At 41.3% G+C, this 144,179-nt stretch overlaps 1 pseudogene; it reads right to left on the bottom strand.

Annotated features, from left to right (window-relative positions):
• Positions 1–102,782: 102,782 nt before the first annotated feature.
• Positions 102,783–103,390, bottom strand: LOC147461244 (uncharacterized; annotated as a pseudogene).
• Between the last annotated feature and the right edge of the window lie 40,789 nt (positions 103,391–144,179).

Raw genomic sequence — 144,179 nt, 5'->3', positions numbered from 1 at the left:
TTGTGTCAACTTTTGCAAAGGATGAAGCAACTCCGAAGCTAAGTGAATAAAGCGTGACATATAATTCACTTTTTGAATGAATGATATAACCTCTTTGAGATTCTTGGGTGAGGGGAGCTCAATAAGAGCTTTTGCCTTTGAAGGATCCACCTCAATGCCTTTATAGGAAACCTTGTGACCAAGCAAGATCACTTCATCCTCAGCTATGTGACACTTGTCGGGGTTGAGTTGACCTCCCATGTCATAGAGCTTCTTTAAACCTTCTTCTACCCTTTGTAGATGCAATGATTTTGAGCTATAAATGCAAAAATCATCAATAAAAACCCTAATGGACTTTCCAAAGAATGCTTGAAACACCATGTTCATGAAGCGTTGGAAAATGGCAGGAGCATTTGTCAGACCGAATGGCATGACTCTAAAAGCATAACAGCCCCAAGGAGTGATAAAGGTTGTTTTCAATTGATCCTCCAATGCGATACCTATTTGAAAGTAACCCGAGTAGCCATCACACACAGTGTACTTCTCATGACCAGCTACTTCATTTAGTATCTCATCCTGAAATGGGAGGGGAAAGTGATCTCTTTTTGTTGCCTCATTAAGTGGACGATAATCCACACACACCCTCCACTTGCCGTTTTTCTTAGGAGTGACAACAACGGGAGAGACCCACTCTGAATTCTCCACTGGATAAATGAAACCTGCTGCTAGAAGCTTTCTTACCTCCCTGAGTAGAGCCTGCTCCTTAATGACTCCTAGCCTTCGTAGCTTTTGAGCTTTAGGTGTGGCCTCAGGCTTTAACTCAATCTTGTGTTGAAAAACATCTACCCCACGCATGTCGGTGTAGTCTTTAGCAAAAAGCCTAGGAAACTTCCTTAGCACACATTTGAACTCCTCTCTTTCATCCTTTGTAAGTGTTGTTGATAGCATACCTTCCAACATCCCTTCATCTTCCACCTTTTGGTTTTCTTGGGAACCTACCTCTTCCAAACCTCGAGAAGAGGTCTCCTGGTTGTTTGGCTTAAACCTTACCCCCATGACTTCAATGGAAGACTCCTCTTCAGTAATGCTGCCGCTACTTTCTTCTTCTGAAGTGCTATCGGTCCAACCTTCTTCCGTCTCACTTTGAGATGATTCTTCATGGAGCTCCTCTTGGCGTTGCTCCTTCATGTCAAAGACAACCTTCTTATGATTGTCATTCCTGCAAATTAATTTCCCACTCTCCCAATCCTGCAAAGCTCGCATTTTCATTAGCCATGGTATTCCTAGGATAAATGGATAACCACTTCCCTTGGTCGACATAACATAAAAATCCACCGCTTTCTTAATGCCAAAGGCCTCTACAAAGACATTTTTACAAATGCCTACACACCTAGCCTTGCTATTGTTTGCCATCTTGACTTTGATTTCAGGTGTCTCCTGGATGTGCATGCCTAGTCTTTGCATGAGTCCCTCTGTCATGATGCAAATTTGTGCACCCCCATCCACTAGACCTTTCCTAACCAATCTTCCTTTTATGTAACAATCTAGCACAGGTGTAATATCCTCGTTCATTTCAGCATGTGCAATTTTTACAACAGGAAAACTATCTTTTACCTTTCTCCTAGTGCTAACTGCCTTTGTTAAATCCCTCCTAACTTGTGGGCATAATGCAAGAAACTGAGGCCATGAGATATCAGGACCCTTACCTCACATGTCTTCCAACAGGTTGTATGGAGCCATACCATGTCCAAGAGGGAAGTCTTGGAGATTGATACGACGTCGAGTCCTCTTAGCTTCCTTGGTCTCCTTTGCCTTCTTGCCTTGTCCATGGTCACTCTGTGATGGGACACCCTCTTTCTCTTTACCTTTTCCTCGGCCACGCTTAATGCCATTGGCTTCCATGTCAAACTCATTTGAATTTGTCACCTCTACCACATGCACATTTGGATCTGGCAAAGGTGGAACTCCTTCTACCCCTTGTGGAGGTGGTCTTGTTCCATTTGGCCTTTGTAGAAGCCTTGGTTGTTGACCAGCTCCTTCTCCTGCATTCATCACTGGGTAATTCAAGTTAGGTCTCCCTGGCTCTCCACGGGGCCAAGGACAATTATACATCCCATGTCCAGACTCTCCGCAATTCCAACATTGCAAGACTCTCCTAGTTCGTGGCTCTCTCTCTTCTGACTTCTTTGCTTGTCCCTTTGGACCTACAGCTTGTGCAAGGTGAATTGACAGGCTACTTAAAGACTCATTTAACTTCTCAATCACTTCAGCCGTTACCTCAGGAATCTCCCTAGATGTTGATGCTTGTGACTTACCTTTGGGTCTAAGACCTTCTATTGGAACCTCTCCCCTTAAGCACTTGAGTTTCCTATACTTCTCAGCAGCCCTAGTTTCAGCTGCATCAAAAGTAGTAGGTGCACCCGCCTCAACTTTTACCTTAAGGTCAGGAAAGAGTCCGGCTATGAACCTCTCCTTCTTTAAAAATTCTGCACCATCACCAGGGTTAGCAACATTTCGTATCCATAGAGCCCAAGGACGTAGAAACTCTTGCTTGTACAAGTAGTAGTCATCTAAGTCTTTTTGCTTATGAGAAACAATGTCTTGCCATAGTTTTTGAGTGTTTTGGGGATCAAAGAAGTATATCTTAAAATGATTCAAAACTTATGTGTAATTCCCCTTAACTTCCTCAGGCAAAGAGTCAAACCAAGTACTAGCATCTTTCCTAAGGACCACCTCAAACATTTCTACACGTTCTTGATCGGTTACTATCCTCTTGATACGGCAAGACATCTTGAAATTTGCTAAAAATAATTCTGCATCCTCTCCAGGCTCTCCAAAGAAAAGAGGATATCCAGACATTTGGCGTTGGCTCTCCATTGAATTGATTTCAAAGTGACGCGTTTTTGTTTTTTCTTTCTTTAAAAGATTTACACAATAATATTTTATAAATTGCAATCTATTCTACAACAAAATAAAAATATTCACATCAAATGACCTATGATAATCAATAAGAGGTAGAATGACAGGGTTTGGTGACGCGAGAATTTCTCCTGCTCTTTGGGCACCAAACATGAATACCATACGTTGTTGAAAATGGATTTTTCTACTAATTGCAATGTTTACTCTAATGTGTGGAGTGAAATGAAAGGGAAAAACCTGTATTCCTGGGCCATTATCCATGGTCTATGCATGACCTAATGCTTAAAACAAAACAAAAATATAGACGTCCAAACTAAGGTCGTACCTAATAAGAGGCAAAATAAAAGGATTTACTGAAGCGTTTATCTCCGCCAACCTAAGAGGACCTAAAATTCTACGAATGACACGTTGAAATTGCAACTTAGTACTAACAATTATGTGTACCTTTTGCCTAAGAGAGAGAGAGAGAGAGAGAGAGAGAGAGAGAGAGAGAGAGAGAGAGAGAGAGACGATGTCTTCATGGCAGTGCTTGGCATACCGACAGCGGTGTGCGGGGGGGCAATGAGTCATTCTCATTGCAGAGCATGGAGGATGCCCCAAAAAAGCCTGCCGCCCTGCTAGCATCAACGCCCTCTCACAAGTCCAAGCATACTTCTTTTGGTAGCGGTGGTGGTGGCTTGTTCGGCCTCTTCAACAAGAATGAGCTAAATCAACATCATACAGATATTTGCCTTCTTAGTACTTACGAGAGTCTAGACCCATGCACAAACAATGTGCAAACAACAACTTACCATGAGGTGCTGCCTAATGTTTATTTGTAATTCGAAGGTATTTTCTCCATTTGTAAATGGAGCCATTCACTGTTCCAAAGCTCAATATGTTTTCATTTGTACTCAAGTCCTGTACGTATTTGTAAACGCTTTGTGATCTTTGTCCGACAAGATCTTTATATAGTGAGGCGGTCCGGGGCGGGCAACAAGAAGAGCAACCTCTAGACACCCTTTAAGGCTCCCGTGCTGCTCAATGGGGCTGGGGCACAACACAACACAAACCAAAACAACAAACCCACATCCAAATCCCAACTACACAAGGGGCACCACTTAGTTTAAGAGTGAACTAGGACACAAAAGAGGAGAATCGTTAGAGCAACCCACAAACAAGCAAGAAATTTACACTAACCCTAACACCAATGGAACACTCTCACACACTAAAATGAGAGAGAGAGAGAGAGAGAGAGAGAGAGAGGGAGAGAGATAGTGCTCGGGTTGCTTTGAAACGTATTGGCAATGATCAAGCAAACACCACTATATTTTTAAGAAAGAGAGAGAAAGGGGGAGGGGGTGCTTGTTGCATTAATACCTTCTTACAAATCTGTCATGACAAATCAAAGTGAGATTAGTATTTGTTCAACATAGCTTGCGTAAATTTCACCACAACACATCACAAGAAAAGCCACCCCAATCACTGTCTTAAAGCCAGGGGAGTCCTCTCCACCCTGTCGCCCTCTTACAGTATGTGGAATTTATGGCTAGATTGATGACAACACCAGAGACAAGCTATCAAGAACTTTAACAAAAAACACCAAGACACTTACGCATCATTGTTGTCCATTACTTCACGTTGGAAGGGAGACAAAGTATCCAAGCTTAGTCCAAATCCACCCTCCTTGATTCAGCAAATGTTGGGCTTACACTAGTAGGAGAAATGATAGATTTCCTACTCTCAATTGAATGATCACTCTCTCTCTTACAATGGCATAGAGTTCCCTTGCTAATCCCCTATTACAACACATGCACATGCATAAGACAATGAGCTTCCACTCAAGAGCTCCTTCTAGAGAGGTTGAGCTTGGCTTCTCAAGCTATAGCATAGTGCTCTTGCTTATGGCTCCCCCCTTTTGTGCTAGCTACACCCTCCTTTTATAGCAATTTTGAAGGCTAGGGTTACTCCTCTAACCATGGTTGGGTTAGATTTTCAGCAATTTATCTAATTTCTTTTGCTTGGAATTATCAAGAAGTTGGTGGGGAAAGAGAGAGGAGAGAAATGGAGGTGATAGGACTTTTCATAGTGGGTTAGTGCTAGTAGAGTTAGTATTAATTTACAAATGGAATTGGATATTTACAATGGGAGTATCCATGTAGAATACAAATAAGGAAGAAAAACTCTTAAGAGGTAAGAAAAGGTGGATTTCTTACAAGGTTGATGCTCCAAGTGTCTTGAGTAGGGCCAATTTTGACGCTTGTTGACGGTCCACTAGCTTTGACGGTACATTTTTTCTCCACTCTTGACCTTCCTTGAGAGACAAGGTAATTGAAGCTGAGTAATCAACCACCATGATGCTGTCTTTTAAGAGAAGAGGCTGAATTTTGTGGTTTTTTTGATAGATATGGGTAAATTGGAGGAGGAAAAATGAGACTAGGTGGTCAATTTTGGAATGGAATTGTGTGTGGGAGGTATGAGTTCACCATGGTTTCTCTTATTCTTCAAGGTTGAGGAGAAGGTGAGTAGGGTGCAGAGAGGAGTGGTGAGAGAGGTGGGGATGATGAGTGGAGAAGTGTGTGTGAAAGAGGAAAATGATAAAGTGGAAGAGAGAGTGTGGCTGCATAGCATGGGAAAACTGGGGTCCACTAATAAAATCATAGCTCACAGCTCATAGCTCAAAAAAATGTGGAAAAAGTTGAGGCAAAAGTTCAGCCCACGAGCTACAACTTTTGTTTGTATCACCTTTTCAAATTCGGAGAGCAAGTGAACTTTAAAAATTCAGCAAAACCGACCGTTTTTTTCCACTGCACAAGGTCCTTGTGGGGTCCTTCTTTGGATGATTCTTTTGAATACCTCCAAGAGTGAGCCCTCCATAGTGCATGTATACATGCCACCTACCCTTGACCTTATTTGGTAGGTCTATAATTGAAGATATTGTTGAGATTATGATATAAGTGAATAGTACAACTAAGAAAATCAAAAATTGAGGGGTCGAAAAAATATGTACATGTCAAATATAAATAATATAAGTGGAAAAAATATAAAGGGGTCAAAAGAAATCTCTCTCATTATGAGGCTACCATAAATATTTTTGGTGTTCTAATTTTTTAGGAAAAAACAAAACAAAATAGATGTAGGAAGGGAAAAATCACAATAGTGAAAAAATATACACATAAATAAAACTAGTTTTTTTGGATTTTTGTTGGGGTGGAGTTACACCAAATATAAGAGAAGCTTACATGAAAATATTTCTATATGGAATAAAGAGTATAAAAAATGGTAAGAAAAATTGTGGTAATGGTGAGGCAATGTACAGAGCATAAATAACACACACCTAGGTAGAAATATTTAAATAAATACCAAAATAATTATGAAAAAATCCTTTTATTTAGGCCCTATATACAATGAAATATTTACACACAAATGGGCCATAATATACTTATAATTTTTATTTTTTTTATTTTTTTGGCTCAACTAGCCCAGTGACTAGCTAGCTGAGGGTTTTAAAGAAAATATGGGGAAAGTTCCCTAACTCACATACGCCTATATATAGTGAAATGGTAGGGATAGCCACAGTGTTTGGGTGATTTTGGTAGGGTGAGGTAACTCACTGTGACAATTACAAAGAGCCGAAAAACAGCTATCAATAGTATCTGACAATTTGGCCAAACAAAGAGAGAGAGAGAGAGAGAGAGAGAGAGAGAGAGAGAGAGAGAGAGAGAGAGAGAGAGAGAGAGAGAGAGAGCAACATACCTTGCATTCCTTGCTCTCGTCTCTTTATGCTCAACAAATTAGCTTTTTTTATCAAAGCGCTATTTTTATTAAAGGCATGGCTCCAAAGGAACACTGAAAAGCAGCATCTTAAAATAGCTTCAAAAGCCTAAAAATTATGTACAACATTTGATAGGCACCACGCTTATATCTCTCCCTAGAAGCAAACAGTGCCAATAAATACAAATTGGGACAACCCACCACTATTATGTGCTTTAAGAGACCCATCCTGCCTCGCACCTCTAGAGGTTACAACAGCTTGGATCCTCCAAAAGCAACTATCACACCAATCCACTTGCAGGACTTACAGGACATGAAGACCGTGCTGCAAGTGCTGCTAAAATTGTGAAAATAGGTAAAACTTAGAACTCATAGGCTTAAACCTTACATTGAAAAGTAGGATGCATTTGAACCATAATTGGGAGAAATTGTCATGATTATTGAGAAATAAGCTGGAATTTGCAGAGCATAGGATGCTTGTCCTGTAGGTCTTGCAGTCCCTTGGCAAGACGGGATCTAAGTTCCTCAATTGCTTGCCATGGATATTAAAGAGAACTTTTAGGGCACAAAGAATTAAATATCCTTGATATTATCATTATTCTATTACTATCTTTAGCCTTCATGTTCATAGAATTACCCTTTTGGGACACTTCCCTTAGCTGTCCCATTGGTTTGGATATTTGGCCTACAAGCTTTACATGATTTATCAACATAGAGAGATTGCCTGGGCCATGCGTTAAGACTGGCAAGAATTAAGTGTTCAAGCTTAATTTTTTTATTGCAATGAACAAAAGTCTTGATTTTAATTAGATAAAACTGGTATATGTAATTGAATGTTTGTTGGGTATTACACTTTAAAAAAAAAGGCAAGCATTGTAGAGTTTTGATTACGATCATTGATGCCACAAAGATATCAAAGATTCCTTTGTTGACAAGTCTTTAAAGAATGAACTTGTAAGTGCAATGCTAAACCAAGTGTGTTAGTGGTGAATATGTTTCTGTAGCATAAACACACATGCTTTGGGCTCTACTTCTGCATATGTGGTGGATGAGGAGAATAAACCTCCTTTGGAAACATGTTCAATCATTTGTGAGCATTCCATTTCTTTTGGTCATGGACATGCTATTTTTTTAGTACCTCCCCTTACTTATATCTTGCCTTTGCAAGCTATGTATGTTCATTGCAATATTTGATAGCAGCTAGCCGACTATTGATGTGGTTTTGAATGACTTTTAAAAAACTTGGTTTGCACTATGTGAGGTCAATTGATTTACTTTGATGTGTTGATTTTTGCTTCATGAAAGCCCCTTGCCTATGTACATTGAGGCCGGGGCTAAGAGAATGGTTCTAGATCCATAATACAATGTTCAAGCCTACGACAAACCATGTAAAATACATGCCTTCATCAATGACGAGTGTTATTCATGCTAAACTATCATGTTTTGTACTTGATGAAACCAATTGTTATAATTACTTTGTTGTTAAAAAATGATGTTAATGTTCACTAAAGTGTTACTCATGACTTGGAAATGTCTCTCTCTCTCTCTCTCTCTCTCTCTCTCTCTCTCTCTCTCTCTCTCTCTCTCTCTCTCTCTCTCTCTCTCTCTCTCTCTCTCTCTCTCTCTCTCTCTCGTTTTTTGTGTTCGCTCGGTAAAGTTTTCTCGGTGCTTTGTAAAACTCCAAGAAATAGACCCTTGCTGCCATAGGGCTGTCAACCAACTACCACCCAAAAGGAAGCCCGTGATAGAAAACTCCAAGCCCAATTTGCGAAGCCAAAGACGAGCAACATGCAAACCCATAACCGCCATTTAGGCTCTTGGCACTACAAGAGGTACTTCACATTAGCGACGCTCGCAGTGCGACGCTCAAAAGTGAAAAATCCACGGCGTCACATATAGTGACACCCATAGCGACGCCGACAGGGGTAAAAAATAAATCGAGAAAGCCCAAAAAATCAGATCTGAGTTTTCAGCGCTCAAGCAAAGAGGTAACCCGCGCTCTCCCTCTGTCTCTCTTTCTCCCCCCCCCCCCCCCCCCCCCCCCCCCCCCCCTTGAAGGAGTACAAGCGGAAGTGTGACGCGAGAGAGAGTGAGAGAAGAAGAGCACGACGATATGGTGAACTCGCTCTACTGTAATGTGTAGAGCATAGTGAGTTCTTATTAGGTTTTTACAAAAGAATATGTGTACATACCTGGCGGCCCTGCCACTTACCTGGGCGACCACATTGGGCTTTATACCCCAACAACCTCCCACTTAAAGTCCAATGTGGTACTTTAAGTGTGAGAGAAGCTACTATACAAGCTAATATACAAGAGATGTAGAGAAGTGATGTACTACCCTACACCTAACTGCTTGCAAAAATGCGCAAAGTTCTCTGAGGGAAGTCCTTTTGTAAGTAGATCAGCAGGATTTTTTGTGGTGTGAACTTTGACAAGCTGAAGTTGCTTATCCTCAAGCATTTCCCTGATGAAATGATACTTCACATCCACATGCTTTGTCTTTGAGTGATAAACTGGATTGCGAGCCAATTGTATAGAACTTTGACTATCACAATATAACACAGGCATCTCTTCTTTGATTCCCAAATCTGTTACTAGTCGATTAAGCCAAATTGATTCTTTGCATGCCTCTGATGCTGCAACATATTCAGCCTCTGTAGTAGACTGAGTAACACAATCTTGTAATCTAGAATGCCATGATACTGCTCCACCAGCCAATGTAAAGACATACCCTGACGTAGACCTTCGGTTGTTTAAGTCACCTGTATCATCTGAGTCTATAAAACCCTTTACACTTAGCTCCTGACTCCCATAGCATATACGCATACTCTTTGTAGCTTTCAGGTATCTCAATATTCCTTTCACTGCCTCCCAATGTTTCTTGCCTAGGTTTGACATGTATCGACTTACTACTCCCACTGCAAATGCAATGTCTGGGCGAGTAGCAATCATTGCATACATAAACTACCCACTGCAGACGCATATGGAATCTTATCCATTTCAGCATGTTCTTCCTCAGACACAGGACAATCTTGTTTGCTAAGTTTCACATATGGTGGCAATGGAACACTCAATGCCTTTTCCTTCTCCATATTGGAACGTTGCAAAACCTTGTCAATATACTTTGTTTGAGATAACCAAATCAACTTCTTTGATCTGTCTCTCTCAATGCGCATACCAAGTATATGACTTGCCTCACCCATATCTTTCATGTCAAACGATTTTGCCATCTTTGACTTCAAAGCTGAAATTTCTTCCAAGTGCTTGCCAGCAATCAACATGTCATCCACATACAAAATAAGGATCAGCCAACTGCCATCCTTAGCCTTCTTTGTATATAGTCAGTGATCAAACTCACTACGTTTGTAGTCTTGAGAAAGAATAAACTTGTGGAACTTATGGTACCATTCCCTCAGTGATTGTTTTAAGCCATAAAGACTCTTTAACAACTGGCATACCAAATCTTCCTTGCCTTTCTCAACAAACCCTTCTGGCTGCTGCATGTAAATTTCCACATCTAAATCACCATGCAAGAACGCTGTCTTGACATCCATTTGGTGCAACACCAAATCTAATATGGCAACCAATACAAGAAAGCATCTCAATGTAGTCATCTTGACCACTGGAGAGAAGACTTCATCAAAGTCAATGCCTTGTTCTTGCTTAAAGCCCTTGGCAACAAGCCTTGCTTTGTACTTTGGCTGACTATCATGAGCGGTGATCTTATACCTGTAAACCCATTTACAAGGTAGAGCCTTTTTGCCCTGTGGTAATTTAACTAGCTTCCATGTCTGGTTTTTATGCAGAGCTGTCATCTCTGACTGCATGGCCAATTGCCAATTCCCGGAGTCCTTCATTTGCACTGCTTCCTTGTAACATGAAGGCTCATTGCAATCAGTCAACATGACATAGTTCATAGATGGAACAAACCTATCAGGAGGTCGCATGACTCATTGCTATAAACAAATCCCAATTGAAACCTTACAAAGCTTCACCATTTCTCCAAGCTATGCTTCTTTGAAGCATGGAGAAAAGTAAGGTCTACCACCTGGCTAGGCTAGACTCCACTATGAATGAGAAAAAAGTAAGATCTACCATAGGTCCAAACTAGGATTGATGATGAGGGGTCTCTTGTTTCAAGTTCTACCACTTGTCCAAGCTACACTTTATACAATATAGTGGTGGATATCTAGACTAGATTGGGAATGGGAGAAAAGGTGCAAGGTCCACCACCTATCCAACCTCTTAGGCTCTTTGTTAAATGTTTTCCTTCTCACTACATGGAGGACTTGTGATATGTTTCCCATGAGGGGCTTTACCAAAAGGTCCACCACCTGTCCAAGCTTGCTCCATGGAATATCTAGAGATTGTTTTTTTTGAGACCTGCAAGAAGAAACAAAAAGAAAATTTGATACCATGCACATGTATATTCAAGTATGCGAAACAAGGTTCAAGTCATAAAAGGTACCTTAGGGGGGTGTTTTATTTAGCCTTAGAAGATTGTTCTCAGCTTTGACCTTGTTTATATAAGCCTTTGCAGTGTTTTCCTTCAATGGTCCCTTTGTAGTACATCCCAATTGCCTAGCTAGATTGATCAACTGTGGTGCCTTCATGCTTTCAACAGTTGTACCTTCCTTTTCTAGTATATCTTGTATTTGGGATAGTCTGATGTCATTGTTGTCGGTTTTGTCACTTGCTCGATTGTGTTTGCCTTCAAGGATAGCTTCACCTTTGTCATATTTTGCAGGAGTTATCCTTCTTGTAAAGAACACCTTGACTGACCAAGAATCTTTTTTTTTTTGCTTCCAATCATCTTTGATTTCTTTATATTCACTCTTATTTGTCAATGCTGGTTGTCCGTAACGATTAGAGGCAATGAAATTCTGCACATCCCTTGTCTCATCCAGCTCAAACAAGTAGGGACGCAACTCCTCCAAGAGCATATTGTCAACCAGTTTTTCACCATCAAATTGGGATGGAAAAATACAATTGTTTGCAGGGGAAATGCATCCCTTGTAAGAAGAGTCATCAATAAGCACTGTTCTTTGTGGGTCACATTCATACCCCATGGAAATTTTAGCTAGAGGCTTGAACATTGCCTCAACGGTTCGATTGTCAGGTCTAAATAATTTATTGCTTTGACAAGTGTAGCAACCTTCTTGATTCCAAATTGCAAAGAAAGGAAATGTACCTTTTGCTAAGCTCTCTAGTGCTTTAAGAATTTGAAGCACATTGTTCCTAGTAGCCGTTGACCAAATTGCAACATTAAACCTCTGTAATATAGTCTTCAAGAATTGGATGCAACCTGGCCTAAGTATAATATATCTTTTTGGATCTAGTTGCACTGACTGGTGGTGTGAGGACGGCTGAGGGGAGCGTTTCAATAGTAGACCATTCAAGTCCAAAATAATTGTGAGTATGGATTTCTCAACATCTTCACTAGATGAATTAGCAACAAATGGAAATGGCTCTTGAACAGACATTTTAGTCTCTTTTGAAGTAGGTTGTATTGTTGGAGTAGGCATTTCTTTATTCTCACTGTTGCAAGCTTGCTCAAGGTGCACATCACCAGTCTTTGGTATAGATGTATCATCCACCTTGGGCATGTCATAAATAATAGAATCAAGGGGTTCAACAATTGCGGACTCAACCACAGGGGCCTTATCTATCCCAATTTGCGAATCTAAAAAACACAAATAACATTGGTTTCTCAAAAATCACTAGAATCTAAATCACCAATTTTAAACATGTGGAAGTCGCTCATCTTGGACGTTGAACCTTGTGTTGAGGATGCTAGAGATGCATTGTCTACATCCAAAATAGAACTAGTCTTCTTAGGTGCTACTTTCTGCACTTTGACTTTCTTGTTTATAGGTGGTCGTGAAGATTTCACCCTCTTTCCCTGTAGTGTGGCGATGATGGAGCTTTGAAGGTGATCAGTTGTGACACCTTGAGTTGACTCTTCAATATTCCATCCTCAAGAAAACATTGTCTCATATTTATTTTGAGACATGCGTGAAAATGCATATGCTCCTGGATATAATTGGAATTCTTGATTCATTGGGACTACAATATCAATGCATTCTACCTGTGGATGACCATCAACTGTAGAGATAGAGGCTTCCACTACTTGGCCAACGTCTTCAAATAGACTATCATTCTCTTTCTTTGCAATAAATAGATGCACCTTATGAAATTGTGCACCCTCAACACCATGTATATCTAGATACCAATTCCTTTGATCATTGCAAGTATAGTCAATTGAGACAGCCACCCTTGTAACATTTATTTTTGGTGCCATATCTTCCTGGAAAAAAAACAAATTCAGTTTTTACTAAATAATATAGTCCACCACTTGTCCAACCTACTTCCAAGGTGGTTTGTAGGTCCACCACTTGTCCAAGCTAGCTCTACTGAAACAAGCTATCTCTTTTGTTTCAAGGTCAATGTGTGAATGGAGTGTAGCTACTATGTCTATAAGCATGAATGGTTTGGGACAAAGGTCCACCACTTATCCAACCTACTATCCATTGTGTTATGGAGGCTTTAGCCCAAGGTGACTTGAAGGTACACCACCTGTCCAAGCTAGCTCTATTGAAACAAGCTATCTCTATTGTTTCAAGTTCAACACGTGAATTGAGTGTAGCTACTATGTTTACTACCATGGATGGTTTGGGACATAGGTCCACCCCTTGTCCAACCTACTATCCATTGTGTTATGGAGGTTTTAGCCCAAGGTGGTTTGAAGGTCGACCACCTGTCCAAGATAGTTCTATTGAAACAAGCTATCTGTGTTGTTTCAAGGTCAATGTGTGAATGGAGTGTAGCTACTATGTCTATTAGCATGGATGGTTTGGGGAAGAGGTCCACCGCTTGTCCAACCTACTATCCATCGTGTTATGGAGGTTTGTGCCCTAGTTGGTTTGAAGGTCCACACTTGTCCAAGCTAGATCTATTGATAGAAGCTATCTCTATTGTTTCAAGGTGAATGTGTGAACAACCTACTATCCCTTGTATTATAAAGGTTTTAGCCCAAGGTGGTTTGAAGGTCCACCACCTATCCAAGCTAGCTATATTCACAATAGTCGTATCTCTATTTTTTGAAGGTCAATGTGTGAATGCAGTGTAGCTAGTATGTTTACTACCATGGATGGTCTGGGGTAAACGTCCACCACTTGTTCAACCTACTATCCGTTGTGTAATAAAGTTTTTAGCCCAAGGTGGTTTAAAGGTCCACCACATGTCTAAGCTAGCTCTATTAAAAGAAGCTATCTCTATTCTTTGAAGGTCAATGTGTGAATGGAGTGTAACTACTATGTTTAGTACCATGGATGGTTTGGGGTAGAGGTCCACCACTTGTCCAACCTACTATAAATTGTGTTATGGAGGTTTTAGCCCTATGTGGTTTGAATGTCAATCTGTGAATGTAGTGTAGCTACTATGCTTACTACCATGGATGGTTTGGGCAAGATGCCCACCACTTGTCCAACATACTAACCATTGTGTAATGAAGGTTTTAGTCCAAGGTGGTTTGAAGGTCCATGACCTGCCCAAGATAGTTCTATTGAATAGTCCTATCTCTAGTCTAATCAGGTGGATGGTTTGGGGTAGAGGTCCAACACTTTTTCAACCTACTATCCATTGTGTTATTGAGGTTTTAGCCCAAGATGGTTTGAAGGTCCACCACCTGTCCAAGCTACATCTATTGAAAAAAGCTATCTCTGTTGTTTGAAGGTGAATGTGTGAATGGAGTAGAGCTACTATGTTGACTACCATTGATGGTTTGGGATAGAGGTCCACCACTTGTCCAACCTACTAACAATTGCGTTATGGAGGTTTTGGCCTAAGGTTGTTTGAATATCCAACACCTATCCAAGCTAGCTCTATCGAAATAATCTATTACTATTGTTTGAAGGTTAAAGTGTGAATGGAGTGTAGCTACTTTGTTTACTACCATGGAGGGTTTGGGACAGAGGTCCATCACTTGTCCAACTTACTAACCATTGTGTTATTGAGGTTTTAGCCCAAGGTGGTTTGAAAGTCCACCATCTGTCCAAGCTAGCTCTTTTGAATAGTCCTATCTCTACTCTGATAGCGTGGATGGTTTGGGATAGAGATCTAGCACTTGTACAACATACTATCCATTGTGTTATTGAGGTTTTAGCTCAAGGTGGTTTGAAATTCCAGCACATGTCCAAGCTAACTCTATTGAAAGAAGCTATCTCTACTATTTGAAGGTCAATGTGTGAATGGAGTGTAACTACTATGTCTACTACCATGGATGGTTTGGGTAGAGGACCATCACTTGTCCAACCTACTAGCCATTGTGTTATGGAGGTTTAAGTCCAAGGTGGTTTGAAGGTCCACTACCTGTCCAAGTTAGCTCTATTGAAAAAGGCTATCTCTATTGTTTGAAGGTCAATTTGTGAATGGAGTGTAGCTACTATGTTCACTACCATGTATGGTTTGGGGCAAAGGTCCACCACTTGTCCAACCTACTTTCCATTGTGTTCTAGAGGTTCTAGCCCAGGTTAGTTTGAAGGTCCACCACCTATCCAAATTAGATCTATTAAACAAATCTATCTCTATTGTTTTAAAGTCAGTGTGTACTGGAGTGTAGCTACTTTGTTTACTACCATGGATCGTTTGGGGTAAAGATCGACCACTTGTCCAACCTACTATCCATTGTGTTATGGAGGTTTTAGCCCAAGATTATTTAAAGATTCACCACATGTCCAAGCTAGCTCCTTTGAATGGAGTGAATGGAGTGTAGCTACTTTTTTTACTACCATGGATGGTTTGGGGCATAGTTCCACCACTTGTCCAACCTAGTATCTATTGTGTTATTGAGGTTTTAGCCCAAGGTTGTTTATAGGCCCACCAACCGTCCAAGCTAGCTCTATTGAATAGTCCTATCTCTAGTCTGGTCACTTGGATGGTTAGGGGTACTTCTCCAACCTAATAACCATTGTGTAAAGGAGGTTTTATCCCATGGTGGTTTGAAGGTCCATCACCTATCCAAGGTAGATCTATTGAATAGTCCTATCTCTAGTCTGATGACGTCGATGGTTTGGGATAGAGGTCCAACACTTTTTCAACCTACTATCCATTGTGTTATTAAGGTTTTAGTGCAAGGTGGTTTGAAGGTCCACCACCTGCCCAAGCTAGATCCATTAAAAAAGCTATCTCTATTGCTTGAAGGTCAATGTGTGAATAGAGTAGAGCTACTATTTTTACTACCATTGATGGTTTGGGATATAGGTCCACCACTTTTCCAACCTACTAACCATTGTGTTATGGAGGTTTTAGCCCAAGGTTGTTTGAAGATCCACCACCTATCCAAGCTAGCTCTATTGAAAGAATCTATCACTCTTGTTTGAAGGTTAGAGTGTGAATGGAGTCTAGCTACTTTGTTTACTACCTTGGAGGGTTTGGGATAGAGGTCCATTACTTGGCCAACCTACTAACCATTATGTTATGGAGATTTTAGCCGAGGTGGTTCGAAGGTCCACCACCTGTCCAAGCTAACTCTATTGAATATTCCTATCCCTACGTACTCTTATAGTGTGGATGGTTTGGGGTAGAGTTCTAACACTTGTCAAACTACTATTCATTGTGTTATTGAGGTTTTAGCCAAAGGTGGTTTGAAGGTCCACCACCTGTCCAAGCTAGCTCTTTTGAGAGAAGCTACCTCTAATGTTTCAAGGTCAATGTGTGAATGGACTGTAACTACTATGTTTAGTACCATGGATGGTTTGGGTAATGGACCATCACCTCTCCAACCTACTAGCAATTGTATTATGTAGATTAGCCCTATGTGGTTTGAAGGTCAACCACCTGTCCAAGCTCACTCTAGTGAATAGTCCTATCTCTACTCTGATAGCATGGATGGTTTTGGTTAGAGGTCCAACATTGTCCAACCTACTATCCATTGTGTTATGGAAGTTTGAGCCCAAGGCGGTTTGAAGGTCCACCACCTATCCAAGCTAGATCTATTGAAAGAATCTATCTCTATTGTTTGAAGGTCAATGTGTGAATGGAGTGTAGCTATTATGTTTAGTACCATGGATGGTTTGAGGTAGAGATCCACCACTTGTCCAACCTACTATCCATTGTGTTATGAAGGTGGTTTGAAGGTCCACCACCTGTTTAAGCTAACTTTGTTTACTACCACAGATGGTTTGGGGCAAAGGTCCACCACTTTTCCAACCTACTATCCATTGTGTTATGGAGGTTTTAGCCCAAGATTGTTTGAAGGTCCACCACCTGTCCAAGCTAACTTCTTTGAAAGCAGCTATCTCTATTTTTTGAAGGTCAATGTGTGAATGGAGTGTAGTTAATTTTTTTACTACCATGGATGGTTTGGGGCAGAGGTCCACCACTTGTCCAATCTACTATCTATTGTGTTATGGAGGTTTTAGCACAAGGTTGTTTGAAGGTTCACCACCTATCCAAGCTAGCCCGTCCTATCTCTAGTCTCATCACATGGATGGTTTGGGGTAGAAGTCCACCACTTATCCAACCTACTATCCATTGTGTTATGGAGGTTTTAGCCCAAGGTTGTTTGAAGGTCCACCACCTGTTCAAGCTAGCTCCATTGAAATAAGTTATCTCTATTGTTTCAAGGTCAATGTGTGAATAGAGTGTAGCTACTTTGTTTACTAACCATGGATGGTTTGGGGAAGAGGTTTACCACTTGTCCAACCTACTATCCATTGTGTCATGGAGGCTTTAGCACAAGGTGGTTTCAAGCTAGCTCTATTGAAAGAAGCTATCTCTATTATTTAAAGGTCAATGTGTAAATGGAGTGTAACTACTATGTTTATTACCATGGATAGTATGGGGTAGAGGTCCATCACTTGTCCAACCTACTATCCATTGTGTTATGGAGGTTTTAGCCCAGGGTGGTGTGAAGGTGGCCCACCTATTCAAGATATCTCTATTATTTCAAGGTCAATGTGTGAATGGAGTGTAATTACTATCTATATTACCATGGATAGTTTGGGACATAGCTCCACTATTTGTCCAACCTACTATCCCTTGTGTTATGGTGGGTTTAGCCCAAGGGGGTTTGAAGGTCCACCACCTGTCCAAGCTAGCACTATTCAATACTCCTATCTCTATTGTTTAAGGATCAATGCGTGAATGGAGTTTAGCTACTATGTTTACTACCATGGCTGGTCTAGGGCAGAGGTCCACCACTTGTCCAACCTACTATCCCTTGTGTTATAAAGTTTTTATCCCAAGGTGGTTTGAAGATCCACCACCTATCCAAGCTAGCTCTATTGAAAGAAGCTATCTCTATTGTTTGAAGGTCAATGTGTAAATGGAGTGTATCTACTATGTGTACTACCATGGATGGTTTGGGGTAGAGGTCCACCGCTTGTCCAACCTACTATCCATTGTGTTATGGAGGTTTTAACTCTAGGTGGTTTGAAGGTCAATCTGTTAATGGAGTGTAACTACTATGTTTACTACCATGGATGTTTTAGGACAAAGGTCCACAACTTGTCCATCCTACTAACCTTTTTTTTAATCGAGGTTTTAGCCCAAGGTGGTTTGAAGGTCCACCACCTGTCCAAGCTAGCTCTGTTGAATAGTCGTATCTCTAGTCTGATCATGTTGATGGTTTGGGGTAGAGGTCCAACACTTTTCCAACCTACTATCAATTGTGTTATTGAGGTTTTAGCCCAAGGTGGTTTGGAGGTTCACCACCTGTAAATGTTTGATCTATTGAAAGAAGCTATCTCTTTTGTTTGAAGATCAATGTGTGCATGGAGTGTAGCTACTATGTTTTTTACCATGGAGGGTTTGGGTCAGAGGACCATCAGTTGTCCAACCTACTAACCATTGTGTTGTGGAGGTTTTAGCCCAAGGTGGTTTGAAGGTCCACCACTTGTCAAAGCTAGCTCTATTGAATAATCCTATCTCGACTCTAATAGCATGGATAGTTCTGGGTAGAGGTCAATCACTTGTCCAATTTACTATTTCTTGTGTTATAAAGGTTTTAGCCCAAGGTAGTTTGAAGGTCCACCACCTTTCCAAGCTAGATGTATTGAAAGACTCTATCTCTATTGTTTGAAGGTCATGTTCAAGCTAGATCTATTGAAACCATCTATCTCTATTGTTTGAAGGTCAATATGTGAATGGAGTGTCTAATATGTTTACTACCAGGGATGGTTTGGGGTAGAGACTCACCACTTATCCAACCTACTAAGCATTGTGTTATGCAAGTTTTAGCCCAAGGTTGTTTGAAGGTCCACCACCTGTCCAAGCTAGCTCTATTGAAAGAAGCTATCTCTATTATTTGAAGGTCTATGTGTGAATGGACTGTAACTACTATGTTTAGTACCATGGATGGTTTGGGTAATGGAACATCACCTTTCCAACCTACTAGACATTGCATTATGCAGGTTTTAGCCCTATGTGGTTTGAAGGTCAACCACCTGTCCAAGCTCGCTCTATTGAATAGTCCTATCTCTACTCTAATAGGGTGGATGGTTTCAGTTAGAGATCCAACACTTGTCCAACCTATTGTCCATTGTGTTTTGGAGGTTTTAGTCCAAGGCGGTTTGAAGGTCCACTACCTATCCAAGCTAAATCTATTGAAAGAAGCTATCTCTATTGTTTGAAGGTCAATGTGTGAATGGAATGTAGCTATTATGTTTACTGCCATGGATGGTTTGGGGTAGAGATCCACCACTTTTCCAAACTACTATCCATTGTGTTATGGAGGTTTACGTCCAAGGTGGTTTGAAGGTCCACCACCTGTCTAAGCTAGCTCTATTGAAAAAAGCTATCTCTATTTTTTGAAGGTCAGTTTGTGAATGGAGTGTAGGTACTATGTTTACTACCATGGATGGTTTGGGGAAGAGGTCCACCACTTGCCCTACTTTCCATTGTGTTTTACAGATTTTAGCCCACATTGGTTTGAAGGTCCACCACATATTCAAGCTAGATCAATTGAACAAAGCTATCTCTATTGTTTCAAAGTCAGTGTGTGAATGGAGTGTAACTACTTTGTTTACTACCACAGATGGTTTGGGGCAGAGTTCCACCACTTGTCCAACCTACTATCCATTGTGTTATGGAGGTTTTAGCCCAAGATTGTTTGAAAATCCACCACATGTCCAAGCTAGCTTCTTTGAAAGACGCTATCTCTATTGTTTCAAAGTCAATGTGTGAATGGAGTGTAGATAATTTTTTTACTACCATGGATGGTTTGGGGCATAGGTCCACCACTTGTCCAGCCTACTATCTATTGTGTTATGGAGGTTTTAGCCCAAGGTTGTTTGAAGGTTCACCACCTATCCAAGCTAGCTCTATTGAATAGTCCTATCTCTAGTCTCATCACATGGATGGTTGGGGTAGAGGTCCACCACTTGTCCAACCTACTATCCATTGTGTTATGGAGGTTTTAGCCCAAGGTTGTTTGAAGGTCCACCACCTGTTCAAGCTAGCTCCATTGAAATAAGTTATCTCTATTGTTTCAAGGTCAATGTTGAATAGAGTGTAGCTACTTTGTTTACTAACCATGGATGGTTTGGGGAAGAGGTTTATCACTTGTCCAACCTACTATCCATTGTGTCATGGAGGCTTTAGCACAAGGTGGTTTCAAGATAGCTCTATTGAAAGAAGCTATCTCTATTATTTAAAGGTCAATGTGTGAATGGAGTGTAACTACTATGTTTATTACCATGGATAGTATGGGGTAGAGGTCCACCACTTGTCCAACCTACTATCCATTGTGTTATGGAGGTTTTAGCCCAGGGTGGTGTGAAGGTGGCCCACCTATTCAAGCTATCTCTATTATTTCAAGGTCAATGTGTGAATGGAGTGTAATTACTATCTCTATTACCATGGATAGTTTGGGACATAGCTCCACTATTTGTCCAACATACTATCCCTTGTGTTATGGTGGGTTTAGCCCAAGGTGGTTTGAAGGTCCACCACCTGTCCAAGATAGCACTATTTAATATTCCTATCTCTATTGTTTGAAGATCAATGCGTGAATGGAGTGTAGCTACTATGTTTACTACCATGGCTGGTATAGGGCAGAGGTCCACCACTGGTCCAACCTACCATCCCTTGTGTTATAATGTTTTTAGACCAAGGTGGTTTGAACGTCCACCACCTGTCCAAGCTAGCCTTATTGAAAGAAGCTATCTCTATTGTTTGAAGGTCAATGTGTGAATGGAGTGTATCTACTATGTGTGCCACCATGGATGGTTTGGGGTAGAGGTCCACCGCTTGTCCAACCTACTATCCATTGTGTTATGGAGGTTTTAACCCTAGGTGTTTTGAAGGTCAATGTGTTAATGGAGTGTAACTACTATGTTTACTACCATGGATGTTTTGGGACAGAGTTCCACAACTTGTCCAACCTATCAACCATTTTTTAATGGAGATTTTAGCCCAAGGTGGTTTGAAGGTCCACCACCTGTCCAAGCTATCTCTATTGAATAGTCCTATCTTTAGTCTGATCATGTTGATGGTTTGGGGTAGAGGTCCAACACTTTTCCAACCTTCTATCCATTGTGTTAATGAGGTTTTAGCCCAAGGTGGTTTGAAGGTTCACCACCTGTCTAAGTTTGATCTATTGAAAGAAGCTATCTCTTTTGTTTGAAGATCAATGTGTGCATGGAGTGTAGCTACTATGTTTACTACCATGGAGGGTTTGGAACAGAGGTCCATCACTTGTCCAACCTACTAACCATTGTGTTATGGAGGTTTTAGCCCAAGGTGGTTTGAATGTCCACCACCTGTCAAAGCTAGCTCTATTGAATAATCCTATCTTTACTCTAATAGCATGGATGGTTCTGGATAGAGGTCAATCACTTCTCAAATTTACTATTTCTTGTGTTATAAAGGTTTTGGCCCAAGGTGGTTTGAAGGTCCACCGCCTATCCAAGCTAGATGTATTGAAAGAAGCTATCTCTATTTTTTCAAGGTCAATGTCTGAATGGAGTGTTTACTATGTTTACTACCAGGGATGGTTTGGGGCAGAGGTCCATCACTTGTCCAACCTACTAACCATTGTGTTATGGAGGTTTTAGCCCAAGGTGGTTTGAAGGTCCACCACCTATCCAAGCTATCTATATTGAATAGTCCTATCTCTACTCTGATAGCGCTGATGGTTCTATGTAGAGGTCTAACACTGGTCCAACCTACTATCCATTGTGTTATCGAGGGTTTAGAACAAGGTGGTTTTAAGGTCCACCACCTATCAAAGCTAGATCTACTGAAAGAATCTATCTCTATTGTTTGAAGGTCAATTTGTGAATGGAGTGTAGCTACTATGTTTAATGCCATAGATGGTTTGGGGTAGAGGTTCACCACTTCTCCAACCTACTTACCTTTGTGTTACAGAGGTTTTAGCCCAAGGTTGTTTGAAGGTCCACCATCTAGCCAAGATAGATCTATTGAAAGAAGCTATCTCTGTTGTTTGAAGGTCAATGTGTGAATGAAGTGTAGCTACTATGTTTACTACCATGTATGGTTTGGAGTAGATCTCTACCACTTGTCCAGCCTACTATGCATTGCGTTATGGACGTTTTATCCCTAGGTGGTTTGAAGGTCAATCTATGAATGGAGTGTAACTATTATGTGTACTACCATGGATGGTTTGGGACAAAGGTCCACAACTCGTCCAACCTACTAGCCATTTTGTTATGGAGGTTTTAGCCCAAGGTGGTTTGAAGGTCCACCACGTGTCCAAGCTAGCTCTATTGAATAGTCATATCTTTAGTTTGACCATGTTGATGGTTTGGTGTAGAGGTCCAACACTTTTCCAACCTAATATCCATTGTGTTATTGAGGTTTTAGCCCAAGGTGGTTTAAAGGTTCACAACTTGTCCAAGTTCGATCTATTGAAAAAAGCTATCTCTTTTGTTTGAAGATCAATGTGTGCTTGGAGTGTAGCTACTATGTTTACTACCATGGAGGGTTTGGGACAGAGGTCCATCACTTGTCCAACCTACTAACAATTGTGTTATAGAGGTTTTAGCCCAAGGTGGTTTGAAGGTCCACTACCTGTCAAAGATAGCTTTATTGAATAATCCTATCTCTACTCTAATAGCGTGAATGGTTCTGGGTAGAGGTCAATGTCTTGTCCAATTTACTATTTCTAGTGTTATAAAGTTTTTAGCCCAAGGTGGTTTGAAGGTCCACTACCTGTCCAAGATAGATGTATTGAAAGAAGCTATCGCTATTGTTTAAAGGTCATGTCGAAGCTAGATCTATTGAAAGTAACTATCTCTATTGTTTGAAGGTCAATGTGTGAATGGAGTGTCTACTATGTTTACTACCAGGGATGGTTTGGGGAAGAGGTCCACCAACTTGTCCAACCTAGTAACCATTGTGTTATGCATGTTTTTGCCCAAGGTTTTTTGAAGGTCCACCACCTCCACAAGCTAGATCTTTTTGAAAGAAGCTATCTCTATTGTTTGAAAATCAATGTGTGCACGGAGTGTAGGTACTATGTTTACTACCATGGATGGTTTGGGACATAGGTCCATCACTTGTCCAACCTAATAACCATTGTGTTATGCAGGTTTTAGCCCAAGGTGGTTTGAAGGTCTACCACCTATCCAAGATATGTCTATTGAATAGTCCTATCTCTACTCTTTAAGTGTGGATGGTTTGGGATAGTCCAACCCACTATCTATTGTGTTATCCAGGGTTTAGAACAAGGTGGTTTGAAGGTCCAAAGAATATATCTCTATTGTTTGATGGTCAATTTGTGAATGGAGTGTAGCTACTATGTTTAATACCATGGATGGTTTGGGGTAGAGGTTAACCACTTGTCCAACCTACTTACCATTTTGTTATAGAGGTTTTAGCCCAAGGTTGTTTGAAGGTCCACCATCTGGCCAAGCTAGCTCTATTGAAAGAAGCTATCTCTTTTGTTTGAAGGTCAATGTGTGAATGAAGTGTAGCTACTATGTTTACTGCCATGTATGGTTTGGAGTAGAGGTCCACCACTTGTCCAAGCTACTATCCATTGTGTTGTGGAGGTTTTAGCCCTAGGTGGTTTGAAGGTCAATCTGTGAATGGAGGGTAACTAATATGTTTACTACCATGGATGGTTTGGGACAGAGGTCCACAACTTGTCCAACCTAACAACCATTTTTTAATGGAGGTTTTAGCCCAAGGTGGTTTGAAGGTCCACCACCTGTCCAAGCTATCTCTATTGAACAGTTCTATCTCTAGTCTGATCATGTTGATGGTTTGGGAATAGAGTTGAAGCACTATTCCAACCTACTATCCATTGTGTTATTGAGGTTTTATCCCAAGGTGGTTTGAAGGTTCACCACCTGTCCAAGTTTGATCTATTGATAGAAGCTTTCTCTTTTGTTTGAAGATCAATGTGTGCATGGAGTGTAGCTACTATGTCTTCTACCATGGAGGGTTTGGGACAGAGGTCCATCAGTTGTCCAACCTACTAACCATTGTGTTATAGAGGTTTTAGCCCAAGGTGGTTTCAAGGTCCACCACCTGTCCAAGCTAGCTCTATTGAATAATCCTATCTCTACTCTAATAGCATGGATGGTTCTGGGTAGAGGTCAATCACTTGTCCAATGTACTATTTCTTGTGTTATAAAGTTTTTAGCCCAAGGTGGTTTGAAGGTCCACCACCTATCCAAGCTAGATGTATTAAAAGAAGCGATCTCTATTGTTTGAAGGTCATGTCCAAACTAGATCTATTGAAAGTAGCTATCTCTATTGTTTGAAGGTCATTGTGTGAATGGAGTGTCTACTATGTTTACTACCAGGGATGGTTTGGGGTAGAGGTCCACCACTTGTCCAACCTACTAACCATTGTGTTATGCAAGTTTTAGCCCAAGGTTGTTTGAAGGTCCACCACCTGTACAAGCTAGCTCTTTTTAAAGAAGCTATCTCTATTGTTTGAAGATCAATGTGTGCATGGAGTGTAGCTACTATGTTTATTACCATGGATGGTTTGGGACATAGGTCCATCACTTGTCCAACCTACTAACCATTGTGTTATGGAGGTTTTAGCCCAAGGTTGTTTGAAGGTCCACCACCTATCCAAGCTATCTCTATTGAATATTCCTATCTCTACTCTGATAGCGTGGATGGTTTGGGGTAGAGATCCAACCAACACACTATCCATTGTGTTATCAAGGGTTTAGAACAAGGTGGTTTGAAGGTTCACCACCTGTCAAAGCTAGATCTACTAAAATAATCTATCTCTATTGTTTGAAGTTCAATTTGTGAATGGAGTGTAGCTACTATGTTTACTACCACGTATGGTTTGGCGTAGAGGTCCACCACTTGTCCAACCTACTAACCATTTTGTTATGAAGGTTTTAGCCCAAGGTGGTTTGGAGGTCCACCACCTGTCCAACCTAGCTCTATTGAATAGTCCTATCTCTACTATGATAGCATGGATGGTTTTGGGTAGAGGTCCAACACTTGTCCAAACTACTAACCATTGTGTTATGGAGGTTTTAGCCCAAGGTGGTTTTAAGGTCCACCACTTGTCCATGTTGGCTCTATTGAATAGTCGTATCTCTACTGTGATAGCATGGATGGTTTCGGGTAGAGGTCCAACACTTGTCCAACCCACTATCCATTATGTTATGGAGGTTTTAGTCCAAGGTGGTTTGAAGGTCCACCACTTGTCCAAGTTAGCTCTATTCAATAGTCCTATCTCTATTGTTTGAAGGTCAATGTGTGAATGGATGGTTTTCGACAGAGGTCCACCACTTGTCCAACCTACTATCACTTGTGTTATAAAGGTTTTAGCCCAAGTTGGTTTGAAGGTCCACCACTTGTCCAAGCTAGTTCGATTGAAAGAATGTATCTCTATTTTTTGAAGGTCAATGTGTGAATGGAGTGTAACTACCATATTTACCCCCATGGACAGTTTGGGGAAGAGGTCCACCACTTATCCAACCTATTATCCATTGTGTTTTGTTTTGAAGTGCACCACTTGTCCAAGTTAGCTCGTTTTAAATGAAATTGCCTAAATTTAAATAATCTCATCTAAATTTGAAATAAACCGCCCAAATTTCAATGATCCTGCCTAAATTCAAATCAAGCCGCTCAAATTTAAATAATCCCACCTAAATCAACTTCACCGTCTCACTTAAATTCAAATTTTCCTATCCAGATTCAAATTTGACAACAAGTTCAGTTAAAAGGATGTCTTTGTCCCACCTAAATTCAAATCCACCCTTGTTGAATCACATTTTTTGCATCTATAGCCAAATAAGGTCCACCACTTGTCCAACCAGTAACACCAAGAAAAACCCCAACATTATACATCGACCAAAATTTTAGCTCAAATATTTCATATTTTAGCCATTTCAGAAACAACAGACAAAGAAAGTAGCCATCTGCAACTCAACAAAGACCAACCATTTAGCCAAACCAAGATTTAAGCAATTGACACAAGTAAGTCGACTTGTCATTTATGTTTACTGTTAATACACTATGTATTTAATATTACACAAAGAATAGATTTGCATATCTCTGTATGTTTGAAATATGTGTATTTGCATAGTAATACAATATGTGTATTTGCATAATAACAATACTAAACCCTAAAACCTAAAAACGTAAATTATGTCTCTTTGAAAAAAAGAATGCCCAGAGAATTTGATGAGAGAGAGTGCGAGAGAGAGAGAGAGAGAGAGAGAGAGAGAGAGAAAGAGAGAGAGTACGACTTGTTCCTCTGATGACAACCTCTGCAGCAATACCTATTTCGTGTTGTGCGTGAAAGCAACCATAGGTTTGTTTTTTTGTGTGCGAATGCCACGTAAGCAGTGAACATGCCTTTAAGATTAGAAGGATAATGACCTAAATTGTGGTTTGTGCCTCATGGCACATATGGGACCTAAACTTCAAATATAGCCTGTTTTAAGTTTTATTATCCTGTTTCAAGTCCAAGTTGCTTGTTCTGTCATAACTTTTGATTGGGAACTCAGAATATAGCATCCAAGGGCTAGGATGAAAGCTTGCAAGATAATGTACACACCTAGAAATTTAAAGGTGTTTCTTATTACCTTTTCCAAGTTAAAACTTTTGGGGTACCCAACTTAAGCATCCTTACCCTAAAAAGTCTAGAGAGACACAAGTTTCATATCAGTTTCAAAGGCCACCTGCACAAAATTAAAGCACAAAAAGGGACAATTAAGTTGTTCATATTCCCAAAAGCTATCACATGGCTTCACTTGAAAACCAATCTAGTAACGATGTGATGAAAGGATGAATGGTCAGGGAATTGGTGGAAGCAACACCACTTTTAGACCTTCCTATAGCATATAACTTCTTGGCCAAAAGGGTAATCAAAATAGATACAAGTCACGTTATTAAACCGGTCTTAGACTTTTCCATGACTTCTTCTATTGCTTTCACAGCCCTTCACATCGGGAACCAAGATGTTAGCCCAAAACCTACACGACTCACTTGTTCAACATGTAGTCTAACATAGTAGGCCTAGTCCACTATCTGCCACCGGGACCCATCGTCAATTGTCCAACTAGTTTGTTATTGCATTAATATTTTACCTTTCATCATTGGCCATCAAAACTAAGTCCACCACTTGTCCAAGCTATCCTATGGCAACACCTATCCATTGTCACTACTTGTTTCACCGGCCAACCACTTTGTTTTTGCATTAGTAGTTCATGTTAGTCATGGACCATTAAAACTAGGTCCACCACTTGTCCAAGTTGTACTACTCTAACATTGCACTAATTGTCCAACCATTTTGTTCTTGTATTAGTATTTCACCTTCGACATTGGCCATTATAATCCGGTCCACCACTTGTTTAGGCTATATTTCTAGTAGGCCTCGTCCACTTCCACCACTTGTTCTGCTCGCCAACCACTTTGCTTTTGCATTAGTAGTTCACCTTAGTCAAGGGAAATTAAAACTAGGTCCGTCACTTGTCCAAGTTGTACTACTCTAAAATAGCACTATCCGCAACTGGGTTCTACCCCGCCAATTGTCCAACCACTTTGTTCTTGCATTAATATTTCACCTTTGGAATTAGCCATTAAAACTAGATAGTAAAATTGGTCCACTATCCACCACTTGGTCCACCAACCAACTCCTTCTTGCATTTGTAGTTCACCGTTGGCATTGGCCATTAAAAATAGTCCACCACTTGTCCAGGCTATACTCTTGGTAGGCCTCATCCACTTTCCAACACTTGGTCTTCCCGCTAACTATTTTGCATTTGCATTAATATTTCACCTTAGACATTGTCCATTAAAGCTAGGTCCAACACTTGTCCAAGATATGCTTGAACATAGTAACCCTAGTCCACTATCCACCACCAACCACTTTGTTCTTCCATTAGTAGTTCAGCTTCAACAAGGGCTACTTGGAGATTGAAAATTGAAATTAGTCATTAAAAGTAGGTCCACCACTTGTCCAACCTTGCTTACATTTTCAGAAGCAATGACTACTTTGACACTAGGAAGCAGGGTCTTGCACTAGTTCACCTTGGACAATATTATCTTTTTTATATATAAATTGAGAAAAACAATTAGAAGGGTAGTTAAATTAATTTTGAGATGATTATGGTAGGTAGCCCTTAGCTATATCTACCTATTGTAGTTATTAGAGAGACTTATTGATTCATAAAAATCTATAAATTAGGCATTTATGCTAAAGTTAGCTTTAAAATAAAGAAAATTAATTGAAGAAATTTATGAGAGTGCATTTCGTACGCTATGTACTAATACTTGGTTTTAATTTTTTGTAGCTTGTTGTGTGGGATGACAAGCTCATTCCACGTCCCTGTGGATGAGGTAGGGGAGACTTAGTAAAGAATTCTTTCCTTGGACAATATTTGAAGAGTTTAAGTTCTCCAAATTTTTTAATCTCCCATTCCACCTTCTTCAATTTTTTGTAGCTTGTTATGTGGGACGACAAGGTCATTCCACGTCCCTGTGGGTGAGGTAGGGGAGACTTAGTAAAGAATTCTTCCCTCGGACAGTATTTGAAAATTTTAAGTTGTCCATACATTTTTATCTTCCATTCCACTTCTTCAATGGTAATACAAAGTTTCCTTTGATGATGTTGAGGACCCTTTAATGATATCTAGGGGTGGTCATTGTCAGATGGAATGCAAACAAGATTATGCTTCTAGAGAAGCAAGTCGTATTGGCAATGTTATTTCAAGGGTCGACATGTATAGCCCTCATAATCACTATTTTTTGACACAAGCAACGTAAAGTCTAGCTTGTGGAATCATAGAACTTAGCCAGTTATTAGATTATGAAAAGCATGCACTGTTTTGTAATAAGCAGCCAAACGGTCTTGTATAGAAGAAACGCTCCATGTTGAAGAAGATATTTCTACAATAGAGCCCGACCTCAATGTGTTGGAAATGGAAGAAGATGACAATGAATGCTCTATCAAAAGGCCAAGACAAGAGGAAGATAATAATTCACACGAGGTCAAAAGGCTATAATAATTTGTAATATTTATTGACGACTAGAAAACATCTAATTTATATTTCTAATGCAGCAAATGTATTCTTATATAAATGTTTGCTATCATTTGTTTTGTTTGATAAAAACCATTCTTATTGCTAAAAGGTGAGATTACATTGAGCTTGGATGTTACAAATAGATTTATGTGGGGACTTGGACGGTGCGATAGAGATGGCACTTGATGCCGTATGGGAAGAGTGTGGTGTTTTTCAAGGGTATGATCCAGATGGTCTCCTTGTATGCTATAAAGAGAAGATGAAGAACCGAGGAGTTCTAAAATATCGAATGATTGCAACTTTTGAAGAAGTTCTAACCTCCGAGTTTAAAGATAAGGTTCAAGAGCTGGTAGAAACATATCCCACACATTGGGACTATTTTGCAAATGGATATATTTAGAGCTCTTAAATAACTTTCAATGGTGTTGTTCAAATCCTTGCCACTTGTAGCTACAACTCTGCATGTTGCGTTGTTGCAAATGATGCCTCCTATATTTCCTTTCGTTGTCATTTTCTTGTTAATATCACTACATGGCCAATCTGATCATATTTTACTTGTTCCTTCTACTGTGAACTATGTAGAAGTTTTTGATAGGTCTATCTTGCATCCCCAAACCAACTTCTCCCCTCCCCACCATAGCTTGAGAGAGAGAGAGAGAGAGAGAGAGAGAGAGAGAGAGAGAAGAAGAAGAATAAGAAGAAGAAGAAGAGTTTTTAACATCGCATGAAACTATCCCAAGAGACCTTAAAGATGTATCCAACGAGGAGAGTTTAATTGAAGACTTGTTATTCAAGAGGGAAATGGAATAATGAATCTACCACACTTGGGTGATAGAAATATTGTACCATTTTCCTCTTTTTATTAACGCGCACGTACCCCCCCCCCCCCCCCCCCCCCCCCCCCCCCCCCCCCCCCTCACACACACACACACAAGAAGAAGATTGTTTTAACGTCGCATGAAACTATCCCAAGAGACCTTAAAGTTCTATCCAACGAGGAGATTTGAACTCAAGACCTATTATTTAAGAGGGAAATGGCATAATCAAATTAACACACGAGAGAGAGAGAGAGAGAGAGAGAGAGAGAGAGAGAGAGAGAGAGAGAGAGAGTCTCCTAAGATCCGACACCAATGTAATGATAGAGGGAAAATAGCATCTTGTTTCACCACCAACCATGCTTATATAGCCTCCTAGCTATTGTAAGCCCCCTTGTCATGTCATGTGGGCTCATAGCCCCTTTCCCAAGTCTTGCCCATGACCCTTGTTCACACATTGCCCCCTTTTTAGCCTTTCCTTGATGCACCATCCCTCACCCTCACACATTTAGTGACTTGCAATATTATCATACATGATCTCATTCATCTGGATACTAAGAGGACTTGGATGTCTTCATCACATGAGTTGGGGTCTAAAGATGGCTTTTAATCAAGACCATCTTCTTCGCACAATATATGATTGGTTTATCTCACACCCGGGGTATATGAAAACCCACCTAGCTCATGGCCAATGTGTTATTGGTCAGCTATGCACCTCCTCCCATCACTCATGATAGAGACTAGCTGATACATAGGTATAACCCTGCAAGGGATATTATGTTAGGTTTGCTAGAGAGAGCTAAAGATAGAGGAGCATTAAATTTGCTACCGCATATCATATTATGAGATCTACATCAATTCATTACTTTTCATAAGAGAGCTTTAGCCCCTTATCCGGTATCATAAATTTCTAGACCAAAGGCACCTAGGTCTCTTCTTGCTGGAGATTCGTAGACTTAGAGAGACTACCGTTTGGAGTAGAGGACCTGGACATAGAGGATCTCTACAGAGGCAAGCTACTTTCTACAGCGGGACTGCTCAAGATAGGCACCACCAGTACCCAATCATACCCTCCTTGGGGAATCCTTATTGATTGGTCCATCTCTCTCGTTTTCTCATGACACATGAGGATGTGAGGATCTTCATATCATAGAGAATGTCTACATCGGAGGCTAGGCAACATCATTGCGCAGCATCAAGTACACCCCCCAAGAGAGTTGAATATGGAGGAAATTGAGGCCATACGACATAGACCCATGAGAGAGTTCCTAGGATGATGATGATTGTATATTTTTTCTAGTGCATATGTCGTTATCCCTCATGTGATTGTACCTCTCCCCATAGTTTTTAAAATGATGTATTATGTGATGGTGATGTGACAAGGAGGAAGATTTAGGGTAGGCTTACATGCCTACCCACTCTTGGTACGCTTGTTTATTTCTATTTTTATATTCCTCACACATTGTACTAGGGTCGCACATGGATGTAAACTTTTGGTCTCATAGGTCATTTTGGCATATTGTGTGTCACTTAGAAGATGACTATATGCATGGCATAAGAGACAATGTGTGGATTGCTTGTGTGATATATAAAATCTATTTATTTTTATTTTGAAGAGTTCTTGCATAAGCAACCCTTGCAAATTGCTTATGCTATGCTCGATTTTTTAGTCCTTGCCAATAAGCCTCTTTCTTTGTTGTATTGATTTGAAAGACTTAAAAAAACAAAAAATCCATTCAAAGCTTTGGGACTTGTGAAAAAAACAAAACTTTAAGGGTTTTTAATAGATGGATTTTATTTTTCTAATGTACAGGTCCCCCCCCCCCCTCCCGCGATCCCCTGTTCCCTCCCAAGGACAAAGATATGATGAAGGGTGTCAAAATAGGAGATTCTTATTTCTACGAGGCATGCTTTCTTACCCACGCACTACACGCTGCTCTTTAGGTTGCTTCAACTACCTTGCTTTCACCCCTCACAGTACACAAGTAAGACATGCTGCAGTCAGTATAGGCCAATTATAATCTATCATGGTTTGACAACCGCAAAGCCTCCTTGTTACGTGCGTCATTGTCAACGCATGAATTGTTTTCAATTTATGGAAGCGACGTCCACTTATCAGAGCCTCTAATTGGTCAAGCTGAGTGGGGCAACGACACAAGCCTTTCCACAAAGTTATCTAGCGAGTTCGTTGATGATGACACATCTTTATGCACAAACGGCAGCCCAATGGAGGCAACCAGTGGAGCGAGTGCACATCTCAAAAAAAAGAAGGGGGGGCTAGAGCTCCCCCATCGTTCGCACGCATGCAGATGATGGGGGGCTCCAACCTCCCTTTTTTTAAAACAAGTGAAAGGGTCACGGTGGCTTTCTAAAACAATAGGAAAGTGATAAAATCATTAGGCTGAGTTTAACAGAAAATCAGTGTTTAGGAAAGGATTGCCTCAGCTTAGTTTTGACGTAGTTGAAAATTGAGACTAGCCGGTTGTAAACCATGATAAAGGGAAGAAAAATTGGTGAAATGTGTGAGAAAAAGTTCAAAAGTTCTACAAAAAATAATTTGCTGCTAGTATTTCGTGTTTGCTTCTTTTCTAGGAGGAAACTGGACTGGCGACTGCTTAATAAAAGAGACTTTCTCGAACATCAATTGGAATTGATCTATATAATGAAAGAAAAGTCAAGCCATGTGACTCTAGAAAATGAAAGGTGAAATAAAAAGAGCTCATTAATATATATGTATGTGTGTATAAAATATAAATATAAATATATATACATATATATTCACATATGTGTATGTATAAATTTACTAGAAATATGCAAGGTGAAGCTTCACTTTAGCATTCTAAAACAGTAGAATGCAAGAAAAAGTGAAGACATATCACATGTGAAATGAAAGGTGAAATAAAAAGATCCATTAATATTTTAAAATTGAAATAACATATAAAGTAAGTCTCAGTCATCACTGAAAACATTGAAAGTATGCCTAACTCAACACATGATAACGGAGAGAAAATGCTCTATTGTAGGTGTGAGGAACCCATTGCAAGGGAGTTAACGGAGCAAAAATGCTTGTATGTATTCACGTATGAAGAAAGATACATAGATAATCATGATGGAAAAGTATGATTGGAGATATTATGCAGTGAGCCGCAATGAGCTTGAGGGATATACGTACTTTGGGGGGCCACTCCATCAGTACTATGTCACCCCTAGCATGCACATACTTACTGTCTATGAAACAACAAGGCCAGAGACTATGAGAGTAAGCCCACCTAGAACCTGAGTGGAAGATTCTTTTAGTCGACCACATTTTTTCGAGCCATGACCGATAGGATCTTTGAGTTCAAGGGCTCCTATGTCCACACATTGAGGAAGTGATATTCGAGACACGATTTTTAACCTGATTCTAGAACTGAGGGTAGAGACACAAGACCAGAGGAGAGGGTAGCTGACCAAACTCCCTCAAGACCACCTATTAGTGGGCATGAAATGGGAGATGTGATGGTAGGAGAGCCTAGAATGATGAGAATGGTAGCATAAACTCAAAAAATGCAACATCTCAAGTGGCGAAGTGCGTGCCCAATAAGTTCAGTGGGTCTAGGGATCTATACACACATGTTTTCATTTTTAAGCAAGTGTTAAGAGCAAAACAAGTCAAGGATTTCCATACATAGTTTGAAGGCTTTGGGTTGACATTGGAAGGGCCAAAGTTCACTTGGTTCTAGCCACTAAACAATAGAGATCCCTGAACATTGAGCAACTCTTGCGAGAGTTTGCTGAGGAATTCTCTTAGAGGGGAATCAAGAACAACACGGTTTCCCAAATCTATGCTTTTAAACAAAAAGAGAATGAAAAGGTGAAAGAGGCTTTGCTTTGCTTCAAACAATACATTGAAAGATGTCTAGTGTGAGAGTTACCACAAGATGATCGCTTATGAATTCTCTTTATAGAGGTTCTAAGAAACGAAACTCTCAAAAAGGAATTACACTTGAAAGTATGCACAACTTTTGAACAAGTCATTAAGGAAGCGTTGTATCTAGTTGACAATTGCAAGATGTACGGAGAGGTAATAGAGGACCTAGACACAAATACCAAGAGTGCCTCTTCTACATCTGGCGAGCCGACTACAAAACGTAGTGCTCCTACTTCAATCACACAAAAGGTGCATCAAGTCGTGAAAGAAGTGATCTGTAGAATGAATCAAACATATCAACAAAACCCCAATCTGAGACCGTATCAACCACAAGCAGTCAATGCTCCCACGGTGTTGAAATGGTGTGCCATTGAGAAAAAATACACCAATCATGATACTAATGAGTGCGTTTATAACCAAAATTATGTGAGGAAAAGGCCATATGGACCTCTAGCGGTGCAACAATTGCCACCACCTCTGAGGTACCAAATTGAAACCAATAATGCAGTGCAAGGTGGAGACAATCCACAACCCATGTTGGGGAAACAACCACCTTTATCTCATGACAATAGGGCCATTGTGTGGTACACATGGTTGGCCAAGTCACGCATAATCAGCCAATGATGCTACCCATTGTTTACTATTAGAAACTTGTAGAAACCCATGTGAGAGAAATTGATGGTGCATCTTATGCTACCGACAAGGATAGTCCATTTTGGGCTAGCACTGACAAAGGTACTGGACCTTCTTATGGGGCCTCAAAATGCTAAAAATTAATTTTGATGGATCAAAATATATTTATGTTCATAGAAAACTAGAACTATAAGCCTAGAGGATATCCACCTAGGACAGGACGGCCAGTGAGAGCACCACCATCTGTCCAGCCGAAAGGACCATGCTTTGAATGTGGATGTAACCATTGGGCATGAGGTTGCCCACACAAGGGTTAACTAATGAAGATTTTTGGATTTTATGAGGGGTGTGGGAAAGATCACTTACTTCAACACTGTGCTAAGAATCCTAACAACTTGGGAAAATCAATTGTCAATGTCATTGGGATTTTACCGTGCTCAAGCAGATCCAAGTCAGAGCCAAGAGTTCCAATCAAAGTGGTGACTAGAGCCCAAGCTTAGGAAGCAGCCAAGAATCAACTAGTGGTGGATGAATTGAACCTTCCAGAACAAACTGAATTTGAAAATGGGTCATTTAGAACTCAACAAAAATCGTGGAAAGCTAAACAAGACAAATGAAAGAAAAGAGGCTAAGGGAAAATATAGACATGGAAAAGGAATTAACTCAAACAAAAGAACATCTCGGACATGAAAAAAAGAGCAAAGAAAACTCAAAGGGGTCTGAAGAGTCCAAGACTATGTCAGGTGGTTCAGTCTTAGCAAAAAAAGTAAATGAGCATTTAGATGCTATGTTGCAAGCCTACGAGGCAAGGTTGAAGAACATCCAAACTTTGGATCAAAGATTGTTAGTACGAGACCAAACGAATGGAGATATGCAAGAAGTTCATAGAGATTGCTCAAGCTCTAATACAACCAAAAACCTTAAAAATTCTAGAGCAAGTAAAGCCTTTGCTGGAAAAGGTAAAAAAAGCGTCATTTGGTCCTCACGGTGGCCAGATGGAGCATCCGATTGAAACCAAACTTTATGAGTAGCATTGACTTACCTTTGTCGACAAACAAGACATGTGGTCAAACATTAAGAAAAGTTGCCACCAAATGATCACCCAACCAAAAGACGCTTTCAGAGCAACAAATCATCATGAAGGACATTTGTAAGCAAAACGCGACACCGACGACATGGAAAGGTGCCCCACAACATCTACAAGCTTAGGTGATCAAGCTCAAGTAAAATCATCACGGAATTTCATCTCCAAGAGTGGAATTGACTTCAGAGTCCAAGGTACCAAACATGGAGTTCTCAGCTAAACTAATGAATTTTAAAGTTGAACCAGAGCTAAAAGGGCTTAGGGCACTAGCACAAGTCTTTCCCATGCACTGAAATCAAAATTTTTCATCCCAGACATCATATGCATATGATGTCTGGTGGGCCTTTTAACACATTAAAGTGTTAAATTGTCCACACCAACCTCGTCATCATGTTCATTACAGCTCACATACCAAGATTCATACAAATTGGACCACATAAAGCCACCCTTTGGTCAAAAGATGCTAAGTTGGAGTCCTCAAGAAAAATATGGTCTTATCCATAGAAATAATTCTCCAAACTCAGGGAAACTGGACACAAGGCATGCACATTGCATATACATCTTATCCCCATGCTCACATTTCATTTTTTCAAGTAAAGACATCATACACATATGATGTCTAGACTTGCTAAATAGTTACTTTGTCATCATTTTGATTATCCAGAGTTCATTCTCATGTCATATACAGCCTCTACACCAAGTTTGGGCATGATTGGGCATGTTTGGTCATTATATACTTCATTTTTCAAATTCAAGTGCCACAAACACCTTTTATGGCCTTGGGAACATGAGCACTGGTCCAAATTCAAATTTGAACACATCAAAGTGATGCACACATCATGAACAAGCTATACATTAAATCTGAGTGAAAAAGCCAATCTAGACATCATACGTGTATGATGTCTAGACTCCTCAACTTTATGAGCTTACCAGCAAATTTTCATCATATTTTGATATCATTTGAGCTATTTTCACCCATATGATGGAAATCTAAGCGTACAGCCTTTGACATCCATTTTCAAGCTCAATTTCAATTCTGGTCCTATAGACACCAACATATGCTATGGACATCCTATCATATGAGTTTCAAGTCATTTGGGCACAAAAGACGTTCTACGCATATGATGTCTCAAATGTCAAAATTGGCAATCTGAGGTGGTTTTGACCTATACAATGTTGTTATCATATGCTCATGAGTCCATGCACCAAGCTTCAAGCTATATGGACCCCAATTCTATCCATTTTCATGTTTCAAAATCTAAAAAAGAGCTTATAAGACAAAATCATGCTCATACATGTTGAATCTCATTCCAAGCATATATGTGTGATGTACATGCTATGGGCTATGCGTATGTCAATGCTCACCTCATTCAAAGCACATTGACATCATACACGTATGATGTCTCACAACATAAAATGAGCATCAAAATGCACTTTGTCAACTTGCATAACATCCTTAGGCTCTAATTAGCTTGTGATTTAATTTTGAAATCATTTGGATACCTAGAAGCTGATCAATTGCTAGATTTAGTAAAAGATGCTAACTTTTGGACTTGGAGTGCGTGTAAGATCAATGGAAGCCGGTAAATCACCAATAAACAAGAAAAGGCTCACCTTGAAAGACATCATTGCAGTGATGGAGCCATTCATAATTCCCAATGGAACATTGAAACCGACCAAAGAATGGATGGACGAAACAACTGTAGAAGCAGAGGGCATAAAGCTATAGCAAGGGACCTTTTGAGATCTACAAGGCAATATTGTGGATGTGCCGATGATTCCAAGGGAACTCATTGAATATGCAAGCAAAGAAGGCATCGTCAATCACCTGGAAAGAGTGGATTTACATGAATTTTTCACATCAATGCCGACAGGAGTTGATTTCCAAAGAGTCTATGAGCTGACTACCACAATCAAGAAAGATGGCAAAGAAGTCATCACCACACTTCAACGAGAAAGTAAAGAAGTGACCATTACACCTCAAATTAGTGCAGATGCGTTGGGGTTGCACAATGATGGTATCTAGGTTAGACAAAGAAGCGACGCAGTGGAGGTGTACTCTCAGAAGAAAACCAACCCAATTTTTGAAGACATGGTGGACCCAAGAGCTATCAAAATATACAAATCGTACAATCAGTTTTTTTTTTGTATTTTCAACAAGCGGCCACAAAAGTACACTACTCCACCTCATGCCACTGTCACCACATTCAATTGGGCACTAAGAAACAATGTACAAAAAAGATGTGCATTATGCTCAATATATACATGAACAGGTAGTGGGTTTGGGAACTGATACTCCCAAATACATTGGTGGAGCAAAAATCTTAACCAAAATTGCATAGGAAGCTATTAGCGAAAGAGGAAAGTGGCCAGATCCACAAACTCAAAATGAATGGCTAAGGCTGAAAGAGGATACATAAAATGAACCATCAATGGCACCGCCTCTCTCGACAAGGCTCCTGAGAAAGCTAAAGACAATGATAGAAGAAAAATTTGAAGAGCCACCAAAGAAGAAAGGAAAGGTGGTAATGACAAGGGAGGAGAAGCCAAAAGAGACCACCAGCCAAGAGGTGGATCACATCAAGAGATTGATCAAGCAATTCAAGGCTGAACGAGCATTAAAGGGAGATTTTGAGCAGTATTGGGTATGAGACCCAAAGAAAATGGGTGGCAGTTCCTCTTGACCATTAGAGGGTCATTTTGATCACTACATTATGGCATATGAAGAGTCCAAGAGGGTGATAGAACAAAAAAATCTAGAGCCCTTCACAGCTGAGGAAATTCAAGATATTAAGAGGAAGTTGCAAGAGCAGCCTGAAGAACAAGGAGAAGAGGGAAAAGAGTCTAAAGAGGAGGGAGGTAGTACAACACCATCCGCATCTCCCTCAGGATACACCCAACAACCTCCAAGCCCAAAACTCCCAACATCCCAACAAAAGGTCTTTCCAAAGAAGAAATCAAAGGCTGAGCCAACGCTAGAGGAAAAGGAAAAGAACAAAAGATGCACCTATGATGATCTCCTCAAAGCGGTATATATGACAACGAATGCTTTTGAGGCTGTGTATGGCACTTTAACTCCACCATGGGCTGCAAAGCAAGAAGAAAAAGATGAGGAGAAGCCACTAGACCTAGGTACGTGAGAGAGAGAGAGAGAGAGAGAGAGAGAGAGAGAGAGAGAGAGAGAGAGAGAGAGAGAGAGAGAGAGAGAGAGAGAGAGAGAGAGAGAGAGAGAGAGAGAGAGAGAGAGGTCTTATCTCTTCTCTACGCACGCTATGGAGTAGCCATTGCAAAGCCAACACCATCAACAAGTTAGCAACAACGAGGGCTGTGCACCAATGCCAAGCTTGCAAAGTTTTGGTTCCGTCGCGAGGCAAGCTCGCACAAGCTTCCGAGTGAGTTATCTTGCAAATTGTGTGTTTGTTTTGCGAGTTATTCATTCCAGTATGTTAACAACAAGAAGAGCTACACATTAGGATCATACAAGTTGAGAATTGGTGAACATGTAATAGACTGTCTGCCTTCATATGCATTTGCTTCACCAAGTGGTTACAGGTAGGATATAGGATCTAATTTTATAGGGTAGTGACCTCTTGATAAATAGAGGATCCCTTGTGAGTTTTGAGGTGATTCAAGGACTTATGGTCTTGACTTTGGTAGCTAGAGTGTCGTAGGTTGTTTTATAGTCACAAGCACATAGGATGTCCGGGTTTGATTTCCTTGAGTAATGATTGTCTTAGAAGGTCGAGTAGGTGATTGACAACCATCTATATGCTTCCACATGCCTGCGGGTTGAAGTACCTCCTTGGCCGACATTTTGGTATGTTGGTTTGGTTCTTGCTATGCTAGCATCTGCTCACGGCATATTTGCCAACACCTAATTTTGTCTACTAGTTTAGCTTTCAGTCAATCCAAGTTTTTCCAGGTTCTTGCTCATTTGTCCCCACAAATGTGGTCTGATTTTCAAAATTTCAGCGCGTAATGGTTCATCTTATAGAAGAAGACATTAAATCATGTAAGCTCTTTGTATCTGTTGTCTGTGGAATCGGATTCCATTGAGATGGTATGATTCTCACTTCCAATTTTGTCTTTGCTCCCCTATAAAGGGTGGTAAAGTCCTTATAATTTTTGGTTTACTCTCCATAGATGCTTTTGTACCTACATCTCTATAGAACGGCTGAATATCCCTCAAATAGAACTCATGATCCATGTTGACCTAAGGGATTGGTGTAGACACTAGTATGTCAAATGGTGCCTCAAAACGATGTTGAGTAAAAAGTACAATAGCTTCATTGTCTGAAATCTATTTTTGCACTCCTAGCAGCTGCTGTTTTAGTGCTCTATATTTGTTAATGTGAGCCACAAGCGACTCGTGTCTTTTTTCTTCAACTTGTAGAACCACATGAGCAAGTTGGTTTTTGAGCTTTTTGATGCGGTGCCAAATTCTTCATTAAACCATTCCAAGCTTCTTTAACATCCTTGATCCTGACAATATATGAAATGATGTGCACCACTTATCCCATTTTTACATTATTTTTGCTATGATTGTCCAATGTGGGCGCCCATGTGTGAATGGGTCAGATTCATATAACAGGTCCATTTTGACCTAAAATCCTCATCCTTGAGGTGCATGCTAAAGAAGTGCTCTTGCTCTTGCTCTACCTTCTTCTCCATCGTGTGCTCATGAGTGTGTGTGTGTGTGTGTGTGTGTGTGTTTGTGTGTGTATGCTTGAGAGAGAGAGAGAGAGAGAGAGAGAGAGAGAGAGAGAGAGAGAGAGAGAGAGAGAGAGAGAGAGAGAGCATTACAACGGCATCGGTGGTGGTGAGGTGGTTGAGCGCGGAGGCGGTGGCTCCATCTTCTTTGGGCACGAAATCCTTCACGACGGCAAAGCATTGAGCGGTGAGTGACACACCATTGCCCCTTTGAGCTTACTATGATAGTCTAGTTGTGTGCTTGCAGCCATTCGTGGCTCACACACAGTGTTCGACAAGTTCTCAGCCTTTGACACGTGCGGTAGAAGCGTACAATTTTGGCACCATTACCGGGCAATAAGCTTGAGGAGCACTCTGTGCTGCCTCTTGAAGACATTCTTTTCACCTTTTTTTGGTTTTTTTTTATTTTGTATTAGATCTGTTAGTGGCTGCAATGTGCAGATTTTGTTAGATCTGTAAGTGGCTGTAATATGCAGGTTTTAATAGGTGTTGTTAGATTTGGTAGTGGGTGCAATGTATAGGTTTTAGCAGGTTTTGTTAGTGTTAGTAGCTCTGCAAAGTGCAGGTTGTTTGCAACAGACAATGTTGTGCAAAGTCAGTTAGTGTGTAGTGTTAGTGTTGTTAGTGTGTTGTAGCTACAAGGTGCAGCTATGCGCATCAAGTAGGCTATGTGCACGTGAGCTCTTTTTCCACGCAACACAACCCCAACCCCAACCCCAAGCCCAAGCCCAGGCCCATGCCTCAATCCTCAGTCTTATGATATAGTATAGACACTACTATATATATATATATATATATATATATATATATATATATATATATATATATATATATATATATATATATATATATATATATATATATATATATATATATATATATATATATAGAGAGAGAGAGAGAGAGAGAGAGAGAGACAGAGAGAGAGAGAGAGAGACTACCCCCTCAAGGTGATGGGAGGGCATGTGGGACAAGTCCTTCAAGTCCTCTACCCTTCCCTTCACACTTACACCCTTGGAGTTACTAATTTTAGCCTTCTTTCCAACTAGTAAAAGACTATTTGTAGGACTTTGAGGGCCTTAAGTAATGGAATTGAGGGTTGTAAAGCACAACACTTCCCTCTAATCAAGACGCTCGTTTTGAGCTATCACGCGCCATTTTTCGTTGCTTGGTTAGAAAAAAAGAAAAAAAAAACCAAAACAAAACAAAAAATTGAGAGTAAATTTGGGTTCCAAAAAACCCAAAAAACTAGGTGAGCGGCCTTTACGGGCACTCACAACACTTCTAGGGTGTTGAGGTCACATGCACCTATGCTCTGGCCGTATACTAGAGGATGATCATAAAGAGACTGTCTCCGTTTACGTGGGCACCCATTATTCCTCCACATTAGGCTCTAGGCCCTAAGCGGGAACCCAAGGTAGTACCACTCATGACCCACATATTGCATCTAGTGACTCTTCCTTTGACTACGACATCATGGAAGGTTACCTGACGCCCAATACCAATAGTTCAAGCCAAAACATACATGCCATGGGCCCACGGCTGGGGCCAAGCATGTTTAGCCTCTTGAAAGAGACTCTTAGTAGAGCCAGTCACTCCGAACATGGAGCTAACGATGTAAATGAAGGGGGTGGGGAAGTAAATTCACCATTCATAACCAATGTAGACCCCATACTCCGGGAGAGTGTGAATGTGAATACTCCATTCACTGCACTCCCTGACTCTTCACATCTATTCCCCTCCGAGGTTATATTACCTGATAGTCGAAGCCTTGCCAAAGTGCAAGAGGTTGAGTGATATATCATTGCAACTAGGGAAAAGGAAATGAAAAGCTTACACAAGAAAGAGCAATGGAGAGAGCTAAAAGCAAAGGCCCCTATGTCAACATCCATGCTAGTTGAGCAATTGAGTGCTCCTGAATTAGCAACCACTAAGGGTGAAACCATAGAGAGCCACATTGTGTCTAGCTCAATGGACACCCCTAGCACCTTAATCCTAGATGGAGCGTTCCTAAATGAAAATTGGGAGTATGAACTACAAACAGAGACTTTAACCAACCTATACACAGATCACACCTATCACGTGGGTTGGTTAGATGTCCTACAATCCACAACAGGTGCTACTACGTAGAGGAGCAACAACAAAGAGTTTGTGATGTCATCCATAGGGTTATTGAGTTGGAGAGGTAGAACAAAGGGATCCACATGCCTTCAACAGGTATCAAGAGATTCTTGGATATAGGGAAGGCTAAGAAACCAACTTTATCACAAATGGAGACTCCCTTGGTAAGTCTGATGGATCCTCCATATGTTGTTTCACTAGGGGTCTCAATACAATCTGATCCCACAAACGATAGCTTTACCTTGTGCAAGTCTGGCTCATATTTCTCTTGACACCACGGCTACTGTGCCTACCGCAGTGATGGTCATGCAAAAGATCATGCGCCCATGGACCTCATTTATTAGTAAAGCATCGCTACATGGTGGCCCAATGCCTACACCAGTACCTACAAGCGTGTATCACTTATATGCACCTATGGGCCCTCATGATCATGTAGCTTCTACCCCTCCCATTGTTTCAACAACTTACGCTCCACGACCACAACATCTAAGCCCTTATTTCAATGAGACCATACCAGCTAGCATTAGCATGTCCCGTCCCATGTCTGCTATGCCCAGGGCCACACATATGAACTTTGGGCGAGCACATGGCACAACATCATACCCAGCTTGGGACCCGAGGATCACCCGCATGCCTAACCCAATGCCAGCCCCCATTCCACATGTAGTCTCAAGAGTGCCTATCCCCACTATACTTGCTCACTTGGGTGACTTGGCAACACTTTCTCAAGCTATCGGTTGATCTATGGCTGCAAATATGCATAACATGCTTGATAGAGAGCCTAGAAGTAAGACAATACAAATAGCCAAGCTCACATGAAAATTTAGTGGAGTCGAGGATGTGAGAAATCATATCAAAGTATTTGAAAAAATATGCAATTCCCTAGGAGAACACAATGACCTGCATAAGACTAATGCTTTAAGCTTGACCTTGAGTGAGAAGGCTGGGGTTTGGTATAGGACCCTAAGGGTGAAAGAGAAAATGATTTACCCTACTCTTAGGAGACTGTTCTTGAAAGAGTACATATGAGAGGGAGTGCTTTGGGGTCTAGCATCTCAGGTCCAGAAAGCCCAACAAGAGGAAGGGGAGTTCGTGAGAGACTTTATTAGTTGCTTGAATCATTTGAATTCTCGTTGTAATCCAAATGAGCACCTCAATAACAACCAATTTCTTGATAGATTCATTAGGGGACTACGACATGAGGATATCTACAATGGCCTAGTCATTAGAGTATCACCACTTGGGAAGCAGTCATCACAAATGTGATCCAATTGCAGGACAATTTAATGATCAAGGAAAACGAGTGTCTATTGAGTCTAAATCTACTAGCTCGCAAGCATCGGGGCATGAGCCAATGACCATAAAGCCTATTGCTAAAGAGCCAAAGATATCTGAGATGACCTTAGCGGATCTCACCAAGGCCATTCAAGAAAGTCTTAGAGGCAATCGTGCTCCACAAAACAAACATATGTATCCAAGAAGGGAGCAACAATGGTGCTCATTTTGCTTTGGTCCACATATTACCAATGATTGCCCTACATTTAGAGTAAAATTCAATGGGAAGTGCAATGCATGTGGGAGGTATGGTCATCAAGCCAAGGATTGTATAGTATTTAAATGCGCGATGACCAATAGACCAACCTTAGCATGGACAGAGACACCTTGAGTGCCCGCATTGATGCCGGCCCCACCTCTTGGACAAGTGTCACAACACATGGTCCCTAGGGCCCAAAATGTTGTTCAAACAGCACCATTACCTCCAGTGCTAGGACCCCAATCCCCACATCATAGAATCACTTCTGTGAATCAAGTGGGTTGTGAGTCATCTACTGCTTGTGTGGATTGCGAGGATGAGTTAGACACTAATATTGCCTATGGGATTGATGCACTTGAAGGAAGCCCACAATACTACATGGAGGACTATTGGGGACAAGTCAAACCTGTCTATCAAGTAGCTACTCTTGTAGAGCAAGAGGCCAAAATATCAATTTCACTGTCAAGAGACCACCTCTTGAATGCTACAAGTGTGGGGGTCCACATCGTGTAGCCGAGTGTCCTATTAGAGTACAAAAGAATGCCACACTAATGCAAACCAATCAAGCAAGCACATCTACAATGCCAATACCATGTGTAATTGATGTGGCATAGACCATTTGATTGCCCAATGTCCTAATAATCCAAATGCACCAAAGATCAGGACATTGAACTTAATTGAGGTTACCGAGGAGCCATCACAAAGTACACCTGTGGTACCAGTAAATGTACTCATTGGACCCCTTTGCCTCCTGGCCAATAGGAATCAGGCAAGCCATTAAGCTGCTAAATGCTCATTGGTCCCCTTGGGAGACTGTCCAATAATCTTTTAGAGAGCTTAATTTCTTATTAGTTCTTTTATTAAGTGTTTTTAAATTAATTAAACTAGTTTTACTCTAGCCTAATTCTCATTGGTCCACCTCCAAGGCCATCCAATAGGAATTGGGTACACCTTGTGGGCCTCTGGGCTAGGGAGCTGACATGTGTCCCTCATTCCCTTTGTGTAAAGGGAGCTTGTGTGTGTGTGTATCTGTGTGTTTCTCTCTCATCCCCTACTTGCAAGGCTTGCCCCCTCCTATGTAGAGATTGCCAAAGTCTTTTGGGACACACACAAAGCATCCAATTCCCCCAATGTTTGACCTTTGGATACAACCTTTGAATTTTGGAACCTTAGCATCTTGGAAGTCTTAATGGGCTGAACCTTAGGGTATTTTAAGCCCATTGTTGCACATGGATCTTTTACAGATGGCCCCCCCTTTGGATCCCTATTGTGGCCGGTCTGCTAGCTTAACCAATATTCTAGCTTTTTCTCCCCTGGCACTTCCCCATATTAAACGATCAGTTTAAATAATAAAATCATTTAGGAGAATTAGATATTGATTATTATGACATTACCTCTCTCTTGAAATCATAGTCATCCTCGACTATGGGGTAGAGAAGATAAACCATATTCATTAGTCCTTTTTCCTAGTGGGTAGAGGATCCCTATGTTACCCTACAACATCGTTCCACAATGGATGACTAGTCCATTTGGTGCTTGAGATCTTGAGGCTGCTGCAAGCATGTCTGCACATTAGTCCTATCATCTTCGATAGTAGAGTGACAAGCTCTACTTGGTGTTCGGGAGACGTCGTCTCCACAAACTTGATCAAAGCATGCATACTACTTTTATTTTGTGCAGAATAAAGAAAAAGAGAGTCTTATAAGACAAAAATTTTGTTCATTTTTAACATTTGTACATTTTCTTACTCTTGGGAAGCATTGTAAGCATTGACAAGGTTTAGGTTATCCTTTAATTGTATGCCTCGCATCCATCTAGCATCTTCAAAAGAATAATTCTTAAACTTAATAAGATATCATTAGATAGTCTTACCACCTCCTAGTACCTTGTCTTCATGTCGGAGAATGGACTCGGGCTGCAGCACCTCTTCTTGGTCCTCGATCTCCGGTGGGTCTTCAATAGTTGGTTCTTGAGGTGGCTCTCCTTTGTAAGGCTTTAGTAGGCTCACATGGAAAGCATTGTGTATGAGCCAATGGTTGGGAAACTTGAGTTAATAGGCCATCTCATTGATTGGCCTAAGAATCTGGAAGGGACCATAGTACCTTTTTGCTAACTTAGCATAGTACTTTTGGTGTCCCGTAGGATTCTTGCTCGTCGTGTGCCTTAATCGAGCCTTGGGAAATTTGAGTAAGACCCAATCATTTCCTTTAAAGGCTTGGGCTCTTCTGTGCTTGTCAGCAACAACCTTTTGCCTTTGCTGTGAGATAGAGATAGCATCCTTAATCTTTTGGAAATATTCTTGTAGGTCTCGGCTATACTCATCTGCAGCGAAGATATTCTCGTGTACCTTAAGTAGCAAGGGACTTTTTGATCTTCCCTCAATTACCTCAAAAGGTGCTTTTCCCGTGGACGTACGTACAATGTTATTGTAGGCACGCATACTCCACTAAGGGTAAGTACTTCTTCCATTGGGATCTTTGATCTACTTCCGTTACATAGGCTTTTAGTAGATCGAGAATTATTAGGTTAGCTATTTCACTTTGGCCATCCGTTTGCGGGTAATAGGCTGTTTAGCCTTGTTCCTAAATTCTCAAAGAGACCCTTCCATTCTAGGATCTCTATCCGACACTATGGACATTGGCAAGCCATGGTACTTGAAGATTTGTGAAATGAAGAGGGTTGCCGTTTGATGGGCTTTGATCGTCTTTTTGACAGGTATAAAATGAGCTTGTTTACTGAACCTATCTACTGTCGTCCATATTCTCGTATTCCCATGGATAGAGCTAGGCAATCCAAAGATAAAAACCATGGATATGCTCTCCCATGGTGAATTAGGTATTGGAAAAGGTTGAAGCAATCCAAGTTGCTTCCTTCTATCAAACTTCATCTTTTGGCATACCACACATTTAGAAACATACTCTTGTATGTTTGCTTTCATGGTAGGCCAATAGAAATATGTTTCAATCCCCTTTAGGGTAGACTGAATCCCTCTATGCCCTGCATAAGGAGGAGCATGAGATTCATACATTACTTTCTCACGTAGTGAGCTAGTAATGCATAGTGTATTTCCATAGAGAAGATAACCATCTTGTAAAGTAAATGGTTCCTCTTTCTTCCCTAGTGCAAGGGATGAAATCACATCTCTAAAGTCAGGATCAATAGCATACTCATCTATCATAGAAGATAGATCATTTTGAGTTGCTATGGAAACGGCATTCACTCTCAGCCGTCTTGAGAGTGCATCAGCTACTTGATTATGCTTGCTAGCAATGTGAGCAATATGAAAATGAAATTGTAAAAGAAAAATTTCCCACCTCATTGTTTGCTGGATAGCTTGGTCTACGTCATGAAGTACTTAATACTTTGGTGATCCGTTTGCAGAATGAAAGGAGTCCCCAATAAATAGTGCTTCCATGAGTCTAAGGCATGTAGAACTGCAAGGAGTTCCTTTTCATATATTCCTAGAGCTTGCTCAACAGGGTCGAGCCTTCGACTTTCATAGCCTATGGCGTGCCCTTCTTGAAGAAAAATAGCTCCAAGGCAATCACCACAAGCATCACATTGGACCCCTAATGGCTTTGAGAGATCCAGTAGTGTAAGCACAGGTTGAGAGATAAGCTTTTCTTTAAGCTTTTCAAAAGCATTGTTCTCCTTGGGAGACCATGTGTACCTAGCGTTTTTCTTTGTTAGGTCATGTAATGGTCCTGCTATTAGTGAGAAATTTTCTATGAAGCGTCTATAGTATGCGCACATACCTATAAAGCTTCTTAACTCATGAAGATTCTTTGGTTTAGGCCATCCTTTTATTACCTCTAACTTTGATGGATCCATTTGGATGCCATCTTGAGAGATAATGTGACCTAAATACTGAATCTCTTGAAAGAAAAATTCACTTTTCGTTCAATTAACATAAAGTTTATTCTCTCTTAGAACTTGAAATATTACCTGGAGGTGTCACTTGTGTTCGTCTAATGCATTAGAGTAGATGATGATATCATCAAAGAACACTCCAGTAAAGGTTTAGTGAGGCCTGAATAGCTTCTCCATCAAGCGGTTGAATGTGGCTGGTGCATTGGTCAAGCCAAAAGGCATGACAATGTATTCATAAAGACCAAACGTAGTGCGAAATGCGGTCTTTACAATGTCTTGATCAACTATCCTTATTTGATGATAGCCACTTTTTAGGTCAATCCTACTGAAGTAGGTGAACCCTTGTAGCTTATCAAATAGGTCTTCTACCCATGAAACGGGAACCCTATTCTTGATAGTGATCCTATTTAGTGCTCTATAGTCGACACACATACAATATGTGCCATCTTTCTTTTGCACTAGTAGCACAGTAGAGCAAAATGGAGATGAGCTAGGCCTAACCATGCCCTTCTTGACTAACTCATGCACTTGCCGCATAATCTCCTCTTGTTGAGCTTGAGAAACTCTATAAGGAGGTTTTTTAGGTGGTGAACTTCTTGGAAGAAGTTCAATTGCATGGTCATCATTGCCTTGTTTAGGAGGTAGCTCACAAGGGATGTCGTCAATAAAGACATCTTGAAACCCTTGAGAAAATTGGGTAACTCTAATTCCTTTTGATTGTGTATATTTTCTTTTGCTAAAACATTAGGTTCATTTTGAGAATTGTTAACAAAAATCATGTACACAGAAATAGAGCTCTTTATTGACTTGTTGAAAGCTTGTGTATGTACAATGGGTGTAGTGTTACCCATTTCCTTAGCATCTATATACATATCTTTTTCACTGAACTTAAAGCAGATTCTCCTTTCATGGAATTTAACATTGGCAGCCATGCGATCAAACCATGGTGCCCCTAGGATTACATCCTCATGCTTGAGAGGATAGATAAAGAAGTCCTCTTTGTCCACATAGCTTTGGACATGGAGCCTCAATTTCCCGATTAAGGGAGTGAGTGAAGCTTCTTTCCCCTTGAAAGCACCGGCTGCGGGTAGGACATCTCCCATCTCGTAGGTTTGTATGCCTAGCTTGGTGGACAACTCTATAGATATAAAATTATGAGTAGAACCGGGGTCAAAGAGAATAAAATCATCATGTTCTCTTACCTTTCCCCAAGCATGGCATAGAGGAGATCCTTTGTGGTGAGTTTCCTCCTCTTGGATTTCAACCAAGGTAGCTCTAGGAGGATCATGGCGGTTGTTCTTTTGGGGACAAGCATAGTACACATGCCCTTGTTTGTCGCACTTGAAACACCGGTTATCCTTGCGATAATGCTCAAGCTCTTTGGGAGAGAGTTTATTTTTGCCTTTGTAAACTCCCTTCTCTTTAGCTTTGTTGGAGTTGCCCTTAGGAGACTTTTGGACATTGTCCTTCCCCTTAGGATCATTAGAACCCTTGTTTTCCGTGGGCTTAGAATTTCTTTTAGCTCCCGTTTGGAAAATTATTCAAGAGGCCACCATAGTATGATGTATTACCGCCGATATGGTGCGTGGCCTTTGGGAGTTGACATAATCCGCCATTTCTTCCATTAAGCATGCACAAAATTGCTACTTTTGCTCCCCAAAATTTAACTTTTTGAATACATTGGATTTTAGTTATAGGTCCCAAAACTTGTCTACATATTTGTGGATGGATTCATAAAGAGAGAGACCTTCAAGCTTCGCCATTCGGTGAGTACTTTGTCTTTGGCATCGGTGGCCAAAAACTGCTTCATAATGGAAGCTCTTAAAGCTTTCCATGTTCGTGGAGTTTCCCGTTGGCCCGTACACTAGACCACCATTGCTTGGCAGACTTTTGAAAGTGCATAGCTACATGGAATAGCTTAGAGGACTCCGTGAAGCCCTCATCTCCGACGCCGCATTGAATTGTTGGATAAAGGCCAAGACTTTGTCCGTAGCACCAAAAGTGCCATCGTAGGTAAGGAAAGATATGCTCTTCCCTCCCTCTTTGAACTTCTTGAGCTATAGGATTTCCTATGGCCTCTTCTTTTTGATGGTTCAAAGGTTGCACCATCACTTTCTTCAGAAGATGAAGAATTTGAGGAAGATGGAGAAGAGGGTGACCTCTTTCTCACCTTTTTCTTGCCTTGATCTTCGTTGTCTTGACCATCACTTTCATAAGAGGAAGAGGATGAAGAAGATGGAGAAGAGGGTATCCTCTTTCTTGCCTTTTTCTTCTCTTGCTTTTTGTCATCCCTCATTGAAGTATGGTGTGGAGAAGTATGCGATGGTATTCTCCGTTTTGGAGGAGATGGAGAGCGTTTAGCCTGCCATCTTCGTGGAGCCATGTCCACCGAAGTGGCGTGAGACTCACTTCTTTCTCATTATTTTGGTGGAGGCTCTTGAATTATCCTTTGAGAAGGAGATGCATCATAGGAGAAAATTTCTGAGCCCTTCATAGGGATCCTCTTCTTCTTCCCAAATCGGAGAGAGATCTCTTTTGGAAGTCTCGCAAGGAGGCTTCCTAGGTGTTTTCTTGTCATGGTGGGGAGCTTGGAGAATCCCATGAGCACAAAGTTGCTGTTGCACTTCACTTTGGAGGGATGGATTGCCCATGGCTTGTTGAAGCCTAGAAACAAGATAGTTAACAAGCATCGGGGCATCATTAGTAGCTTGCTCGTTAGAAAAATCAAAGTTATCAGCATTAATTTCACTCTCTTTACTATTGTCAGCCATTCTAACAACTTTTAGGTGTAAACTTTTTAGGTGTATTTGGCACTTCAAGCCCTAGTTTCTACTCCTCTTTACCCCTTTAGAAAAAGCACTCAAGCTACTGTACCCGTGGCTTGAATACCATTAATTGCAAGGAATAGAAGCGAGGGTCGTTCAACACCAAAACAACACCGGCTCCTGTCAAGCTTCTAATAGCTCAATAGTGGTTAAGCCGTAGGCAAGCCCCGTAGGACTCCACTATTAAGACCATAGCTCTCGACGGTGATGCCCCATTCACTGCACAAAGGCAGGCGCACTGCAAGCCTGAAAAATCCCTATTCTACTTACTCACATGCAATTAATAGTACCAACCACTTATAGCTAGCTTGAGGACCTCCCTTCTTGAGAAGAAAATAGAAACCTTGTGCTCTGATACCAATGTAACATTCAATGGCCTAGTAACTTGTGTGTAGCGAAAAATAGCATGAACATAGTGAGCATTTCATTAGAATAGAGTCCTAATGAGATTAACAAGAATGCTTGGGTGGAGAGAGCAACAAAAAGAATAACACCTAGTTAGATAGCATGAACAGTACTTCAAAAGAGAGAGAAATTAAGAAATTGAAAACAGTTGAGGACCGGATTTGCATGGAGCCAGTTTCCCCCTCCAAAAGGCTTTGTATTATGGTTTTCCCCATCAAGAGAGACATTTTACAATACAATTTCTTGTGTTCCTTCAATACTAGATAGTGCAATGAAGATGGAAACTTCATGCACTACACAAAACACTTATCAAACACAACATCAATTCCCTCACGGTCTCAGACCCAAGACCTCACACACCTTCGAAGATGCTGAGAGATACCAGGGTATGAGAGTAGTTTGAGAGGAAGAAGGAGTATTCTTATGATAAAGATGACCATCTCCTTACATAATCACTCATATTAGCATAGCTTAGCTTAGTAATTAGCATGGTAGAGGAGATGAGCATGCATTGAAGCTTGGCTCTTGGTTGGATTTGCATCACCAAGCCAAGAGTTGTTGGTGTAGGCCTTCCTTCTCACAAGCTTGGAGTAGGTGATAAGCTTTCCATTAAAGCTTGAGAAGGAGAGAGAGTCTTCTTTACTTCACACATGAGATTGTGTGAGTGTGTGTGTGATAATGCCTTGCAAAAATCATCCCCCTCTCTCTCTTGGTCGACCCCTCTTGCTATTTTCTCTTGCTATAGTCCTATTTGACCTCCCCAGGCTTAGCCATTGGGAATTAAGCAGCATAAGTGTTAGCCTTCTGACATGTGTCCCACTTCCCCTTTTGTGAGAGCTTTAGGTAATTATTTAATTCAAGTAAACTCTCATTGGACCCCTTTTCCCCTTGCCAATAGGAATCAGGCAGCCATTGGGCTGCTGAATGCTCATTGGTCCCCTTGGGAGACTGACCAATAGTCTTCTAGAGAGCTTAATTCTTATTGGTTCTTTTATTAAGTGTTTTTAAATTAATTAAACTATATTTACTCTAGCCTAATTCTCATTGGTCCACCTCCAAGGCCATCCAATAAGAATTGGGTACACCTTGTGGGCATCTGGGCTAGGGAGCTGAGATGTGTCCCTCATTCCCTTTGTGTAATGGGAGCTTGTGTGTGTGTGTGTGTGTGTGTGTGTGTGTTTCTCTCTCATCCCTACTTGCAAGGATCGCCCCCTCCTATGTAGGGATTGCCAAAGACTTTTGGGACACACACAAAGCATCCAATTCCCCCGATCTTTGACCTTTGGACACAACCTTTGAATTTTGGAACCTTAGCATTTTGGAAGTCTTAATGGGCTGAACCTTAGGGTCTTTTAAGCCCATTGTTGCACATGGAACTTTTACAGATGCCCCCCCCTTTGGATCCCTATTTTCCCAGCTTTGGATCCCTACTGTGGCCGGCTAACTTAACCAATATTCTAGCTTTTTCTCCCTTGGCACTTCCCCATATTAAATGATCAGTTTAACATGAGAAAATCATTTAGGAGAATTAGATATTGATTATTATGATAGTTAAAAATTACCAAATTGATGGATTTCATGGCTTCAAAAGCTCAATAGAGAACTGAAAGTCGGGCTACCACAATTTGCACAGATGGATGGAGTTAGGGAGGTGCCAATAGAGGAGGAACACTTAGATCCACAACCCAATCTAAATTAGAACTCTGGTGTTGAAATATTTGTTAACAAGTTGGGACAATACTTTGAAGGTGATGAATCCAATGCGACTATACCAATCACTACCAAGGTATTAATTGTGAAGGGAATCCTTGATGGTGGCGCTGGCGTTAAAATTGTAACTAAAAATTGATGGGAATCTATGGGAAAACCTCACCTTGAGACTACAAACATAGTGGTAAAGATGGACAATGGGACTATTGTTAAACCTATTGGGATGCTAGAGGATCTCAAAGTCAAGTTTTTTGGACACAAAATAAGGCATACCTTCATTGTTATAGATTTTCCCAAGCACACCATGTCATCTGAGATGATCTTAGGATGTCCTTTCATGAGGGAAGCAAAAATGGTGCATGATTGGTCTAAAAACAATGTCTACTTGCAGTTCCAAGACTTTGTCATTCGAATTGACCTTGTAACTGGTCAAGCACATCCTCTAGGAAACAAATTTATAATTGATCATAGATCTGACACCACAATTTACTCGGCCACATTGCAGTATTGCTACACCTGTAAAAAGGACACTGATGTTGGGGAAGATTCTCTTTATATGGATGTTCTACCTGGCTAAGTCTGACAATGTGGATTGGGTCCACCTAGCAGCAACCATAGACACTTGGGGAAGTAGGGGGATGACATGGGTAAACCAATCCAACAACAACCCTACCCAATGAATCCTAAGTATGCAAAGATTGTTCAAGAAGAGATTAAAAATCTTGTCAAATGTGGATTCATATACCCTATTGAGCACTCAGAATGGGTGTGTCCAATAGTTATTGTGTCAAAAAGGAATGGGAAACTCAGAGTGTGAGTGGATCTCAAGAAGGTCAATGCCGCCACTAGGAGAGACCATTACCCCTTGCCATATTTTGAACATGTGCTTGAAAGAGTTGAAGGGAAGGAAGTTTAGCTTTTTAGATGGGTACTCAGGCTACAATCAAATCACAATTGCACTAGAGGACCAATCTAAAACTACTTCTATAACCAAATTTGGAGTGTTCGCATTTTGTGTTATGGCTTTTGGCTTAACGAATGCCCCTGCTACCTTCCAAAGATTAATAAACACTGCTTTTAGGGAATATTTGAGGGAGTTTTGCGAAGCTTTCTTAGATGACCTTTGTGTTTATTCTTCTTGGAAAGAACATCTATCAAGTTTAGGAAAAGTGTTTGAAAAGTACACATTGTATCGCATCTCATTAAACCCTTTCAAAATGCCAACTTTGGGTTAAACATGGAGTCATTTTAGGGCATATAGTGTCCAAAAATGGGATTACCATAGATGAGCGCAAAATTAAATCCATTTCCAATTTTTCACCACTTACAAAGTATAAAGGAGTGCAAAGGTTCATGGGCCATGTTGGTTATTACAAGCGGTTTATTTTAAACTTTGCCAAAATTGCTCGCCCATTGTACAAGCTTCGTATTGAGTTCCACTGGACCGGGGAGTGTGACCATGCTTATGAGTTATTAAAAAAGTCCTTGACAAGTGCTCCCATCCTACGAGTTCTGGATTGGAATGTAATTTTTTATGTGCATATTGATGCATCAAAATTTGCTATTGGATGTGTTCTAGCTCAACTAGGAGAACATAAATTGGACTACCCCATTATCTTTGCAAGTCGTCAATTAAATGATTCTGAGAGGAACTACACCACTACAGAGTGGGAAGGTTTAGCTATGATTTACACAGTAAAGAAATTTTGCTACTACCTTCTTGCCAGCAAAAATGTTTTCTATGTGGATCATCAAGCGTTGTTCTACCTAGTAACTAAACCTTGTTCCACGGGAATAATTACATGATGGTTATTAATTCTTTTTGAGTTTGATTTTACCGTTGTGGTGAGACCTAGTAAAAGACATGTCATGGCAAATCATTTTTCTCGCATACCCAATAGTGAATCCCCTACTAGAATCGATGATGAATTGCCCGATACTTCTCTATTCCTAGTCGCCCGCGACCATGCATGAATGGAGTGAGAAGATTGTGAACCTTTTAGTTAATGGGTTTCCATCCAAAGAGCTACGTAGGATATAGCTCAAAAACTATTAAAGGAATGTGAACCTTATTCTCTAATTGTAGGAACTCTCTACAAGCTAGGAAAGGACGGTATTCTTAGACGTTGTGCTTGTGAGGATGAGTATTTATACATATTGCAAGAAGCCCACATGGGTATAGCCGGAGGACATTTTTTAGGGGAACTAACTGCTAGAAAGGTGTTACAAGCAAGCTATTGGTGGCCTACCTTATTCAAGGATGCATCACTTTTTGCAAAAGGGTGTGATGAATGCCAACATTACAAGATCACACAATGAAAGGATAAGATGCCCTCACATCCCATTAAAGTGACTCAACCATTTGAAAAATGGGGTTTAGACTTTGTAGGCCCAGTTAGTTCCGCAGCTCGTAACACTCAATCTCGATATATTATTGTTGACACACTATGTGACAAAGTGGATGGAAGCCAAGGTGACACGTAAGGTTGATGCAAGGTCAACTGCTAAGTTTCTCTTGGAGAGCATTATTACACGATTTGGTTGTCTCCTTGATATTGTGAGTGACAATGGTACTCATTTTATAAATGGAGTGATAAAGGAACTCACAACAAACTTCATGAACTAACAACACTTTAATTTCTATCTTGACCAAAAAAATGGAAGCTCATCGTACAGATTGGGATTTGAAGCTGACATCAGCTCTATGGGCTTATCTTACTAGTTACAAATTGGCCATTAATTGTACACCATTCAAGATGGTATATGGCCACCAAATAGTAATTATGCCATGGGAGTTCGTAATTCCTAGTCTCCAGGTAGCTTCACAAGAAGGGTGGGATGGTAACCCTTTAGTTGAGCGTTTATATATCCTTGAGAGGTAGATGAAGAAAGACAATTGGCTGTGCAAAATGCACTTGTGGAGAAAGATAGGAGAAAGAAATGGTTTGTCGTTAAAGAACAAGGATATCAAGGTTGAAGATAAATTCCTTATGTATGGAGTGTGTAACGAGAAGAAAAAGTTGAAATATGTGGGAAAAGGACCATATAGAGTATGCGAAAATACCTCACAAGATACCATTCGTGTGGAAACTTTTGATGGAGTTGAAACCATTGGATTCCTCAATGGGAGTAAATTTAAAAGATATTATGATCCTTTAAGCCAAGAGGAGCTACATGCCATCCATAAAAAAAAGGCAGCCAAAGCACAAGAAAAATTGAAAAAGCTACAAGCTCAAGCTGAGGTTAAGGATCGACAAAAACGTATTAGATGACAATGAGAGGCCAACCTTGGAGTTACACATGCATTTCAAGTTGAAATAGAGGATGATTGGTTGGACTTTGACACACCTCTACGATACCCTATTGAGTTAAAGAGCACCTATGGAAAAGTGCTATATAACGCCTTATTGAACATGTGCTAAATATAATCTGTTATCATATGGAGTGTGGTGTTAGTTAGGAAAGCCATTTCTATCTGAGAGTACCATCCAAGTCATGGGTATCAACAAGAAAAGAACTACTGTCTTTGGAACCTGGCACACTTCTGTCAGTTATGGCAATGAGGTCGTAGCTCAAGACTTTTTGGTCATGCTGCCTACTAGAACTATGGAAGGAAATATAAACCTAGGATGCAAGTGGATGCTAGCAACCAAATTCCCTATCGATTGGGGGACTAGAAGTGTCACAACATAAAAACCAACCCTTAACCCTGCCACTCAAGAGATAGTCGGTCGCTAAGATATCACCCCCTGAGGAAATACAACCCAAAACATTGCATGTCCAAGAGGTTGAAACATCTGTACCTATAGCCCAACCCTCTAGAGCTTCAACTTTTGGAGCTAAAACAAAGCATGAGACACACAAGACTCATCGTAATTAACAAAGAAAACATAAAAATGGGTCCCTAGATGTCCCACTCGCTCCAAGAAATGTAAAAAAATGTTGCTTTGGATTCCTAAACGATTATTGGAAGCCCAAGGCTATTATGAAGGGAATGATAAAATCTGTGTGCCTAAACGTAACTTGTGTTCTTACATTTCACCTATAGACCCATGTGAGTCAAATCCTATAGCAATAAAGCCGATTGAAGACCATGGGAAGGGAAAGATCACATAATACTATACACCTGATCCGGAGCTAGTTTGGGTACCCAAGAGAGAACGACTTGTATCGCTTGGCTCAAACATAGAAAAAACAAATGAAACTTCTTACTCTTCATGTAGTTCTTCTATAGAAACACAAAATTCTTCACAACTTTCATCTACCACCAAAAATGTACAAAAAAGCAAGGAAAAGATAGCACTTCCCATTGTAAATTCATCACCTAAAACAATGTTTCAAGTAAAATCATGGGAGAGTACCTTACCACCCTTGCAACTAGATGAAACACATAGGGTGGTAAAAAACTATTGGTTAAAGTCTTCAACCATTACAACTTGGAACAATTGGTCTCAAAAGGTGACGACATTGTTCGAAAAGGTATGATCTACCAAAGTAAGGAGGGAGTGTTTACTGACATCCATCATTCACTTGATCCCCTAACCTTCCTCCCTGACCTCTCAATCTACCAACCTTAGGGAATGTATATATATATCCATATACTCAAGAAAACAAAAAAGTAAAAGAGCAAGAGCCACCGCTTGAAACCTACAAATTCTAGTACATGACCCAAAAATCATAATAACACATTATGCACAAGGACACGACCTTTTGACATGATCCTTATAATATTTTCACACTAACCAAAATCTATCTTTGTGTACAGATATGTCTAGTATGCTAGAGTCATCCACTCCTATCTTGGGTGAGAGATACCCTCTTTACTTTTCACAAGTGTTTCACATAGTCTACCCGGTGCTTGCCTGTGAATGGGATTTGGTAGATACAATAGCGTGAGAGAATAATTTTGAGTAATTAGAATGACTAATAAGTCTCTTGACCACGATTGATCCCTACTTAATAGAGAACGTCTCTCCAATTGCACAAGCTTACCCTTTTGACCAACATGACTATACACGCCTAGTGACATTCTTAGTGAACATATGTGTCCCTAATGATGAGGAAGATTTACATGATTAGACAAATGGCACATATGGTCTCACTGATGATGAATTGATTTTTCTTGACGATGACGAAGATAGGGGTTTAGACTTAGGGCTACCAGTCCATCTATACAATATCTTGTTCCCTTGACCCTATTGGGGGGTGCAAAGAATTAGGTTAGGGTTCTTTATGTTGTTTTGATTAAGTTCGATAGAGGTTGGTGCCTCTTCCCACTGATGTGCCTCGTAGAGGTATTCCTTGTGTTTTCTAGTGTGTACAGGAACACATTGTAGTAGTTGGAATTTTGAAATTCATGCAATCTTTGTCTAGTTCACTCTTCAAATCGAGCACGATCATCAACCATACAGGTGTTTCTTGTCCATTATCATTGCCTCTTTTCTTTTTTAGCATCCATGTTTGTCTGCTTTAACTGCAATTGGTAGCCCAATATTCAACACATTTGCTTAGTATTAAACATTAGATTCAATATAATTTTATGTCATAGTCCCGTGTCTAGGTTTATGAATCAAGAAGTCGGACTAAGCTAGTTTGACCAAGATAAACATTAGAGATCTTCTCTTAATACCATGGGAAATGCCTTGCTAATTGTCAATGACTACTTTAGGTTCTTAATTTGATACTATGAAACATTGTGTGCAATGTACTAGTGCTTTCTAGTGGGCTTAATCCCTCTTGACCTTTAGCTTAAGTATTATAAAGGGAGTTTACCATTGTGATGAGCTTGGGGAGGGTAACAGTGTCAATATGACCCCCCAAAGTTACAAAATTGGAATGCAGTGAAAAAAGAAAAAAAAGTGTCAAAAATGTAAAACATTAAGCTGGAAGAGGAATCCTAGCTTGATTTGGTACTTCACTCATATGTATTTCCTATGGTAATAGAGCCCTAGAGGTTCCCAATGTGGGTGCTTTTCCTTGAGAAGCAAAAAGCCCAAGGCATACAAAATAAGTACACACGTCAAAAATAAAATCAATGTGGAAAACACTTTGGGGGGTCAAACAAAGGGAATAATTCAAGCGATGATTTTATATGCAATTCCTTTTACTGTAGCTTAACTAGAAGGTGTTCTAGGTATAGCCTCTAGTCAGCCCTTGGACATAAAATATATTGCTTTCGTGATTAAACAACTTAGTTGACTAGAAAGAATTGAGAAGCTTGCCCAAGGTATTAATAGTTGACCTCTAGTTCCTCTCGATTGTTAAATTAGCGACCCTAGACTTGTTTATTCTTTGACCTTTACAAGTGCTTATGCCTTTGATTATATTATAGTTTAATGTTTACTGCTGAAAAAATGTTTAATATTTTGTTACCAATCAATCTGTGTGCCTATTCACTGCATATGCTTTTTAATTGTATATGTTCTATGAGAATGCAGTTACTGTGCCATTTTTGGTTGATTTTGTAGTGTTTGAAGAAAGCTAAAGACATTCAATCTCAGATGCTCTTCCACCTCGAGGAACGAGCTTCATCTCACTAGCTTCCGAGAATGGAATCTACATTAGGAAGGGGGGCGTGTTAATCACTTACGGACACCCTATCACCTTTTACGGACGCCTTATTAATTTATTTGAATCATGGACCACGCTTGTCAGTCCTATAGGTGCGTAGGTGATCACCGATGAGAGACGCACCACTTCTCTCATTTTTTAATTATTTTTGCTATGATCGGCCATTGTGGGCACCCATGTGTGAACGGGTCAGATTCATATAAAAGGTATATTTTAACCTAAAATCCTCATTCTTGAGGTGCATGCTAAAGAAGTGCTCTTGCTCTACCTCTACCTTCTTCTCCATCCTGTGCTCACAAGTGTGTGTGTGTGTGTGTGTGTGTGTGTGTGTATGCTTGAGAGAGAGAGAGAGAGAGAGAGAGAGAGAGAGAGAGAGAGAGAGATAGAGAGATAGAGAGAGAGAGAGAGCATTGCGGTGACATCGGGCAGCGAGGCGGAGGCGGCTCCCTCTCCTTCGTAGCACAAAATCCTTCATCATGGCAAAGCATTAAGCATTAAGTGACACACCATTTTCTCCTTTGAGCTTATTAGGATAGTCTAGTTGTGTGCTTGTAGCCATTCGTGGCTCACACACAATGTTTGGAAAGTTCTGAGCCTTGGACACGTGTGGTAGAAGTGCACATACACCCATGTTTTGCATGTTGTGTTGAGCACATACACCAAATTTCATTTCCTTTTGGCATATAGATTGAGTATTGAGGGAATTCTACTCTTTCAATGGATTTCCTTGTAAAGAATTGGTGATTTAGTCCAACTTTGATTTCCAAAATTTTTTGTGAGAACATGTGCATGTTTTCCATACCAAGGGGCACTTGGGGTAGAAACAAAACTTCATTCTGACCACCTAGACATCATATGCGTATGATGTCCTAGAGGCCAGATCTAAGGTCAAAAGACACATTTGAGTGCACCCTTGTGATCCAGAGCATTTAGGAAGCATATAGGCCAAATTCCACTGAATTTGAAGCATTTTGGGCTTGTAAAGTCTATAAGAAAGATCTAGGTAAATTGAATGCTTGAAATTAATCACATCTAGCACAAAAAGTGTTAGATTTGAATTCTGAAAGTTGATGTGGGTTACTAGTGTAGTGAGGGATCTCTGGAGTGAATTTCGCTTCATTTTGACAAGTTAGACATCATACATGTATGATGTCTAAAGGGAAATTTTAGGGACCAAAGTTGACATCAGAGTATACCAGGGTGTTTAGCACCACAAGACAAGCTTATAGACCAAGTTTCATTCAATTCTGAGCACATAGACATCATACACGTATGATGTCTCATGCTACGATCTGAAGGTCCAATTGCAATTCTGACCACAAAAGAGGTTTGAAAATGATGTGTAAAGCTTGTTTGCAAAATTTCATCTCATTTGGACACATATCTTTGAATCTAAGGAGTTTTTTGCAAGTTCAAGAAGGTAAAGGTGAAAAAGTGGTGATTTTGAGCATTTTTGACATCCAAATTTTTTGGTGAGCACATATTCTTGTTGTATGCATCAAGGAGCACCTTGGGTAGAAGCATACGTGAAATCTGAGCCAAAAGAATTCATACGTGTATGATGTCTTGGAGGCTAGATCTGGATCAAATCAGATATCTGAGTATACCATAGTGTCCTAGAGCATAAAAGAAGTCCCTAGCCAAAATTTCATTGCATTTAAAGCACATTTGGGCTAGAAGTTATCAATGTCTCGAAAAACAACTAACAACTTGCATCTAACTCAAGCTACACTCAAGTGACTGAAATCACCAAAAGCCAATCGCTCATCGACAAACAAATCACATCCGTTACAGCATCAAATGATGTCCAAAAGTAATGAAGCTTCTAGGACACGTTTATAAGACCTAAGCACACATGCTTATGGTCTCAAACCCCACTTTAGGTCACGTTCCAAAATTGCGATTATTAACAGCAGCAGTGGATTTTTGACCTAGTCGTTTTCGGCCCAGAATGCATCTAAATACTTAGCAATGATGCCCCAATACCCCGCCTATGCTTAGTTTTTTATTTGAAAGTGTAAATTCTTAGTTATGATGAAATTAGGCCATGGGTCGGCAACGGCAAAAGCTAGGAATTACCGTGAACTGCTTATGTCAATGCATAGAGCTCTTACCTGCGGTTGCAATGGAAGAAACGTGGCTGCAATGTGACAACCGGGGAGGGAGCAGGAAGCGCGAGAAGGAGAGGAGTGAGGGTCGTTAGTTCACGTTGTTCATTATCCAAAACTTGAAAATAACTTACAAAAATTGGCTTTTATACCTTAGCCAAGGTTTTTTGGTGGTCAAAACAAATAATATGGAGTTCTACCAAAGCTGGGTAATGACAGGTTGATACAATCTGGAAGCTTGTAGCCCCGGTTCATTAATTACAGAGTTTATCCAAGAAAATAGGAGTTACAATATTTTTTATTTATCAAAATAATAAGTGTTTTACAATGAGAACTCCAAAAAATGGCATCCGTGTTAGCTTGCTGCTAACAATAGTATTAGGTCCGCATTTAGAATGCCTCTCCCCCTCCTATTTGGAGTCCTCCTAGACGACACGGTATCGTCAAGGATATGTGATGTGCTTGGGCATTCAAAAATTGTGCCAATGGAGGCCTTGTAATGGAGCCCTATTATGCATGCATAGTCAATGCATGGAAAAATTTTATGTTGTGCAAGAAGTGGGTAAAAGCAATTTGTTTATTTGCATTTAATGGCGAGGCTTCTTATTCTAAGCAATATGATGATCTTTTAATTGAAGGTTGTAGAGAGATTTTGACTTCCTCTTTGGTTGCCTCTGGTTATTTTGATTTTGAGATTCTCATGTGCATTCACTTTATATCCTGATCCATAAGCCTTTGTAGCATGCAGTGATGAAGTGAGCGACCTGCTCTCTTTTAATTGTCCTATAATCGTAGGAGGAATCAAAAGAATTCAAGTGATGGTACAGTGGCAATAGGTTATTGGTTCCCTTTGGGACCCACTTCTTTGTGATTACTAGCGGTTTTGTTGATGTTGCTTGTTTGGGAAACCATACTTGTCCCTGCTTCTTTTGTGTTTCAAGAGGCTTCTTTGGGATCCACCTTGTCTTTTGTGTGAGTCAGCGATAGTCTTTGCTTCATCCCTTGTACGCTTGGTTGGGGATGGAATTCAAACTCTAAGAGTTGATACTTTAAATGTTTTTGAATCCAAATATTTTCCTGACCTCTTTGTTCTTGAATCAGCTTCTTTGGAACCCAAATCTGATTTGCAAAAGCTTGGGACTTTTTAATTTTCTTTAGTTCTTCTTCTTCCCAATGTCAACAATAGCAAAGGTATGCTCATACTCAATGTTGCAAGAAGTAACAAACTACTTTTTCTACAGTCCTATGGGCCTTTCCATGTGTCCATATTTGGAAGCTGCATTTTCATCCTGGTAGCCCTCATTGTTGGTTTTTCTCATTTTTTCTAGATCTCTTTTATTGTGATGGAAACACTAGCTCCACTCTCAAGGATTGCCATGGTTTTTACACCTTGGAATTCCACAGGAAGAGTGGTATTCCCATCTTCTCCCTCATAGTACTCGCGTACCTTGTTTAATAGCACTTGCCTAGTGTTTAGTTGAGGCATTTCAAGCTCTTTGATCCCTTCTTGTATATGAGTTGTTGAGTCTTTCAGAACAAATTTCTTTAAGCATTTTCCCATAGTAGTCCACATGTTTTGTCTTATTCTGAGCAACTCGGCTAATGTTATCCTGCAGGTGATTGGTGTTGACAAAATTTCTATCAGCCCTTTTGACTCAATGACCTCATTGGAAGACAATCTCTTTGATCGGACTGCAATGACATCTGACTTGGCCTCGTGCTCTCCCGTATAGGATGGTACATTAGGAAGGGAATGGGGTCTAAGGGGGCCTCTTTATTTTCCATGGGACTAAGAAGGAGATTGTGGAAGGGGCAAATGGGTGGATGCTATGTGGACTAAAATAGTGGGTATGAGAGGGCCTAAAAGTAAGTGGTCAAACTTGTACTCTTTTATAAAATACAAACAGAAAATCTCTTATAAATTCAAAAAAATGAACTTTTCTCTAAATAGTTGAGTAAAAACCAATCCTTTCTCTCTCTAGTGGCTATTAGTTTCTTCCCCCCCTCTCTCCTAAAAAGGGGTCCCTCCAAAAACGTGCTGATCATTTCCTCCCTCTCTCTCTCTCTACTGTACCATCTCTCACTTCTCTTCATTTCACCTTGCAAGAGTTGCTTCTCTTTCCTTCCTTTCAGTTTTCCCTCCCAAAAGCTATGTAGCAAAAGTTTGAACCTCCTTTTCCTCCTCAAGCTCACTGCATTCTCCTCAAGTTGAAGCTCTCCATTTCTCCATGAGCCTCACTAAACACCTCTACCTAAAGTTCAAGATCTGCAGCATATCCTTCTTCTAGATCATCCCTCTTTATTTCCTCAACAGGTTTCCTGCTCCTTCTCCATTGTGCTATCTAGAGAGGATCTACTTTCCTCTCAAGCTTTGCAACATTATCTTCCCCATTAAGCCAACAAGCAGGTGGAGCAGTATAGTAGTAAGTGACATCCTTCGTCTTTGTGTACCATACTCTATACAATTGAGAACATGGATGCGCAATGTCTAATCATAAGTGTTTGTCTACAGGTTGTGCCACTATTCCCCATGGAATCATCAGGTACTCTATGACCTAGGAGTGTCATTGACTCCATTTCATGCAGCAATGTACAAGACGACAGTGAATGTTGGGTGACGATGGAGTTCAAACGATTGATGTGGGTGACAATGCAGCCCAACTCAAGAGGTGTACACAAGGTCTCAAGGAGACACATGGCTTCTTGAGCACACCATTGGAAGGGAAGGACCATGGAGTTCAAACAAACCCATGACGACAAGCGACTTGCAAATGTGCAACATGAGTATGTTGCTTCACAATTGAAGCTAGAGATAGCAGTGGCTCCATCGAGGTGTCCTGCAGACTATAATTTCACTCGTCAGTCATGTTTTTAAGTTGTATATTTTGTATTTATGTTGTATATATTGCTTTGATGTCTATAAGGCTTTCATTGCTTGTTCATGTTTGCAAATGTATTCCCAGCCAATTTTGTAGAGTGGGACCCAATAGACTCCTTCACAGGAACTTTTGAGGCCATCACGTTGACGTTGGCAAGCTACTCTATGCTCGTTTTCCATCCGCAGAGCTTGTCTCATGGGACATTTTTTTTTATAACCATACTTCTGTAATGCCTAGGCAACCTGGATATTTTCATAATAACTAATATCTAACTCTCTTAAATGATTTTCTCATGTTAAACTGATCATTTAATATGGGGAAGTACCAGGGGAGAAAAAACTAGAAAATTGTTTAGCTAGCAGACCGGCCATAGTAGGGATCCAAAGGGGGGGACCATCTGCAAAAGAGCAATGTGCAACAATGAGCTTTAAATACCCTAAGGTTCATCCCATTAAGACTTACAAAATGCTAAGGTTCCAAAATTCAAAGGTTGTGTCCAATGGTCAAAGCTTAGTTAAATTGGATGCTTTGTGTGTGTGTCCAAAAAGTCTTCACAACTCCTACAAAGGAGGGGGTAGGCCTTGCAAGTAGGGGTTGAGAGATAAACACACACACACACACACACTCACAAGCTTCCTTTACACAAAGGGAATGAGGAACACATGTCAGCTCCCTAGCCCAGATGTCCACAAGGTGTACTCAAATCCTATTGGATGGTCATGGAGGTGGACCAATGAGAATGAGGCTAGAGTAAATCTAGTTTAATTCATTTTAAAACACTTAATAAAAGAACCAATAAGAATTAAGCTCTCTAGAAGACTATTGGACAGTCTCCCAAGGGGACCAATGAGCATTCAACAACCCAATGGCTTGCCTGATTCCTATTGGCCAGGAGACAAAGGGGTCCAATGAGAGATTAGTTGCATTTATTAACTACCTAAAGCTCTCACAAAAGGGAAAAGGGGGACACAAGTCATAAGACTATCACTTATGCTCATCAAATCCTATTGGCTAAGCCTGGAAGGGGTCCAATGTGAAGCCAACAAGAGGAAATAGCATGAGGGTCGACCAAGAGAGAGAGGAGGCTGATTTTCTCAAGTCATTATTCCACACACACTCACACTAGCTCATGTGTGAAGCAAGAAGACTCTCTCTCTCCTTCTCAAGCTTTAATGGAAAGCTTATCACCTACTCCAAGCTTGTGAGAAGGGAGGCCTACACCAACAACTCTTGGCTTTGTGATGCAAATCCAACCAAGAGCCAAGCTTCAATGCATGCTCATCTCCTCTACCATGCTAATCACTAAGCTGTGCTATGCTAATATGAGTGATTATGTGAGGAGATTTACATCTTTCTCGTAAGACTACTCCTTCTTCCTCTCAATCTACTCTCATACCTCGGTAGCTCTCACCATCTTCAAAGGTGTGTGAGGTCTTGGGTCTGAGACCATGAGGGAATTAATGTTGTATTTAATAAGTGTTTGCTTAGTGCTTGAAGTTTCCATCTTCATTGCACTAGCTAGTTTTTGAAGTAACACAAAGAATTGTATTGTAAAATGTCTCCCTTGATGGGGGGAAATCTATAATACAAAGCCTTTTGGAGGGGAGAACGGCTCCATGAAAATCCGGTCCTCAACTGGTGTCAATTTCTTAATTTCTCTCTCTTTTGAAGTATTGTTGATGCCTATCTAACTAGATGTTATGCTTGTTGTTGCTCTGTCCACCCAAGCAAACTTGTTATGCTCATTAGGAATCTATTCTAATGAAATGTTGACTATGTTCATGCTATTTTCTGCTACACACAAGTTACTAGGCCATTAAATGTTACATTGGTATCAGAGAACAATGTTTCTCTTTTCTTGCTTAAGAAGGGAGGTCCTCAAGCTAGCTATAAATGGATGGTTTTATTAATTGCAATTGAGTAAGTAGAATAGGAATTTTTTAGCCTTGCAATGCGCCTGCCTTTGTGCAGATAACGGGGCATCACCGTCGAGAGCTATGGTCTTAATATTGGAGTCCTACCAGGCTTGCCTACGTCTTAACCACTATTGAGCTATCAGAAGCTTGACAGAAGTCGGTATTGTTTTGGTGTTGAACGACCCTGTCTTCTACTCCTTGCAAATTAATGATATTCGAGCCATGGGTACAGTAGCTTCAATGCTTTTCTAAAGAGTAAAGAGGAGCAAAAACTAAGGGCTTGAAGTGCCAAAGTACACCTAAAAATTGATAGAATGGCTGACAATAGTAAACAAAGTGAAATTAATGTTGATAGCCTTGATTTTGCTAATGAGCAGGCTACTAATGATGTCCCTATGCTTGTTAACTACCTTGTTTCTAGGCTTCAACAAGCCATGGGAAATCCATCCCTCCAAAGTGAAGTGCAATGACAGCTTCGTGCTCATGGGATTCTCCAAGCTCCCCACCATGACGAGAGAATACTTAGAAAGCCTCCTTGTGATACTTCCAAAAGAGGCCTCTCTCTGATTTAAGAAGAAGAAGAGGATCCATACCAAGGGCTCAAAAATTTGCTTCTTGATGACGCATCTCCTTCCCAAAGGAGAACTCAAGAGCCCCCACCAAAGGAACAAGAAAGAAGTGAGTCTCCTACCACCTCGGAGGAGATGGCTCCACGAAGATGGTGGGAAAAATGCTCTCCATCACCTCCTAAATGGAGAAGACCATCGCACACCTCTCCACATCATCATTCAAAGAGGGATGATAAAAATCAAGAGAAGAAAAAGGCGAGAAAGAGGTCACCCTCTTCTCCATCTTCTTGATCCTCTTCCTCTTATGAAGAAAATGATGGTGCTGACAAGGAAGACCAAGGCAAGAAAAAGGAAAGAAAGAGGTCACCCTCTTCTCCATCTTCCTAAAATTCTTCATCTTCTGAAGAAAGCGATGGTGCAACTTTTGAACCATAAGAAGAGATCCTCCAAGCTCAAGAAATTCAAAGAGGGAGGAAAGAGCATCTCTTTCCTTACCTACGATGGCACCTTTGGTGCTACAGACAAAGTCTTGGCTTTCATCCAATAATTTGATGCGGCGTTTGGAGATGAGGGCTTCATGGAGTCCTCTAAGCTACGCCATGTAGCCATGCACTTTCAAAATTCCTCCAGGAAATGGTGGTCTAGCCTATGGGCCAATGGTGAAGCTCCACAAACATGGAAAAGCTTTAAGAGCTTCCATTATGAAGCAGTTTTTGGCCACCGATGCCAAAGACAAAGTACTCACCGAATGGAGAAGCTTGAAGCTCTCTCCCTACGAATCCATTCACAAATATGTAGACAAGTTTTGGGACTTACATCTCAAAGCCACTGTCTTCAAAAAGATGGATTTTGGAGAGCAAAAGCAACAATTTTTGCAGGCTTAACCGAAGAAATGGTGGAATATGTCAACTCCCAAAGGCCACGCATTATATCTGCGTTTATACACCATACATGGTGGCTTCTTGAATAAATTTCCAAGAAAGGGCTAAGAGAAATCCTAAGCTCGCGGAAAACAAGGTTTCCAATGAGCCTAAGGGGAAGGAAAATGTCCAAAAGTCTCCTAAGGGCAATTACAACAACAACAAAGCTAAGGAGAAGGGAGTTCTCTGTCCTGAAGAGCTTGAGTGCTATCGCAAGGATAACCGTTGTTTCAAGTGTGGCGAAAAAGGCTCTGATACCAATGTAACATTTACTAGCCTAGTAACTTGTGTGTAACGGAAAATAGCATGAACATAGTGAGCATTTCATTAGAATAGATTCGTAATGAGCGAGAGTGCTTGGGTGGAGAGAGACACAACAAGCATAACACCTAGTTAGATAGGCATGAACAATACGTCAAAAGAGAGAAATTAAGCAATTGACAACAGTTGAGGACCCGATTTTCATGGAGCCGGTCCGCCCTCAAAAAGGCTTTGTATTATAGATTTCCCCCATCAAGGGAGACATTTTACAATACAACTCTTTGTGTTCCTTCAAAAACTAGCTAGTGCAATGAAGATGGAAACTTCAAGCACTGAGCAAACACTTATTAAACACAACATAAATTCCCTCACGGTCTCAGACCCAAGACCTCACACACCTTCAAAGATGGTGGGAGCTAGTGGTGTATGAGAGTAGATTGAGAGGAAGAAGGACTAGTCTTACAAGAAAGATTACATAATCACTCATATTAGAATAGCATAGCTTAGCAATTAGCATGGTAGAGGAGATGAGCATGCATTTAAGCTTGGCTCTTGGTTGGGTTTGCATCACAAAGCCAAGAGTAGTTAGTGTAGGCCTCCCTTCTCACAAGCTTGGAGTAGGTGATAACCTTTCCATTAAAGCTTGAGAAGGAGACAGAGAGTATTCTTGCTTCACACATGAGCTAGTGTGAGTGTGTGGAAAATAATGACTTGAGAAAATCAGCCCCCTCTCTCTCTTGGTCTACCCCTCATGCTATTTCCTCTTGCTGGCTTCCCATTGGACCCCTCTAGGCTTAGCCAATAGGATTTGAGGAGCATAAGTGATAGTCTTCTGACATGTGTCCCACGTTCCCCTTTTGTGAGAGCTTTATGTAATTAATAAAAGCAACTAATCTCTCATTGGACCCCTTTTTCTCCTGGCCAATAGGAATCAGGAAATCCATTGGGCTGTTGAATGCTCATTGGTCCCCTTGGGAGACTGTCCAATAGACTTCTAGAGAGATTAATTCTTATTGGTTCCTTTATTAGGTGTTTTTAAATGAATTAAAATAGATTTATTCTAGCATAATTCTCATTGGTCCACCTCCATGGTGTAATGGCTATTGCCCGCACTGGAGCAATAGGCATTACGGGAATGATTACCCGCAACTACATTATATGAACATCAACATATAGAATGACAAGAGAAGGAAGTACATAGTACACAGGCACAGAACACCTCTTGCTTCCTTCATGTATATTCCAGACTCAGAGTTACAACAGTAGATGCCATGAATATCATAGAGATTGGTTAAGTTACATCAAAAGATAGGTATGCCCCTCCATATACAACCGTTGCTCCAACGCAGATCGGGAACAGTGCACACACTCTTGTCCCATGATATCCCATGAAGAACTGCCGCTATGGCCGTCGCATACCGCATGACTCCTGATCCGCAGTGTCCAGACCTCCGCACGACCGCATGTGCGGCTAATGCCGTAACATCTGGCACGCACGGTGGATTGCGCGAACCCACATTCAGCGCCTCCGGTTGGAAGGTTCCGGTGGTTACTCTGCACCCTGCTCTGGTGAAGAGGAAATATCAATATAGCCAAAACCTCTAAAATCTGCAGTATGTGCCCGATAGAGCTCATCCAGAATATGTGGATCTGTCTCAATTTGTTCCGGCCAGGCAGCCCGAGGAATAAACTGCGTTGGCAAAGAGATAGATTGAGGCAGCTGTGGCAGAGGAGCAGGAGGTGTATGTAACGGATAATAGCGAGAAAGGTATCTATTAAGAGAAGACCAAAATGGAGGGCAAGGTGGTAGACTGAGAGAAAAAGAATGAGCTAAGGTCTCCACCCAAAAACAGACCCTGCGCTGCTCCTTACGAAATCGACGAATCATTTTTTGCAAACGAGCTACATGAGCTTGGGCTTCAGCACAATCCTCTGTAGCTTGTGCCCAATCAGCAACATCAAAACCCTCGGGAACAACACTCTTACCTCTGTCAGTGTTGGATGACTCGGGTTGGTGCACCACAACCTGCTGAGTGGGTGGTTGTGCTCTCACCTCAGCAACCAAGCGTGTGCTCCAGCTTTGTAATTGATTATCTAAAAAAATTCGGAGATCTTCTTGCATCTCCACTTCCAATGCGTCCACATCAGCCATGTTGATCATTACATCGCCAGGGTACGAGGTTAAGTAAGAGGCTAGGCTATGCTGTGTTCTCAACTGAAGAAGTTCCTGTTGGATAGAGGCCACAAACTCAGCATTAGCCTCTCTTAACATTTGTATTTCTGCCCCTTGCTGGCGAGTTGTGGTAGTCAGCTCTTCATTCTGAGTAGTTAACTCGGCAATGCGAGTCTGCGAAGCCACCACCTGCACTTCCAACTCATTGACTCGTCCCTCTGTGGCTGGGGCTGGCCAAGCCGCACGAATAGACTCTGCAAGTCTGCTCAAAAATGTGCCGCATGCTTGTAATTGGTCAGCAAGGGTCGCTGCTGCCGTAGCCTCCCAGGGTAGCGCTGCGGGGAGAGTACCTCCCGTCGAGGCAGCCGCATTAGTAGTACCCGATGTTTCTGGTTGAGCGGGGACATCCGCAGCCGGAGAAGAGCTCGTCCGCAAAGGAGTAGCATTGCTCACTCTCTCCTGCATTCGGCGACGCCAGCGAGCCACCGCAAAATCTTTCGAAACAAGAGATGCAGTTGCCGGAGGTGGTGTCAAAAATTGCTGTTCCTCCCTGCCGCGCTTGTGGCTTGCTGATCCTGCACCTGCAGTGGCCATCTCTTGGGCTCCAGAAGATACCATTGCTGTCGATGGACCAAGCAAATCCCCAACGCCCACCTGCTGCTGCTGTGTTTCCCTCTCAGCCGGCACTGCCAAGCTTTGTGTTTGCGAGAGCGGAGCATTAGTGCCTTGGACCATCAAGCGATCATCTTCAAAGTGGCAGAGAGGACGCAGGGCGAGAGGAAAAACTTCTCTCAACGGAAAAATCAATGTGAGCAGTTGGCCCACCTTTGTATTGGTTGGGGTATTCCTCCCCAACTGTGCCATCACTTGCTGGCACTCCGCCAGCAGTCGTTCTCTGACCACCGCTGCCCAAGCTACTGGCCCAAAGTTGGCCGAATGCAACACATTTCTTGCTCGGGTCAAAATGGTATAAGTTTTGGCCTTCAGCCAAATGGCCTCGAGAAACCACCTATATGCATCCGTGGTTGCTACATCTGACAACCGTGACAGTTTATACTCCCATTTGACCTTCAAACCAAATTCTTGTTCTACATCTGCAGCAGGGATCACATGAGAGGTGCGCACCACGCCATCGTTGGGCAAACAACAACACCTTGAAATCCTTTCTGCTGTCAACTGAATCTGCTGATTATTCAGAACCACCATATCGCCAGCAGCGAGTTGCTCAATCAAACCTGCTGCTTGCGGGTGAACTGGGATCCCTTGCCAATCCAGGTTGGTGAACACACGCAGTCTCAAGTCTTGCAGCCATGCGTCCACTCGTCGAAGCACGAGCTGCTGCACGGGAGTGAAAGGGACACATTGCAGAAGGGAAGCTGTCATGGTGGCGATGAGATGAAGGAGTAGAGAGTAGAGCACTAAGAGCGGGCGACACATGAAACAAGAGAACCACAATAAAAATTGTCTGCATGCAGTAATAACCTTTCCACAATGAGTTCCCAAAATAGGGTGATCCACGGTGTCACAACCATCATAGATCCTTCCCCGCTTTCCAAGATTACATGCAAAATAATCCCCAACCATGATTAGGGCGGCTTCCGGATCTTGTACCACAGCAAAGGGGCACTGAATCGTGGTAGGTGAAACATAATGGCGCAGTCTGAAACCATTGACCGGCACAGAAATAACCTCCCCCCTCAAATCCGCCAAATAAAAAGAGATGGGTCCGCACGCTTGAAAAATCCAGAATGGTCCTGACCACCGTAATTTAAGCTTCCCCGGCATCTTCCCGAGACAGGAATTGAAGACAAGGACCATCTGTCCCCGAACAAATTGCCGTGCTTTCGAGCGATCTAGCCATTTTTTCCCCTAGACTGCAGATCCTGCAGCACCGCAAAACTATTCAGCCACTCTTCATCCAATTCCTACAAAACATCCAATCGATAAATCACAGAATCCTCCGGAAGAAGCCGATCCACAATCAACATCCGCATGCTGAGAATCACATGCTCCACCGGAGTGATTGCCTCCATGCCAAATGCCAACTTAAAAAGAGTCAATCCTGTTGCCACTTTATAAGCTGTCCAATAGGCCCATAAGGCAGAATGAAGTTTCACATCCCAATCCGTCCGATGCATATTCACCAACTTTGTTAAAATCCGAATCAATTGCTTATTAGTTGATTCTGCTTGCCCATTCGCCTGAGGATAATATGGAGAAGATTTCCTGTGGAATACAAAATAGAACCGTAGCATTCTCTCCATCACCTTATTCAAAAAATGACTTCCCTTGTCACTAACCAACTCAATAGGGCAGCCATATCTAGAAAAGATATCCTTATATAAGCATCCCGCCATTGAAACTGCAGTGTTGTCTTTCAAAGGCCATGCCTCCACCCATTTGGTAGCGTAATCCGTGGCTGTCAAGATATACTTATTTCCTGTGTGAGCTGCCACTGGTTTAAAAGGACTAACAAAGTCCAAACCCCACTTTTGAAAAGGCTCTAAAGGCAGAACTGGCTGAAAAGGCATTCTGGACCGTTCGGTAGGTTGCCCCAACCGCTGACACACATCACACTATTGCACATAATTTCTCGCATCCTGAAACAATGTGGGCCACCATAATCCAGATTGGAGAACCTTTCGAGCTGTGATTAATGTTGCAAAGTGACCTCCCGCAATACCAGTATGGACTTCCTCTAATATTGCTTCCTGCTCCTGTGGTAGCACACATCGGAGTAACACCTCTGCCACTGTACGATAATAGAGCTTCCCCATAATAATCTCAAAATTCCGGCTTCTGATAGCCATACGTTTCCTCTGATGGCTGGACAAGAAAGAAGGCATTTCGCCGTTGTCGAGAAAATGAAACATCTCCTCATACCATGTCCATGGAATGCTAGGAATAACCCTTGCCTGTTGCAGGACTGTGCTATCCTTTGCAGCTACTCCTGTTAGAAACAGAGACGCATCCAGAAATTCATCAGCTACACCCGTCGGCGGCTCTCCAGAATCTAACCTAGATAGGTAGTTAGCCACCGCATGCTGGGCCCCTGGCCGATGTATGACCTCAAAGTCAAATTCCTGCAACAAAAGCACCCATCTGGCCAATCTTCCCGTCAAATTCTGTTGCCTTACCAGGTATAAAAGAGCCGAATGGTCCACATGGAAGAAAAAACGTCGGCCTAACAGATAGTGCCGGAATTTCTTCACTGAATAAATCATTCCTAAACATTCCCTTTCCGTTACGGAATAATTTCTTTCTGCGGATGATAATCGTCCACTGGTATAATAGACAGGTCGGAACCATCCTTGACTTTGTTCCTGCATCAGCACACTGCCAATAGCTCGATCCGAAGCATCCACGAACACATGAAAATCCTCACCCTAATTTGGTGCCAGTATAATCGGAGCTTTGGATAGCTGTAGTTTATCTCCGAAAAGCCAAATCACATTCCTGTGTCCATTCAAAATCTATAGCATGAGCTGCATGAGTAATCGGGATTGCCAAATGTGCGACAAACAGCAAATGCCTCCCATGCCATTGGGCTTGACCTAGGAAAATCTGACATTGCTTCTGGTTCCGCGGTGCAGGCGCTTCCATAATTGCTGCAATTTTATCCGGATCCACAGAAATACCATCTTCAGAAATGATATGCCGCAGTAACCTGCCACTGCGGACAACAAATGCACACTTTAAAGGATTCAAACTGAATTTCACCTCTCTGCATTTCATAAAGCATAACCGTAATTGTTTCAAATGCTCCAGTTGTGCTCCAAAAACACTGAGATCATCCAGAAAAATCCTCATAAAATCCGTCAAATAAGGCCCAAAGATTTGAAACATATCCCTTTGAAAAGTGGAAGGTGCATTCCGCAATCCAAACCACATTACTATACAAGCAAATACTCCCCATGCGATAATAAAAGCTGTTTTTGGCTGATCCCGCAATGCCAATCGGATTTGATTATATCCACTAAATCCATCCAAAAAAGTATACATCTCATGTCCTGCTACATCATCCAAAATGGAATCCAAAAACGGAAGAGGAAAAGGATCTAGAACAGTAGCTGCATTCAATTTTCGGTAATCCACACAAATTCGGATTTGCTTATTTTTCTTTGGTAGGACCACAATTGGAGAAATCCACTCCAGATTATCAATAGGGGTAATAAAACCCACTTCCAACAGGCGATCAATTTCCATCTTAACTTGCTTTGCCACATTCGGATTCATCCTGTATGAGTGCTGCTTCACTGGCACCGCATCCGGTTTCAGATTGATCGTGTGCTGATAAAACTTAGGATCCAATCCCTGCATATCCGCATATTCCCATGCGAAAACATCCTTAAACTCTGTCAGTAACTTGATCAAATCATCTCTAAAACTTGCCTCCAGCTGCTTATTAATGTATATGGGCTGCGACTCCGCTTGCTCCCCAAGAAAAACCTTCTCTAGTTCATCTTCCTTAACCCTTGTAATTTTTCCCATTTGCGCCTCAAACGCTCGTTCTTGCTGAATCACGTCCTCCAATGATTCAGGACTCGGAAGCACCTGTTGTTGCTCCCCTATTCCTCCTGGAGTTCCTAAAACCCCCACCGAATTCCCTTTCGGAATTAGAGAAATATCCGCAATGTATAGAGAAACCAAATCCGGGTTAGCTTTGAGAAATTGTTCCTCTTCATCCTCTTCTAATCCTTCCACCATATTAACTGTCTCAGCTATCACCGGCCATGCTGCCTGAACTGGTTGTCGGCATGTTCCCAGCATCACACGCACTTTTCTTTTACCCTTCTTTACTGTAAGCATATTTGCTTCCCAATTATGCTTTACCCTCGCTTGTCGTAACCAGGGTCTTCCCAAGATAATGTGATAATCCTGATTATGATCTTCAATATTCAAGACTACTAAGGAAACAGCAAAGGATAAGCCGGCCACATCCAAAACAATGCCCCGAAGTAAACCCACTGGTTGCACTCTTCTTTGATCTGCCATGCGGACTACAAAGGGTGCAGGCTCCCAATCACTGAGACCAAAACGCCCACACGCTGCTTGGGTGATAATGTTTACCCCCGCTCCTCCATCCAAGAGTACCTTGTCAATGTATGTGCCATGGTATCGAACTGAAAGCTCCAGAATGCGGGTATCCGTGATCCTATTCGCCGGCAACGGGACTGAATCATCATCCTCGCTTTCAACCTTCCCAATGGCGACTTCCCGCAGCTCAGTGGCCGATTGTCGCAGCAATGCATTATGGAAATTCGGGACTAATTTCAGCAATGAACCCAGAGGTACTTGGATTGGTGACATGAGAACCTCTTTCCAAACGGAATTCCACTTTTCCTGTTCTTTAATATCATCCTTATTTCCAGCTTTCCCTTCCTTTATTTCCAGACCCACAATCGATGGCATAGTCGATGTCGATGGTCCTGTTGTCTTCACTGATGGTGCGGATTGTGGCAACCAGGACACAGTCTTTTTCCGCACTTCTTCCTGAACCGTCCAATCCGGAATTTTCACATCGGGAGTTGGAACCACACTTTTACCCGATCGCGTGATGAATGAAACCACTGGGTCAGACTCCTCCAGTCCTTCAATCTGAACCATAGCCACACTAGGCTGTTTCCCTGCAGCGCGTTCCTACTTTTTCCGATCGTATTCCATAGCTTCAGTACACTCAGATCGCCAATGTCCATCCCCCAAAGAGAAAAGGCATGTCTTGGGGCGATTAGGATCTCGGACACCTCTTCCGCGACCTCGTCCTTCCCCTTGACCCCGTCCTCCTGCTTGACCTTGCACAGGCGTCTCCAATGTATGAGCATGAGCCATCGCCATAGCAGGCTCTTGTCCCTGCCCTATCTGTGGTTGTTGGCAGGTAGAAGAGTTCCCTCGACTCCAACGACCCTGGCCATTGAGATAACATTCCACTATATTATGAGTATTGGTCGTGCAAATCGCACACCACTTATGATTCATTGCACATTCCTGAGCAGCATTGCCCGGATTCCGACATTGGGTACACCATATTTCCTTCAGAGTTTTAGCCACTTCAGCCGATTCCGTCGATCCGGATGATACACCTTTCCCGTGACGCTGGGATTTTTTCCGCGGTGTCTCCTTCGATTCTTTCCCCGAATCGCTGTTGCCTAAGTCCGAGGAATCAGATACTGCGGATTCTGACTCAGAACTATCACTGCCACTGTCCTGTGACTTCCGATGAGATTTCTTCCTGTCTTTCTTCTTTGACTTCTTTGGATATTCCGTATCCTCTAAAGCCTCTCCTGCTACTACAACCCTAGCAATTACAGTATCCAGTGGAGTAGTTACCTTATCCACTATTGCCATAGCCATTCTAAGATCCTTGTTGAGACCCTGCAAAAAATAATCATTCAGTACTTCGGCTACCGGCCTTTGTGCCTGAGGTACCCTTTGCAAAAGCATCCGAAATTTTGCAGTGTAATCCTCCACTGGCGGTCTTCCAAGGGGACCAATGAGCATTTAACAGCCCAATGGCTTGCCTGATTCCTATTCGCCAGGAGACAAAGGGATCCAATGAGAGTTTAGTTGCATTTATTAATTACCTAAAGCTCTCACAAAAGGGGAAAGGGGGACATGTGTCAGAAGACTATCACTTATGCTCCTCAAATCCTATTGGCTAAGCCTAGAGGGGTCGAATGGGAAGCCAACAAGAGGAAATAGCATGAGGGGTAGACCAAGAGAGAGAGGGGGCTGATTTTCTCAAGTCATTATTTTCCACACACTCACACTAGCTCATGTGTGAAGCAAGAAGACTCTCTGTCTCCTTCTCAAGCTTTAATGGAAAGGTTATCACCTACTCCAAGCTTGTGAGAAGGAAGGCCTACACCAACAAATCTTGGATTTGTGATGCAAATCCAACCAAGAGCCAAGCTGCAATGCATGCTCATCTCCTCTACCATGCTAATTAATAAGCTATGCTATGCTAATATTAGTGATTATGTGAGGAAATGTACATCTCTCTCGTAACACTAATCCTTCTTCCTCTCAATCTACTCTCATACCCCACTAGCTCTCACCATCTTTGAAGGTGTGTGAGGTCTTGGGTCTGAGACCGTGAGGGAATTGATGTTGTGTTTACTAAGTTTTTGCTTAGTGCTTGAAGTTTCCATCTTCATTGCGCTAGCTAGTTATTGAAGGAACACAAAGAACTGTGTTGTAAAACATCTCCCTTGATGGGGGAAACCTATAATACAAAGCCTTTTGGAGGGGGGACCGGCTCCATGAAAATCCGGTCCTCAACTATTGTCAATAGCTTAATTTCTCTTCTTTTGAAGTATTGTTCATGCCTATCTAACAACTAGGTGTTATGATTTTTGTTGCTCTCTCCACCAAAGCACTCTTGTTATGCTCATTAGGAATCTATCCTAATGAAATTCTCACTATGTTCATGGTATTTTCCACTATAGACAAGTTACTAGGCCATTTGTTAGGCGGTGAACTTCCTGGAGGAAGTTCAATTGCATGGTTATCATTGCCTTGTTTAGGAGGTAGTTCACAAGGGATGTCGTCAATAAAAACTTCTTGAAATTCCTTGAGAAAATTGGATAACTCTAATCCTTTTTTATTGTTTATATTTTCTTTTGCTAAAGCATTAGGTTCATTTTGAGAGTCTTTAACAAAAATCATGTACACGGAAATAAAGCTCTTTATTGACTTATTGAAAGCTTGCGTATGTGAAATGGGTATGGTGTTACCCATCTCTTTAGCATCTATGTACGTATCTTTTTCCCTAAACCTAAAGTAGATTTTTGTTTCAGGTAATTCAACATTGCCAGCCATGTGATCAAAGTATGGTGCCCCTAGGATTACATCCTCATGCTTGAGAGGAGAGATAAAGAATTCCTCTTTGTCCACATAGCTTTGGACATGGAGCCTCAATTTCCCAATTAAGGGAGTGATTGAAGCTTCTTGCCCCTTGAAAGCTCCATCTGCGGGTAGGACATCTCCCATCTCATAGGCGTGGATGCCTAGCTTGGTGGCCAACTCTGTGGATATGAAATTATGAGTAGAACCATGGTCAAAGAGAATAAAAGCATCATGTTCTCTTACCTTTCCCCAAGCATGGCATAGAGGAGATCCTTTGTGGTGAGCTTCCTCTTCTTGGATTTTGACAAAAGAAAATTTCCCTGAAAGAAAAATCTACTTTAGGTTTAAGGAAAAAGATATGTACATACATGCTAAAGAGATGGGTAACACCATACCCATTGTACATATGCAAGCTTTCAATAAGTCAATAAAGATCTCTATTTCCGTGTACATTATTTTTGTTAAAGACTTTGAAAATGAACCTAATGCTTTAGCAAAAGAAAATATAAGAAATCAAAAGGAATTTGAGTTATCCAATTTTCTCAAGGGGTTTCAAGATGTTTTTATTGATGACATCCCTTGTCAACTACCTCCGAAATGAGGCAATGATGACCATGCAATTGAGATCCTTCCAGGAAGTTCACCACCTAATAAACCTCCTTATAGAGTTTCTCAAGCTCAACAAGAGGAGATTATGCGCCAAGTGCATGAGTTAGTTAAGAAGGGCATGGTTAGGCCTAACTCATCTACATTTTGCTCACCCGTATGTGTGTCAACTATAGAGAACTAAATAGGATCACTATCAAGAGTAGGTTTCCCGTTCCATGGGTAGAAGACCTATTTGATAAGCTATAAGGGTCCACCTATTTTAGTAGGATTGACCTAAAAAGTGGCTACCATCAAATAAGGATAGTTGATCAAGATATTATAAAGACCGTATTTCGCACTAAATTTGGTCTTTACAAATACATTGTCATGCATTTTGGCATGAATAATGCACTAACCACATTCAACCGCTTGATGGAGAATATATTCAAGCCTCACCGAACCTTTACTGGAGTGTTCTTTGATGATATTATCATCTACTCTAATTCACTAGACGAACACAAGAAACACCTCTAGGTAATATTTCAAGTCTTAAGAGAGAATAAACTTTATGTTAATCAAAAGAAAAGTGATTTTTTCTTACAAGATATTCAATATTTAGGTCACATTATCTCTCAAGATGGCATCCAAAGGGATCCTTCAAAGCTAGAGGCAATAAAAGTTTGGTCTAATCCAAGGAATCTTCATGAGCTAAGAAGCTTTATAGGTATGTGTGCATACTATAGATGCTTCATAGAAAAGTTCTCACTAATAGCAAGACCATTATACAACCTAAAAAAGAAGAACATTAGGTATGTATGGTCTGCCAAGGAGAACAATGCTTTTGAAAATCTTACAAAAAAGCTTATCTCTCAACATGTGCTTACACCACCGGATCTCTCAAAGCCATTTAAGGTCAAATGTGATGCTTGTGGTGATTGCCTTGGAGCTGTTTTGCTCCAATCAGGGCACGCCATAGCCTATGAAAGTCAAAGACTCGACCCTATTGAGCAAGCTCTAGGCATATATGGAAAGGAACTCCTCGCAGTTCTACATGCCTTAGACTCATGGAAGCACTACTTATTGGGGACACCTTTCATTCTCCAAACGAATCACCAAAGCCTTACGTACTTCATGACGATAAACAAATAAGGTGGGCAAATTTCCTTTTGCAATTTCATTTTCATATTGCTCACATTGCTACCAAGCATAATCAAGGAGCCAATGTAATACAAATGGCCTATGAACTTTGAGAGTAGCGGAATTAGGAAATTAGGTGAAGCATTTTTGAGAGATTACTTTGTGAGCATAGCGGGTGAACTTAATTGATGGTAGAAACCTAAACATGGTACTTAGTTAACTTGGCATGAACAATACTTTTGCAAGAGAGAGAGAGTTTAGAGAACATGACAATAGTTGAGGACCGAATTCATATAGAGCTGGTCCCCCCTCCAATATGCATTTGTATTATAGTTTCTCCCATCAAGAGAGACTTGGTACAATACAATCTTTGTGTTCCTTGTGACCTACGTGATGCAATAAAGATGGAAAGCTTCATGCATCACAAGCATAACATAAACTTGTAGAAAGCATTAACTATCCCAAGCCTCAGTCCCAAGACCTCAAACACCTTTGAAGGTGGAGAGAGCTAGCGGGGAACGAGGATAGGGAAGAGAAAGAAGAAACATTCCATAGGAGAAAGAAATAGTTCCTCACTTATCATTACTCTTCTTGCTAGCATACATAATAGCATAGCAATGGAGATGGAGAAGATGGCAATTTTAAGCATTGAAGCATGGATCTTGGTTGGATTTTCCTTCCATAGCCAAGAGTGTTGATGTAGGCTCTCACTTATCACAATCTTGGAGAAGGAGGTGGTGTTCCTCAACTTTCAACAAGTGAGAATGCCCTTCCAAATGAGTGTGTGTGTGTGGAGTGTATCCCCCTAGCACCCCCCCCCCCCCCCCGCCCCTCGTTGCTTTGGGTGAGTGGTATCTTTTCCACATGCTTCAATCTCATTGGACCCCTCTCCCCCTAGCCAATCACATGCAACATGCAGTCAAGAACATGGGTAGTCATTTGACAAGTGTCCTCCTGACCCCTTAGAGAGAGAGAGAGAGAGCTTGAAAATATCTAGATATTTGTTGGATGGAAGTAGAAGCTTCTTACCCCCCATGCATATGAAGCTTCTCAAGCAACTTCCTCATTAAGTGTGTAGGGTCTCTTTTTGACTCAAGCATCTTACCCCCCATGCATAGGAAGCTTCTCAAGGAACTTCCTCATTAACTATGACAAGTACCTAAAGTACCTTAGCCATCAAGCATGACAAGCACCTTAGGTGGAGTTCCCACCTCAAGCTCAGCCCTAGCTTGGCTAAGGTCAAAGGCAAGTTTAGGTCGGGTTCCCACCTCAAGCACAGCCCTAGCTTGCTTAAGGTCAAAGACAAGTTTAGGTTGGGTTCCCACCTCAAGCTCAGCCCTAGCTTGCTTAAGGTCAAAAGACTTTTAACACTAACCATTGGAGGTCTTTAATGAAGCTAACCCTAAGGTATTTTAAGCTCCATTAGTTAACCTTGCTCTTTGACAGACCATCTCTCATTTGGCCCCCTTTACCTTTGGCCCCGTGTTGAGATAGATCCGTAAGCACATGTCTATATTCTAACCCTTGTTCTCGTTTATTATCCCACATTAAATGATCAGTTTAATATGAGAGAATCATTTGGGTTGGTTAGATAATAGATATTTAATGACATTACCTCTCTCTTGAAATCATAGTCATCCCTGACTATGAGGTAAAAGAGATAAATTCATAGTCATTAGTCAATTTGTCTTAGCGGGTAGAGGATTCCTTTTTACCCTACAACATCATTCCAAGATGGATGACTAATCCATTTGGTGCTTGGGAGATATAGCTGCCGCAAGCATGTCTGCTCTTTAGTCCATTTCATCTTCCCAAGTAGAGTGACAAATTCTACATGGTGTTTAAGAGACCTTGTCATCCCAAACATGATTCTTAGTATGCTTATTACTTAAATTTGTGAAAAATAAAGAGAGAATTAGTCTTATAAGACTAAACATTGATCATTAAAAGAAACATGTACATTTGCTTACTCTAATGTAGCATTGTAAGGGTTGAGAAGGTTCATACCATCCTTAAGCTGGACTCCTTGCATCCATCTAGCATCTTCAAAAGGATAATTTTTGAACTTAATAAGATACCGTCGGATAATCTTACCATGTCGTAGTACCTTGTCTTCATGCCAAAGGATAGCTTTGGGTTGTAGTACCTCTTCTTGATCTTTGATTTTGGGAGGGTCTTCAATAATTGGTTCATTTGGAGCCTCTCCTTTGTAGGGCTTGAGTAGGCTCACATGAAAAGCATTGTGTATGAGCCAATGGTTAGGAAACTTGAGTTGATAATCCACCTCATTGATTGGCTTCAAAATTTGAAAAGGACCATAGTATCTTTTTGCTAGTTTGGCCCGTAGGATTTTTGCCCGTCGTTTGTTTCAATCAAGACTTAGGAAACTTAAGTAAGACCCAATCATTTTCTTTGAATGTTAAGGCCCTTATGTGCTTGTCAGCAGCAGCTTTTTGCCTTAGTTGGGATATGGATATAGCCTCCTTAATCTTTTGAAAATATGCTTGCAGGTCACGGCTATACTCATCAGCAGCGAAGATCTCCCATGTACATTAAGTATTAAGGGACTTTTAGGTCTTCCCTCTATGATTTCAAAAGGTGCTTTTCCCATAGAAGTATGGATAGTATTATTATACACATACTCTACAAGAGGTAGGTACTTTTCCCATTGTGAGCGTTGATCTACTTCTGTAACATAGGTCTTTAGTAGATCAAGGATCATAAGATTGGCTATCTCACTTTGGCCATCCGTTTGTGGGTGATAGGCCGAAGAGAAATTCAATCTTGTACCTAGATTTTTGAAGAGACCTTTTCAAAAATTACTGGTCATTCTAGGATCTCTATCTAATACAATGGATGTTGGTAATCCATGGTGTTTGAAAATCTGTGATATGAAGAGAGTTGTCATTTGGTGTGCCTTAATAGTCTTCTTGACAGAGATAAAGTGTGCTTGCTTGCTAAACCTGTTGACTATTGTCCATATTCCCGTATTCCCATGGATAGATTTTGGTATCCAAAGATAAAATCCATGGATATACTCTCCCATGGTGAATTATGAATTGGCAATGGTTGGAGTAGTCCAGGTTTCTTCCCTCTATCATACTTGGTCTTTTGGCATACTACAAATTTTGAAACATACTCTTGTATGTCCACTTTCATGGTAGGCCAATAAAAGTACGTCTCTACTCCTTGAAGAGTAGGTTGAATGCCTCTCAGTGACCCACATAAGGAGGAGCATGGGATTCATACATGACTTTCTCATGAAGGGAGTGGGTAACACATAGCCTATTGCTATGGAGAAGATAACCATCCTGCAAGGTGAATGGTTCCTCTTTCTTTCCCAAAGCAAGGGTTGACATTATGTCTTTAAAGTCAGGGTCAGTAGCATACTCATCTATCATAGAAGATAGATCATTGTGAGTTGCTATTGACACAACATTAACTTTTGGCCGTCGTGAAAGTGCATCATCCACTTGATTGTGCTTACCAGCAATGTGAGCAATGTGGAAATAAATTGTGAAAGAAAATTTTCCCACCTCATTTGTTTGTCGGAAAGCTTTGTTTGCATCATGAAGTACTTGAGACTTTGATGGTCTGTTCGTAAGATGAATGGAGTCCCCAATAGATAGTGCTTCCATGTGTCTAGGGCATGTAGAACAACTAACAGCTCTTTCTCATAAATTCCTAAGACCCGTTCATCCGTGTTGAGCCTTCGGCTCTCATATGCTATGGCATGCCCTTCTTGAAGCAAGACTACTCCAAGGAAATCACCACAAGCATCACATTGGATCTCAAATGGCTTTGAGAGATTCGGAAGCATAAGGACTGGTTGGCAGATAAGCTTCTCTTTGAGCTTGTCAAAAGCACTTTGCTCCTTAGCAGTCCATGAATACCTAGAGTTTTTCTTTGTTAAGTCATGTAATGGTCCTTTTATTTGAGAGAATTTTTCTATGAAGCGTCTATAGTATGACACATACCAATAAAGCTTCTTAGCTCATGTAGATTCCTTGAATTAGGCCATGCTTTTATTACCTCCAACTTTGATGGATCCATATGGATACCATCTTGAGAGATAATATGACCTAAGTGTTGAATCTCTTGAAGGAAAAAATTGCTTTTCTTTTGATTGAGAAAAAGATTATTCTCCCTTAATGCTTGAAAAATCACTTGGAGATGTTGCTTGTGTCCCTCCAAGGAATTGGAGTAGATGATGATATCATCATAGAACACTCCAGTGAATTTGCGGTAGGGTCTAAAAAAATTCTCCATTTATCGATTGAATGTAGCTGGTGCATTAGTCAAGCCAAAAGGCATGACTAGATACTCATAAAGGTCAAACGTTGTACGAAACACGGTCTTTAGGATATTTTCATTCACTATCCTTATTTGATGATAGCCACTTTTAAGGTCAATCTTACTGAAGTAGGTAGAGCCTTGTAGCTTATCAAACAAATCTTCTACCCGAAGTACGGGAATATGTTTTTGATAGCGATATGGTTTAGTGCACGATAGTCCACACACATGCGGTATGTACCATCTTTCTTTTGCACTAAAAGGACTGGAGAGCCAAAGGAGAGGAGCTAGGCCTCACAATTCCTTTGTCTAGCAATTCTTGTACTTGCCTCATGATCTCCTCTTGTTGAGCTTGTGAAACTCGATAGGGAGGTTTGTTAGGCGGTGAGCTTCCTGCTGGTAGAAGCTCAATTCGATGGTCATCATCCCCTCATTTTGGAGGTAAGTCCATAGGGATATCATCAATGAACACATCTTGGAATCATTTTAGAAAGTTAGACAAGTATAGCTCTTCTTGATTCCTACCATTCACCTTTGATGAAACATTACGACCTTTTAGGGATTCTTTGACAAAAATCATGTACACAAAAACTAAGCTTTTCATTGATTTATCAAGGGCAAGAGGATTTACAAGTGGTATAGTACGACCAGACTCATTAGCATCTATATACATATTCTTTTCCCTATAGGTGAAGTAGATTCTCCTTTCAGGGAACTTCATGTTGGCAGTCATGCGGTTGAACCACGGTATCCCTAGGAGAGCATCCTCATGTTGGAGAGGAGAGATAAAGAAGTCTTCTTTGTCGACAAAGCTTTGGACATGAAGCCTCAACTTCCCAATCAAGGGAGTGACGGAGGCTTGCTGTCCCTTGAAAGCGGCATCGGCAGCTACAACATCTCCATCTCAAAATCTTGAATGCCCAACTTAGTGGACAACTCCATTGATATGAAGTTGAGAGTAGAACCAGGGTCAAACAAGATGAAAGCATCATTCTCCCTTACCTTTCCCTAAGCATAGGAGAGAGGTGATCCTTTGCAATGAGTATCCTCTTTTGGAGCTTCAATAGTGGAAGCTCTAGGAGTCTCATTGCGAGCATTTCTTTTGGGACAAGAACGATAGCCATGTCCTTGCTTACCCCACTTAAAACATTTGTGATCCTTGCAAAAGGTTTCAAGCTCTTCAGGAGAGAGTTTATTTACCTTTGTAAACTCCTTTCTCCTTGGACCGATTGTTGTTGTTGGAATGGCTGTGGGAAAAATTTTGGGCATTAATTTTTCCCATTGCATCACTTTTGTCTTTATTTTCCATGGGTTTGACATTCCATCTAGCCCCTTGTTGGAAATTGATGCGTGAAGCAACCATGGTATGGTGGATTACTTCGTTGATAGAGTCAGGTCGTTGAGAGTTGACATTGAGTGGCATAAAATGGTAACCATCTTTTTGCAACATTTGTCAGCCTACTCAACGTCCTCTTCCTCATATGTGTATATATTTTTCTACACTATTAAGTTATCTAGAGTAAATTCCCCCTCTTCGTTTAACCTTTGTGGCGACACATACATTATACTCTTCTCAAAAATGTCACCTTAGTCATATATTTATATTACCACCCTTTTCTTTTTTGCTTTGTAAATAGAGTAAGCATACAATAACCAACTATATACCCCCAAACTTTCTTACCTCTTGTGAATTAGTAGTAGAAAAATAATATATCCATCTTCCACCCCTTATAGATAAATTCCCATGGAAATCAACTCTCCACTTGTCTTTACCAAAGATTATGGTCCCTCTCTACAAGTCTTCTATGCCCCCTACATAGGTGGCCCAATATCTCTTAAGAATATACATATAGTTTCTCTCCTTTCAAAAAGACTCCAATTGTATATTCTTTTCACAAGCAAATAATATTGGGCCCTCCTCTATTTGTTTAAGCATCATAGCCTTTTGAAAAAGCATGATTCCCCTTGGATGCATACAAGCAAAGGGCCCATACAAGAAGACTTTGAAGCAAAAGGTTCCCTAGCCTAGTGTGGACCTTCCAAACCGAATTCCTTGGTGTATGGGCGTGAAGAATAGTCCAAATTCATATCAAACATGTTGAGAAGGTCAATTTTGCCTTTTGAAGCATGTCATTCCGAGCTACAGGTAAAAAGTTATGGTCAAAATAGTGTAAATCTGTCAGATTCGCAGCAAAAGGGAACTGTAAATCAAGTAAATCAAGAGAGTGAGATCTTATTTTTCCCCTACTCATCTTCTAGAAGAGCAATGAGTGTTCAAGGTCACTTGCATGTGATGGGACCAACCTAAAGATGCTTTCTAAATGCCAAGACAGACAAGTTGAGATACCCCGCAGGAGCCACCCGTAGGGCGTCATGGTGGGGCCCACCTACATTATGCACCCCTATGGAGCCTTCACGGTCTAAAATGATATTTTTGGTGAATAAATAGTCCCTTTTATGTCCAATATTCAATGAGTGGTCAAAGGACACTTAATTAGGTCTAATCACTTACTCTAATTAAGTGTAGCATAATCCCACTCCTACACAACTATAAATAGCCCCCCTTGGAGAGACTTGAGGACACACACACACCCCTATATTTTCAACTTCATGTTGTTTCTTGATCAATAGTAGAGAAAACCCCAACTCTCCCTCTTTCACATCCTCCCTCCTAACCTTTCTCTTTGGAGGAAGTGCAACTCTATTCTCCACTCTTTCCATTCTACAATCTCTTACTCCATCAACCCAATAAATCATTTGTAGCACCTCAATAACTTGTAAATACATCATGATCTCTCTCATGGTTATGTTAATGATCATGAAATCATCTTCAAAACTTTCAAGTGTCGCAATTTGTGATGGTTAGCAAGCGTCGGTTCTCCCCTTAAAAGGTGTGCGAGAAATCAAGTAAGTGTTCTATTCTCAATTTACCATTGGTTTGTTTCTCCACACTTATTCAATTGGTCTAAAGAAATTTCTCACTCCAACTCTCTTTTGCTTCATTACATATGCATGTGGCTACCTCTCATGGTGAATTTATTTGTGTCACGGCATTGCATAGATGGAGATGAGCTCTCTATGCAAAGCGTGTTAGTTTGATGTAAGTGATTCTCTTGTGTGTTTGAGAGGCAAGTCTTGTGAGCATGATTTTTTTTATGAGTGCTTGAGAGAGGAAGAGTTTGGATGTATTATGGGTATTCTTATGGGGAGAAGGTGAATGCTATTCCACAAATTGCATATTTCATTTTGATGCACGGCATTGGGTTGCATAATCGTTGATGGTGTTCAAGTGTCCAAAGTGTATATAGAGTAAGGGGGTTTTCAAAGTGTGTTGCTTGAGTGGGTGAGTGCAAGTGTCATTTTGATTGGTTTCCTTCTCCACTCCCAAAAGAAGGTGGTGCCCCAAGTAGTGTGCGTACCTCTTTACGAACATTTTGTGAGGGTAGGCCCATTGGTTTGGGTTTAGAGGCCCCATTTCAAAAAGCTCGCCTTCAACATACTCGGCCATTTCTTCAGGTAATCCCTCACAGAATTGTTGTTTTTGCTCAGCAAAGTCTATCTTTTGAAAGACAGTAGCCTTGAGATGTAAATCCCAAAACTTGTCCACATATTTGTGGATAGACTCATGAGAGAGAAGCCTTAAAATCCTCCATTCGGTGAGCACTTTGTCCTTTGCATCGCTTGCAAGGAATTGCAAGCGATGCAAAGAAATTGCATTAGGGAAATTTTGGACTCACAAAGGGGTCTTATAAGGAGTTTGACTTCCTCTCTCATGCCCAAAACGAGCATGCGGTAAATTTTTTGCAAATCAACTCTAAACTTGGCGGAGATTTGACAGTTAGAATCTACTCTTCAAGCTCTCTCTATTGATATATAGCACGCCTGTTGGACGGAGTGACTCACACACCCATGAAGTGCATGAAAACACTACCTAGATCAACATAATTTCAATCGAGGACACAGATGACACGATAGGCACACGGAGGAAATCTCTTTAGCTTGTCAGGCTGAGACCATCCTACACATACAACACTCTGGAAGGCCAACTAAACCACAATCAAGAACCTCACTGCTCTCAACTACACCACCTAGCCACATACACACATACGGAAGGTAACTCACCTAATCATGCGAGATTCATATGAAACTTATGGAACACCATCCCCTCACTAGGATACACCTGTCCCTAAGCTTCTACACTCAAAACCCTCACTCTAAACCCATCTGCGGAAAACGCGTAGGATGACAAAGCAGAATTTTGAAAGTGCCCGAAACTAAAATTGATGAGTACATATGCGTAGCTTATGTCGCCACGATTCTATAGACTACTAGCACGCAGAAAACAGACATCGTTTGATACACTTACGGCCACAAATAGCTCGTAGATGCGTCGGTGTGTGCGCTTCGTCTTGCGTGGAATGCTTGGCGTTGTCGTGTAGCTCTCCTGGAGACTACAACAATGGTGCAGTCAGATCTCCAATGTGTTGAGCGAGCCGGGCGTAGCGAGAGGATAAAACTCACGCTCAGTCTCTTTCTCTCTCACACACAATAGACGACAGCGCTCAAGTTTTGATTATGATAAAAGTCCTCCTCTACAAAATGACCTAGGTACCTTATATACTAAGGCTACCTTAGGTTTAACCAAAAATGGGGTTGAAAGGGTCAAATGGCTTTGTATTTACAACCTGGAAGTGCCATTGCACCCCGGCTTCTAAAACTAGAATAACTACTCATTACAAATGACGTTCATAGCCATAATCCGCAGCATTTCATAACTTGCAAAAGATAAGACTTTGGTACGAAACTTGAGTTATGTTGTGTTGTTGACCCAGCGGTCAACATTCCCCCCTTCCACGTTCATGTCGTCCCCGACATGACCTGATTGTCGATGCTGATGTGGTCTTTGCTGTCGTTTTGTTGTTGGAAAGAAATTATAGACTATAGCCTTTGCACTAGCTTGTCTTGTTCGTCCAATCCGATGTACATAGTCTTCACATGATTCAGGAAAATCATAATTGATGATGACGAACTTTATGTCTTTCACATCCATGCTCCGAGCTGCAGCATCTGTTTCTGTCATTATAGGTCTACTGCCAGATCTAAATTCAAAAAGAACCCAATGTCGTTTAACTTGACTCTTATCATCATGGATAGAGAAAGCTCCATCCATCACTTGCTCCAGCAAATCTGTCAATTTGGAGTATTTGTGATTCTCAGAAACAACTTCTACAATCTGTAGAATTGAGTGATTGGCTTTCTGATCTTGTGAGCCAATGACAACTTTGTAAGGATTTTGTAGAAATTCTATGACTAAACCCTTAACTTCTTTAGGCCAAGTTGCACTCCAATGCAAAGTCTGTTTGTCAGGCCGAATCCAGGACTTAATTATTCTAATTTGAGGTTCAAAACCCTGCCGAGCATTCGATGCGCATTATCAAAGACAAGCTTTTGAGATCCTCTGATTACCCTTATGTCTGCTCTTTGTCATTGAGGACTTCTTTGTTCTTGAGTTATGTTGTGTTGTTGACCCAGCGGTCAACACTTTGCTGTTGTTTTGGTTTCATATGTTGCACTGCTTGTATCTTTGTCGAACCACAACAAGAACTATGATCCATTAGAGCGGACGTCTATCATCGTAACCATTCATCTTTTGAGATCCTCTGATTACTTTTATGTGTGCGCTTCTTCATTGGGGACTTCTTTGTTCTTGTGCAATCATGTTGTTAGTGTTGTCTGCAGCTTTGTCATTGTAGGCCATTCTTCGACGCGCCATTGAGGAGAAGTATGCTATGATCTGAAATTGGTGCTCCAATTCATTTATCAATTGATTTGAGTGGCATTTCCTTATTATTGATGTAGAAGGAATATGTACAAGAGGATGGTGATAGGTGTCTTTAGATTAGGGTCTAAAACCTGGATGACCAAAGGGAAAAAAACCCGGTGGGAAAAAAAATGCCTTTGGTATACGCTCTTATTGGAGTTGAGCAGTTGAACGTGAAGCACATGTTCATGAAATGTGAGTGCTTGGTTGAAACACGGAAAGAGTGCCTGATGCAAGTGCCAATTATGGGACACTCTATATGCATATGAGAAATTTGTCAACAAAAGCATGCAATGTGAAAGAAGGAGATGATGGGTGTTCGAGGAATAAATGTAGCACATGTGACATCAAAAGATGTCTCAATAGCTTCCACCTTTCCAAGAAGGGTTTTTGATGTCGAAGTTTCTCCACTCGTATCTCACTGTGCTCAGTATGTGAGTGTCTTTTGGATCTTCTCCTTCACTTCACCAGACTTAAGTACTTAGACTTCGACTCTTTTGCTCACCTATACCAGCATCAGCGACACAACGTAAATATGATCAACTCTTCCAGCTTGAGAAAAACCTAGAATAGCTAAGACGCTTAGACCACAAAGAATATTACTTGAAGCTTTGGGACTAACACCTCACTTATTTTGTGGCTTAGCTACTCGACTCTGACTTGTATGACTTGTCGGTTGCATGTTGACACTGCTTTGTGACAAGTTCTTTGGCTGTTGTAGTGGTTGTTGAGACATACTTCGTGAAGTTTCATTGTTTTCGTGTACCTTATTCTCTTTGTAGTGCTCAGGCCTCTCCTCAGTCTTTTCTTCATGTGGATTATGGATTTTTTTATTTTTTTATTAATAATAAACAAAGAAAATCTTAAAACAACTCAACAAAAGAAAAATCATTCAAATAGAAATTTAAATGCTATGTACACTATACACATGTCCCTAGGGGCTCATATATGGATTTTGTCCCCATACTCCTCTGTAACACTACTATGAGGGCATATACTCTAAAGTTCGTCAAAAAATTATCACAATAAAACGCAAAAATTCAATGCATCTCACAAAACATTGCCCTCTAATAGTCATAATGATAGGTCCGCATTCAGAATGCCTCCCCCCTTCCTATTTGGAGTCATCCTTTACGACAGGGTATCACAAAGAGTATGTGTTGTGCTTGGGCAAGTAAAAGTTGTGCCTATGAAGGCCTTGTAATGTAGCCCTATTATGCATACACAATCAATGCATGGAAAAGATTAATATTGTGCAAGATGTGGGTATAAGCAATTTGCTTATTGGCATTTGTTGGCGAAGCTTCCTATTCTAAGCAATGTAATGGTCTTTGAAGCTCCTGTATCGTTGCTTGATTGAAACGACTTGCTCTCTTCTAACTGTAATGTAATTGTAGGAAGAATTGTAAGAATTCAAGCGGCGATGTACCTTCAGCAGTTTTGTTGTTCTTCTTTGGGACCTATTTTTTTGCGATTATTGGTTGTTTTGTTGCTGGCTCTCATTTGGGAACCCATACTTGCCCGTGCTTCGTTTGTGTTTGAAGAGACTTCTTTGGGATCCACCTTTTTGTTGTGTGAGTCAACAGTGGTCTTTGCTTCAGCCCTTGTACGCTTGGTTGGGGACGGGATTTAGGATTTGAAAGTTGATACTGTGGTTGTTTTGGAATCCAAATGAATTCCTGAATTTTTTGTGCTTGAATCAACTTCTTTGGAGCCCAAACCTGAGTTGTGAAAGCTTGCAATTTAGTGATATTCTTACCCGTTAGTGCACGATTTCCTTGTTTTTGTTTTGGTGTTGGATCTTGTGATTTGTCATTAGAGATCTTTGTCTTCTTGATCCATATCTATTTTTGGCCAATCTGGATTTTTGGTATCCAGATTTGTCGAGCTTTTTGGCTTTGACTTGTTGTCCTATTCTTTTGAACTGTCATGGTTGTTGCTGAAGGGGTTGGTGATAGTGATGGCCTGAGTTGATGATAGGGGATGTCGTAAGATTCATCACTATCGCTACTATCCTCAACAAGGTTCACTTCTTGTACTTTCCCTTGATTTTTTGGCTGGTAGTGGAAAGTTACTGTCTGTTTTCTCGTGGGTAGTAGTTTCTTGGAGGACTTTTCTAGCCCATTGATTAGAGCATTGTTAGCTCGTTACTCTGGTCGTATTCCTCCTAGCTGAGTCTTTGCATCCTTATTAAGAGCCATGCATGAGGATGCTTGTGGTGGCTGTGTCTTCACCGAGGACTTTGGAATCCACTTTTGATGCACTTTATTAGTGTAGCGATGACATTGATTCCTGGGTCGTTGATCTTCTTGAAGCTCGAAGTGTTCTACAGAGTCATAGAACTCGTCGTCTTCTTCATCTTTTGATTCTCCACATTTCTTTGTTTGCTCCTTATTTCGAGAGCTTGTTGATGTCTGGACCTCTTCGTTTTCCTGGATTACACTCACTGCAAAATAAGGAACGACATCATAGCCATTTTCATCACAAAACTTTGTTGTGGGAGCGTCCTCCACGGCGCACACGTCCAGAGTAGCCAAGATGGGTTCCCATCCAAAAGGCTCTAACTCGTCTTCAGGAAATGGTTCTGGGATATAGTCCATATCCTCTATAACCCGCTCTAGGATACATTCCTCACGTTTCAAGCTACTACATTGTGAAGCTCCACACATCCACAGTTCTTTAGGCTTACCTAACCAAGCTGGAAGTTCTGATCCTGCTACTGTGGCGGAATCAAACTCCTCAACCGGTGTTCTCGTCACATCCCTATAGCTATGGTCCCTCAACTTTATCTTTGTTATGGTTTCCATATGTCTCAGGTATATATGGTCATAACCCCAATCTTGGACCATTTTCAATTGTCGCATGAATGGTCTTCCCAGAATGATGTCATAGTTGTTCTTCTTGCGAAAGTCAACAACAGCAAAAGTGTGTTCATATTCAATGCCACAAGAAGTAACAAGTACTTTTTCTAGCAGTCCTAGGGGCTTTTCCTTGTGTCCATCTGCAAGTTGCAGGGTCATTCGTGTGGATATCAAGGCAGGTTTTCCCCATTTTTTCCAAACCTCTTTGGTTGCAATGGCCACACCAGCTCCACTGTCAAGGATTGCCATGGTTTTTACATTATTGAATTCCATAGGAAGGGTGGTGTTTCCATCTTCTCCCTCGTAATACTCACCTACCTTGTTTAATGGCATTGGCCTAGTATTTAGTTGAGGCATTTCAAGCTCTTTGATTTCTTCCTCGATTTGAGTCATTGGGGGTTTTACACCAAATTTCTCTAGACATTTACCCACATTAGCCCACATGTTTGGTCTTATTCTGAGCAACTCGGCTAACATTATTGTACAGGTGACTGGGGTAGATAGAATATCTACTAGCCCCTTTGAATTGATGGCCTTGTTGGGAGACAGTCTCTATGATGGGATTGCAACCACATCTGACTTGGTCTCGTACTCTCCCATGTAGGACGGTAGTGTTCTTAGCAAATGGGGTTGACTATCCATAGATTGTACAGATCCTTTCTCACCCCAATACGATTGCACGTCTAGATTCATTTGAGATCCAGTCTCAAATTCCTCTATTGGTGGTAGAAACACTCCTCGCTCATCACCAGTCTTGTCTACTAGTCTTGTTAGGTCATCGGCTTCATTGGCTTCTCTGACTTGTTTCCACAATTCATCAAGACCACCTATGTCTTTACAATCCTCATGTATAGCTTGGTGAAATCCCTCGGAAGTGTTATCTGTGGTATTCAGTATTGTCCTTAGTTCTAATGCTGGGTCTTTGAGGTTTGGTCTGTGCTTATGGCTAGAATCTATCTCTTTTAGTCCTAGTTTGGTGGGATTACTTGTGTAGGCATGACACGGATCACATCCTCAGGTTTTGCAACTGGTGGGTCTAGTAAAGCTTGGGCTGTTTGAATCATTTTCTGGCACATTTCAAACCTTTGCTTTTCTAGTTCCTCATAGGGATATGTCATTCACCTGTGTTCTTGGGTTTGGTTGTTTTTGAGCCTCACATCATAGGCTTTCAAGAGGGCATCTAATGTCTCATTAACCTTCTCTGCCAACACAGGTCCTCCTGAACTAGCACTTCTCGGTTTCTCATCCGTGGATGGTTCTTCTAGAGGTTTAACCATCTGTGTAAGAGAAGGTGCCTCCTTTTCCTCATGTTGTTTTATCTTATCAACTTCGGTAAGCTTCTTAGCTAGGGATTTTGGCTCTCGTTCCCTGCGTACTTTCCTCCTAGTCTTTCTAGCTTTCCAACTATTTCGTTTACTCTTGGTTTTCTGACTAGGTGCGTCTGTCTTTGGTCCATCATCTGTCTTGGACTCATGTCACTTTCCGTGTTCTTTGTCTCTAGATTCTCATCAGCTTTCTTTTGAGCTTGTGCTCTCGTAACTACTTGAATTGGTACAACATTTTCATTTTCTGAGCTACGAGGGGGCTGAACAATCCCTAATACATTTGTCGTGATTTGGTTTTGGTTTGGGTTTTTCGGGCAATTGGGGATCAAGTGAGTGATGCCACACTCAAGACAATAGGCATTTACTTCAGTGATCTCCGTATGAGGACATTGTTTGACCAAGTGGTTGTCACGACTTTTGTGACAATCTGTCTCTGGTTGAGGAGATTCTTTTAGCATTTCCTCTTGTCTATAAGCAAGCTTTGACCTAGATAAGCCGTTATTTGCAATGAATCACAATGTCCTTTCGTCCATTTCATACCTTCTTTCTTTCGACTGAAACCCAGGAGGTGGAGGTTGTACCGGCCTCACCACTCCATGTGTTTCTCTCACATTTTGTTGCTCCGAAGGGTAGTATTCACTTTGGTTGCTATACCACATTGTAGCTGGTACTGGCATTGGTTTATTTGATGCTTCCATCATTGGCATGTATCTCATGTCTACTGGCATTCTAGCACCTGGCAGCGGAGGTTGTTGTCCTAAGACAAGCTGTGTCCTTAAAACTCCTACTGGTCCTGACACATTCCCCGTAATGTATCTAGGTGGAGTAGGTGCTTCTGGAACAAGTTGTACATACCTCTCCCTAGCATTTTCCATGCTATAATAGCACTCTTCCCCCGTATGGTTCGTCCATTTTCTCTCAATTTCACACCACTTCGGCTCTCCCGAATCAGACCTTACAAGAGGAATCAACCTCTTGACCAAGTCGTTGATAAGCTTTTCTTGATCAATAGGTGTTGTTGGCTTGGAAATGGAATCACTTATCTGTGAAACACTGTGCTGAGAGGATGTGTCATCTCCTTGACTCTTTAAGTCCTTTTCTTTGTATGCCTCACAGTTATCCACTAGATAAAGAGCTTCTTTGATCAACTCGTTTAGCGTCATCCTCCTTATCATATGCAGATCCTTCTGAAGGCCCGCATGTCTCATTACCTGGATAAAGATCAGCATTAGTCGTGCTTGCGTAGGTAATTCCGCTCTTGGACAGAGCTTAACATATCTCTTGAGCCGTAATGATGCTTTGCATACTGATTCATCCTCTTTTTGTTTGAATCTATGGATTTGCGAGACCGTGTTGTGAGCAATGCCTTTTGGCAAGAATTCTTCAATAAACTCCTCCAACAGCTCATCTAGGGTCTCAAAATCCCATTTTTCCACCGAGTCGAACCATGTAGCTGCATCATCTTCTAGAGTCAATCCAAATCCCGCAAACTGTGTCGCAAAATCTGAAACTTCCTTTGCTCTAATCACTCTTTTAAAAGCCGTTACGTGATCTCTCGGATCTTTATCTTCGGAGTATTTTCTGTTTACCCATTTCTGGACTTGGGATGGTCTAACTCGTCGATTGTCTACAAGTCTAACCAGAGACTCTCCCAATCCTTCTCTCGTTATCGCTCTTGAAGGGAATCTTGGTGGCTCTCTTCTTGGAATTCCTATAGGAATTCTCATGTTTGGTGGAGGCATTTGTGGTCCTTCATTGACCAAATATCCACCTCTTTCTAGTACAGTCTGTGTATTTGTGCTTTCTACAACTCTGTATTCTCGTCCATACTTGTCGACAACTATAGATCTCCATTGACAGTTGACTCCGTATGTGTAGACATATAAGAGCTTGTAATCCGTTATCTCTTCTAGGTATGGATCTGAGCACCTATAAAGATTGACCTCATTGTCGCCAATGTATCTATATAGTCCTTCACTCTCATGAACAATCATCTAAACTCTCTCAACATGATGGATCTTTATCAATTGCAAGTTTGGAAGATCCATTGTGGGAGGATATTCCTCTATCGTTGGGATCTCCAAGCTTGTGTAAGCTACGTTTGAATCTAGGATAGACATGATTTCTGGGCTTAAGAGCTTTTTCTTGGTTCAAGTAGACTTAGTCCACTGTGTTCAAGTTCTTTGGTTAGGGAAAAGTCGAAACTATGTCCAAAACTGCAACCGTTTCGTCACAATTCTCACAAATTGTCGCTTTCAGACACCCCTAACTTGCGGATGAATTTTGAGGCCTCAAACGAGGTTTTTTTTCAAAGTTGAACTAAATGGTTTCCAATGGCATACATTTACTTCAAGTTTTGCTCTAAGATATGTAGAGACGCTCTCAGGCTACGTTTTGATATAAAAACTTTTCCGATCCGATACCGTTTGTGAAAGTTATGGCCAAAACAGTGAAATGCAGTTTAGACTGGTCAAAATGAGTCCAAATTCAATTTTAAAAGAAGATTTTGGATCTCTGTGACACTGTGAACACTTCTGTATGGTCAAAATTACAGTTGGACCCTAAAACTGGCCTAGAGACATCCTACGCGTAGGATGTCTATATGCTCAGAATTTAACAAAATTTGGTCCAGAGACTCCCCTTAAGTCCAGCAACACAATGGTATGCTCAGAATTTTATTTGGACCTAAAAATGGCCTTGAGACATCCTACGCGTAGGATGTCTTTTTTCTGAGAATGACTTGAAATTTTTACCCCAGCTTCTTCTTGATGTGCTGATCAAAGTGGTGTGCTCATAGGTTGATTTGGAGTCCTAAATCAAGCTGGAGACATCCTACGCGTAGGATGTCTAACTGCTCAAATTTTGTCCAAACTTGATCCCAAGATTCTCCTAGTGCTTAGCAACCCAATGGTATACTCAAAATTGAATTTGGATGCCAACAGGTCAAGATTTGGGCTGCATAAGCTTCTAGTGCACTCCAAGAGTAGGATGTCTGACAATTCATGTTTTTGCTTGGTAAATAGACCAAACAAGGTCCAAATTCACTTTTAAAAATTTTCTGGAATCCTTGAGACACTTAGCACCTACCTTTATGGCCAAAGTAGAATTTTGACCACTTTATGACCCTAGAGACATCCTACGCGTAGGATGTCTTTTTGCTATGTTTCACGTCAAACTTGCACTGTAGCTTCCCCTTGATGTGCTAAACTCACAGCTATTTTTACTTTTTGATTCTGACACCTATAGGTTGGTCGAATGATCAAGAATCTGTTCCAAAAGCTTGATGTCTGTTCTGATGAATTCTCAAGTCAAATCAACTCCAAATTGGACCAAATTTGCTTAGGAGGCTTGCCTAAGGCTATATGACAGCATGGTATGGTCACAGGAGAATTTGGCCTCTAAATCATGCCTTAGAAATCCTACGCGTAGGATGTCTTTTTGCTCAGAATAAACCCAAATTTGAACCACAGACTCTCCTTAAGGTGCTGATCACTGTGGTATGCTCATAATTTCGTTTAGAGTCCAAAATCACACAGAAGACATCCTACGCGTAGGATGTCTTTTTGGCCTGTTTGACCCCAGACTGGTTCCACAGCTTCTCCTTGATGTCAGTAACCCAGTGGTATGCTTATATTTTGATTTGGATTTCAAAAGTCCCAAATTTTAGCTGTTCTTGCCTTTTGTCTGTCCAAAAACGCTAAAGTCTGTTCAATCTTCACTTTCACTGACCCAAATGAGATGAAATTTATCACATGCACTCAATACAACATTTAGAACATTCCTATGGAGTCATCCTATGGTTTGGTCTCAAAATTAGGCCTTGGACACAATTTGGGTAGGATTGTTAAAGTTACAAGTCCAACACATCTACTTGAATAAGGTGGGAACAAAGGCTTAAGCATGATGCTATGGTAGCATGATGGCATGGTAGCTTAGGATGATGAATTGACATCATTTTGGATGGTCAATAACCCTTGCATCATCAACTATACACGTTGAAGCATCTACAACAACCACCAAGCAGTTAGGTGGAAAAGTACCTAAAAGGTAGGAGCAGATTCAGGAGGTGCAGCAGGCAGATTTGTAGGGATGAAAATAGCCACCTACAGCTATGATCTCGTGGAGAAATACAAAGAGAAATTGTTCTACTCCATGTGGAATATAATCCTATCAGAGGGTTTATCCTAATTGAGCTTCTACCATATTTGGTGAAGGTGCCAAGTTGGCTGCCTGCAGAGTTGCAGACTGCACACAGAGGGTAACCTGCCAACTTGGGAGCTACCTATTTGGAGATACAGCCATGATCTCTTCTTGGACTATGAAGGAGATATGTTCCCCACATAATGGTGCATCTACCTACCAAAGGGATCCACGACTTATGCTCAGCATTGAGAGATATAGATATATAAAGATGTACCAGTACACTAGTTCAGTAGAAAGACAGAGAACACAGAGAGGCAGAGAGACAGAGAACACACAGAGAGAGAGCTAAGAGACCTTGTGAGGCTTAGATCATCTTGTATAGAGTGTTGTTATCTGGGAAAACACACTCATTGTACTTGGGACTTTAACCTCTAGCTTGGGTTTGGGGATCAACCATTCAGTCTCACAGAAGTACCTATAATGTGTACCATTGGTACTTTCCGAGTACCTATCTAGGTACTTCCAAAGTACCATAACTGTCTATTTGGTACTATTTACTCTCTGTTATTAGTACTGTTAAGACTGTGTCACAGTACCTGCATTGGTAGTTTGCAAGTACCAATATTGTATCTCAAGGAAGCTTCATCATCAATAAAGATATTCCTTTCAGTATATCATTGTCTCTCTCATATATTTCAGTTAAACACTTGTCATTCTCACACATATCTTAGCACAAAGATCCATCCCTTCACTCCCCTATTTTTCACAAGGATGTTTGGCAATTCTTGTCTTTTGGCTTTGATCTGTCAAAATTTGGTCAAATTTCCACTTTCCGGGTGAAAATAGGGTAAAACCTACCTCTAAACACACTGGTAACCTCATATTTTCAAAATTTCCACCTGAACTCCCTTGAGACATCCTACGCGTAGGATGTCTACTGCTTATTTTTTCAGACTGAAGTGTCCCTGATGCTTCCTTATGCTCTCAGCAAGTGCAAGTATGCTTCACAATTGCAAAAACATGCAAAAATCACTCAATTTAAGCCTTTTCTGAAATTTTACGTTTTCTGACTCCTCCTTTTGGCTTTCGATCAACAAAAATAGGGAAAAACATCCAAGTCAATATGTTACTAGGGTAAAACCTACCCTCTGAACACACTGGTGTAGTCAGAATTTTCAAATTTGGTCTCCAGAACCCCCTTGAGACATCATACGCGTAGGATGTCTATGTTTACAGAATTACAGGTTTTCTTCACAGAACCCTTGCAAATGCTCTTCTATATGCACATCATCAATCAGTCATACAAAAATATCCACAAAAGCTTGTTTAATGCATTTTTACCCTCAAAATCACACTTTTCCGTGATTTCAAATGCAATCAAGCACTTTAGCAAATAATTCAGTGTTGACTAGCTCTAGATCAGAATCGGATCACTTACCTAAAGCTACTCCTACAAATCATATGGGGTTTTGCATCTATGAGTAGAAAAACGCTTCACTGCCACATATGGACTAGTAAACGCTTTTATCACCTCACAAATCACTCGACCACCAACAACTACTCTAATCCATAGATCCTAACTAAACCTATCTAGCCGCAGACCCTCGGCAAGACACACGCTTCCTAGCTATCCACTTGATCGCGGAATATCCTCTTCCGGATCCACTTAAGAAAAACGCTTTCTTTAGCTGAAACTAAATCAAGCAACCATCACACGAGTGTTAGTAGGAAACCTACTTAGGTCCTTGTGTCCCCGGCAACGGTGCCAATGCTGGACGGAGCGACTCACACACCCATGAAGTGCATGCAAACACTACCTAGATCAACATAATGTCAATCGAGGACATAGATGACACGATAGGCACACGGAGGAAATCTCTTTAGCTTGTCAAGCTGAGACCATCCTACACATACAACACTCTGGAAGGTCAACTAAACCACAATCAAGAACCTCACTGCTATCAACTACACCACCTAGCCACATACACACATACGGAAGGTAACTCACCTAATCATGCCAGATTCGTACGAAACTTAAGGAACACCATCCCCTCACTAGGATACACCTGTCCCTAAGCTTCTACACTCAAAACCCTCACTTTAAACTCATCTGCGGAAAACGCGTAGGATGACAGAGAAAAATTTTGAAAGTGCCCGAAACTGAAATTTATGAGTACCTATGCGTAGCTTATGTCGCCACGATTCTATAGACTACTAGCATGCAGAAAACAGACATCGTTTGATACACTTACGGCCACAAATAGCTCGTAGATACGTCGGCGTATGCACTTCGTCTCGCGTGGAATGCTTGGCGTTGTCGCGTAGCTCTCCTCGAGACTACAACAATGGTGCAGTTGGATCTCCAATGTGGAGTACGTCAGTCATGTGAGCATAATTTCATAAGCAACACGAGCAAGGGAATTACTCAAGCAACATATAAAAGTGAACAATTTATGTATGTTTCTATATGAAAATATATATCTATGTGTGAGTGTAAGTGTGTTTGTGTGTGTGTGTGTGTGTGTGTGTGTGTGTGTGTGCGCACATATATGTGGATGTGTGCATGCGTATTTCTTAACTTGTAATGAGCTTAAACAATGTTTTTTTTTTAAGTTCTACATAATTTAGAGTTCTATATCTTGCAAGGATCACTAGCATCAAATGCTCAAATGATCAAATCATCAAGGGATCACCGCTCCACCTTGATGTGGATAATTATTTAGATACGCATAATTAGACATCTTTAGAAGTGGACTCACTAACTCATGGAGGGAATTGTAGAGTGAAATGATGAGAAATCAATAAATTTTAGCAAACCTCATAGACATCACATGTACAACTAATCCAATATATATGCATGTGTATATGTCAGAACAAACTTTCATGCGTTCATATACTTACTAATCACTAGGATCAAGGGGTCACCACTCCACCTTGCATATGTGTGTGTAACCCTAACTAAGCACTATTTCAAGTTTATGTATTTTCCTTTAAAAAATCGGCCAGATTCTTGTTTGTATAACAGACTATTTTACCAAAAACATTCTCTCCTTATGAGAGACCTCACATGAGGATTTTGAAGCAATCATACAATTTCAAAAAGTTTCCAATTGTCATGAAAGTTTAACTAGATATGTCTTTTCAAATTGACATCTAGTGTTACAAGCCCATGAGTTCACGAAGCCCATGCTATACCCACACATTACGAATGAATTTTACACGACTGTCAAGCGTGATATTATAAAAAGAGGCCGAGAATGGAAGGGGGCATTTTTGAGGGGAAATATGCACCCATGCACACACAGACAATACTTCTAATTTATTTGAAGTAGACCCTAATGTCATCCCAATTTTGAGCACTCAATAATGAGTGACAGGAAAAAGTACATTTTACAATAAACAATTAGCTAGTGTCATCTTAATATTGAGCAATCATCAATGAATGACAAGAAGATTGACAATAAGGATATTGTCCACTAGTCTTGGCATTCTTATGTCCATATATGTAACATCCTTATGAGGCTTCAAATAAAACATCACTCTACACCAAATGACAATAGCATATTGCAAGCCCATAATCAAGTGTTTGCATAGACAAAACAAGCTTAATGTAGTCATGGCTAGAATCAAGTTTTTGCACACCCAAAAAGAAGCTAAGTGATCATGCAAAAAAAATAAGATCCACTCTAAAGAATACTCCAAATCTGCGTGGTCATCAATGAAGATATCTTCACCTTCGCCTCTCGCGCACGAGTGATTGGTCATATGAATAGGTGGTCGCCATGTGCCTTGCCATTGCCTCTGCATAGCAAGGTAGCTCACTATCAATCACAATGAGATAATAATGTCATAAAAAATAAAAATTAGGTGCTATAAAATAATGAATAAAGCAAACTCACTAGTCTGAAGGCACATCATTAACAACCAAATCATTCCCCACATCATCCATGCTATCATCACTATCTCCAAGCTCGGCAACCTGCGGAGCACCATAGTACCCCTGTACCAAAGGAGACAAGTATCCCTCACATATCTCTAGATCACTCTCCACGACCAAGCAACCACGAGAAGTGTGCATAGCCGCCTTTAATAAAGGCCTTGTACCACCACCAAGCTCCAAACATGTCCCTATTTTAGGGCACAAGGCCTCTAAAAACAATAGCATATGGGCAACACTCCTCTCTAACATGCCTCTCCACCCACCACTCTTGCCATTACGTGTTGTGCGAGCAGACAATGGAAAGTAGTGACTGATAATCTCCATTGAGAGATCTTATTGCAAGACTCTCCCCACCTACCATACAAGAAGATGAGGCATCTATGTATGAACATTTAAGAATTTTAGTTGAAAAACAATCACATTGAATAATAAACGACACACAAACCTTTTGAGCACTCTCATGATCAAATGAAGGATTACTTCTTGCCTTGTGAAATGCCAAAGCATAGAATACATTCATCTATCATAGCCATGGAAACAACACATAAAAAAGTCAATTTTGCATGTATCAAATTTCTTTTAAATAATTGTTCATGTTTTTTGAAGGATGTTTTATTACCTTTTGTGTAAGCCCATTCTTTGTTCGTGATGAAAATGGCTCAGAGCTCTCCATGATCCACCTAAAACTCAGCTCTAGGCCTGTGCATGTGGCCAAGCGCTCCACAAGACTAAGAGCGGTGCTAGGACAAAGAACAAGCACCCAACCCATGTCATCCATCACTGTAGATGCAACCACCAATGAAAACTTGACATGGTCATCTGTTAGCTCATTCCATGCAGGAATGCCATCAAAACCTTGAACAAGCCCACCTACAAGCAAAATTATTGTATTTCAGTGTTAAGAATTTGAGCTAAGTATATGCATGGTGTATACAAGATAGAATTGAAAAATCTCTTACCAGTAGGAAGATCAATAACAGTAAGATCAATACTCCATGAACTAGGTTTTCCATTCTTATCTTCTCACGTTCACCCAAGCCAACAAAAAACTCTCGCATCACCACAAAACCATCCTTGAAGTTTCTTGCAGTGAACTCCTTGCCAAGCTCAATGTAATCATAAATCCAAACCTTTGACTGTTTTATGTCTCCTTTCTTTTGAATGGAATGGAAACTAGCCAAAGGTGCATGAATCAAAGCTCCCTTTCCAACATTCTTTTGGGTATGAGAACTTCCTAAGTTTCTTGTATCTAACAATAGCCAAAAAAATAACACATTTTTCTTCAAATCAATCCATGCCATAATGATTAGCATAAGACATAACAAAAGAAAGAATAGCAAGAACATATTGTTCCCACCAACAATTTAACTTACTTACCCTTGATTGACATTCCACCCTTGCTTGATGGTGGACGGCCTCCACGATTCTTGCCTTGCTCTTGTCTTTCTTGATCTTCTTTACCCTTTTCAGTGTAAGACGCTTGCAGGCAATATTGCAAGAACAAGCATGCCACTTGGCGCTGACTTGGCTCGTATAAAAATAAAGCAAACGTGGAAGCTGCTATTTCTGCCGATCGAAAGCAAACGCATCCTGAAAACGCGCAGCCAACAGGGCAATAAAACGATAGCAAGACGCAGCAAACGGCAATCGTGAGCAGCAAACCGGAAAAGAGAGCAAGGAGCAAACGGCAATCGCGAGCAGCAAGCAACAAAAACAGTAAGCAGTTGGACCAAGTAAGTCTCCGCAATGTTTGTGCGCGCGCGTTTGTGTGTGTGTGTGTGTGTGTGTGTGTGTGTGTGTGTGTGTGAGAGAGAGAGAGAGAGAGAGAGAGAGAGAGAGAGAGAGAGAGAGAGAGAACAACAAGCAAAATATGTATGTGATGGGAAACTCCGGTATGGTTTATGCGCTGAGCCGAAACGGCTTAAGGCGGCCCCTCTGGGAGTGGTCACCATGAGGAACCAGTCAAGCAAGAGTGTGCAGGTCCTGTTATGGACGCACAAGTGTGGGGCTGAGGATCGCACGGATGGCCGAGGTGAGGTACCCATTGGTGGGAGATGCGCTAAGCCGAGCTAGGGGTAGCAAGCCGAGTGTTGATTTATGTGTGTGTGTGTGTGTGTGTGTGTGTGTGTGTGTGTGTGTGTGTGTGTGTGTGTGTGAGAGAGAGAGAGAGAGAGAGAGAGAGAGAGAGAGAGCAACAAGCATGATATGTATGTGATGGGAAACACTAGTATGGTTTTTGCGCTGAGCCGAAACGCCTTAAGGCGGCCCCTTCGAGAGTGGTCACCATGAGGATCCAATTGAGCAAGAGCGTGCAGGTCCTGTTATGGACACACAAGTGTGGGGCTGAGGATCGCACGGATGGCCAATTCTCGGCCATGGTATCCTCGACGAGGTACCCATTGGTGGGAGATGCGTTAAGCCGAGCTAGGGGCAGCATGAGCTTCTGGGCCGGTTTCGACGCCAGATACGATGCAATCAGATGGCTGGATGCTCCTTTGCTCGAGGGGTCCTGTGATACATCGAACAACATCCCCGTTGGTCCAGACGGCATGGACATGTGATATTTGGGGTAAAGAGCCGGGCGATACGCAGGGGTATGACAGAGTGTGGGCCGAGTGTGTTCGAAAATGTCAGTACTTGCGGGTTTTGGGAGTTCAAAGTATGCCAGGCATAAAAATGCACCTAACCAAGAAGGTATGCAGCTGAACGGAAGGGTTGTTGGAGATACCGTGTGGGGTGCTACCCTTACACCATGCTACAAGTCCAATCTCCTTGGAGAAGGAAATAACCTCCGTAACTGTTGCGGAGTTGGGTATTCCTGAAGTGAATACTGAACCAGAAGTATGGCGAGGAAGGATGATCGAAAGCGGACTTTGGGTAAGGCAGCCTGGTCCTGGCCGAAACAGTGAGGCCATGAAGGTTCTCGATGAGGAAATTATGATATGCTCGACGAGCTAGGGGCTTGAAGTGAAGCAGGAATCGTACAACAGGGAAATAAAGTCGTTGGGGCTGTGGGATACAGGACAACCGGGGCATGTTGCTGGAAGCGCGGGCGACGAGAGTATTTCTAGATGGCAGATGCATGGTGTTAGTACTACGAAGACTCTAGAGACAACGTATTTTGAGTCCTCTTATGGTTTATGCATTGAGCCCAAACGGCTTAAGGCGGCCCCTCCGGGAGTGGCCACCATCAGGATCTAGTTGAGCAAGGGCGTGCAGGTCCTGTTATGGACGCACAAGTGTGGGCCTGAGGATGGCACAGATGGCTAGTTCTCGGCCATGTTATCCTCGATGAGGTACCCATTGGTGGGAGATACGCTAGGCCAAGCTAGGGGCAGCATGAGCTTCCGGGCCGGGTTCGACGCCAGATACGATGCAATCAGAGGGATGGATGTTTCTTTGCTCGAGGCATCCTGTGATACAGTGAACGACCTCCCCGATGGTCCAGACGACATGGACATGTGATATTCGGGGTAAAGAGCCGGGCGATACGCAGGGTTATGACAAAGTGTGGGCCGACTGTGTTCAAAAATGTCAGTACTTGCGGGTTTTGGGAGTGCAAAGTATGCCAGGCATATCATGTACCTAACTGAGAAGGTATGCAACTGAATGGGATGCTTGAGAGGACCCAGGACAGTCGCGGACTAAAAGTTCATGTAGGTTAGAGAGATTTTAGCTGGATGTTGAGTGTAGATGGTCGATGGATTCCCCCTAGAGGAAAACATATTGGACGAACAAGGCATGAACATAATGGATTCGAATCAATGGGTCACTGCAGTTATAAGGCGGTTCACTGAAGATCCCAAGTTTTATAAACCACAGGGAATGTGCCATTCCCCGGTCACCTTCTTTCACCTCCAGTGTTGGAGGGACACCAATGCTTCTCCTCCAGTGTTGGAGGGATACCTTTCTATCATTCGGAGTTTGTATATTTATGTGTGTTGCATTAGTTTTCTATAAAATAAAGTGGATAGCGTTAGGGTAGTTGGTCGATGGGTTCCCCTTGTTGAAGAGGGCTCTTCACTGAGCAGGAGCAAAACAGGAGTGCACATGAGAACAGCCAGAGACCAGATCACTATGACCGGACGATGTAATGAAAAGGGTGGCACAGTTTCCGATGGTTTCTGCATGAACCATATTGTGAGAATGCAGGTTTCGGTGAGCGCTAGCTTGCGTTTCGTTCGAGTTGTTTCGTTTGGCGAGTGGCTTGGGCTGGGTTCATGGCCATGGAATGCAAAGTTGAATGTGACGAATGAATTATCTGGCGAGTGATAATGCTCGTGCTTATGGTTGTTAAAAGATGTGGGCTAAGAAGGAATCTTAGCATGCAAGGCAGCGAGGCGACATATACCTTAAGGATGCGGAAATGGTAGTCGAGCAACTTCATCTGGCTGGTTGCATGGACTGGTTTTATAGCAACATATGACTATGCATATGTGCATGTGTGTGGAAATGGACACAGCACGACAATGTTTTAGGATGAGGTGTATTGTTTTTGGGATAAGGTAGGTGCACTCGATGAGGACATTGAGGTTTTTTGTTTCAGGTCCCCTTTATCGGCGAACACTTCGGGACCCTCCACTACCTCCTAAACCATTGATGCGAACACGACATTGTGTCTTGAGGCCTCGATGGCTACGAGCCGATGAGAGGCCTCTGTGGGAAATAATAATCCACATCATTATCAAGTCATCGTCCCACTAGGCACACAATGGATTGCACTCCGGTGAGGATGGTGCCACCTCCCCACCATACTTGCGTATGGTTTTTTCTTTTTTTTAACGAGCACTGGCATGCGAGCACGTACTGCATTTCTTGCATCATTGAAAAAGCATACCACACCTAAGAATATCTATTTGATAGAATGTTTCATATTGTACTTAATGATTTCAGATCCCAAGGATCGTGATGGACAAACTCACTCAAAAAAGAAAGAGGCAAGTAGCAAAACAACGAACAAGAACAAAGCGGAAAGAGAGATTGGCTACAGCTGCAAGTTCGTGGACTGGAATCGACATTCTTTCACGACGTTGGCAAGATCAGTGCATCTCTATATCCAAAAACTTTACAATTTGCGCCGGTTGCGGAACTTCCGCATTCTCAAAATCTCGCCTTGGGCAGAAAATACTAGACAATGCCCGTGTTAGTCTAGCTAGCATGACATTCTTGAACGCTGCCGAGAAGGAAGAAGTATCGATACATTGGTCATGTTGCTCCATCTGTGACCGATGTGTCAGGGCCAAAAGCGTGGTCGTACTACTACCAGACTATGTCCGGCATATCCTGGAATCCAACCAGCTTCACACGCAGCTCCTCAGTATAATTGACATTTCTTTAAATGTCATAAGCTCTGCAAACGCTGTAGCATACGGTGTACTTGAAAAAATATCCTTGCTTGATGACCCTCTGATCTGTTGGACAAAAGCAACAAATATGTAGCAACTATCAAAGCAGCTCGCGTCCTCGCGCTTATCAGACATTTTGGCCTACAACTTACTCCATAATCCAGTTATCAAGATGTATAAGACTGTGGCAGAGCAACCCCACAAAGAAACCACTTTGTGTGTGCTGACACCAGACGTTGTTACATCAATCATAACAAGCCACTCAGAAACGGAGCCTTTTGCATTGATGGAGGAAGCAGAAGCACAATGTGAGATGAGCATTCTTGAAAACACGTACACCACCTCAAGAAGAAGGGCCTATACCAGAACGGACTCTCACAACTTTGGCTCAGTAAAGCTCCGTGAGGGTTCAGGCCTCATTGAGCGTACGATTATCTTCAGGTACAATGGGATGCCTGCAAGCCACTCAGAGGCCAAAGACGTGACAATAGAAAAAGCTGTGTTCCCTTTTTTATTCCCATTCGAGCACGGAAACTACGAAGGGGACACCAGATTCAGTGACTACATCAGGGTGAGGATCAGCATGTTGTTCTCCATGTATACCTTGTACAAGCCATACCTACTCATCATGTACCAACTCAAGAGAGCAATCATGATTTCCAATTCTACAAACACGACAATGTTACAGCGTGACATAGACGTGTATAAGAGGAAGCACAAGAATGCATCCAACCAAGATGATGTAAGAAACATTATAAGATACAAGCTTCCGTCAACAATGCCCGGCACTCCATCATGGCATCGAAAGAACCTCAAAGATCTTATCGCAATGGTCGACTTCTGGGGCCTACCCGATCTGTTCCTCACATTTACAGCAGATGAAGTCACAGAAAGCAGGTGGAACGAAATTACAGTAATCGAAAATATCGCCCATTCATTCAATGGAAGCTACACATGGAAAGATTGTCCTGTCGAGTGTGTCGTGTTGTTCCACGAGCGTCTGCACGCCTTCTTGAACAGCCACATTTTTGGGGGGAGCAAAGTCCTGGGCGAAATAGAGCATCATCTTTTAAGGTACGAGATACAAAACCGAGGATCGCTGCATGCTCATCTGATTTTGTGGGTTTTTTGTGGCGACATTGAGTCAGTAGCAGATGAAATAGCGGCATACATACCTAACCCACAACAGCCTCCTTTGAATTTCTCAAACCGTTTACATCACCTCGTCACAAGAAAACAAATTCACAAATGCAAGTCCACCTGCAAGGTAATGGGTCAACACTCTGCATGCAAATACGGCTTCCCATTCAGTCCTCAACTATCAACCAAACCCATAATGGACCCACAAACATCAAGGTGGTTGTACTATCGACCTGGACATGAACACCGTAACGTAGTTCCCTACCACCCGACAATCTTGTTGTTGTGGGGAGCGCACATGAACATTCAACGTGTGACCAACTCATCTATATATCATTACCTGCTAAAGTACGCAATGAAGACAGAGCCAATGGGTCCACTCAACCTTTCAGAGGACAACGCAGCAAGGCTCGGCCTCAATGAATTAGACAAGGTCAAGCTCCGCGTGATTGCAGCATCGATAATGTCCAAGCCGATTTCAGCAACAGAGGGTGCACTAAATTGCCTGCAAATTCCAATCATCATAAGAAGCGAAGCCGTGGAATATATCGACTCATCGCCACCTTCACTAAGACAAAGATTGTTATCGCAGATCCAAACGATCGTTATGCACCCAGTCGACTTGTACTGTGCAAGGCCACTGCAGCTAGAGCATTACACGTTCTGCATGTACCACAAACATTTCAAGATCAAGAACAACACCACAGGATCTCAGAAGAGCCAGATGTACGATGCCTACAACAACTTGGTACTAGAAAATCACCGGCTCGTACGATTCACTGAATACCACCCTGGTCACCAACCTGAGGGCTTCTTCTACAACATATTGCTACAGAAAGCAACATTTAGAACCGAGTCCGATCTGATCTCGCGACAAAACCCAATGTCTTGTTACTTTACAGAGTGCAAAATCCGACAGTTAATAAGAGACGAGGAGGACCTCGAGATGTACATCAACGAGTACACACAACGAAACATGCTTTTAAACGAGAAAACGGGCCACATAGTGAACCTGATCCACCAGAAGCTCTTCCTGAACCGCGAGAATCCGATTCATTCAAGCCGTACGGAGATAAATGATCCCAAGGAAAATAGTAGGCATAACATGCTGCAGCTACTAAAGGAGTTCGCCGATGTCCAGAACGCAGCACTCACTCCTGAACAACACAAGATTTTCGAAGACACATCCACCAAAACATCCGGCCTCCACATTGTCACGGGCGTCCTAGGATCCGGAAAGTCATTCCTCATCAAATACAAGACGACCAGGTTCGTACAACAAAACAGGACAGTCATACTAACAGCGTCAACTGGCGCAGCTGCATCTCGGCTAATTAGTGTCGCAAAAACAGTGCACTATCAATTCAAGATAACGACGGGCTCGAATAAACACTACCCAGCATCAATAAATCCAGGGGACGAGAGATTCACATCCATCAAAGAGGCTGATGTTATCATAATGGATGAGATATCAATGCTCACAAGCACAACATTCAACATGGTCGTTCGCCAACTTGTTACTGTCACAAACGTATCAATTCATGATCCATTCTGCAGTAAATTGGTGCTTCTCTTTGGAGACTTCGCACAGCTACCGCCCATCTGTAAGCACCCTAGACCTTTCTGCCATGTATGTACAATTACACAATCGGCACACTTCAAGCATGGCATAGTCCACAAGATGACATTCTCAGTTCGACACGCAGCGGACCCAATATTCCTCAATTTTTTGCATAAAATTAGACAAAGAAAGCCAACCAAAGAGGAGATAACAAGCACGCTTTCAGAGTGCATCATAAATGAACAAGAACTATTGGAAACAATGGATGAAGACACCACAATCATTTGCACACATCACGAACGACGCTCAGAGATACAATGACATCATATTGCAAAGGAGTTTTGCAAACGAGCAAATAGTCCGAATATTGTTAAAAACAAACGTGGGCAACAAGCCACTCTTAGAAAGCTGGGTCAACGACACCTCTTTCAATGAAATACACAATGTCGCTGTTGGTGCAAAGTGTATGATCACCTCAAATCTAGACTTGGAAATTGGCGCTGCAAACGGTGCCACATGCAAGGTCAAGGATATATCCCTTGATTGCACCGGTCTAGTGGACGCGATCACTGTGCTCATAGACAACACAAATACCAGAATCACCATTCGGCGTACAAAACACTCCACCAGGGCATTCAACTTCAAATATTACCACAAATATACATTCCCTTTGATACTAGCATATGCAATAACGGGTCACAAATCGCAGGGTGCAACAATAGCTGAAAAGTCCATACTCAACATCAAACAGGTTTTCGCGCCAGGCCTTGCGTATGTCATGTTCTCCCGAGTCACCGAAAAAAGGCACATAAGGCTCCTAGAGCTTCCTACACCAGACATGTTTGAGCCTATGCGAGATTTGCTTTTAGATACTTGAATATGTATAGTCACATAAAATTGTATAACTCCATTTCACATAAATTTTTTCCTTTCTTGCAAATCGTTTGATGCAATTCTTAATATCGGGTCTTGTCATACAGGTTTTTAAGAAAACGACTACAACATGGCAGCCAACAAGGTCTGTACATTCCAAAATCTATGTTCCTTAAAGATCAACATTACACTTGAATGCATAGAAAACTCTTCTCACAAAATTCTTATTCTTTGTCCTCACTTGCAGCTATTTGATATGTTCAAAAGTAACGCAACAAGCACTTCATCTGCAACAAACAATGACGGCTCATCAGCCTATCCTACCTCCGGCCAAATGAGAATGGAAAATTTAGTAGGGGAGCATCCACATTCATACATAAAACCATGACCACACTACTCACACGTCCGTAGCTACATCAACTCAATGAAGCAGATACTGAAGCAAAACAGTGACAAACAGGTCAGGTTCGCAACCGGACTGCAGAAAGAAATACTCAACAAACTCGAGCTGCAATACGACGAAATAGCGGGAAGACTACTTGACAGAGAGGCTCTGCAATTGCTACATACGAAGACAAAAGGCATTTCATTGTTTTCCATCGAGATGCTGCACTTTGGCTTCAACATAGAGCTCGACAAACTCCTTGACCTTGATAGGAAAAACGGTGACATGATATTAAACAAAATTAGGGTCGTTATGGGACTCAAAGAAAATGAGCCAATATTGACAGACGAGCATTTCACTTGGCACTTCGATCAAGAGTTGTTCAACAAATGCTTCGGAGAAACAACAGACCCGTTCAGAAAAAGAAACAAAACAACAGGTAAACATTGCATCCATTTCTTACGTATATGACCTGCTTACATCTATTTGCAATTCTAAACCAGAACACAACTAACACTTACTTATGCAGTGCAGGGATACATCGCAGACATAAAGCTCGAAACGGAGGATAGTACTCAGGAAACTCAGACACAAGAGGAGACATCACCGGAGATACCGGCATCAAAGAGGTAGCGACAGATAAGGAAATCAACTACATAGTCTACTCGATAACCTACACAAAAAATGGTAGGAAATACATAGGCGTGACAAAGAACTACGATGCAAGGAGAAAGGCACACACGAGAAAACCACCGAAAAAAATGAGGAAGTACTTTGCAACATACCTGCCGTTCACTGTTAATTTTAGGTTCGATGTTTTGCATGTGACAAATAGCAAAAGTGTAGCTCTTGCATTAGAAAAAAAGGAGATCATAGCCCAGCAAGCAACTTCAACAGAGGGATATAATAATTTGATAGGCCATCCTCCTAATTGTCCAAAATACTATTTTCTGAAGTATCACAAAAAAATATAGTACGTCATGTATATTCTCTTCTGTCTTATTTCATTGCAGCGCAAGATTTCATTTCGGTAGTTTCGAGAGCATATCTGTTATTTTCTTTCACATTACTCTCCCTCTACCTCTCTCTCTATCAATTGGTTGCATTTCCAATAAATAAAATGTTATTTTAAATGCCCGCTTCTGATTACTGAGGTTCATAATCTCTCTGCTCGCACATTACTCTCTCTCTCTCTCTCTATTTTTTTCAATTTCTTGGATTAGTTCTCTGTCGATGGTTTTATGTGGTAAGTTATATCAAAGGGCCATACTAGTTTTCTTTGAGAGCTTTCAACTCTTCCTCCATCTTCTTCCTTTGCTCAACACATCTTGACAGATGATTGGGAAGAAGGCACATGTTCTATTTGGAAAAAGAGCTTCACCCGCCTGTAGATCATGCTTAGACATATTCTAAAACACATCTTGACAGATGATTGGGAAGAATGCACATGTTTGATACTACAGTTTGGATAATTTGGGTGATTACAAGCAAGGAAAATGGCAAGGAATAGGCTCTCTGTTTTGGGCTCTATTTAGAATCTATGAATTAGAGAGATGAAGCAATAAGGGTAATCCTGTTGAGTCGTCCTATGAGGATCTAGAGGGGAGTAACTTTTAAGTTCAAATAAATACTCTACATGACTTGTACAAGACTGAAGTTGGTAGTCTTGGGAGGATCTGCTCTTTTGTTTTCCCAGTGTCCGGAGGTTCTTCACTAATTGCTTCTGTCGAACGATCACTTTCTTTTGAGGTGCCAAATATTCACAGAGGAGAGAATACTGTGTTTCAATTGGATATTCAATTTGGAAGGACATTTGTTTTGCATGGCAGACAGCTATCAAGACAAGCTTCTGTTATAGAAATTGAGGAAGAGTGTTCAATACAACAGGAAGTGGAGGAGAAAGGTGAGCCAAAAGCAACAGAGATTGCTAGCTTGGAAACTTCCTTTGCACATAGCATAGTTGAGATGCTTAGAAATCTTCCACAAAAGAACTCTTTAAGAGCAAACTTTGAGCTAGTTCGCGAGATAAGAAATATTGATGAGCTACCACAAAGATATGATGGAAACATCATGTTTGAGCTTCCATATGCATACCCTAACAACAGGACAACAGGAGCAAATGACAAATTTGATGGACATGTTTGGACAAATGCAGTAATAAGCAATATCGCTGGATTTGATGGGATTGTCAGATTCAAAAAATGTGGTGGACACTTGATGTGCCTAAACAATATATGTTCAGGAGTACAAAGATCAAAAGAAATGAAGGAAAAGTTTTGGACAGGGCGTTTGTCAAAATTCTGTCCCTCAGGATCCACGACAGGCAGCTTTGGAAGCCTAAAATGCTTTTATTGTAATCTTCCCCCAACTTGCATCTCTGAATGCCCTTGTAAGCTCATTCTTTGCTTGCCCTCAGAGATCCCTGGTAAGAGAATAACGAGAGGGATTCTTCACATGGGTTGTCACTTACACCCAATTGCTGAGGGTGTTGCAAAACAAGCAATGGTGGATGTTAAAGTCAAAGTGAAGGACATGATATCTAAATATTTTGTGGGTAGGCCAAGGTCTCTCCAACAAAAATTGGAAAAGGAAATAGTATCGCAATCAGCACTTTTTAAAGACCACTCTGCAAAGACAATGCTTTCTGACAAGGACTTAGGTGAGGTCCTTGCTAAACTTGCACCTACACTTGACAAACGAAGATTGTCACGGTGGAGGAAAGAAGCACAAGAGGAGGTCGGCCAACCCACCACTGGCTATGATTCCATTTTTAGTTTGAAGAAGCGCTTGCTTTTTTACTTTTTTCAAAGCATGGCCTTCCCTGGTCATCTCTGGCATTGATAGATGTCACATTTTTAAAATGTCAACCCAAGGACCTTGCAATGGTGTTGATTTGGTTAATAAAATGCGTCCTGGTGGTGAATTGGAAATTTGTTGGGTTTTCTTTGATTTTGTTAAAAGAATGCAAGAATGGACAACTATGGCATGCCATGTATATAACCCTTATGTTCAAGAAATGCAAACCATAGCTATTGGAGATTTTAAAGTGGAATATACTGAAGCTCAAACTCTTTTTTGGATGCTACTAAATTGAGTGATGCAAAAGGAGGGTTACAAAAAGGCTGAATTCAAAGGATTTATGGTTGATGAAGCTCAGGAAAATTGGCGAGCTATGAGGACATTTTTTAATGGAGGCCCTAATAATGTTATGGTTGGATAGGAAAGATCATGCTCATTTCATTGGGAACAGAGTACGCAGCAACATGCAAGAAAATGTATCCTTCCCCACAGTCAAGAAGAGTTTAAACAAAGGTGTAGAGCATGGAGGATTGCACCTTGTGAAGAGGCTGCCGAAACAAAATTGGACAATCTACGTATGTGGTTGAGAAAAGGACATTCAATTCTCGAGACATGGCTTGTCTGGTGGCATTCCAGAGTTTCACATTGGGGTGAATACATGGTCAAGGTGAGTCATTGTTAAATATTTAGAGTAGATAAAATAATTGCAAGTTTAAATGTTCTAAATTTATTTCAGGCTTTGGAGGGGAGTGACAGGCAACTAGTACCACAGGCAAACTTAGCGGAGTCCGTGCATGGGAGTTGGTTAGCTTCCAATGACGGGGTTAAATATATTTCTCTATACAATGCTTGCTACGGTGATCTTTGTACTGTTCTTTTGCAGCAGTCAAAATATGACTCTTTTCTTAAGGGTGGACACCTTGGATGTGGCCCTGGAATTGAGAAAATTAAAAAAAGACGAGCTTCATCTAGTGTAACCCTCCCAAGACCTACAGAAGTGGTGGACCTAACTAATCAGGCAGCAGGTAAGCTTAATGCTGCCAGTAGAAACTTTTTGGCAGATGGTGATTCAAGGACAGTGAGGCGACGACGACAAGGCAAACACAATAATCCAATTAGAGATAGAGATTCACATCGGCCTGAATTTGAGTATGTCCCACAACCTGCACGTCGCTCAACTCGACCTACCCATAGCTCAATTGCAATACAAACCACTATTGAGGTGGATGTTCACCACACACAATGGGCTATTCGAAGGACAAATCCAGGGAGTGAAGTGCAATGCCAAGGATACTTACGACATAAAAACAAAAAGGGCAATGAGCTAATTGATAAGAAGGGTAGAGGAGGATTATTAGGGGTGCCTGCCCCTTGTTTTGAGGGTCTCAATGAAATCCCTTCAGGTCTAAGAAAACAATTTGTATGGTTCTGTGGCAACAACATTGATCACACATGGGAGCCATCAAAAATTGTGAAGGAGAGAACATCAAACCGCCCTACTATATGGCCAATTGCAAAAGGAACATCCTTAGATTATACAGAAATAGAAGCATTGTGGGCATCACAACAAAATGAAAATTTGGTGCACAATGCAGATGATGCTGATGTGCGTCCTAAGCACCGTGATGGTAGGGTGGTGGTGGTCACTAGGGTCATAACAAAAGAGATGGAGGCAAGAATCAATAGAGCTGCAGACTTGATTTGCACACATGGCCAACGTGTGGTGATTCAAAATGAGCATGTGGAATTTACTTTAACAACCAGTACAAGCGAGCAAAATGAGGAGAGCTATTTGGTGGTAGTGTCCATCTTTCCTTCTTGCACATGTGAGGATTTCCAAAAGCGTTTATGAGAGGGTAAAAAATATATGCCTTGCAAGCATCTTTATTTTGTCTACACAAAAAAGCTTGGGTTAGATGTGTTTCATCAAAGGTTTGTTCATCGAGCAGCCTTGACTAAAAGAGAGCTCCATCAAGCACTTAGACTTTTGTCATAGATTTTAGATTACCTTGCATTTTTTTGGAAATTTTGGAAAATGTTTTCTATGTATAGCTGCTCAATCAAACTACCATATGCGATTGTATCAAACTACCATGTGCGATTGTTGTATTTGTATACATTACGTGATTGCTCATATATACATTTCTATATGTTTTGGGCCACTTTTGAGAAAATATTTTTAGGTTCTATATACAGTCTCAAGGTATTTTTTCCTACAGTTGTACTATATATAGTTTCAAAACTTACATTGTCTGTTTACTTACAAGGTATTTTTTCTAGCAATTGAATTATTTGCAAATGCACTGTTTATGGTATACAGCCTTCAAAATTTTTAGCCTAAAATGAGCATGTATCCTTGGCTACTATTGTATACATTCCACAATTAGGCATTCAAAAAGGTAGAGAGCTAACTAAAGGTAGATTTAAGAAAGTGTGATTTATTGTTTTTCTAGTGATACATTTACAATGCATAAAGATTCAATTTGCATATGGTCTTGTGATTCTTGGAAATGTAGAAATGTTTCTCAAATAAAACCACCACTACTACGTGCAGTTTCTATGAGTTAAATCCTTATGAAATTGCAAAACAAAATTATTGTTGCTAATTTGTTTTTTGAATAGAATAATCTATATCAAAGGTATTGATACTATGATGCTCATACATATTGTAAAGGAAGTTCGCAACATGTAGCATTGATCTAGCATTGATCTACCTTTGCTTAACAAGATTGTTTGTGATAAGATGCAAAGCTGTGTTTGATTTTTATTGAGTGTTTCTTAGTGAAATACATCAAGCATAATGTTTGTGTTTTTGGGGTTCTTTTTAATTATGTTACTTTTTTTTCCATCGCTCGTCTTGCTCGTGGGATTATGCTTGCAAAATGGTCATCCCCTCCAATGTGTTGAGCGAGCCGGGCGTAGCGAGAGGATAAAACTCATGCTCACTCTCTTTCTCTCTCACACACAATAGACGGCAGCACTCAAGTTTTGATTATGATAAAAGTCCTCCTTTACAAAATGACCTAGGTACCTTATATACTAAGGCTACCTTAGGTTTAACCAAAAATGGGGTTGAAAGGGTCAAATGGCTTTGTATTTACAACCTGGAAGTGCCATTGCACCCCGGCTTCTGAAACTAGAATAACTACTCATTACAAATGACATTTATAGCCATAATCCGCAACATTTCATAACTTGCAAAAGATAAGATTTTGGTACGAAACTTGAGTTATGTTGTGTTGTTGACCCAGTGATCAACAACGCCATGAGATTCTCATATTTAAAAAGATTCTATTTTTGATTCTCTTGTGATGTGACAACTCCGTCTAGAATCTAGAGAATCAAAAATAGAATCTTTCAAAATATGAGAAATCTCATGGCGTGCTATATATTAATAGAAAGAGCTTGAAGAGTAGATTCTAACTGCCAAAACTCCGCCAAGTTTAGAGTTCATTTGCAAAAATTTTACCGCACGCCCGTTTTGGACATGAGAGAGAAAGTCAAACTCCTTATAAGGCCCCTTTGTGAGTCCAAATTTTCCCTAATGCTTCATGATGGAAACTTGTAGAGTTTTCCATGTCTTTGGGGCTTCGCCATTGCCACGAAGTCTATCCTACCATTGACGAGCCGATTTTTGGAAGTGCATAGCTACATGGTGTAGCTTGGAGGACTCTGTGAAGCCCTCGTCTCCAAAGGCCGCATCAAATTGTTGGATGAAGGCCAATACTTTGTCGGTAGCACCAAAGGTGCCATCATATGTGAGAAAAGAGATACTATTTCCTCCCTCTTTGAACTTCTTGAGCTTTTGTGACCTTTGCCATGCAGGGTAAGATTTGGGATGTCCTCCCCTCTTATATTCTCTAGGAGAATAGCCATAGCTTTCATCGATAGAGGAGGAAGGTGAAGAAGAAGGAGAAGAGGCTGAACTCTTTCTTGCCCTTTTCTTCCTTGGTTTCCTCTCTTCCCTTTTGGAGTAACAAGGAGAAGGACTATGTGTTAACCGTTTACTCTTGGGAGGAGTTGGCAATCTTTTAGTCCGCCGCCTTCTTTGTGGAGCCACATCTTTGGAGGAATTTAGGGATTTATTGCTTTCTTGATCTTTGGATTCCTCCTCTAGTATGGGAGAGAGTCTTCTTTTGGGAGTCTCTTCAAGAGGCCTCGTAAACTCTCTCTCCTCTTGGAGAGGAAAGGAAATCTTATAAGCATGAAGTTGTTGAGTAACATCGGCTTGCAAAGTGGGGTTGCCCATAGCTTGTTGCAACCTAGTGACAAGATAATTAACAAACATGGGGGCATCATCATTGGCATCTTCATGTGCAAAATCAAAGTTATCAATGTTCATTCTACTTTCTTGGTTATTGTCAGCCATGTTAATTAAACTTATATGTTTACTTAGTGTATGCTTTGGCAATTCAAAAACTTAGTTGCTACTCCTCTTAGTCTTTGAAAATAGGCACTTAAGTATCTACACCCACGGCTGAAATCGGTTAATTATAGAGAGTAGTGGATTGAGTCTAACATAGCGAAGTTGCCGAGGGATAGCTCCTTTTGGACTTCTTATGGATCAATAATGGTAAATCTGTAGGCAACTCTAAAAAGACTCCATTATTAAGACCAAAGCTTCCGAGGTCTGCACCATATCCCACATAGGGGGCTCAACAAAATTGATAATAGATCCCATACCCACTTACCCTAATATAATTAACAAAAACAACCATTAATAGGCTACTTAAGGACCTCTCTTCTTAAGCAATAAAAGAGAAACCAAATGCTCTGATACCAATGTAATGCAAATGGCCTATGAACTTTGAGAGTAGCGGAATTAAGAAATTAGGTGAAGCATTTTTGAGAGATTACTTTGTGAGCATAGCGGGTGAACTTGATTGATGGTAGCAACATAAACAGGGTACTTAGTTAACTTGGCATGAACCATACTTTTGTAAGAGAGAAAGTTTAAAGAACATGACAAGAGTTGAGGACCGGATTCATATGGAGCCGGTCCACCCTCTAATAGGCATTTGTATTATAGTTTCTCCCATCAAGAGAGACTTGGTACAATACAATCTTTGTGTTCATTGTGACCTACGTGATGCAATGAAGATGGAAAGCTTCATGCATCACAAGAATAACATAAACTTGTAGAAAGCATTAACTATCCCAAGCCTCAGTCCCAAGGCCTCAAACACCTTCGAAGGTGGAGAGAGCTAGAGGGGAATGAGGATAGGGAAGAGGTTGAAGAAACATTCCATAGGAGAAAGAAATAGTTCATCACTTATCATTCCTCTTCTTGATAGCATACATAATAGCATAGTAATGGAGATGGAGAAGATGGCAAGCTTAAGCATTGAAGCATGGATCTTGGTTGGATTTGAATTCCATAGCCAAGAGTGTTGATGTTGGCTCTCACTTCTCACAAGCTTGGAGGAGGAGGTGGTGTTCCTCAACTTTCACCAAGTGAGAATGCCCTTCCAAATGAGTGTGTGTGTGTGTGTGGAGCATATCCCCCTAGCACCCTCCCTCCTTGCTTTGGGCGAGTGGTAGATTTTCCACATGCTTCAATCTCATTGGACCCCTCTCCCCCTAGCCAATCACATGCAGCATGCAGTCAAGTACATGGGTAGTCTTTTGACAAGTGTCCTGCTTATCCCTTAGAGAGAGAGAGAGGGAGAGAGAGAGAGAGAGAGAGCTTGAAAATATCTAGATATTTGTTGGATGCAAGTAGAAGCTCATTGGACCCCTCTTTAGCCCAACCAATAGCATTCAAGCACCCCATGTGGTTAATCTTAGTAAGAGTCTGACATGTGTCCCATGTGCCCTTTTAGAAAAGGGGTGCCCCTTGGGTGAGTGGAAGGTTAGATCAAAGATTCCCCTAACTTTGGGACGTTTATGCATAGGAAGCTTCTCAAGAAACTTCCTCATTAAGTGTGTAGGGTCTCTGTTTTGACTTGAGCATCTTACCCCCCATGCATATGAAGCTTCTCAAGCAACTTCCTCATTAAGTGTGTGGGGTCTCTTTTTGACTCAAGCATCTTACCCCCCATGCATAGGAAGCTTCTTAAGCAACTTCCTCATTAAGTATGACAAGTATCTCAAGTACCTTAGTCATCAAGCATGACAAGCACCTTAGGTGGAGTTCCCACCTCAAGCTCAGCCCTAGCTTGCCTAAGGTCAAAGGAAAGTTTAGGTCGTGTTCCCACCTAAGCACATCCCTAGCTTGCTTAAGGTCAAAGACAAGTTTAGGTCGGGTTCCCACCTCAAGCTCAGCCCTAGCTGGCTTAAGGTCAAAGGACTTTTAACACTAACCATTAGAGGTCTTTAATGAAACTAACCCGAACATCTTTTAAGCTCCATTAGTTAACCTTGCTCTTTGACAGACCATCTCTCATTTGGGCCCCTTTACCATTGGCCCTGCATTGAGATAGATCTGTAAGCACATGTCTATATTCTAACCCTTGTTCCCGTTTACTATCCCATATTAAATGATCAGTTTAATATGAGAAAATAATTTGGGTTTTTTAGATATTAGATATTTAATGATAGCCAATGCACTCTCAAGACGACCGAGAGTGAGTGCGGTTTCCATAGCAACTCACAATTATCTATCTTCTATGATAGATGAGTACGCTATCGATCCCAATTTTAGAGATGTAATTTCAGCCCTTGCGCTAGGAAGTAAAGAAGAACCATTTACTCTACAAGATGGTTATCGTCTCTATGGCAATAGACTATGAGTTACCAACTCATTACGTGAGAAAGTAATGTATGAATCCCATGCTACTCCTTATGTGGGGATAGAGGGATTCAGTCTACCCTAAAAGGGATTTGCCTACCATGAAAGCGAACATACAAGAGTATGTTTCTAAATGTGTGGTATGCCAAAAGACAAATTTTGATAGAGGGAAGAAACCTGGATTGCTTCAACCTTTGCCAATCCCTAATTCACCATGGGAGAGCATATCCATGGAATTTATCTCTGGATTGCCTAAGTCTATCCATATGAATACGGGAATATGGATGATAATAGACAGGTTTAGTAAACAAGATCATTTTATACCTGTCAAAAAGACTATCAAAGCCCATCAAATGGAAACCCTCTTCATTTCACAAATCTTCAAGTACCATCGATTGCCAATTTCCATAGTGTCGGATAGAGATCCTAGAATGACCAGTAATTTCTAGAAGGGTCTCTTTGAGAATTTAGAGACAAGGCTAAATTTCTCTTCGGCCTATCACTTGCAAACGGATGGCCAAAGTGAAATAGCTAACCTAACAATTCTTGATCTACTAAAAGCCTATGTAATAGAAGTAGATCAAAGGTCCCAATGGGAGAAGTACTTACCCTTAGTGGAGTATTCCTACAATAACATTGTACATACTTCCACGAGAAAAGCACCTTTCGAGGTAATTGAAGGAAGATCAAAAATTCCCCTACTACTTAAAGTACATGGGAAGATCTTCGATGCAGATGAGTATAGCCGAGACCTACAAGAATCTTTCCAAAAGATTAAGGATGCTATCTCTATCTCACAGCAAAGGAAAAAGGCTTCTGCTAATAGGCACAGAAGAGCCCAAGCCTTTAAAGAAAATGATTGGATCTTGCTTAAATTTCCCAAGGCTCGATTAAGTCACATGACGGGTAAGGATCCTACGAGACACCAAAACTACTATGCTAAGTTAGCAAAAAGGTACTATGGTCCCTTCCAGGTTCTTAGACCCATCAATGAGATGGCCTATCAACTCAAGTTGCCTAGCGATTGGCTCATACACAATTTCTTTCATGTTAGCCTACTAAAGCCTTATAAAGGAGAGCCACCTCAAGAACCAACTATTGAAGACCCATCGGAGATCGAGGACCAAGAAGAGGTGCTGCAGCCCGAGTCCATTCTCCAACATGAAGACAAGGTATTAAGAGGTGGTAAGTCTATCCGACGATATCTTATTAAGTTTAAGAATTTTCCTTTTGAAGATGCCAGATGGATGCAAGGAATACAATTAAAGGATAACCTAAACCTTGTCGATGCTTACAATGCTTCCCTCTAGAGTAAGAAAATGTACAAATGTTAAAATGAACAAATTTTTTGTCTTATAAGACTCTTTTTTTCTTATTTGTGCACAAATGTGAAGTAGTATTCATGCTTAGATCAAGTTTGCAGAGAGGACGTCTCCCAAATGCCAAGTAGATCTTGTCACTCTGCTATGGAAGATTGATACGACTAATGTGCAGACATGCTTGCGACAGCCTTAGGCTCTCAAGTGACAAATGGATTAGTCATCCATTCTGGAACGATGTCGTAGGGTAACATAGGGATCCTTTACACGCTAGGAAAAGGACTAATGAATAGTCTTTATCTATTCTACCCCATAGTCGAGGACGACTATGATTTCAAGAGAGCGGTAATGTCATAATAACTAATATCTATCTCTCCTAAATGATTTTCTCATGTTAAACTAATCATTTATTATGGGGTAGTACCAGGGGAGAAAAAGCTAGAATATTGGTTAAACTAGCAGATCGACCACAATAGGGATCCAAAGGGGGGGGCATCTGCAAAAGAGCAATGTGGAACAATGGGCTTTAAAGACCATAAGGTTCAACCCATTAAGACTTCCAAAATGCTAAGGTTCCAAAATTCAAAGGTTGTGCCCATTGGTCAAAGCTTAGTTAAATTGGATGCTTTGTGTGTGTATCCAAAAAGTCTTCACAACTCTTACAAAGAAGGGGGCGAGCCTTGCAAGTAGGGGATGAGACAGAAACACACGCACACACTCACAAGCTTCCTTTACACAAAGGGAATGAGGGACACATGTCAAATCCCTAGCCCAGATGCCCACAAGGTGTACTCAAATCCTATTGGATGGCCATGGAGATGGACCAATCAGAATTAGGCTAGAGTAAATCTAGTTTAATTCATTTAAAAACACTTAATAAAAGAACCAATAAGATTTAAGCTCTCTAGAAGACTATTGGACAGTCTCCCAAGGGGACCAATGAGCTTTCAGCAGCCCACCAATGGCTTGCCTGATTCCTATTGGCCAGGAGACAAAGGCGTCCAATGAGAGATTAGTTGCATTTATTGATTACCTAAAGCTCTCACAAAAGGGGAAAGGGGGACACATGTCAGAAGACTATCACTTATTCTCCTCAAATCCTATTGGCTAAGCCTAGAAGGGGTCCAATGGGAAGCTAGCAAGAGGAAATAGCATGAGGAGTCGACCAAGAGAGAGAGGGGGCTGATTTTCTCAAGTCATTATTCCACACACACTCACACTAGCTCATGTGTGAATCAAGAAGACTCTCTCTCTCCTTCTCAAGCTTTAATGAAAAGCTTATCACCTACTCCAAGATTGTGAGAAGGGAGGCCTACAGCAACAACTCTTGTCTTTGTGATGCAAATCCAACCAAGAGCCAAGCTTCAATGCATGCTCATCTCCTCTACCATGCTAATTACTAAGATATGCTATGCTAATATGAGTGATTATGTGAGGAGATGTACATCTTTCTCATAAGACTACTCCTTCTTACTCTCAATGTACTCTCATACCCCGCTAGCTCTCACCATCTTCGAAGGTGTGTGAGGTCTTGGGTCTGAGACCGTGAGGGAATTGATGTTGTGTTTACTAAGTTTTTGCTTAGTGCTTGAAGTTTCCATTTTCATTGCACTAGCTAGTTTCTGAAGGAACACAAAGAATTGTATTGTAAAATATCTCCCTTGATAAGGAAAATTTATAATGCAAAGCCTTTTCGAGGGGGGACCGGCTCCATGAAAATCTGGTCCTCAACTATTGTCAATAGCTTAATTTCTCTCTATTTTGATGTATTTTTCTTGCCTATCTAACTATGTATTATGCTTGTTGTTTCTCTCTCCACCCAAGCACTCTTGTTATGCTCAGTAGGAATCTATTCTAATTAAATGCTCACTATGTTCATGCTATTTTCTACTACACACAAGTTACTAGGCCATTAAATGTTACAGTATGGTAATCTTTCTCCGGTTCATCCACCAACCTTGCAGAGTATGGAATGGCCTAAGCCTGATAGTGCCTCCATGGAAACATCTTTTGATGCACTTCTCACACAACTACAGAAGATAGGACTTGCATATCGTGCACATGAACTAGTCAGTGTGTTTGAGGGGACGATTGACATGCATGCTACTGCTAACCTTCATGTAGAGGGATGCCATAGCTTTCTTGACTACATGATGGAGCACATGGAATAATATGCAATAGTCTTTGAAGGATCCAACATGGCGTGGTTGCCAGTGGATTTTCTCAAACACCTCTATGCGAGTGACAAAAACTTTCGTTATCGCTTGTTGAGGTTTACAAAAGGGCTTACTGAGCAGGACTATAGGACAGAGGATGAGGATGACCTCATAGACTTGGGCATGGGGGGCATAGGCACCCAGTTCATCTCTTGGGACATGGTTGTGGTCTTGCTTGTGCTTGAGGGCATGGAGAAGGAAAAATCAAAGGAAAAGGCCAACGAGAAACCTCCTGTAACCATTATGGAGGAATCAAATGAATTTAATGAAGAGGTTGATGGGTAGGCTGAAGCATCTATGGCACTCATCCTCTTGCAAGATCCCAGCTCCAGTAGGGAGGAAGATCGGATGATAGAGGGAGACAAGGTGTTGGAGGAAGTTCCTGACCTCCAAATTCTCACTTTGCATGCAGTGGTGGTGTATGGTCGTCACTTCTTGTTCCTTGATGACATTGCAAAGACACTAGGACTCAGAGAAGATGAGTCGCTCTCAGTGATCGCTATCTATGTGGGCATGAAAGATCCCAATGGAAAGAAAGAGAAGATCAACTTTCAAATTGACTTTGAAGACCAAGGTCTCCCACCAAGCCTCTCATTCCTCCCTAGTGAAAACAAACAGAATTTGGTACAAACCATGGAAAATAAACTTATGGAAATCAAATCATGTGCCTCATTTTATGATAGCATCCCGGAAAGGACTTTTCTTCCACACAAGCTGTTGATCATAATGGGTGGAAAAGATTGCTCTAGCATCGACCTTACAAGGAAAACTCTTGAAGAGATGGATGAGGAAACTGAGGTAACCACTTTTTAAGTTTATCGATAGTCTATTGTATCCTATAGCAAGTGTTGAAGTTGTTTAAAATGTTTGCAGACCGCATACCATGCTGATAAGTTTGCAATGTGTACTGGTGGTTCACGCAATGTTCCTATGGGTAGAGATAGCTCCCTGTGGCACTACCTTGGCCATCTGGGGCCATCCGTTCTTTGAGCTGCACACATAGAGTTCTCCAAGCATGGTTCTGTGAAGCTGCTCAAGTGCAAGGCATTAAGTGCCATCCTTGCTGAAGATTCTCTTACCCTTAATGCTCACAAGTGTATCTTGGTGGATCGAGAGGCGGCATTGTATGCCTTTACAGGAAAGCACCCTAGGTCAGTCCTCTCCCATTGTGCCTTAAGCCTAGGTCAAGGGGTGACAAACCCAGAGGATATTGTCAAAACCTTTGGTGTCAACTCTGTCATTTGACATGTACCAAAAGATGTAATTTACAAGAAAACCAACCAGTCATGATGTAATATCCAAAGCAATATATAGTAATTTTGTCTTCTGTATTTTTTTGTGACTTCCCGTACTTTTTTTTTATTGCACATATTGGCCAATAAATCTTTTTTTCGACGCGTTCACACCTCCTTGACCCTCCAAGCACCCGTCTGACGTGGGACGCCTGCCGGTGAATATTTTGAGAAACGGACCCATGTGTGTCGTGGCACACAGGGCCTTTTTTGGGCCGATTTGGCATCGTTGGTCATCGGCGTGCATTTTGGTTGTCCCACGGCCTCCGCATGCACCCGTAACGGCTCTGTTTTGCAAAATATTCACCGGCAGGTGTCCACGTGTCATACTGGTGCTTGGATGGTCGAGGAGGTGAAATCTAATTACTTGATTAATCCAAATACTTCAAAAATAGAAAGTACACAATTAACTATAAGAGTTACACCGAATGGTAGAAAATTGACTCATTCATATAATATCAAAAGATTACAAATCTCATAAACAGAGGTTACATGGGGAAACTAATTCTTATGGAGGCACCCTTCATTCCTCATATTGATCCCTAGAGCTAGATCTGTATTTTTTAGAGTAACTCGCTTTGCATGCACCATACAAGATATACCATCTTGGAGCAACTACACCAAAATGTCCTTGGTGGCATCCTGCAAGACCAATAGAACTGCACGCTGGCTACGTGTAACAGAATCTGAATATTCGTCCATTATTTCTCTTACCACCAGAGAGAAAGTTTCCTTTGTTATTATTGGCTTGGTGCTCTTTTGATATTTTTGGATCTCACATAGAGCCAATGTGTCAGGCTTCCATCACCGTTTCTTCTGCGCTGTTGGCGGTGGTGGAGGAGCCACTTTTGTGGCCCATTGAGAAGTGTCATTTTTGTACTTTTTTCTCCTCTCTTCTTGGGCTTGTTGCTCTTCAGATGTGAGCTTGTCCTTTTTCTTTCTCGCACGTTGTTTTGCTCTCTGAGGAATTTCTGAAGGTCTGGAGCTTTGCTTATTGGGCGGCCTAAGCTCTATCCTCTTTCGCTCTCCTCTCTACCTCTACTCGTGCTTGTAAATTAGCCAAGTGGGCTCTCTCAGCCTTGGCTCTCTGCCATTCTTCTTGCTCTCTCTGCCTTCTATTTTCTTCATGCAATCTCTGTGCTTTTCTATCTACTTCCTCTTTCTTTTCTATCTCTCTCATTCTCTTCCTCGTCTTGGCATCTCGTGCTATTGAAACAGGATCACCTGGTATTACTTTGATCACCCTTTTTTTGATCCGTAGGGGGAATTTTCGCGGCGCAGTTGCGGTTGCTTGAGCTTCAGGTGCAGCCGTTGCTTCAGCTTCAGGTGTTGTTGTTGCTTGAGCTTCAGATGCTACCGTTGCTTGAGCTCCAGGTCTTGTTTCTTGTGTTGGTTTGTTAAGAGCTACAAATTGTCCGAGATCCCGTAGAGGTGTGCAATTTGCATGCTGTAGTGGTTGGAGATCACCGAAAATCTACCGCATGGTGTTTTGATCCTCTGTAGTCAAAGGTTGGGGGAGTGGTTGGGTGTTTGGAGCTTTTTCTTGCGGTTGAGGACTTGGATTTGAAGCGGTGGATTTTGTATGAGGTGTTGGTTGTGGATTTTCAGTGTCAGTGGAAGTGGTGTCATGGTTGTGCGTGGTGGTGTGCTCTTGTGTATCGTCCATGTTGTGCAAGATATAAGTGCGTGTATGTTTGGGCTTGGGAGGATCTTCTAAAATGTGCAAACAAGAAATGAACTTTAAGTTGTGAGTTTTGACTTATATAGTACTTAAACTTTTTAAAAATTTAAAAACTCAATAAAATCACTCAAAATTAAAAAATACTCCAAAATAGACCAAACTTGATCCATGGGACTAATAATTGTTCCCTTTACAAATCACTTTGAATGACAATGCATGTTTACAATAGAAATGGTTAGTGTCAAAAGAAAATTAAATTTCCATCCAACGCTTGTCATCACGCCACCTTGTCTCCAACCAGTGTTGGAATCGATCTTTTGCACTCAAAGCATGATATGATTGTAATCGCCTCAAGCTAACCACTTTTTCTATTCTACATTTCAAACTTCTTTTTCTCTTGTCTTCTTTCTCTCTCTCCCTGCTAAAACTCTGTAGAACCAATTGAACATCTTGTGAAGGGCATTGCTCTTTTTTCTTCCACCTCCATGTCGTGTATTTCTAAGATACACTACTTTTTCATGATAGTGTGCTCCAAATGCCTAATGAACCATAAGTGTCGAGAAAAAATGCACTATGTGCAAAAAGAATGTGATGAAAAAAAACCAAACTTTAGTTTCGCATACAGATGTATTTTGATTGAAAATATCAAATGTTCAACACACCCTGTAATGTGTTATGTGTGTCTTCCCCCAAGCATCTACGATTTGTGTTGTGAAACTAGTGATTACAAACTTTACGGTGGATATCTCATCATCGATTAGTTTTTCCTTTTTGAGAAGACAAAAAGTATCATCAGTAGACTGCCACACACGAGCACGCTTAATTCCTAGGGCTGCTTCATTACCTTTGTAGGTGGTAATGTTACACGCCTTTTTCCACAATTGAAACTCATTGGGACTTTGGGAGTCTAAATAGTTTTAAAGCAAATGTCTAGCTTTACTACCACCCAAACATAATTTATTAGGGCGATCTTGTGTACTTCCAGACACCTTCTTGCCCTTTGATAGCTCAACTGCACCCCCATGTAGACCAACGCTCCATAGAATAGATTTGAGTTCTCGTATCAACTCTTCTCTTCTTTCTGCAGGCTCTATATTCCAAGCGTAATCAATATGGAGCATAAGCAACTTTTCAAGAATTCATAGACGGGCATGAAGGGTGCACACATGCACATTTATCGGTGGTATTGGAAGAATATGATCCCAATTTGGATCATCCATGTTTCGATTAGGGGGTATTTGCTGGTCACAACTAAGGATACTTTGAAACCATTTTTGTGGTGCTTTACCCATTGCTTGTGTAGTGGGTACACCTTTTGTAGAGTTGATTGTAACTTTGCTTCCTTTACCCTTACCACCTTTAGGATTGCTGGCCTTTGCACCCTTGCCCTCATTTCCCATTGAGACTTTACTATGGCATCAATAAATGCATGGAAAGAGGGTCATTGCACCTTGCTTGCACCCTAACATATACTTGAGTGTTTTCAAGTCTCCTGCCAAATTCCACTCAACTTGGAACGTTCCAAGACCTGAAACATGCAATCTCTATCTTTCTTGTTGTTGTTGAATGACATCAACAATTGCGGTGTGATTGAAATACCATTTCAGAGTCTCATGTGTCTCATGTGGGAGATGAAAAGCTGCCAGCCACCAAATATTTTTCTTTGACTGAACACCTAAACAAGTGTTTTCCTTCTCATTGGCATTTAGATCCACATCGACACCTACCAAGGCCCTGCTCATCAATGTAAGCTTACCCTTTCGAGCTGTTGACGTTTAACAAATTGGCACTCATCAAGCTTCATAACAAATATAACTTTCCCATCACACTCGTCTTGTATCAACCCATAAAAGCATATCATTGACTCTTGGAGCTTCAACAAGTCAACATACACATTGTTGAACTCATTGTAGCGGAAGAAGTTGTTGCCTTCTAATGGCATGTCATCCTCCACATACTGAAATCCACCCAACAGGCTTGCAAAATCATTATTGGCGCACTTTTTTGCAACACTGACACTGTAAGGCGTTGGCAAAACTAAAACAAACCTTTTGTCCAATGATCGAGTGTGACACTTCTACACAAAACTTCATAGGCCTTGAAACTTATTCATATGCTGTCACACACCTCCATCATCTCTTGAGGCGACACAATGCTCTTTACCTCACTAAAATACTTTTGCCGAAAAACATTAGCAATGCCAGTGTTGGATGGATCATCTAGTAGCTCAACCAAATCCTTTGGCTTGATGATATGCTGCAACAGAGCACGTCCGGTTGTTTGAGCATCGGGATCGATTCCTATCATCATTCGAGCCAAGTTTCTGCATATTGAATTACCACTACACCAACCTGCAGAACATGTAGGAAATCAAAATCTTTCATCAGTATTCTTATCAAGTTTGACGGACACGTTTCTTTTAAGCTCCACCACTTGAGGATAGCAAGGACATCGCTTGTCTCTTGCGATTATGAATGTGGTAGCTAAGGGGAATGTGTGTGAGATGATTGATTTGCCGGTCCATATTCCGTGAAGTGTGTTGTAGTTGAACATAATTGTCTAGTTGAGGCTTCTACTCTTTTTCTTGTTGCTGTACTTTTTCATTGAGATTCGCCATCTCATCGTTCAATTGCTTCATCTTCTTGTTGGCTTCCTCTCTAACTTCTTATAGATCTTTCACAAACGTCTCTTGCAGTGATGAATAGGCAGCCAAGAGATGTTTACTTGCTTCCCTTTCACTGACAAAAGCTGAATACAATCTCCAATAGTAGCCAAACAGTCCATCTCTTCCATCTCCAATAAAACACAGAAGCTCAACGACATTACAAAAGGGTAGTGGTGCATTAGTCTTTGGATCACCTGGATAAATGTGGCCATCAAACCGTAAGTTGATTGCCTTGCACCCAATGCTTTGTAGCTGATTTGCAGCATTGGGATTTGATGTGCCAAGTTGCACAGTAGCGTAGTCTTGCTTCAAACACGCTCCAAATCAGCGTTTAATCGATATCATTTTGGCCTATTAGTAATGTCTTGCATTGGAGATCAATTGAATGACATGTTTGTTAGCTAATCAAGCAAAATAGAGAGAGAATATGTAATGGTGAATGCTGCAAGCAGGGAAAGCTGGCTATGGAGGGAAAAAGTGGAAAGGTACTCAGAGATAGTAGAAAAGGATTATGTTGTGGAGGGAAGAAAGAGAGGGAGTGTAGCTCAATATCCTTTGAATTAAAAATTTTGATCATGAGAGCTTTAGAGAGAGAAATGCAGCTGCACACAGAGGTAATGGAGTTCTCCATTGCTCTTATCTAAAGCTGGAGAGAGAGAGAGAGAGAGAGAGAGAGAGAGAGAGAGAGAGAGAGAGAGAGGGGGGGGGGGGGGGGGGGGGGGGGGGGGGGGGGGGGGGGGGGGGGAGGGAGGGATTGGGAGGGGGAGAGAGAGAGATAGAGATAGAGATAGAGAGAGAGAGAGAGAGAAAGACATAAAGGAAGAGAGTGGGAGAGAGAGTAGATCTGCAACCTTGGAGGATCTGCACTTTCTGTCAGATGTAGGCAACATAGAATGTCCTCTTGATGATCGGAGGTGGAAGTGACAAGAGAGAAAAGGGAGTGAAAGAGAAAGAGTTGGCTCACATTTTAGAGAGAGAATGCAGTGAGAGAATATGAAAAATCCGCTTTTTTGGCAGAGGGGAGCTGAAAAGTGCTTCTTTTAATGAGAACTAAGTAAGAGAGAGTGTTTTATATGTTAGAGAGAGAGGATAGAGATGGGGAAAAGACATTTTAAAATCAGTTACCCACCTCTCTTTTGTGTTGAAATAGCCTATTTTCAAAATACAAAATATACAAATGGTATTTTTAAAAATCTCAGCATAGGCCTTTTTGCCCTCTCTTTTAGGCTTGGTCAAACTTGGCTTAAGCTTCAAGAATTTACCAAATACAGAGTCCCTCCTATACCCCATTCCCTTCCTAATGAGTGTTCTTAGCTAATGGGGTTTTTCCCAACTGGTGCTTCTAGTAAATCTTGGGCTGTTTGAATCATTTTTTGGCACATTTCAAGCCTTTTCTTTTCTAGTTCCACATAGGGATATTTCATCCATATTTGCTCTTGGGTTTGGTTGTTTTTGAGCCACACTTCATAGGCTTTCAAGAGGGCATCTAATGACGTTCTCGACCAATATTGATCCTCCTAAACTAGCACTTCGTGGTTTCTCTTCCATTGATGGTTCTTCTCGAGGTCATGATATCTACGTAAGAGAAGGTGCAAACCTTTACTCATGTTGTCTTATCTTCTCTTTAGCATGGGTAAGCTCCTTAGCTAGGGATTTTTTCTCTCATTCCCTACATGTTTTCATACTAGCCTTTCTAGCTTTCCAACTATTCTGTTTGCTCTTGGCTTTTTGCCTAGGTGCATTGGTCTTTGGTTCACCCATCTCTGGACTCGCATCGATTTTTGTTCTCTCTGTCTCTGGGTTCTCATCACCTTCCTTTTGAGCTTTCTCTCTCGTAACTACTTGAACTGGCATAGCATTTTTGTTCTCCGATCTACTAGGTAGCTAAACAATTCCTGAGACATTTGTTGTTATCTTTATGACTTGGATTGGGTTTTTGGGACAATCGGGGATCGAGTGAATGATGCCAGAGTCAAGACAATAGGCATTTACTTGTGTGATCTCCATCTGAGGACATTGTTTGACCAAGTGTTTGTCACGGCTTTTGTGACAATCTATCTTTGATTGAGGAGCTTCTTCTTGCATTTCCTCTTAGCTATAAATGCAGGAGGTGGAGGTTGTATCGGCATCACCACTCCATGTGTTTCTCTCATCTTTTGTTGCTTTGAAGGGAAGCACCTGCTTTGGTTGTCATAATACATTGTAGTTGGCATTATTGCTTGTTTATTAGATGCTTCCCTCATCAACATGTATCTCATGTCTATAGGAATTCTAGCACTTGGCATCAGAGGTTGTTGTCCTAAGACAGGCTGTGATCTTGAAACTCCTACTGAACGTGGCTCATTCCTCGTAACATATCTAGGTGGAGTAGGTGCTACTGGGATAGGTTGTACATGCCTCTCCCTATTATATTCCATGATACAATAACACTCTTCCCTCGTATGGTTTGTCCATTTTCTCTCAATTCTGCACCACTTAAGCTCCCCCAGATCAGACTTTACAAGAGGAGTTAACCTCTTGACCATTTCATCAATACACTTTTATTGGTCGATAGGTGCCATTGGATTTTCAATGGACTCAGTCATCTGTGAATCACTATGTTGAGAGGATGTGTCTTCCTCTTGACTCTTACAATCCTTTTCTTTATATTCCTCACATTTATACACCAGATAAAGAGCTTCTTTGATCAATTCGTTTAACGTTAGGCTCCTAATTATATGCAGATCCTTCTGAAGACTTTCATTTCTCATTCCTTGGATAAAGATCAACATCAATTATGCCCGTGTAGGTAGTTCAGCTTTTGGATAGAACTTGATATATCTCTTGAGCCGTAATGCTGCTTTGCGTACTGATTCACCCTCTTTCTGCTTGAATTTCTGAATTTGTGAGACCCTATTGTGAGCTATTCCTTTTTGCGAGAATTCTTTGATGAATTCTTCAAACAACTCGTCTAGAGTCTCAAAGTCGCGTGTTTCCACCACTAGTCAAACCATGTAGCCGTGTCATCTTCCAGAGTCAGTCTAGATCCCACAAATTGTGTCGCAAAATTCAAAATCTTCTCTACTCTAATTACTCTTCTGAAAGCTACTATGTGATTTCTTGGATCTTTATCTCCGGCGTATTTTGTGGTCATCCATTTTTGGACTTAGGACGGTCTAACGCACCGATTGTCTACAAGTCTAACCATAGACTCTCCCAATCCTTCTCTCGTTTCAGGCCTTCTACTATGCCTAGGTGCTTCTTTGAAGGGATTGGTTGTTTTGTTGGAGATTGTTCTATTAGGGAGATTCACTTGAGGAGGCATGTCTGCCATCTCTATGATCATTTCATCTCTCGTTATCGTTCTAGGAGGGAATCTAGGTGGCCCCCGTTTTGGAATTCTCGTAGGAATTCTTGTGTTTGCTGGAGATATTTGTGGTCCTACATTGACCAAGTATCCACCTATTTCTAATGTAGTCTATGGATTTGTGCTTTCTATAGCTCTGTATTCTTGTCCATACTTGTCAACAACTATACATTTCCATTGACAATAGTCTCCGTATGTATAGACAATGAGAGCTTGTAATCCAACAACTTTTCTAGGTATGGCTCTGAGCACCTATAAAGGTTGACCTCACTGCCGTCAATGTATCTATCTCATGATTTTTCATCCAAACTTTCTCAAAAAAATTGGTATGTATCAACTGTAAGTTTGAAAGAGCCGTTATGGGTGGATGCTCCTCTATCATTGGGATTTCGAAGCTTGTATAAGCTGAGTTTCAATCTAAAGAAGACATGATCTTTGGGCTTAATAGCTCGATATAAGAAGACTTATTCCAATGTTTTCAAGTGCTTTGGTTAGAAAAAAGTCAAAACTATATCCAAAACCATGACCATTTCCTCACAAGTCTCTCAAATTGTCACTTTTAGACACCCCCAACTTTCGAATGAATTTTGAGGCTTTAAACGACGTTTTTTTGGACACTGATCAACAGTAAATGATGCGAAGGGTCTTTGATTTTTGTTCAAGGGTCACATTGAATGTTGTAGAGCTACTCTAGAGCTTTGTTTTGATAAAAATGTTTTTGAATTCGATATCGGGAGCTCAAGTTATGGCCAAAATAGTCAATCTGTGCCTGGAGACTTCATACGCGTATGATGTCTACCAACTCAGAATTGCTCCAAAATTTATCTGTAGACTCTCCTTGATGTACTTTAACCACTCCAAGTCTTAGTTTGTGATTTTGACACTTTTAGATAGGTCTATCGCTCCTTTTTTTGTGTGATTGCTTACAACTGCCTTGGGAGGTTAACGAAGCCAAAAGTGTTCCAAATTGAATGAAACTTGGTCTCTAGGCCTCTCTTGTGATGGCAAACACTTCTGTAAGCTTATATGCAAGTTTTGGCTTCAAATTTGAGGCTTGAGACATCATACACGTATGATGTCTTTTGTGTCAGAATGAAGTGAGTTTTATCCCAAAGACTCTTTATCACTCAAGCAACTCTCAATAGCTTTCAAATTTTAATTTCAACACTTTTTGTGCAAGTTATGGTCAATACAAGCATAAATATTGCCCAGTTTTTGTATTTTGATACTTTTAAGCCCATGGATTGACAATTTAATCGTGGTTCTCGCTAATACTGCAATAAGATAGGATGGTGAGGTTAGACATGCGTCCCACATTTGGCACCGCTGCCGGGGATCGAAGAGACCTAAACTAGGGAAAAACACGAGCATTTTGAACTCTAGGCGATCCTTTAACTTCCTCTAGGATCGCCTAGAGTTCAAAACTTTCTTTTAGAAACCGCATAGCCTAAGATTGTCGTCTTTTGCTGTGTAGATGTAGCTTGATAGTAATCGTACTTACCTGATGCCTCTAGGATTATAGGATTGTAGAAATGGATTAGGATTTTGAGGATGATTGGTAGACGAAACAAGTCTTAAGATCAATGCTTAGAAAACCATAAAAGACAAGAAAATGAGTGTTTGTGGACACTTTCCACAACCCCATTGCATGAGAATCTAGGAGTAGGGTAAGTAGGATCCAAGGTGGATTTCAGAACATTTCTCTCTCTCAAAGAATCAAGTGTGGGTTGTTATTGGAAGTTGCAAAACTTCAGGTCTACAGCTAAGAAATAGCACGAAAAGACTCGAAACCACTCAATCCGACTAGAGAGTAAGCTTAAAAGTTGTCTGAACCAATTGGTAAGCTCAAGGACACCTCGAGGTAAAAATTTCAAGAGTTGTCCAAAACTCAGATTATTTACTTTTTCTTGACATTTTGGGCCAAATTAAGTTTTGACTTGATTCATAGGCTTAAAATAGCTCATGTAAAGACTGTCTTTGAAAAAATTGCAAAAAAGTGTTCATTTCAAGCTTGAAGTTAATAATTGCAATTATTAACTTTTAGCTCAGATTTGACTAAGGTTCATACCATTGACTCATTGCATGTGTACAAACAACTTTTGTAAAGGCCCAAAAGATTTGGATCACCAAATTGGCCAAAAACTGAGTAAAAAATAAAGTTTGTACTGACTTTTTGAATCTTGAGAATAAATTGGGAAAAAATTTGTCGAAACTTTTTGAAATTTGATACTGTACATGCTTAGTTGACCAAAAAGATGTAAAAAAGTTACCAGTTGTAAATAATCGTGATTATTTATATCTGTCCCATTTTTCAACTTTTTTGACCAAGTCAGCATACCACCTAGTTTTACCATGTTGTAATAAGCCCACAAACCAAAAATGGTAAGATTTGGATCATTAAAGTGAAAATTTGTGACTAAATTTGCAAAGCCAGTCTACAGACATAAAATTGATGACCATTTGTTAAGGCGGTTACGCCGCTAGCGGAAGCTAAATAGCGAGAACTCAACCAACAACAGAATTTGTCAGACGAAGACGGAGCTTGACTCGCAGGTGCATGGAAACAACTAGGTGGGTGTCAAATCACCTGCTCGACCTTCTAATGACAATCACTACTAAGGAAATCAAATCTAAGTTCTAAAATACGCAAGTGACTGAAATCCGTACTACGAACGAATGCTATACGAAACAGGATCTAGAATCATTGAATCGATCTCAAACTCAAGGGGAAGTCTATACACTAGGTAAGAACAACACCCTAAAGACTTGAACTGCAAAATCAACCTATAACCACTCTGTGCGGTAAACGCGTATGAAGACAGGCCGAAAAATACAGGTGATCGAAACTTGACCCCGATGGTACTAATGTGTAGCTCTACTCGTTGTGGCTCTATAGATATGCTGCACGCTCCATTCCAACACACGAGTTGGAAGAAAACTCACACCGAAGCTCGTAGGAACTTACCACACATAGAAGCCGATAGCGCGCACTCTTGGTATCTTTGCGTAGCTCTCGCCGTTGCTAACACAATGGCGGTGTCGCTTCTCCAATGGCGGCTCCGTAGCTCGCGTAGCAAGTAGATAAGACTCTCACTCTCTCTCTCTCTCTCTCTCTCTCTCTCTCTCTCTCTCTCTCTCTCTCTCTCTCTCTCTCTCTCTCTCTCTCAGACACAATCACGGCGCTCAAAAAACTCACTTTGATTAATAATCTCTCCTTAGGTTACAAAAACTTTGGCTTATATACCTCAGCCTTGGAGGTGAGAACATCTCTAACTAATTACATCAGCAAGTGAAATTACTTCGGGATTACAAGCTGGAAACTCAATTGAGTCCCGTTACTTAATGAATGGCTCAAATCAAAATTAATGTCGGAAAGACATTTATTACAATCATTGGTTACAAAATGATGAGTGTGAGAAAAATGTGGGTGTGATCCTCTGCTGGCTCAACACTCCCCCCCCCCCCCCCCCCCCCCGCGTTCATGTCGTCCCTGACATGACTTTTATGCTTGGTCAATAAAGTCCTGTCATCTTGAGCATCTGCAAATGTGATTCGTATCGTAGGTTGCCGATGGTCAAGGTTGGGCCGAATATTTTGCTTTCGTGGGTGAAAAAGACGGTGTAGAAAGCTTCTTCGAATGTTTGCATGTGGAAGCTAGGCAAAAACATAATCCTTTGGTATAGGAGGTGTAACACTTTTGGAGAAGGCTGCAATGAAAGATCGTACATCATATCAGACACCGTGTCGGCCGTCGATAGTAGACTCGAGGTCGTGGCTTTATTTGGCGCGAACACTTCAATGCAAGCTAAGAGAGTCCTGCAGATTTTCTTGAGCATCTGACATGAAAGGTCAGGAGAGCCAGTAAAGAGCTTGATGGTGCCCGTTAGGGTTTTCACCATGTAGGCTTTGCCTATTCTCTCTCCTGCCTTTGGTCCTGGCATCCTGGGATAATTAAGCCAATTTGGCTTCTTTTCTGCAATCCTGCCATGCTCTTTCCAGTTTCTGACTCTTGGCACCGGACAGAAGGTTGCATCCTCCCAGATCTCCTTTGGTGCCTCCACCAAGTAGATGAGGTAGGCTGGGTATTTGTTCAGCCAACCTTTCCTCCATCTAGGTTGTGAATCTACTATCTTCTTTGATTGTTCCTCCTTTGTGATGTCTCCTTCGTAAAGAGCGACATACTGTTCTCCTTCTAGTCTCTTTTTCGTCTTTAGCACTTCAAATTTCATCAAAGGGAAAGGCAGGCTGGGTTGCATCCACTGTTCATGGAGCACTTTTGTGTCTAGTCCCTGAAGTCTAATGGAGATTAGGAGTCTCCTCTCCCATTCCATTTCCGCCTTGGCACTCTCCTCTGCTGACTTTTCTATTTGGTCATGGAGCCTTTGTTCTTCTTCTTCAGAGATTCTTGAAGTCGAGGCCACCTCTTGAGCTGGGGCTGGATCTTTAATTGTGGTTGCCTCTCCAGTTTCTGGTACGTCTATGGCTGCTCCACCTGATTCTTCATGTGGTGTCTCTGTCTCTCTTCTTTGTTGCTCTTGTAGATCTTGGAGCTGTTTGCGGAGGGCCTCATTCCCTGTCCGTAGTGTTTGATTTTCTAATGTGAGCCTCTCCTCTGCGGCCAATGATCCCTCCGCAATGTGCAACCTTTGCACTTGCTCTAATCTTAGCTCTCTTTGTAAGCTTCGGACCTGGTCTTCCAAAACTGGTACGATAGCTCCCTTTTGTTCGGTTCCTGCTCTGCTAGCTCTAGGGGTAGACCAAAGTCTAGTGATTGTTATTTCTTGGAGCTCGACTCTTTCCCTTAGCTCAATGAGCTCATCCTTAGCCGCCTCCAACTCATCCTCTATCCGCTCCCTTGCGTCCTGTGCACTTGTTACTTCTCTTGAAGCCTCGGCTAGTTGGAGTATCAAGCCGTCTCTCTCGTTTTCCGCGTCATAGAGTGATGCTTTATGACTTTCAGATTCAGTCATAGCATTCTCTAAATTTCTCTGCAACTCCGCTTCCCTTTGTTTGGCTGTCTCAATCTCTACTTCCTTTGCCTTGGACCTTTTTTTTATCTTGCTGAGCAGTTCATGCACCATGTGCATGTCTTTTCCATCATCATATGTCAACTCTAAAGCTCTTTCCGCCACCACCTCCACTGGCTTTGGCTCTTCTAGTATTTTCGGTTCGTCCAATTTCTCTTCACTTTCTTTTTTACTCTTTGTCTTTTTCTCCGTCCCTCTCCGTTCATCTTGTTTTTGTAGGGTGATCCCATAAACTGCCTCAAGGGCCTCTTCTTCGGTGTATCCTATCTCTACTAGATCCTCATAATCATTTCTCTTTTGCTGAACTGGATCTATCTTCTTTTCTTTGGTCTCGGTTTCTGGCTTTTCCAAAACATCTGTGTCCACCTCTACTGTGGTCTCTTCCACAATTTTTTCCGTCTTCTTCGGGCTTGGTATATCAGTCATAGAGGGATGTTTGTCCTCAGCTTCCTTGGCTTTCCCTTTGTCGGCTTGCCCATATTTCTCTTGAGGCTTAGTAGACCCATCTACTTTCCTTTTCCCCTTGTCGTCTTTTTTCAGCTCAACTTTTAATTGCTGTACCTCCTCTTCAGTGTATGGCTCGACAGGTTGCTGCTTCAGAATAGCCTCTGACTCCTCATAAGCTTTAATATATTGATCGTATTGATCAATATGTGGCTTGGCCGAGCTAGTTCCGACTTTAGTGGGGTCTGGCACCCACTTTTCTTCAAAGTCACCCTTTAGAGCTCTTTCCGCTCTAAACTGCTCCACTAATCTTTCCATTCTTGCCGCTTTCTGACTTTTGGTTTGCTTTGGAGCAACCTTCTTCTTTACTTTCTTCTTAAGTGGCTCGTCCACATCCTCTTCAGGTTCTGAAACTACTTCTAGTTTCCGGCGTGCTCTTGTGGATGCCCTCTTGGATACTTCAGGCTGTTCTTCCTCCTCGTCGGCTTCTCTAAGCCACTCATTCTGGGAGGGAGCCTTTGGCCACTGATCTCTAGCTCCAATAGCTTCATAAGCTACTCTTGTCAGAATTTCCGCTCCTCCTATGTATTTTGGCTTCTCGTTGTGCATGGAAATTACTTGCTTGTGGATGTGTTGAGCGTAATTCACCTCTTTTGGCATATTGCTCTTTAATGCCCATGTGATGGTGGTCGCAATGGCATGGGGTGGTGTCGTATACTTTTGCGGTCTTTTACTGCAAACATGAAGAAATTGGTTGTACAGCCGGCAAAGGGTTGCCGCTCTTGGGTCCGCCATATCTCCATAGGTCGAATTCTGTTTCTTGGGCCCATAGACCTCTATGGCCTCCCTTCTTTCCCTGACCGAGCTCCCTTTGTTGTGCAGCTTCAATGCGTCTGCAATTAGCTGTGGAGTGATCTGTACTTCTACCTTCTCTCCATCCATGGCTGTCAATGTGGCTTTTCCATCCTTCTGAATGGATGTTGCCAACTCGTACACTCTTCTTGTATCCACACCTGATGGTCTCGAGGTGAAGAAACTGTGCAAGTCTGCCCTTTCCAGGTACCTGCTGATGTCTTCTGACCTGCTATAATCTACCAATTCCTGTGGGATCATCGGTACATCCACTGCTTGCCCTTGAGGATCTCTGAAAGTCCCCTGGTAGATCTTTATTCCCTCTTTCTCCAATACTGCTTCCTCCACCCAAGTTTTGGTTGGCTTGAGGGTTTCTGCTGGAATGTCAAATGGTTCCGCTTCTGCAATAGCATCTTTGATTGTCGGTCTTTTTCTCTTCGTTGCCGATGACTTGGTGGAATCCATGGATCCTGTAACTCCAATTTCAGAAGTTAGCGTCTTTTTAGTACTGAAAGCCGAAATGAAGCTTTTAACTATCCAAATGACTTGAAAATTGAAACATGAGCTATTCAGGGCCTAAGGATGCAAGGTAGGTGAAAAAATATGCAAAATGGGCTCAAAATCATGCTGGAGACATCATACGCGTATGATGTCTTTTGTGTCAAAATGACTTCATATTGGTTGTGCTGGTAGCTGATAGTGTATACATGATTATCATATGCTTGGATTTGAGTTTGGATCCCATTTGGTCAAGTTTTGGCCAATTTAGTCCAGTTCCGGCTCTTGGCAAAATTTTGAAAGGGAATTGGATTTTATGATCCAAATTGGATAAAACTTGGTGGTTCACTTTCAAATGGCATGTAGATCACTTCTGTTTGGTGGTTGAAGCCCTGAGGTGCCAAAATCACATAGTGAGACATCATACGCGTATGATGTCTTTTAGTGTATTTTTGGACCAAATTTCTCTATAAGCTTGGATTTGGCTTTAGATAGGCTTATTCAGTGGATTTATGAAGTTTGGATAGATTTTGGGCTAAAAATGGCTCTTGGAGACATCATACACGTATGATGTCTTTTTCATCAATTTTGCATGGGATTGGTTCTGTGGACTTCCCATGTACTAGTGAAGGACTGTTCCTACTCAAATCTTGGTTTGGACTTGAGTATGTTGGATTTGGGCCAAAAATAGGCTTTAGGTGAAGGATTTTCCCTCAATTGGGCTAATGGGGTGATCCTCTTGACCAAATGGTTCCAATTTTCATATGTAGCATGTATTAGATATATATAATGGATGTATGATGACAAATGAGCAGTTTTGGCTCTGTAAGTGCAAATAGACATCATACGCGTATGATGTCTTTTGTGTCAAAATGGTGCTTTTTGGTTCCAGATAGCTTGTAGATGTGTTTAACAACAATCCTACAAGGTTTCATTGAGTTTGGAGTTATTTTGACAAAATTAGGACCAAAAATCAATTTTATGGCCTACTTTGCGTCTTTTTGGTTTTCCTTGGGTTTTCTAACTCCAATTCTCATGATACTTGGTTCATAGGATGTGAGTAACATGTGGAATGAGGCTATGCACTCAAATGTTGAAATGGATGTGAAATTCATGCTGTGAGACATCATACGCGTATGATGTCTTTTCTTGAAATGTTGGTCTTTTTGTGCAAAGAATGCTTTGTGCTAGTGCCCTAAGTCCTGCTATCTAGTTTTCAACTTAAAAAGTCATCAGTTTAGCTAAAAAGCCCCCTTATAGGCATTTCAGTCTCCGAAGTTGTCTTTTTGCCTTGGAGTTGAATTTCTTCAACTTTTCTTCTCGAGAGTTGCATTTCCAGCTCATTGGATATGTTGTGAAGCCATCTATTTGGTTGAACTTGAATTTGGCTCCCCGTTCTCCATCCTTCTCCCTTTGGTTGCCCGAAAGCGTCTTTTTCACCATCGGTAAGTGAATTAGCTTTCTTTTGGGTTTTGCTTGCAAACATAAGTCATCAATAGTTACTTGAAGCTGCTTGTGAAGTTTCATTTCATTCGGTCGTCAATTTCAGCCGTTATGCCAAAATGACGCTTTGTGTGTCTGTCGTCGAATTGGTTGTTTTGACCCACTTTTGGTGGTCCAAACCTGGAGATACTCCATGGTTGCATTGCCCTCAATGTTGTTAAGCTTCCTGAGAAGTTTTGTGTCGTTTCGACAACTTTTTCCTATTTGCCTCTTGCAGGCTCTGTTGACCTAGGGTTTTTCCAGTCGTTCTTTCTCGAGCTTTGAGTGTTAGAAACCCATCTTCTATACTAGGGTAACCCACCTATAAGTTATTGCAAGGTTTGGTTAGGCGGTTGTGCTCTTGTTTCTTGGTTTTGCTCAGTTTTCGTGACAAAAGTTAATGATAAGCATCAAAAGCTTGTGGCAACGAGTCTACCTCTCATGTCTGGTGTCCTCTGAGCTCTCATAGCAGTCGTAGAAGGCTGTAGAAGGTTGGATGCTCTTGTGTGCTCTTTGCTCTCTCCAAGTGGGTAATAGTGCAAATGAGCCTGTAAGTGAAGTAAAAAATACTTAACTTTGGACTTCCTGGATCACTTGTTACCAAATTTGACATGTGCTCCTATCTCGTCATGAAATGCACTTTAGGATTTGAAATTTCTCAATTTGGACTCCGTTTGACCTTTTTCTGAGAAATCTGTCCACTTTGCCAAAATTCTGTCATTTCGGGCTTTCCGCAACTTTTCCCGAATTGTACTCAATTTTTACCATGGGTTGCCCTTGTCATTAGGATCATCACCATCTATTCTTTTCTTTTTTCTGATCTCGTTTCACCTGCTTTTTTATTTTTCTTTTACTTTTATCAAGAAAATCATAAAAAATAAAGGAAAATAGCAAATTGAAGCCAAAAAATTCCAAACATACACAATAAATAGTTGGTAACCCTATGTATATGAATATACACTTATTTATGATTTCTGGACTTGGATTACCACTTTTTTCCACTTTTTAGCTCCAAAAACACTCTTATTTAGTGATATTTACACGTCTAGAGACCCAAATTCATCATTTGATCTCTTCTTGTTGCAAAACAAGGTATACAAGGGCATAAATATTATCAATATCCGCAATCAAACATAAAAATTATGAAATCATGTAAGACACTGCCCTTGTAATATAATTTTTGTTTTTCTTTGTTTTTGTCGCTTGTAGCTACTTTGTAGCTCCTGTATACCTGTATACCTCCCCCCCCTCCTAGTCTGAGTCCTCCCGGACGACTATGAAGTGTCTGTGGGCGAAGCATTGTAGTTGTTTTGGTCATAAGTTCCCAATGCAATTGTAGAGCGATGATACAACAGTCTTTCCAATAAAGCTGCTCTTTGTTTGATGGAAGGATTGGTGGTCGGGTTTTGGGTTGGTTTTGGCACTTCGGTAGTAGAATCAGTAGATGGATTCTTCTTTACCTTGTTGTTCTTTTTCACAATCCAAATCTGCTTCCGCTTCGCTTGTGCTTGCCACAAACTCTTTGCGACCCAAACCTGCTTTGTTCTTTGTGTTGATTTCCTCGCCTTGAAATACCTAGGATTTTCCGTGGATTGTACTGAAGGGAGTTCCTGTTTACAAATTCTTGGGATCCTAATTTGCTTGCTATAGCTTTGTGCCGTCATGAACTTCTTTGGAATCCAGATCTGTTTCACTGTCCTTGATTGTATGGAATCACTCTGTTGTCTGGTATTGAAGACTCTGTTTTCCACCTTTGTGTTCTCTGGCACAACCTTTTTTGGTCTCCATACCAACTTTGACTCCGTTTTTTTCCAAGGTTGAGCTGTTATATTATTGCTTGTCTTCCTTATCCAATGTTGAGAGTTCCTCGTCGAAGAGCAATCCAGTTGTATAGAAACTTTTGGTTGCCATTGCTTCTTCTTTTTCTCTGGTTGTCGTTTACCTTTGTTCTTGGATTCTTCCTTTGGAGTTGGCTCTGCTCCTTTGTTGAACTTAACTGATTGACTTTCACCTTCGTATTTGATAATCACTGATTTAGAACTCCAGTCAATCATTGCATTGTATTGCTTCTGCCATGGTTGTCCTAGCAATAATGGATGTTGTGTAGCTTAGTCTTCAACCACGTAAAACATATGAGGATACACATACTGGTTAATTTGTATATGTAAAACTGTGCATCCGACAGTTTTGATTGAATTCTCAGAGTAACTCTTTAACTCTTGCTTGGCAGTTTGTAATTTAGTGTCATTTGTCAATTGTCTATACAAACTGAGTGAAAGTAGGTTAGTTTGAGCTCCTGAATCCAATAGTGCTCTGGCTTTGATTTGGTTGGTTCCTACTTTGCATTCAATGATGGGTTCTTCTTTGTCATTATCCATTTCTGTTATACTGACTGCGTTTATTCGTATTGCTCCTTCATTGCGCTGTTTCTGACG

Source organism: Adiantum capillus-veneris, chromosome 3 (genome assembly GCF_014529385.1).
Source record: "Adiantum capillus-veneris isolate H3 chromosome 3, ASM1452938v2, whole genome shotgun sequence".
Lineage (NCBI taxonomy): Eukaryota > Viridiplantae > Streptophyta > Polypodiopsida > Polypodiales > Pteridaceae > Adiantum > Adiantum capillus-veneris.
This window is presented reverse-complemented; position numbering and strand designations above follow the sequence as displayed.